At 43.4% G+C, this 144179-nt stretch overlaps 1 protein-coding gene across 1 annotated transcript; it reads right to left on the bottom strand.

The window, feature by feature from the left end:
- Positions 1–22599: 22599 nt before the first annotated feature.
- LOC145395801 (ionotropic receptor 93a-like) lies at positions 22600–83191 on the bottom strand. The gene is made up of 11 exons (XM_080269338.1): positions 83159–83191; positions 82739–82855; positions 82161–82393; positions 73502–73630; positions 72725–72896; positions 70203–70279; positions 67959–68115; positions 66359–66615; positions 65264–65398; positions 51027–51213; positions 22600–22878 (listed from the first exon to the last, which is right to left on the bottom strand). The coding sequence occupies exons 1-11, from the start codon at positions 83189–83191 to the stop codon at positions 22600–22602; spliced, it is 1776 nt and encodes a 591-aa protein (XP_080125464.1).
- Positions 83192–144179: the final 60988 nt, after the last annotated feature.

A 144179-nucleotide genomic window follows, 5' to 3' on the forward strand; every position in this document is an offset into this window, starting at 1 on the left:
TTGTCACAGTCACTGAGGTCCACACCAAGTTCCTGAGTCAGTAAGTGGAGGCGAACCGCAAGTGGCCAACACACCCCCAGCATAAGGTGGTGATATTGATGCAGGGGGGTACAGGCCACATTGCCGATGTTACTTTTCCTCGATGTTCTGAGTCCATAGGACCAAGCCAGGTGATCACAGTGTCACCCCTGTGCCAGTAAATTTTTTTTTTTTTTTTTTAGGCTTAAATAATAGATTTTGACGTCGAAACAACGAATATGACCAAAAAAAAATCACTGAGGCTGGAAGTGCGTTTTTCGTAGTCCCTCCGCCTGCCTGCAGGTGTGAGTGAGCAGGGAATCCCCAGCGGCAATGAGAGAAAACCCGTTTTCTATGCAAGGTAAACTCAGGTATTCTTGCCAACATCACTCAGGGATGGTATAGGAATGGTCTTAACACTTTTCTGTCCACTTCACACCCACAAAAAAAAAAAATCTTATTATTTTATTAAGAAATCGTGTTTTTGGAGGAAGAAAATCACTTACTCATGCAACACCATACACATCACTGTGAATGCATTATTGTACAGTTATGAGAAAATATGCATAACTTGACATTACGAGAAAATATGCATAACTTGACATCACAATGTACAGCCCTTTCAGTTACAGTATATTATTTACAACAAGCCTTCAGTATACACAGACATTACCAGAGTATTTTTTATCATCTCACTGTGAATACATCGTCTAACACTTTCGAGAACATACGTAAAACTTTACTCCACAATGTTCAGTCCTTACTCTTACAAGAAAATAATTATAACATGTCATCACTGTATACAGTACTTATAACACTTTCTGAGCATCTTTTTTTGTATTTACAACACGTTTTGAGCGTCTTTTTATCTCTCGTCATTACCGCACTATTGTTTCTCAATAGTTAGCAAGAGTGTGGTACTCCTTGAAGCATGGGTATACGCACAGTCCTACATCACACTCTGCACACATATACCTTGAGTCCTTCCCCTGAGTACATGGCCTTACAGTGCAGTTTGCACACACATTGACACCTCCACTGGGGATTCTGATGTGTTCCACTTGGAGGGACAATTTTGGGGAAGTATCTAGAGGTGAGACGGAGAGGTGTTGCAGCGGTGTGGTGGTGGCGAGCAGCACTTCTATCTTCCCCATATTCCCCCACTATTTCCCACACCAGCTCGCGAATATAGCCCTCGAAGTTCTCGTTGATGCCAGTGGTATGTGCGTGGAGATAGTGAGCATTGAGGACGGTGATGTCCAGGAGATGGAAGAATAATTTTTTACACCACTTCATCATGGGTCTGGCACAGTCAACGCTGGAAATCATGGCGTCTGATTGATCCACCTTTCGCATAATAACATTGTATGCCAAGACAGGTTCTGGTTTCCAGTTGTGGTGCCGACTTTCTGCCCTGTAATCTACACTATCTGTGCGGTGTACAAGGGGCCGATGAACAGACGAGAGGAGGAATACTTCGCGGTTGTGGTGCCATGCCGTTGTAAGGATATTATATGATTTGTAAAAACAACCTCGTTTTTCTGAAGCTTCATTCCCACCTTCACCATGTGCTGACAATTCTTCTTTACAGTGCTACACAGACCAGTTTCCTGCAGTTGAAGGTACCTGGCGAGAAGGGGGCTTGTGTACCAATTATGGAGATATAAGACGTGCCCACGATGAAGCTATTCCTCGATCATTGTTTTTACCACAGCCCCTGAGAGTCCCAAACTGTGATGTCCGTCTGACGTCTGAACACCTGTGCCCTGGACTATATCGTGCACATACCCAGTCTTACAGTCGCATATCACAAAGATTTTGAAGCCAAACCTGTGTCTTTTGCTGGGGATATGCTGACAAAAAGCAATATTACCTCTCCATAACACTAGACTCTTGTCTATGATGAGGTCTCGGTATGGAGAGGAGTTGCGGAATTTCTCTTGAAGGTGATCAAAAACCAGACGTATTCTCCTCATCCTGCCCGTGTTGTTTGCGTTAGCAGGGTCAAGGGTGTCAAAAAACAGAAGGTGGCTCAGGATGTACTGAAAACGATTCCTTCCCATCACCTTGCCAAAAAATGGTGTCACCATTACTGGATCCACAGTCCAGTATGAGGGAAGCTGATTTTTTTTCAATATCTCCATCAAAAGCTCAAGTGCTAGGAACACATACATTTCACACAGGGTCACGTCAGGTTCAAACAATCAGCTATGTTGTGTCTGTGTTGTTCCCCCACTTTCAATGCAGGAAAGGCATTGGTCTGGGCCACAATCTTCAAAACAAACTCCACAGGAAAGTAGTTCCTGAAAAAGTCATGCCTACTGGAGGTATGGTGAAGTTCAGGGACTCTACACCAGGCCTCACTGTCGTGGGTGAACGGGTGAATATGGGGGACAAAGTCACTACCATCCTCCCACTCCCACATCATTTCCTCCTCATCATCATCGCCTCTGTGTTCCCCGGGCTGTGGGGAAGCATTGGTAAGTGTGGGGAATGGGGGAAGAGTTTCACATGAGGTGCTGGGTGTGGGGAAGGTGGGAAGACTTTGTCCTGAGGTGCTGGGCTGAGCTGGGTCACGTGGGGGCAAGGGAGAACACAGGCGAGATGAGTCACTCTCCCCCAGCAATGGAACTTTCCCAAATCTTCCACGCTTCCTCCTCACATTTTCCTCCCCACGTGGTGAAATCCTTTGCCTCCCCAACCACCCCTCAACTGCAGGACTACCTTCCTCCTCCCTTTCCTCCTCATCATCGTCATGTGCAAGACGATGACGTGCAGGTGGCCTCCTACCACGTGTTGCCCTAGTGTAGCCCAAATACCTGGATTTTCTGGGTGAGGGAATTTCGTCATGACTACTACCTTCCTCCTCAGGCTGGATGTAGGCCTTATCATGCACGTCATCATCCTCCAAATCGCTTTCCCCAGTGTGGGGAACCCTCAGGAGGTCCTGAATCTCTTCGTCAGAGAGACTGCAGTGAGACATCAATGCACTGTATGACTGACACAAGCAGAGTGAGGCAGAGCAAGCTTGAGGCAGAAGTGCGTGAGTATATGGGCCAGCTACCTGAGGGCTGATAGAGGAGGGGTTGCCCTACATGCACACCAATTTTTGTGCGCCTAGCTTGAAAATTGCGGTCACAATGAATTTTTGAAATCGAGACAGTTTTAAAACGGCACTGGCACTGAGTGCGCAATTACATCAGACCGTTTTAAAATGGCACTGGCATGGGGCGTTTTAATCCAGTTCTTTTAATGAAAGCTTAAGAAAATGTTACATAGTGTTGGGGCAAGGGAGTTTCCCATTGCTACCCCATCTACCTGTCTGTAGGCTTGCTCACAGAATAAAAATATGCAGTCTTTAACAACTAAATTCAGTAATTTACACTTTTTTTTTTCACTACTGAAGCCAGAAACTGTCCACCTTAAAAAGTTCATTTATGCATATCAAAACTCGCCATAATACATCTATCTATGTTTAACCCGCCGCGTCCCATCGACGTATGAGTACGTTGCAACATTTTGCATTTGCCAGTCCTGGCGACGTACTGGTACGTCGCGCAATTGCAAGGTGCATAATTTCCACAATTTTCAAATTTTGCACTTGATTTTCAGTACGTAGGGTCGCTCAACCTTCCCCTACCTGCCACCAGGCAGGGACACTCAGCGACCCCACGTGACCCGCGCTCACTTGCGGCTCGGTCACTCACCTGTTATCAACGGTCCTGCTTAGACATGGCGAAAAGAGGTCTCTCAGAGGACGAAATTCAAGTCGCCCTGGACGCCTTTACAGGCGACAGTATTCCCCACTGGACGATGAGGTTGTAGACAAAGATTATGTGCAGCCAGAGGAGGAGGAAACCACCAGCAGTGATGAGGAAGTCCTGTCTCCCAGGAAGTGGCATTACGTGACTTACCGTGCTGCTAGAGAGGGGCAGCTGGCCAAAAAACAATGTGGAACATCCTCTGCCCAGCCCCAACGTGATGTGGAGCCCGAGTGTGATGACGAGGATGAGGAAGAGGACGAGGGCAGAGCCGTGGGACGTGCTGCCACATGGTACGGACATGAGGTAATAACTCATCATGGCCCCGAATGCACACCTTGTTGGACGAGCAGGTATGGGCCTAGTCTTTTGTTTAGGGAGGTAGGAAATGCCGTGGAGGGAGTGGGGAGTGAAAGGGAAAGTGCAGGGAGGAGTATGGAAAGTAAGAGTGGTGGAGCGAGTCATTGCTCTCCCGTGGTGGTGTGAGGCGGTGGGGTGTATCACGTGGGCAAGTGAGGGTGCGTCCTGAATCACGTGGGATTGTGATGGAGGGGGAAGGTGGGGAGGAACCATTCCCCAGCACGTCTTATGCTCCCCAATATTCCCAAACACGTGGGCGAGTGAGGGTGCTTGAAAAATCACGTGGTGTTGTGATGGAGGGGGAAGGTGGGGTGGAACCACTCCCCAGCACGTCTTATGCTCCCCAATATTCCCGAACTTCATCCCCACAGCCCCCTAATGTTCCTCAAGGCAGTAAGGGTAAGGGAAAGGGAAAGGGTAAAGGCTGAGGGAAGAGGAGTGTGAGTGGGGAAGCCCTCCGCACTCTTTCTCCTCAACCTCCCCCACCAGTATCTCCTCCCCACCCAGACGAAAGTGCTGATGGGGACGAGGGATTTGTGGGATGGAATTGGGAGGATGGGAGTGATTTTTCTCCCCTCATTCACCCCTTCACTGAGCAGGGGCACGCTGGCCGCATTGCTCCCCGAATTCACCCTAATTCCACCAGGCTGGATTTTTTTCCACCTGTTTTTCAGTGAGGCTTTCGTGGAGCAGATAGTTGACCAAACCAACCGTTTTGCAAGCAGCCAGTGCCGTGAGAGTGAAAGATTGGGAACAAGGAGCAGGCATTCTATCATATATGATTACCCTGTCTCCCTTTCAGAAATGTTCTTATTTTTTGCCCTGGTTCTTTTGATGGGTATAATACGAAAGAACAGAATTCCAGCCTACTGGACAAGGGACACTGTTATGTTCACACCAATATTTGGCCAAGTCATGAACCATAATCGCTTCCAACAAATTCTAAGTCACTTCCAATTGTACGATGCTGATGATCCTGCAAATGCGAACGACACAGATAAGATGAGACGAATTAGGTTGGTCTTTGATCACCTGAGGCGGACATTTCGTTCGTCATTTTATCCCTATAGAGACCTCGTCATAGACGAGTCTCATGTTGTGAAGAGGCAATATTTCATTTAGGCAGTATATACCCAGCAAAAGGCACTGTTTTGGGTTCAAGATCTGTGTTTTGTGTGACTGTAGGACTGGTTATGTGCAAGATAGTCTTGTACACCGGTGCACAGACAGACATAATAGAAGATCGGAGTATTGGACTGTCGGATCAGTGGTAAAGACAATGATAGAAGACTACCTTCATCGTGGTCACGTCCTCAACCTGGACAATTGGTACACTAGCCCTCTTCTCGCTCGTTATCTACACATGCATGAAACGGGAATCTGTGGTACTGTCAAGGTGAACTGTCATCACATGGCCAAGGTAGGGCGGAAACTTGACAGGAATGAGGTTGTCTTCTTCAAGGCCAACAACATACTCGCAACTGTATGGAACCATAATAGAGAAGTAAGCCTCTTGTCCACGGTTCACCGCCTCTTGATGCACCGTACAGATTCCGTTGATTACCGGAGTGAGAACAGGCGTCACATATGGACCTGAGTGTGTCCTAGATTATAACATAAACATGCGCCTGGTGGACCAGTCAGACTCCATGATATCGACGGTCGAATGTGCCAGGACCACGATGAAGTGGTATAAGAAACTTTTCTTTCATTTGCTAGATATCACTGCTCTGAATTGCCACCACCTGCACGCCATGACAACAGGCGTTCAGGAAACCTTTGAAGGGTTTGTGAGGGAGCTCAAAAGAGAGATGTTTGCACGGTGTGCTGTTGAAAGGCCCCAACATCGCACCCGCACTGCCCCTTATTGCCCAAACTCCCCTGAGAATATCCAGCCACCATTTCCCCACTCCTATCCCTCCCCAGCCCAACAGACCTAAGGCCCAATGCAGGTGTCACGTGTGTAGCAATTCCCAGGTGAGACTCACCACTCAGAGGAAAGACACCCACTATGAGTGCGTTGAGTGTGACGTGGGTCTCTGTATTCACCCATGTTTCAGCGAGTATCACACCTTGATGCAGTTCTAATATGGTGTGAATGCGATAGGATGCTGTTACTCTGAAGTAAATGAGACAAACAGATGTTCAGTGTAATTATAAGGCCTGTTGATCTGTAAATAGTTGTATGAAGTGGATACGGGTCTAACATAAGTGTAAAAATAGTAAGTGTATAAATATGATCTAAGTGGAAACATACCTAGCGAGGGTATTTTGATGCGATATTCTGACGCTCAGTGGAATAAATAAGGTCCGTAAATATGTAAATAATATTATGGAAAATGCAAATGGGTGTAACATAAGTTCAAAGTTTTGTAAGTGCTGAAATATATTGTAAGTCAAAATATTCCTAGCAAGTTTATATAGATGCGATTTCCTGTCGCTCATTGGAATGAATAAGGCCCGTAAATGTGTAAATAGGAGTCTACAAGTGGAAACGGGTGTAATATAAGTGAAAAATTAGTATGTAAGTGTTTGAGTATTATCTTGGTCGAAACATTCATTGTGAGGGTATTTTGGTGCGATATTCTGATGCTCAGTGGAATAAATAAGGTCCGTAAATATGTAAATATTATTATGGAAAATGCAAACGGGTGTAATATCAGTTCAAAGTTTTGTAAGTGCTGAAATATATTGTAAGTCAAAATATTCCTAGCAAGTGTATATAGATGCGATTTCCTGACGCTCAGTGGAATGAATGAGGCCCGTAAATATGTAAATAGGAGTCTACAAGTGGAAACGGGTGTAATATAAGTGAAAAATTAGTATGTAAGTGTTTGAGTATTATCTTGGTCGAAACATTCATTGTGAGGGTATTTTGGTGCGATATTCTGATGCTCACTAGAATAAATAATGCCAGTAACTATGTATAGTGTAGTATAGGGGTGTAAACGTGTCTAATGTAAGTGGGAAAGTATATTTGGAGTGAAAAAATAAAGTAGAAGATGAAACACGACTGTTTGAGAACGTGCTTGCTACTTGAATATGCGCTAGCATTTCGCTAAATGCCTTCATAATGAATGTAAATAACTGAAAACATTTACAGTGGTGGAGGAAAGGTTCTATGTAAAGAAAACAATAATAGGAAAGTGATAAAACAATTGGGTATGTTGAAATACGAGTCATACCAAGTGCGCTTAGTAAGCACATGTGCGCTATACTTATGCTACATGTCATTATAATGAATGAAAACAGCTGAAAACATTTACAAACAGTAAAAAATGGTAAAATGTCATTGAAACAGAAGTATACAAGTAGAAAAAATGATATGTTGACTGAAACAAGAAACTTAGCACATAGCATGTTACCATTTGGACCCAACTCGCTATGCTTGTGCGAAGGTACAATGCTTCTTTTTCGTATATATGTCATTGAAATTCATTATATTGTTATTCTTATTGTTTATTAGTTCAAATTCAATAAATGTAGAAGTGTTGTTTGTTGTTTCTCCAAAATTTCCTACCATAGAAAACGTGAGCGACTCACACGTCAATGATAGAATATGATACCTGGTGCAGGGACCTCACCTGTTCCAACCACTTATGGACTACGGGAAGCCCTTTCTTGGTGATTTTCCTTTGTTTCTCAACAAAAGCGGAAGTTTTAGCCAAAAATTTTTTTTTCCAAAATAGCTCGGGATTGGGGGGTGTTGGAGGTGCGAAAAACCTTGGGACGTGACGGGTTAAAGGTGTTGTTTCCTTAACGAAAGAAAAGGTGTCCCTGCAAATGTACTGGTTATTGGAAATGGGGCTGAAAACTGGTACCAAATATTAGCAATGTTGTAATTATAGGTTCCTATGGCAGATAAGACTGGTCTTGGAGGACATCCTACCTTGTGGACTGTGGGGAGCCCATACATTATACCTGGCTTTGAACCACTTGGTCACAGGTGTGAGTATACTTCGTTACATAAAATCTCTTCCTCTACCATCTTTGTGAGTAATCTGTTAACTTTGTCCTCTGACTTTAGTACTAATGTAAATATGTCATCATTTGCTCTAGTAAATTTAGTTGCATCATGCAGAATATTTAGCATTTTGTGAACCTAGCCATTCATGTCCAAAATAACTAACCATTCCCTTTATCCACTTTGACAGTTACAGTATTAATGAAGAATCAAGACTGAGATTTTAAGGCTAAGTATTCATCTTTACTGAGGCAGTCAAATTTGCAATGTGAACCTAATGAATAAAATGACTCAAATGCTAAGTGGCGGATGGTGTTTTTAAAATTGTCCTTTCCCCTCTTCTCTGGGTATGAAAGTTTCTCGTGTAAATTATCAAACTCATGGAAATGGTTCACAAATTTTGGTTTACTTGGAGTAATAGAATATTTAAGTCCATTAGACAGAGCAGACTTCAACTGGGGAAAGAACTCTGCTTGAGAAATTAATGATTACATTGTCTAGAGGCAGAATGGCATGAAAGTTAAAACCTAGTTTAGTTAACTTAGATATCTGAACAAACTCCACCCTTGATATTGCTGTGTAATTTCGTTTCGTAGCTACAGTAGACACTTCAGATGGTTAAAGTTAATCCATGAAACCTCTGATTTAAGTTTATCCCATAAATCATTAACTTTTCTGCCGGTCTGTTTCAATTTCCGTACGCAAAAAGAACTTCTGACATTTTCTGAATGATCTTGAGTGTTGTAAGTGATAGTTAGAGAGCTTAAATTTTTTTAAATTTCGGTACTAGATTTTGTTCTTCACAACACTTCAGAAAACAGAGATCACACTGTCGTTTCCGAAGCTTGAAGTCAAGGTGGTCAACTTCTCTGAACATGGTAAGCTTTCCAAGCAACCAGTCACCATTGTAATTACCCACCGTTATGGACGATCAGTGCATACCATGTTCAGAGAAATAAAGAGGTAAACATAGTTTTCACTTAGAAACAAAGTACTCAAAACTTCTCAGCTACACATTTCCACAAACAGATTTCGGTCATTTTTAGTACAAGAAATACAGGCACCCTCTTCAGAATCAAAGACAAGGTACCCATACAACCTTGAGTCCTCTGTTGTTTACAGATATATGGTTCGGCTCTGGAGTTCAGCAAAGAAAACACAGTGGAAGCGAACTTTTCAAAGTATCTAGTGCTGAAACCTTCTGTTGGTGGCCCTGTGCTGGATATTGATATCCCAAAGGGATGGTAACCTTCTTATTGAGGTGTCCTCCCCAGAAGAGAACTCCCACCTCCAATGTCTGACCTCTATCTGGTCACAGTATGACTTGTTTACCCCATGCCACCTTTAACCAGTGTAAGGGGGTCATTTACTCCCGGGAACTCCTTCGATACCCTGAGACTCGGTTGTTGGGGGAAATAAGCTCATGTTGTCAACGTTTACAGGATGCAGAAGAGGATTAAGGGTATTCTGACACCATCTCCGACGCTTTTCCTGACCTTTCACCGATTATCGTTGCCTGATTCTGTGAAACTTGCTTGGTTATCTCTTCCTGTGGAGCCCTATGTTCCATCCCCATAGAGATGTTTTCACTGTCAGGGATATGGGCATGTTAGCTGCTTTTGTCGCCATGTGCAAGCTGCCCTTTCTGGTGGATGTGTTTTTTGTGGTTGCTCCTCCCATGCTGGTGACTGTGAGGCACCTACTAAATGCTACCATTGTGAGAGTGCTCATGCTGCCTCCTCTTGGCACTGTCCTCATTACAATTTTGAGAAAGTTTTTATCTATATGTACTAATGAGAAAGTTTCCTTTCCTGAGGCAAGAAGGAGAGCCCAGACTCTATTTTTCCAGCCAGAATTTCTTATGCCTCTGTACTCTCCAGTGCATCTGTGTGGCGTCCTGTGTCTAGGACTCTGCCTCGATCTGTGCCATCTACTGCTCCCCTCTCCTGTGATTTGCAGACTAATTTTGATGAAACTGCTGTTGCTTGTGAGGTGAATGGTAACCTGCCTTCTTCAATTAATGTTTCTGCCTCCATTTTAGTGAGAGAAGTTCAACACCCTTCCGTGGTGGTGGCAGACGTTCATGTCGATGCTTCTTCTTGTCCTGACATATCCATAAAACCCCGGCATCTCTCCTGTGCGTGGCAAATGTCGCCGTGGCTCCCCAGAATGCTCTCTGAAGCCATGCCACCAAAGGTTTCGGCTGGCGAGCCCATTACCCATTCTCTTCAGGATTCTCAGAGGCCCAGGCAAGTGCAGGCTGAGGATAGTATTTTGCTGATGGGCCAGACCCCACCAGACAGTGGTGATGCCCGGGTTGTTGATGTGCCTCCTCAGTTGCATGAGGCCTTCCCTTCTTGGGATTCTAGTACTGTGGGGTGTGCTACCGATCATACTCCTCTGTGATAGCATTGCCTGTCCTGTTCTGGCTAAGGCAGCTTGTGGTCCTGCTACCAAACCATCTTTTGGTCCACCATGGAAGACCATTATCCGGCCTTCTTATTCCTCCCCTTTGCCATCTACAAAACCTGGTATCCTGGGTTCCTCCTCCAGTGGGTTAGCTGTGACTAGAAAACCTGTTACTAAATCTCACCCTCGGCCAGGTACCCAGAAACCTGTCAAGATTCCCAGTGTCCAGAACTCTGGTACTGGAAGTAACCTGATGTAATGCCACTCCACTATGTGATCTATAATTCAATGGAATTTTTGTGGTTTATGTGATAATTGGGAAGAATTGTGTAGTCTTATTACCCACATTTCCCCAGTATGCATATGCATCCAGGAGATCATAGTTGGGGATGGTGCTTCTTCCAGTCTTCCTGGTTACCATGTATTTTATTCTGATCCTCTTCCAGGCCAAGGACATCATGATGGTACTTCTCTCCAAGTTCGCTGTGATGTGCTATTCACTTGTGAGTCTTTCAACTCCACCACAGACTGTTGCCATTCAGATTATCCTTCGCCGTCAATGTACGTTATGTAGTCTTTATCTTCCTCCAAGTGCTTCTGTTGAGAAGGTAGATCGTGTTCACTTTGTTCGTGATCTTCCATTCCCCTTTCTTCATGGGGTAATCAGAATGGTCGTCACTCACTGTGGGGTGACAGTATAACCAACCCTCGAGGTACTATCCTGGCTTCTTTGGTGGAGGATGAGGAGTTGGGGGTGTTGAATTCAGGTGAAAGGATGTACTTTCAAAGTCAGACTGGTGTTTTCACAGCCATTGATTTGTCTCTGTGTTCCGCTACTGCTATTTTAGATTTTAGGTGGGGTGTGTTGGCAGATTTGCATGACTGACCACTTCCCAATTCTTGTAACTTCTGCTGAGTGTGAGCCACAATGTCGTCTTCTTCGCTGGTGCCTGGATAAAGCAAACTGGCCACTCTTCAGGGAGTTATGTTCCACTTACCGCACTGTGGACATTTTTCGTAGTGCTGATGAAGCATATATAACTGACGTAATGCACTCAACACCTCTTTTATCTCTTCCCAAGACTTCTGGTCGATTGCCTAAATGTCCAGTTCCCTAGTGGACCTTTGAATGCACGTCTGCAGTGAGAGCCAAACGGGTCGCCTTCTCTAGGCTTCGCCATCATCGTGGGGACACTCAGTGTTTGGTGGCTTTTCAGAGGGCATGTGCTCATGCGCGTGTTGAAGGAAGCCAGACTTGCTTCATGGCGGGAGTGCATTTCCTCCCTTCCTCAAGGACTTCTCTCACCCAAGTGGGGAACCGGGTAAGAAAGAGTTCTAGCAAATTTTCTTTTCCTTCCCCTCCTGTTTTTTCAGATGAAGGTGGGACTGTGGCTGATCCCGTTGTTGTTGCTGAAGCACTTGTTAACCAGTTTGCTAGTGTGTTTAAAAAGGACACTGAATCGCTTTTGGCGTGCCAACGTCAGCGTTTGGAATCTTGTAGCCTCAGCATCACATCTTCTGGGGGAAAGTCTTACAATATCCCCTATTCGGTTTTTGAGCTTCGGGCGGCTTTGTTGCAGTGTCATGATTTGTCTCCAGGCTGTGATGATATTTCATATGCCTTTTTATGTTATATGTCTGACGAATCCCTTTCCTTTTTACTGACACTATATAACAGAATTTGGTGTGCTGGTGAGTTTCCGTCTTCATGAAGTGTGGCTGTGGTTATCCCCATCCCTAAACCCGGAAAAGATAATCTGCAGACAACAAATCATCGTCCCATCTCTCTAACCTCCTGTGTTTGCAAGGTGCTAGAGAAGATGGTAAATGGCCAGTTCATGTCATACTTAGAGGGCAACAATTACCTATCACAAGTCCAGTATGGTTTTCAAAAACTGCGATCTACCACTGATGCCCTACTGGCCTTGGAATCTCTCTCTGTGAGGCTTTCTCCACTAACCAACATCAGGTTACCGTCTTCTCCGATTTGGAGAAGGCATACGACACTGCCTGGAGTCATGGCATTCTACTTTCTCTTCATGAGTTTGGTCTTCATGGGTGCTTCCCTGTTTTTATTCAGCAGTTTTTATCTAACCCTTTTTAACCCCTACACCGCGGGCATGTTTACCGATGTTTTGCGTGTGCCGCGGGGTTATTCGGGCTCCGACAGACTCTCAAAAAATATTTGCCAAAAATCAGTTATTAGTCCTAGAATATTAAAATTACATATGCTTATGGCACATACCTTCAGCTTTCTCCTGGAATGTTTGTTGAGCCTTCGTCTGTTACCGTAGGACTTGTGGAGACCTCTGAAGTTGGGTAAGGAAGTCTCCACTTTACACTTCCCGACAACCCGTAATATGATTACCACAGCCAGATATTAACACCATAAACACTACTCTATGATTTTCAAGTAGTTTGGGATCCATACTCCCAAAAAAAAACCCACTGTGAAAGCAATGAAAATTACGAGCGCGTCTGACCGTCGCACTGGCACTAGTTCGCTCTTGGTACTCTGTCATTTATTATTCATAAAACCCCTCACACTTTATATTTCTATTACTATATAACACTTATATATATCTACAGTCTTTATCCATAAGTTTCCTTCAGTAGTATTAGTTTATTGTCACTGTAGGGATTCAATTTCTTTCAGTAAAATACGTAGCATTCACTTTCTCGTCCTGTATGCTAGCATTGAGAGTGAATGTCACTTTCATCTTCACTCTCATAACTCATAGCATTCAGACATGCTAGAGTGAAACTTTCACTTTCATTACTCCTAGGGTATATACTTGTATTCTTATAATACTACTCATTTACATTTCTATTTACGTTCTCTATTTTATTTACGTTATTTACATTTCTATTTTATTTACACTGTGTTATGCACTGTCACTTGAAGTAACTTATAAAACTATTTTCCATTGTTCACGTATATTTACATTCATTACTTTCACTTGCTGTTTACACATTATTTACAAATTATTTACAATTCCACTTGCACTGTTTTACTCAATAGAAAGATTGTAGTCACTCTTTTATCAATTGTCAGCCTTTTACCTCTTTCCACACGAGGTTTAGTTGGGGGTAAAGGTCACAGGGCCCTTTGCATGGGGGTGAAAAAGTCCCTGAAGTCAGCAAGAAGAAACATACGTACCCCCACTTCGGAAGATGAGAGTAAACTGATAACGGAGGGCTGGGGTAGAGGCCTACTTAGGGGATATTCAGTGCTACCAATGTTAGCTCTTGAAACAGCTATGTCTAGCACTGAAATGATTGGCAGGAAATCTAGACAATACATTATAAATTAGGTAGTTCCAGGTGAATGTAAATATCACTTAGGCTTCTCCCTTCCCTCCTTACATGTATATTTATTACGAAAATAGATTATGCGGCATATTTCAAGGGGAAAAAAACAGCGAAAATTAGCGAACGAGTGCACGTGAGGTGTTGTCAGGTGATAATTAGCCAATTCCAGGTGTATGGCACTCTCACTTACCTTATTTCTTTCTTGTATATATTATTTGGTATAAGAATAGGACATAGGGCTTATTTCAATGGATGAAATCAGTGAAAAATTCCAGGGAAGATTTACTTAGTGTAGCACGGCCGGGCAGGCGAGAGGATAGGGTAATGGAGGGGTAGGGAGGGAGTCAAGAACGGGGAGAAATGGCTAAATTGTCAACAATGGATGGGAGTACAGATGAGATTAGGAGTGCTGACTAGTGTTGGACATTGGCAGTACTGATAGATGATGCAAGCCCCCACTTGGAAGCCCTGGTGAATTCAAAATAACACAGAATCACAAAAGCGACGCCCCGCGGTATGATCCCTTGCTCCCAAGCGTCACGAAAGTGACGCCCCGTGGTTAAGGGGTTAAGCGTCTGAGTGGGAGGAGTGCTTTCTAATGCCCCTGCACTAGAAGATGGGGTACCATAGGGGTGTATCCTTAGTGTTACTCTCTTTGCTGTGGCCAGCAATATTGTAATTAGTGTACTTCCTGATGCTGTACAAGACACACTATATGTAGATGACCTCTCAATTTCCTTCACTGCATCTAGAATGTATCTTATAGAAAGGAAGTTGCAGCTGGCTATTAAAAAAATTTCTGAGTGAGCAGAATCTCGTGGCTTCCGTTTTTTTTTTTTTTTTTTTTTTTAAAGACAGTGGTTATGCATTTTCGTCATCTTCAGGGAGTTCACATAGACCCTGACTTGTATCCCTATGGTCAGAGAATATCCTGTCTGGAAGAAACACGGTTTCTGGGTCTTACATTTGAAAGACAACTAACTTGGGTCCCTGAAATTCATTCTGTTAAGGCAGCTTGTATTAAAGCTTTGAGTCTTTAGAAGGTTTTGGCTCATACCTCTTGGGATGCTGACGGTCAGACCCTCCTCCTTTTGCATAGGTCTCATATCCTTCCTTAATTTGAATATGGGTGTGAGATCTACTTCTGTGCAACAAATGCCCGTCTTCAGTTGTTAAATTCTGTATATCATGCTGGTGTACATCTGGCAACCAGGGCATTCAGGTCATCCCCAGTCTCAAGTTTGTTGGTGGAGGCTGGTGTTCTCCCTTTGGATTTGGTATGTCGCCAGTCATTGGTGATGAGGTGTTGGTATCATCTTCACTGCATTCTGGACTCAGTTTCTTGTGCCATCATCTCCCAGGATTCCTGATCATCTGTTTATGACACCAAACCTAGTTTCCCGAAACCCTTTGGTTACAGGGTGCAGTCCGTTATGTTAGCCCTCTCTGTTCTGAGACTGGCAGTCTGTCCATATCGGATCCAAAGGGTGGGTTTTTGACTACTCCCTCGTGTGACATTTTGTAGGTCCATTGTTAGTAAAAGGGTTCACTTCCCTTGCAGGTGTCCCTCTTTCTCTCTTTTTAGAACATGCCACAACTCATGAGGGTTCTGTCCCTGTCTATACATACGGATCTAAGACTGATACTGGAGTAGGCTTTGGTGTTACCTTCCCTTCCTTTAGTAGGAAGGATAGTCTCCCTGGTATTACTTCAGTATATACGGCAGAACCGGCTTTGATTTTATATGCTCTCCAAATAATTTTTACTCTCCCTAAATCAGCTCTTGTGATTTTTATTGTCCCGTAGTGCCCTTTCTGCACTGGAGTCTTTTAATGCATCCCATCTGCTAGTTCTATCGATTTTAGAATGGCTTTTTGTTATTGGCCTTCAATACCTTTGTGTGGATTACTGTTGGGTTCCCGCGCATGTTGGTGTGGTGGGCAATGAGAGTGCCGATACTTTAGCAAAAGCTGCATCTTCTCGACAGCCCCCAACTGACTACTCGCTTCCTGCTTCTGATATAACACCTTACTAGCGGTATGCGATTCGTAAGTGTTGGCAGAGACAGTGGGATGGTGTTGCTCATAATAAGCTAAAAGAAATTTTTCAGACAGTGGATGTGCCAAGGGTTCTCCCCTCCATGCCTCAGCGATGGGAGGTGTCCTTTGCCAGGCTTTGCATTGGCCACTTTCAGCTGACACATGGGTTCCTGATAAGTGGTGGGACTCAACTGTATTGTGACGATTGCCCTGTTATGCTTACTGTCCGTCACTTGCTGGTCGAGTGTCTAAGTTGGAGGGACCTCCATTGGAGACTTCTCCATAGGCATCAGGGGACAGGTGGTGCCTAGTGTCTGTCCTCAGTGCTTGACGGAACCTCCGACGATTTTACTGATGTTTTTATTTTTCTCCAGAGGCAGGCCTCCTTGCACTTCTGTAAGTAATTGATATTTTATAAACTATTCTTTTATTATTTTAAGTGTTTTTATTTCTACAAAAGGGTATTAACTTAATTTTCTTTTAAATACGCACACTTTATTTGTGGCATCTTTTATCATGTGGTCCGGTGGAATATGACCCAGGCAATTGCGCTGCCAGATTTTTAATAATGTTCAGTCAATCAAGCGAACCTCCCCATCATGCAGACACTTTATACACACCTCTACAAACCCATTATCGGTGACAATAGTTCTTCTGTTCAGTTGCTATGTTTTTAAAGGTTAGAATGTATTCTTATCTTGAAAATTTACATGAATGTTTTTTGCGTTCACTCAACTGGATTGACCATTTCAGTGTATGAATATGATTTTATTTTTTCCACTTATTTATGACTTAAGCCTCTGTCACATACGTCGCAGGATGGGATTACGATGGGTCCACGACAGAAAATAGGACAAAATCCTGCAATGGTCATGAGACTGTCCTAGATATTTGGGTGTCCTGCGACGAAAAATAGCGTCATAGAGGCCTGTCATGGGGTTTTGTTCTGGACCAAAATCAAAATTTTGTCATGGGATTTTTTTCGCTCGTGGCCATGTCGTAGCATAATCGTACGACTGTCTTACGACTGTCTTATGATATGCGTACGATATCATACGATTTTAAGGTCTTCCAAGGCCCTCAAAATCGTACGATAATCATACACATGTCATAGGACAGTCTTACGATTATCGCAGGATTGTCATAGGATATGGGATTATCTCAGGATTATCCTGCGATAATGCTGCAATAATCCTTTGAATATAGCAAGACAAAAATAGCCTCGTGCAACAGTCGCAAAACAGTCATGAGATTGTAGGACATAAAAAATAATTGCAAAAAAATTAACAGCATTTTCACCAACTGCATTGCAAATAAATTGTTGTAAATATTAAATATTTACCTGTTAAACCCAGCTTTTAGCCGTTGCCTGGAGAAGACGATGCTTCTTTGAATCCTTGTAATCAAACCTCATCTTGTCATAAAACATGGGATTGTTGGAGTAGAATTCAGCCTGGGCTAACTGCAGCATGTGGTAACTTCTACTCCTTTGCTGCCTTGAACCTGCCCTTGCCAACTCCGCCATCGTCATCGACATCATCTGGGTCGCCTGGCTCCTCCTCATCTGGGGCTGGGGCTTCCTGGGCCTCCTGCACAACAAACTCCGGGGTTACCTGCTGCTCCTCCTCCTCAGCCGACCTCTTCCTGCCCTTGCCCCCTCCCTTTCCCCTTGCCTTTTAGTACCATTTCATCACAATTTCTTAAACAAATTATTTGAAAATCCTGCAGAAACTCTTGAAAAATCTTGGAGAGAAAGGAGACAGCCTGAGCCCGCACGGGCCTTTTATATCCTTCGACCGTCTTACAAATGACGTATGATTGTCATACGTTGGTCCTGCAATGCTTGTTCGATGGTTATTTTATCATGCGAGAATCACACGACCAAAGAACCATTGTACGACAAACGTAAGAGAATCGCAGGAAAATCGCAAGACAATCATACAATTTACCTATGATAAAGTGCCAGTTTTTTCCCACGACGGACGCACGACATGATATTCCTTTGTGGCTGTAGCTAAGATTGTACCCTACGATGCTTCTAGCATCGTAAGAGCCCACCCCACCTTCGTGGCCCTAGAATTTCGTACGATGAAAAATATCCTGCGACGTATGTGACAGGGGCTTTAGGTAGGATATCCATTTGTCTTAGAATATTTATTTCTTATTTTCGACACAAAGTTTGATCAAAGACGATAATATTTTTGTCATAGCTAAAACATCTTATTTTTAGCCCTGACGATGCAATGAAATATTGCGAAACGTCACCATTAAAGACGTTCCCACTAGCCCTATTGTTGATATTCCTTATATATATATATATATATATATATATATATATATATATATATATATATATATATATATATATATATATATATATATATATATATATATAATATATATATATATATATATATATATATATATATATATATATATATATATATATATATATATAAATATATTTATATATATATATGTTGTTAGGATGGGTAGGGTTGGTGAGGTTGGAGTGCTGGGTGCGGTGGTTCTGTGCATCGCCACCGTGAATAGGTAGGATGGTTGATGGGGGTGGGGTGTGTTGGTTCGGTGGTTTTTATCGAGTGGGTTGGGGTGGGCTGTGTGGGTAGATGGACTGGTGCGAGGATGAGTGGGGTGGGGTGGGTAGGAGAGTGGCTGCATCGGTAAGTGGTCTGGGAAGGGTTGGTATGTTAGATTTGGATGGGGTAACCTCGAAGAATGAGTAGTGGGGTTTGAAAGGTGGGTGGAATAGAGGGAGACTGGGGTTGGATAAGAAGGGTAGTTGGGTGTGTGGGTGGGCAGGGTGGACGTGTGTGTCCGTAAGAGGAATAGGTTGGTATGATGGGTGGATGCCCAGGTTGGGTTAGTTGGGTGGGGGGGCGTGTAGTCAGGGAAAGGTACGTGAGTACAGTGGGAGGGCTAGGTGGGTGAATGTGGTGGATGGCATTATTGGGTGAGCCGGGTTGGTGACATTCGTGGGTGGGGGGGTTGAGTGGCCAATGTCGGTTAGCAAGAATGGTCGCCGGAATGGTTGGGCAGAGTGGGTCGCTCGGTAACCAAGATGGCTGCTTTATGTGCTGTGGGTTGGTGAGTTGGATTGAAATTGGGCAAGGTGGGTAGGTGAGTGCGTTGATGTGTCGGTGCCATTATTGGGTGAGGTTGATGGGTAGTATTCGTGGGTGGGCATGGTGATGGCCAGGATCAGGGGGCATGGTGAGTCGTCCTGGTAGCATGGTTGGGTGCATGGCAAGGGTGCAATTTTATTTTTCTTCGGATATAATTGTTCATCCAGTCATATTGGCAGCGTTGGATCGAATTATCAAGGAAAGACTCGACAATGTCGCATGTTCGTCATCTCCCCAAACAAAATAAAGTATCATGGTAGGTTAATGCTAAGTTAGTCCTAGGTTGGTTAGATATACTGTAGGTTGGTTAAATTTCAAAACACAGCTTTTCTGATGATTTTTTATTTGTTTTGATAAGCCAAATTGTTTCATCTATTCACAAGCGAAGATGCGACATGCCGAATCATTCACACTGAACTCACTCCAACTGTGCCACTATGACTGGATGAATGAGTGCTGCGGAAGAGAGAGAGAGAGAGAGAGAGAGAGAGAGAGAGAGAGAGAGAGAAGAAACACGCGGCCGGGGTGGGGTCGGTGGGTTGTATTGGGTAGGGTGAGTGGGTAAATGAATGAGTGGATAGGTGGTAACCAGATGACAAGGTAGGAGAGGGACTTACACGACTAGTAATCATATAAAATGTCTCTCTAACTTGAATTTAATACATCGTTTAGATGACGACCGATAAATATTTAATTATATAGACCTGGGTCATTTTACAGAAACCTGCTAAAACTTCAAAATAATCTTCCACATGGAACTGAAGGAGTATCTGTGCACGTAATAATACACGTGATAGGACGAATAAAACTGATATTCAGTGTGGCATAAGATAGAGAGAGAGAGAGAGAGAGAGAGAGAGAGAGAGAGAGAGAGAGAGAGATCTGATTCTTCCACTTTGCAAATCAGTGCTTTGGTGGGGATAAGTAGGGTGTGTGTGTGTGTCTGATGGGCGGGAGGTGGACGTGTGCGATTAACCTGCCCCTTAATGACAGACTATTGGCAATTTCCCTTTGCCTTTATTAGTACTCGTGATTGTACGCTACAGATTTTAAGCTTAAGTGGACGGTCATAACCCTTATTAGATGTGGGACTATCTAGTCATTCAATCACCACTAAGGATTTTTACACTCATGGTGATTCATTGCAACGAAGCCTCATATAGTGCTTCATTTTAACAAAGGATTTTTATACACAAGGAGATCTGCTTTATTAAGCCACACGTAATGCTTCGGTGTAGCTCCCTAAGGATTTACCACGCAAGATTTTAACTCCTGAGAATCCCTACACAGTACTTGACTTTAGCAAAATCCCGTATAGTCCATATGTTTACCACATTTGTACTTGTTCAGTACTGTGGGAAAGTTTCCTCGTGTTTCGTCGTGGGGCACAGCGGCAATAGTTAACTCGATGTCTACGAGTTGAATTAAAGATTCTGAGGTAATTGATGAGTTTATCTGAACAATTTATATGAAGTAAATGGGAAGTTGATGAATGCAGTGAACACTGTGTATGAGGGAACTAAAGCTGCAGTGCGTGTGGATAGTGGATTGGGTGAATTATTCTATTTGAATATTGGATTGAAACAGGGATGTGTCATGTCTCCATGCTGTTGTAAGGATGGGGTTATAAAAGGGATACAAGGTAGGGCAGTGAATATTGGAGCGACTTTAATGGGAGAGGGCAACATTCGGAAACTTCCGACAATGTTGTTTTGCAGGTGATGATGTATTAAATGAAGACGAAGGGGAACTGCAAGGCTTGGTGAATGAGTTTGGGAGAGTGAATAACAAACGGAATCAAGATGAGAATGTAGGGAAGAGTAAAATTATGATCTTCGAGAAAAATGAAGTCACTGAATGTACAGTGAGGTTGGATGATGAGGAAATGGAAAATGTGAGTGCATTGAAATACTTGGGTATTGTGATGAGTAAGGACAGAAGTTTGGAGGGTGAAGTGCTTGAAAGGGTACAAGAAGAAAGAAAGGTTGACGGTTCTTTGAAAGCAGTGCTAAGAAACAGGAAAGTGAGCAGGGAAGTAAAAAAGTTGTTGCATGACAGTATTGTGATACCAGTTCTAATGTATGGAAGTGTATCTTGGACCTTGTTGGAAGGACACAAGTCAAGAGTGAGAGTAGTGGAAATGAGTTATTTGAGAGAAGCATGTGGAGTTACATGAAGAGTGAGACTGGCAAATGAGGAAGTGAAGGAGCATTGTAGTGTAGATATGAATGTGATAGTGTAATGAGAAATACACTGAGGTGGTTCGGCCATGTGGAGAGGATGGAGAACGAGACTAATGAGGAGAGTGCATGTGAGTGAGGTGGAAGAGGGGAGAGGGAGGGGGAGGCCGAGGATGAAGTGGAGGGACGGAGTGAAAAGGTATATGAGAGAAGGGGGTGTCCGTTGGGAGCAGGACAGTGAAATGGCAGGGGACCGGGTGACATGGAGGCGTTTTTATTTTTTCATTTTTTTTGGCCACCCCTTACGGGATTAAGGCGCCTGGCAATATATAGATAGATAGATCTGAACCATCTGCTTCATTAATACTGTTGTTCTTGTTGTTGTTGGTGGTGGTGATGATTTTGTTGTTACTATCGTTGCTGCCGGAGGATCATCTGTATATGAACTCAATAGACTGCATTCTAAAGCTGTCCTTTTATTGAGATCCAGCATTGCCATTTCGAGGGACAGGGTGTTAAGGGACGTTTATAGGAAGGCAATGGAATTGCCTTATTATAGTATATCGATGCCACATCATGAAGGTTTCCTTCTCTAATATCTCTCTTGATAACTGGCTTGTCAAATGTCAACAAAGTATTTCTGTCTTGCTATACTGTCTCCATTTCAATGCATGAAGGGTGAAGAAGAAGACAAAATAAAACTCATTTGTATTTTCTGCTTTAAATAAAATGGTAAAAAGTATTTTAAGAATTACAGTAGGGTCAAATCACTTAAGATTAGCAAGAATAGTTAATGATAAAACGTTTCTGTTACGAGCCGTTACAGACGTGAAAAAATCATGTGAATTACTTTGTGTTTATTTTTGTCTGAATCTGACTTTACATACACCTCATAGGAGTATAAGAACTTGTGAACTGCTGTAGTTTTTTTCTCTTTGGGCTAAAAATACAATATCATTACACTGTGTACCCCTGAACTCCTTTTCTACGTTATTCATGTTTCCTCCAAATGATTACTAATAGTATGAATGCAACAGTAATGATTCCCTAAAGCTGATGAGGTCAGATACTGATTTTTTTTTTTTTTTTATGTCTCCGACTCTGGGCAAAGGCTTCAGAGCCTATATCTCGGGGGCAGTAGGCTATCCCAAGGCCCAGTAGTCCTCCTACACCTCCACATGTCACCACTTCGGTGCTAACACCCACCGTCCATACTGAATACATGCTAGGGCTGTCTCATACAAGACTGGTGTATTGGTATTAGCGGGGATATTTTTACGACATGTCGGCGGGTCTTCTGGAATGTCTGTTTTTTTTATGAAATTCAAATCCTTAAACTGTTCCCTGTCCCAGCCGGGATTCGAACCTGGGTCCATCAGGACTGTCTGTGGTAGTCATATGCAAAAAATATCAGTATAACGTTAGTCTCGTAGGTCCAGTTGTAGGAGACTGGTGAGGCTCCGACACCAGCAGCCTCTCCACTACAAAGGCCACACTGCCCAGGGTGATGCCCACCAGGAGAAGCAGCAGAGGTCCCTGTATATGGATAATAGACAGACTCCTGAAATTAGTTTGGGTGTATTCTTTCCCATCCTGCCGTTGCTGTTTTATTTCTTCCCTCTGTTTCATTCGATTTTCACGTGCACCGGTTTCCAATGTTTCCTTTTTCCACTGCTCATACAGACCAGCCTGAAAACAGAAAGTTGCAATAGTGAGTCGTGGAAGAACTTAATTAGACTTTGTCACGTCTCAATGTAGTAAATGTTCTAGTTTTTATGTAAACTTGTAGGAATCTCATAACCAACAGTGTTATAACATTTATATTTACTCTTCTGTAATCTAATGTATTGGATATACTGAATTTATGCATAGTCACCCGTTGTATGCATAGCGGTACATGCACAGTACATAATGACAATACAACATGTTAAGAATCGATTTAACAATCTGTTCTACAACTCTGATAAACCAAAACCATTAAATATAATGCATCAGTCTAGGCTGGTCAATCACATATCTCATTCAAAGTAATGTGGCTGGTTGGGCTATAGTTCGGGCAACAGCTAAGAATACTGTGCCGCTCCCTCGTACTCAGTGGTACTATCCCCACATTTTATGGGGATGTTTGGACTATTTCGATATACTGTAATGTGGCCTAAAGTAATGCCATCGCTCCTTGTCCCTATGTAGCAAGCTTCTGAACAGTTAGGCAGCACTGTGGGGAATTACTTCTTTATTTTATTATTAGGAGCGTAGTCTTCCTACCCAATTTATCCCTTTTTTACTCTTTGAGGAAAGTGGTGCGGTGCATGTGAATCGTACTTATACGGTAATTAGTGCAGTATTTCGCAAAAACAAAAAGGATATCTTAGTGCAATGAAATGGGGGCCAGTATTATTTAATGATGTAAAATTCATCATTAGATACTGTTTAATACATCTGGAAAGAATGTTTGCTACTTTGTTACAAGGTGAAAATATAAATAAACACTTTTTATAATATGAATGCCAATATATTTTCAAGTTACATTCAATAAAAATATGTAAAACACTTGTTTTTAATCGAATAGAGTTTCGCTGGAACAGATTATCTCATTTAAGTCATACAGTTTTGGTTCAAGCATGAAGCGTATCACATTACCTGTAAACAAGTAAATGCTAACAATCCTCAAAATTCTTAATAATCTAATAATTTAAAGCATTATTATCATGTTCCGAACTTTTGATAATGATCATTCTTCGGTACATAGGCCGATATAGGACTAACGTGATTTATAGAGCAGTCTGATATATTCCTATGTATCTCCACTGTTACTGGAGGGATACAGGTATAAATTACAATGAACAACAGGTTTGGGCTACATTTGAAGTATATGTCACGTTTTCAAGGGCTACCTACCACAGACTAACAAAACTGTCTGTTTACAAACCTGCTCCTACGGGCACATGAACAGCCACTGGAAGAATCCATTAACACTTCTTGCAAAATCCGTCATCTATTAGTTTATGCTAAAAAAAAAAAAAAAGCCTATATAAAGCATTACAAATGTATATTTTTGACATCAAAGAAAATTCTTCACCTGCTATGCCTCCCAAGTAGATTTAACTGATTTTCGCCTATTAGATCCATGGGATAACACAATATAGGAAATGTTTCTTAAGCAGACACAGAGAGAGAAGGAGAGGGAGGTTTGATTCATTGATAGATTGAATATAATTAAAATTTGGCAGCGCTACTTCCAGGGTCATATGCCTCTGGACAATGTAAAAGATGCCGCAAATAAAATGTGCATATTCAAAATAAAGTTAATACTCATTAGTAGGAATAAAACACTGAAGATAACAAAAGTACAAAATATCAATTACTTATAAAAGCGGAAGGAGGCCCACCTCCTGAGGAAAATTAATAACATCAGTAAAATCGCCGGTGGTTCCCCGAAGCATCGAGGACAGACAGGAGACACCATCTGCCCACTAATGCCTATGGAGGAATCCCTGACGTAGGTCCCCCAGACTTGGACACTCGACCAGCAAGTGACGAACAGTAAGGGGAACAAGGCAATCATCACAGCACGGTTGGGTCCCACCACTCATCAGGAACCCATGTGTAAGCCAAGAGTGTCCAATACTGAGCCTGGCAGAGCCACCTCCAATTGTTGAGGTATGGAGGGGAGAACCCTTGGCACAACCACTCTCTGAAAGATTTCTCTTAGCTTATTATGAGCAACACCATCCCAGTGTCTCTGCCAACAAGTACGAATCGTGAACTGTAAATAAGGTGTTACATCTGAAGCAGGGAGCAGGTAGTCGGTTGGGGCTGCTGAAAAGACGCAGCTTTAACTACTGTATCTGCCCTCTCACTGCCCACCACACCAGCGTGTGTGGGAACCCAACAGAAGTCTGCACGATGGTCACAACAGCCAAGAAGAAAAAGCCACTCTAAAATTGGAAAAACCAATGGATGGGATGCATTAAAAGACTCCAGTGCAGAAAGAGCAATACAGGAGTCACTGAAAATCACAAAAACAGAATAGGGGAGGGTAAAAATTATTTTGAGAGCATAGAAAGTCGCAGTCAATTCCGCTGCATACGATGAAGTAATACCAGGAAGGCTGCCGCCTCTACTAAAGGAAGGGAAGGCAACACCAAAGCCTACTCCAGTATCAGTCTTAGACCCGTCAGTAAAGAAGGGGACAGAACCCTCATGAATGGAGGCATATTCTAAAAGGAGAGTGAGGGACACCTGAGAGAGAAGTGAACCCCTTTTACCAATGACGGACCTACAAAATGTCACATGAGGGTGTAGCCACAAACCCACCCTTGGGAGCCAATGTGGACAAACTGCCAGTCTCGGAACAGAGAGGGCTTACATAAGAGACAGGACCCTGTAACCAAAGGGCCTCGAGAATCTAAGATGGGTGTCATAAACAGAAGATTGTCGGCCAATTGCTCAAAAACTATTGGACGTATCGATTTCCTATAAGAACCATGATAAAGAGCAGTAAATTCTATGTATGTACAAGACATAACAATGTAATATCTATGATAAGAATTCGTTGTTACTTAGGCGGGAATATTGCGTATGCTGTGTACACATTACGAAAGAGACGTACAGACATGAGTTCCCAGTCGTTTTTGGCGATTTACTCGAGAACTATGAGGCGTATCGAAACCAGTATTAGGTCATTAGAAAGCTGGTGAAATTCTGCACAATATTATGGAATAAAAACATAACATGTGTGAAAAAAGTTCAGTTTTAGAGATCCTTGATTTTTTTCAAAAATGGCTTTCAGTTTTTGGCTATTTTCTCGAAAAGTGCAAATCGTATCAACACCGGATTTGTCTCTTTAGGAAGCTGATGAAATTCTCTATCAAAACTTCTAATAGCATTTTCCTGTATGATGGAAAATATTCTAATGATGTTAGGATGTGAATGTGACGTAGCAAAATTTTTTTCATGGCCGCCTAATGTTGTTTTATTCGTGTTTTCCTGTTTTTTTTGTGGAGCTTATCAGCTAGAACAAACATCGACGAATAAGATGACATAGGTTTCATGGCAGTATATTGATGTTTGGGTGGAAGGAGAAAATATGTATTATTTGCCACGTGTGGGCACCTGGGCCTGGCGGTTTCGCAGATAAAGTCGTGTGCCGGAAAACTTACTGAAACTTTTCGTGCGCGAGAGGGTTAATTGGGGGGGTGGTTTGTCACCATTTTATTTTTTTCTAAGCACGTACAGTGGTTTATAACATCCATACACACCAAAAAAAAATTGACTTTGGTGATTTTTGTACGTATCAATGAAGAAGAAAACAGGTGTGAGTGGCGTATTTTCTTTCTCGCCGGGGCCGTGACAGGAAACTATTATCAACTTTGACGGGTCAGAGCTCGGTAACTATTGGGTCTAGGAGGGTGGGGTTTGCATTTTCAGGTGTGCAAACTGAAGCTCAATAAATCGGGCATAAAACTTTTAACCTTTGAGAAAGTCGAAAAATAGGCCTGTACTCGCGTCCTGGGGGGCAGTCTAGGCTGGAGAAATGCGTACCCTAGTGGTTAAGTTTATTGGAATGACTAGTTGCTCAACTTCGCAATGAGGTATGTTGTTACCTTTCAGTGCTGAGTGTTTATAGAGCAATTCATTGTTGAAGAAGAAATCAGATACAGGGACTGGTAACTTTGGCAGGGAAGAATCATCGCCTGACTCTAGAGAATATATGACCTGTGACCATATAGGGTCCACACGTTGGAACCTATGTAGTGTGTGATAACTGAACGCCAAGTTTACATCGCAACCGGTTGAGACTGTGGCTACATGACGCGAGAGGGCATCGGCTATGGCATTGGACTTCCCAGGAATGTATTCAAATGTCAGATTATATTCACTCACAGTGACTGCCCAACGTGCAAGTCGACGAGTAAGGTTACGTCCCCGAAACAGATCACATAAGGGAAGACGGTCTGTTTGGATGTGAACAGGATAACCGTAGATGATGTCACGGAAATGTTTTAGAGACCAGACCATGGCAAGGGCTTCCCAGTGAGTTACATTGCAATTTTTTTCTGCAGAGTTTAGCACACGGCTGGCATAGGCAATGACACATTTCTTCCCTTCGGAGTCATTTTGCATGAGAACGACACCTAGGCCTACTCCGGATGCATCAGTACAGAGAAGAAATGGTTTTGAATAATCAGGGAATGCCAAAACTGGGGATTGTGCTAGGGCATTTTTCAGTGTTGTAAATGCGGTTGCGTGTTCATCATCCCACACAAAGGACGCATCCTTCTTTAGTAATTTTGTTAAAGGCGCAGCTATCTGGGTGTACCCTTTAATAAATCTGCGGTAATAGCCACTGAGACCAAGGAAACTACATACAGCATCAGTGTTGGTTGGAGATGGGAAATTTGTCATGGCTTTAACCTTGTCATTTGATGTATGAATTCCGTGAGCGTCAACAACATGTCCTAGGAATTGGAGTTTCTTACGTAAAAAGTCACACTTTGATAGTTTGATTTTAACTCCAGCTTTTTTGAGTCTAGTGAACACTTCGGCCAATTTTTCTAAGTGTTCCTCCACCGAGTGACTAGCGATTATAACATCATCTAGATAAGCAAAAACCGAGTGACATATCATGCTGGCGAAAACTGTATGAATTAGCCGCATGAACGCTGATGGTGCATTTCTTAAACCGAATGGAAGGCTACGAAATTGGTAATGCCCGGATGGAGTACTGAAGGCAGTGATAGGACGAGATGATTCCACCATTTCCACTTGCCAGTAACCACTTAAAAGATCAAGGGAGGAGAAAACACAATTGTTTTCGCCTAAGGATTCCAGCAAATTAGTGAGTACAGGAATTGGAAATCTGTCCGGGACAGTCAGCGCATTTACACGTCTGTAATCTATCACTGGTCATAACTCACCACCTTTCTTTGGAACCAGAAATAGCGGGCTGTTCCACGGACTATTTGAGTGTTCAATGACCTCATTATCCAACATGTCCTGAATAAGGCGATCAGCTTGTTGACGTTGGCTGTGTGGTAAACGGTAGGCAGGTATATATACTGGCTGAGCTCTGGGCTGTAATGTAATTTGACACTTTATTAAATCTGTCTTGCCCATATTCTCACCGGGTAGGGCTATGACTTCGCAACAGTCTCTCAAGAGATTAAGTAAGTGACTTCTGTATTCTGCGTAATTACTCTGTTTCAAATGAGATTCAAGATTAGATGGAATGTCGGTGGACTGAGTAACCGAGCACAGATCAGCAACAGAGCATGGGAAATTTTGGCATACACGTACGGACGCTGGGTATACCAAGAAGTCACCAATCTGTGTTCCCGTTCATAATTTGAGTGGAGCATTAGTACAGTTGGCTAAGTACAAGTAGCATAAACCATCCTCTAGCACCGTACACAACGCCGGCTCATAAGCTAAGCCATTCACATGACACGTCTCAGGTAAGGTTAGTACATCCACTGCTGCTTTCACACCCGCAACACGAACAGAGACTTTGGTAAATTTGTGCGGCAACAAAATTGTGCACTGAATTGCTACTGCACGCCTCGTCTCTGTGTGTTGTAAAACATCATTCACACTATGTGAGGTAGTTAAATGAGACGTGTCTGAGTTGGCAAATGTGCCACTGTTAGAGGGGTTGATATGATCCATAGTTGAATACTCAGAGGATGTAGTACTAAATGGTAATGTACTTGGCTGTTCAGGTAACGGTGTGTGTACCTGTTTACTCTCGAGTAATGTTGGAATCATGTGAGAGTGAATAACTGAATTGCTACTGCACGCCTCGTCTCTGTGTGTTGTAAAACATCATTCACACTATGTGAGGTAGTTAAATGAGACGTGTCTGAGTTGGCAAATGTGCCACTGTTAGAGGGGTTGATATGATCCATAGTTGAATACTCAGAGGATGTAGTACTAAATGGTAATGTACTTGGCTGTTCAGGTAACGGTGTGTGTACCTGTTTACTCTCGAGTAATGTTGGAATCATGTGAGAGTGAATAACTGAGTGTGCTTGGGAAAGTACCGGACGTGGATATTCCATACTACATATTGGGAAACCATTGCTATCTATGGTATGAGAAACAGTGAGGAGAGCAATAGCTTGTTGAGCCATTGTCGAAAAGCCAATGAGAGTGTCCGCTGGATATTTAAGATCATTAGTGACGTGAAACTCCACGTCAAAAGGTCTTAAGGCTTTATCAAGTTGTACTTCTAGTGTGATCTTTCCTTTGACCTAAGATTCTGAGCCATCCATGCTGCATAGGCAAATGTCAGGTGGTTCGAGGAGCCAAACTCTTTTAATTGTTTTCTTAATGTTGTTTAAAGAGGTATCTGAGATCAGGTTTACCATAGATCTGGTGTCCATAAAGAAAGAGCTTTGTACCCCTTCACTCCATCCTAGAATGACTAGGTCTAAAGATGTTATAGCTCCTACCTGGTGAATGGGGAGTTGATTTTCAGTTACCTTATTTTCAGACACCGGCGGATCTTCTGCTGTTAGGTTACATTTCTCCAATCCGAGCACTCCTGTTCCCCTGACTGACGGCTCTTAAGGTAACGACACTCGCCCATGGAGTGAGTTGTGCTATTCTTGTGATATTTGCATGTCAGCGAGGGTGTGTGCTGACGTTCCCGTGAGGAGAAACGTCTTTCTTTGCGAGCACAGACTCTCGATGACCTACATTACCGCAGTGCCAGCACACACTTGAGGATTGTTTGCTTCATTGCACAGTAGATTTGTCACAACTACTAGAAGGTGAGGAATAGTGTGAGTAAGACCGATTACTAGGTTTGGATTTTGTAGCTGGCCATGAACGAGAGGAATCAGATGAAGTAATGCTGGTGTGTAGTACCACCTGTAGAGTGCAGTACCACCTGTAGAGTGGGAGGCTGAGGTGTAAGATTCAACCTGGTGAGTGATGTCTGATCCTGACCTTTCTATTATGGCCTTGGAAATGTTAACTATTTTTTCTCCAGGGTTAAAGCCAAGTTGTAGTGCTATTTGTTTTTGGTTGTCGAAAGCCAGTTAAGAAATCTAAAGTAACCAAACAAATCTACAAAATTATTTAGTGAAACCATAAGCACTCCATTAATTTCGGCTACCCATGGAGTACCACTGAACAATTGGCGCAGCTCTGAACTCGTCCCCCTTACAGTATGGTAGCGGCTGCCTCAATTACCTTTGCATGTTGGGGAGGTACCTTCATGTCCTCCTCCATTTGCCTGAGAAGGTTGGTCAGCCCTATAATAGATGCAGCATTGGAATGTTGGCAACAAAGTTGAATTAACTGTTGGCGACGCGTCAAACATTTGGCAATCTTCGAAGTGCCCTGCATGAATAGCGGCTCCTATTAGTGACCTGCCGTGATGGAGTCGATCCAGCAGATATGAAACTTTCAAGGGTTCAGATGTGATTTGCCGATTACGAATGTCATTTTCGACCTCTCTGAGGAAGTCGTAAATGGAAACTGTAATGTCCTCTCCTGTAAATTTGGGTCTGTTAACATCATCCAAATATATGGACTGGGGAGGTGGGGGTTCTGATTCGCCATCGTAGGAAGTGGGTGAGACCACGAAGGTGAGGAAGTAGGCACAGTAGCAAACTGAGATGGTGTGTGGGAAGGAAGTGTCGTGGCGGTAGTGGTGTGTGTCGTGGTTAATGGTGGTGTATGTGTGGTAGAAAGAAAGGATGAAGGCTGTGGAGAAGGCTGAGTGGCTTCAAGAGAATCAGTTGGAGAAGATGATAGAGTATCTGGAGTTGATATATCTGGATATAGGGTAGGATTAACAGTAGTCGTAGTAGAAACAGGTAGGGAACTTACGGTTTGTTTTCTATAAGATCTGCCACTACGAAGAGTTACATTATCACCACATACAGGGTCATCTGTGTCACTATCAGATTCAATAGGGGAGAGATCTACCCTTTCAAAAAGGGACACTAATAGAATAGGAAGTAAGTAAATGAATATAAATGAACAAATGGATGAATAAATGAAAAAATAAATAAATATTTATAATATGTGAAGAAATTATTTATATACAATGAATATGAGTGACAACGAATGCGTTATATATTGAGCATGAGTATAATTGGGAGAAAATGGGATGAAGCAGGAGTGAGAGAACGAAAAATTCTGAGTGAATGAAAAAGGAGGGACAAAAATGCAATGAATGGATGAGAGTAAATGGTGAAAATATCACAATCTATGGAGACAGCTTGGCTTCTCTGTAGAAAGGAATCAATTAATGTGATTGAATGAGAAAATGCATGAAAATAATTGTAGTAATATGTGTTCCATGCAAAAGCTTGGCTCTCATATCGTAGTGTCATAGTGCCTCCTCCCCCCGCCAGCGATGATTGGGTGGAAGTGTTCATGACATAACTGGGCGGCGGCTAAGCAATGGGCGGAACGAGAAGCTGATAGGAGCAGGAGACTGTGACGTAGCTCGGTGTGAGTGGCCACGTTCCCTGGGTGACGTCGGTCTGTGTGGTGGGTGGGGAAAACGATGATGTAACAGCGTCGGGCGACGGTTGGGGGCTACTTCCTGGAGTGGGGTCTGGGTTGGAGTTTGTGGGGGCTGAAACAAAACCGTACAACAGGTCACACAGGACTGGCAAGCGAAGGCAGGTTGTAGGTTGATAGGAGCAGGAGGCTTTTGTTTCTGTTGTGGTGTGGTGGTAGGTGCGGTGTTGGTGTGGAGGAAAATCCCAAAACCACATCAAAGCTGCTAGGACGATTCCACACCAAGACTGCAAAAAAGGCTGGAGGCTGGGGCGAAGATAGACTGCGTGTCGTCGTGGGAAGAACAGCAGCGTGGGAAAACAGACACAGCCAAGATTGCCCACAGAAGACGTGAAATCACCATTATCCCACTCGCTTTCGCAAATGTTAATGTTTGTTAATGCCCCTTTACGCCAGTCGTAGGTGAAGTCAAAGTCTCAGACGAGTTTTCTGAAATTATATTAAGCACTGCCTTATATCTTCACACAGCAGCCGTTGACATCACCCGTGTCCAACCCCAGACCCTTACAGACTGCCACTCTCAACTCTCACCGGCTAGGCGGTGGTGCGGCTCTGCCACAAAACTCATGATTTAGCAGAATTTGAATCAAGCTAGACATAGCAAGAGCTCACAGACATAGCAAGTGATAGAAAGCACTCAGTGGCGCCCTGCTTGGATCCTACTTACAACTACTTACATATTATACTTACACACTACATATTATTATAAATGGTTACAAACAACACTGTTACCAAACCCATGAACAGAGCTGGGATGCTACAGACAAGTAATGATTTTTATCATCTGGTTTTAGCAAGGTGAGGCGATATACAGTAGTTTGTGTGTGTGTGTGTGTGTGTTTGTGTGTTCTTACCTAGTTGTATCTTTACAGGCGTGAGTCAAGCTCGTACTGTCCCTTGTTTTGAACCATTTTAATCATACATGTCTTTAAATTTATGAATTGTTTTCACACACACTATTTCATTCGGTAGTGGATTCCACTGATCAACTGCTCTGTCTGGGAAATTGAATTTCTTTCCGTCTTTATCACCTCTTATTGTAAAGTTTTCTACGGTGTCCTCTTAATGATTCTTCCCAATAGGTTATATATTCATTTACATCTATTGTCTCTTTTCCTGTGATGCATTTTGAAATACTCACCCGAGGAAGTGACCCCGGGATGGGTGCAACACCCACCCAAGAGAAGACCACGGGGAGGTGCACAGGGGGCCCCGAGCCACACTGGCCCACATCCCCCACTACCATATGCTCCTCTTCCACCCAGCCAGACCAGCGAGAAGTGCATCACCCAGGTGCATTAATCTCTGACAAGGACAGCACTCATTAGACTCGTGGTGGGACTTGTTCTCATACAGTCCCACGTAGGTCCTCAGCAGTAGAGTCCACCGGACCTGCCACTACAAGAGGAGGAATGACCACTGGTCTTCCCAGTCCTATGTACCCCAAGGGGAGCAGCAGCACAGGAGAGTCCACCAGACCTACTGTAAAGGAAGAGTCTATCGGATCTCCCTTTTCTCCCACCCACCTTTGGGAGCAGGGGCACTAGAGCGTCCATCGGACTTTCCCCACCTGTAGTCCTAGGGAAGGGAGCAGAGCCTTGGTGGAGTCCACCGGACTTGCCATAGAGAGGGAATCCCCTGGATACACCTCAGCTGCGACTTTCCCCCTGCAGCAGGACCGCGGTAGAGTCCACCACATCTGTCGTAGGAGGTGGAACGTCCATTGGACTTCCTCCTCCTGTTATCCCTGGGACAGATGGTGTCCCGGTAATGTCCATCGGACTTGCTGGGCGGGAGGAAAGTCCACCGGAATTCCTTCTTCCCCTACCCTGGTAAAGTCCATTGGACTTACCAGACAGAAGGAATATCCACCGAATCTCCTTCCATTGTCCCGCAGTGGAGTTCTGGCAGAGTCCACTGGACCTGCCAAGCCGAAGGAAAGACCACCGGGCTTCCCTCCTCCACTACTCTGGAGGTTCCTGCCACGGGCGACGTCCCTGGCTTGGCCCACCTCTCCGGAGGCCGAGCAAGATGCCCCTTACACTACCCCTGTACCACTAAGGGTGGACATTGCTCCCCTACAGAGTCCCAGCTGGAGAACATCTGGAGCAGACCTGTTGTAAGCCTGGCTGCCCTGTCCCAGCAGCCGAGTCCTGGGCGCCCCTAGCAGCTGTCAGACTCCCTGGGAGCGAGAGGCTGCAGACGACTCCTGACGGCCTCCCCCTCCCAACGAGACCGCAGCCCCCAACCCTGGAGGGACGCCCTGGCGACCCCAGGCCCGGACCAACCCGGACCCTCCACCAGGACTCTCACCAAAGCCAAGGGCAGGCATCGAGCAGCGTGCCTACTGGCCCTATTTGGCCCCACTCCTGAGGGCCACCACACCCCTAAGGCCCCCACCAGGAAAGGGTCTCCCACAATGACACCTTTCTGCCTACACGGGACACCCGACTACGCAGCCCGAGACCAACGGCTCTCCCGAGAGTGCACCCCTGATGGGCCCCCTCCCACACCTGGCCACCAATGGCACCTACCTGTGATCTACACTCTGTGTTCCACGTGTGTACCATATAGTGTTGTATTGTGTTCTATGTATTGTGCAAGTCCACTGTATTTTTGTAAGGTAATATATGTGTAAGACTACTTAGCCTGTGTTTGAGCATTATTCCTTCGTTCCATGCTCTGCCCAGGTCCTGAACAGAAGAACCCAGGTCCATACCAATATGATGAGTTCAAGAAGGTGAACCCAGAATATGCTGCATAGCACATTTATGTAACATAATTAAAATGCAGTATAGTGCCACAGGGGATGACCAAACACCCCCAGAAGGAGCCCACAGAGGAGCAACGACAGTGTGCCGGGACTCAGGGTGACAACGAGATAAATCCGCCCGGACCACGCACCCCTATGACCTGGAGCTCGCCCGCTGCCATCATAGCAGGAATACAAGACTAGCTTCCGGGCGAGCGTGCCCCAACCAACATCGGGGTGGAGCTGTTACTCCAGCTCAAGTCAGCACCCCTGAGACGGCTGGTGGCCGCTCAACCCTCCTGAAGGAGACGGCCTGTAGCCGCTCTGAGGAAAAACAGGAGATGGCCTGTAGCCGCTCTGAGGGAAAACAGGAGATGGCCTGCAGCCGCTCTCGCCTTCATCAGGAGATGGCCGGTAGCCGCTCTGAAGGTGTCCTTTCTGAGACAGCCTGTAGCCGCTCAACCTTCCTGAAGGAGATGGCCTGTAGCCTCTCAAAGGGAAAACAGGAGACGGCCTGTAGCCACTCCCACCTTCACCAGGAGATGGTCTGTAGCCACTCTGAAGGTGCCCTGCCCAAGACGGCCTGTAGCCACTCAACCCTCCTGAAGGCGACAGCCTGTAGCCGCTCTGAAGGTGTCCCTGAGTCAGCTTATAGCTGCTCCTTTCCCCAGGCCATGGCCAGTAGCCGGGCCTTAGCACCAGCCTGTAGCCACGCCTCTAGAAGGCCAAGGCCAGTAGCCAGGCTCTACAGCAAGAGACAACCTGTAGCCGCTCCTCCATCAGGTGCTGACCCCCGCTCACCATCCCACTACTCAAAGGGAGTCTGGAGCCTGGAGGAGTACTGGAGAGGCCCGGTGACTTCCCCTGGCCTTTTCTCCCTGCAGCCAGATCTGGAGAGGACTCACCTAACGGACCCCGACGTAGGCCGACGTCACAGCCCCTTCCTGACAGCACCACCGAGCACTAGGACATCAGACTGCCCCCAGGACCCCCGGGCGGCACCTCCCTACACCCAGACGCTGGAGATCTTCATCTTCCATCAGGCGTCTGAGTGAGAGGTTCAGGCAGTTATTCGGTCCCAGCCCTGAGGGCCGTACTTCCACTCCAAGCCCCGAAAGCTTGGGGCCCTTCGCCACCCGCAGCCCTGGACGAGAGAGGATGCCCCTGCACGTGATTCCATGGCCCATGAACACAGAGGCCCCTGGCGGAACCCAGCCCTGTCAGTAGTGAGGCTGGGTAACCTCTGCCGCTCTTGTACCTGACCGCCATGATGCCCAGACCCAAAAAGAGTGACAGTAAAAGCACAGTGTCCGTGAGTTAGTGATGTGAAGGCAGAGTAGTGAATTAACCATATAAAGGAAGTCAGTGAGAGAAGCATCCAGTGACAGTATCAAAGTGGTTGCGTGAATAAAACTAACAGTGAAACCATGAACACGGCCAAGCAGTGAAATACAGGTCTATTACAGTGAATGCGCTACCATGATAACGCCGCACCATATTAAAATCATACACAGACCCCAGTATTAAAGTAATAATTACCACCAGTGAAATAGTACCACCCACTCCAAATATGTAGAACTTGGACTTCCTGCAATAATGGTATATAAACCTCTGCCCTAAGTGCAATTCACCTTACCTGACCTTGACCTGAGTAGTATCCTGCGCGATACTAATAACCCACATCTAGGCCTAAGACTTATAATTGTCCAATGTATCTGTATTCGTGGCTATTACCCATTCCACTGTAGAATTTAGTAATACACGTGTAAGGTTGTTGCCTTGAGTTTTTGTGTGCTGTCTCTCTCCTTTTTGTCTAAGCTCTGGTCTAGAAAGAGAGCCCAGCTACACACTAGGCATTAGAGGGACGGGAAGCCGACCCCAGAACATCTAGCATTACACTGGTGAACAGCGGTGGTTCTTGACCCAGGCATATGAGAGAGGTACGAGTAATCAAGAAATACTGGAAGCATGGCAACCAAACCGCTTGTGCAATTACCTAAGTTCGACCCTGAACAGTATGATGTTCACACATACCTGGCAATTATTAGACCTTTACTAGATATCAGTTTCGAGGATGACAAGCAGAAAATTGCAGTCACACTCCCTCTACTGGGCAAAGCGGCAGCTAATATAGCACCCAAGATCGTCCCGGGGCTCACCTGGCAGAATTTCACAAAACTCGTGATTCAAGCCATCACCCCATCACTAGGTAAAGTGGTGGCGCTATCCCAACTGGATAGTTTAACCTTCGATGGCAACTTGGATGATACTTTAATCCGGGCTAGACTCCTGGTCACTGCTGCCTACCCGGAGGCAGATGATGAAACCTGGCAGCAACGCACCTTTAATACTCTTCTGAGAGTGCTGCCCAGCATGGTCAAGCCAGACTTCTGGTCGATACGGAAGCAGCCAGATCCTGCCTGTACGGCCACTACTTCTTCCGTCACAAGTTGACCTTTTGCCTGTTATTCCCAACGGCTACTCACCTTGTAGATGCAGGGGATGGCCCCCTGCCAATCTGTGGGGAAACACGGGCCCTGCGCATTGACACCTATCAGCAGGTGTCGACCCAGCATAAGTTCATAGTATTCGACTCTTCCTGCTGCAATTACGACGGATACCTGGGGTTGGACCTGTTGCAGAAGTTAGAAGCCACCATTGATTGCCACAACAGACAGCTCCAATTCCAATAGTCCCCCACTCCCCCTCGGGCCATCTGCACCTGCAAGCCATGGCCCCGACATGAAGACTCTGCACCCCCACCCTCCTTCCCTTCTCCCTTCCCCCAACTGCCCCCCTCCCCCTTTCTTTTCCCGCCACCATTTCCTTCGCCATCACCATTACCCCCCACCATGAAGCCTGGGTGCCCCTCAACCGGCCCTCAGACGCCTCTGTCCTATTCCCCCCACTCCTGCCACGCAGAACCCTCTTGGTCTGCTTTCTGCCGCCATCCTTCCTTCCCCCTCATCAAATGGCAGTCCGGATTGCCAACCTCTCCCCTCACCCTCCTTAAAGGGCTCATAATCGGAGAGACAGAGGAAGCCAAGCCCTGTGTCCCTTCCCCCTCCCACTCCCCCGCCCCCTGCCCCCCATCCCCAAACATCTCTCCGCTCACCAATCAGACACCCTCCGCCGCCTCCTGGATTTCCAGGATCTATTCGCAGTGGGACCAGGCGACATTGGACACACCACCTACCTGGCTCACGAGATCCATATGACGGGCCCACCGATCTGGCAGCCATCCCGGTGGAAGAACCCTAAACATCGGGAAGAAGAAGACTGACAGGTACGGGAGATGATCGAAGCAGGAGTTGTCTCCCCCTCCACCAGGCCCTGGTCCTCCCCTGTCGTGGTCGTGAAGAAAAAAGATGGCACGATGCAATTCTGCATCAATTACCACCGGCTTAATGAAGTAACCACCAAGGACACCACTCCAATCCTGCACATAGATGACTCCCTGCATTCCCTGTACAGTGCCTCCTGGTTCTCTATCCTCGACCTCTGGTCAGGATACTGGCAGGTCCTGGTGCGTCTGGAGGACAGAGGGAAAACCTCCTTCTCGACCAGCATTGGGAAACATTATGAATTTAATATTTTGCCCTTCGGCCTCTGTAACACCCCTGCCACCTTCTCCAGGTTAATGGAATCCATCCTCAGCGGCCTCACGTGGGAGATCGGTCTCGCATACTTAGATGACGTCATAGTCTTCAGCCAAACCTGGGCTGACCACCTGCAGCGCCTCCACCGGGTTTTCACCAGGATCTGACTGGCAGGCCTCAAACTCTGGCCCACCAAGTGTGTCCTGGCCGCCAGAACTGTCTCATTCCTGGGGCACGTCATCTCTCAGGCTGGCATATCTCCCGACCCAGACAAACTCCACACCATCGTGGACATACCCCCACCACAAGACGTTCATGGGATTTGAGCCTTCCTCGGCTTGATGTCCTATTACTGCCGTTTTGTGAAGGGGTTTGCCCACATTGCCTAGCCACTCCACAACCTGACCCGTAAGGGAGAACCATTCATCTGGATGGATGAGAGACAAGCCGCCTTCCAACAACTTAAGGATAAGCTCGTTTCCACCCCCATCATGGCCTTTCCAGATTATGCCCTCCCATTCCAGCTCTACACAGACGTGTCCGTAATTGCAATCGGTGCTGTGCTGGTGCAAGTCCAAGAAGGCCACAAGCACATCATCACCTGCACAAGCCGTACCCTCAATCAAGCGGGAAAAAATTATGCCACCACCAAGAGGGAGTGCCTGAGCATCAACTGGGCACTTGAGCACTTCCAGGCATATCTATCAGAGACCCCAAGTCCATCATCACTGATCACCAGTCCCTCCAGTGGCTGCGGCAATTTGACAACCACAATGCCCAGCTCATCCAATGGTGCGAGACCCTGGAGAAGTTCAACTATGAAATCTCGTACCACCCCGGCAAACTCCACACCAACGTGGACGCTCTCTTTGGCTCCCCATCAATGGCGCCCAGCCAGAACCAGATCTCCTTCAGCAGTGGCATCGCAAGGAGCGACCCCCCTGGATCCCCCAGCACCTTTTCGAGAAACTGTATCGCCAGGGCAACCACCTGCTTGCCCCATCCGGGCATATCCTCCTAGCCCCCGACGCCGCCCTCGACGCCCTAAGACACCTGCACACCCACAACGGCATTCACCTCAGCAAAAAAAACTCCTGCAGGTCTGTAACGACACATACTGGGCCCCCAATCCTTCCACCCTCGCCAAGGAAATTATCCAATCCTGCTGAGCATGCGCCCTCGGTAAAGACATCACCCATATCGCTGGTCCATCAGGCCATATTACTGCCCACAAATCTTGGCAGCTATTGGCGATTGACGTAGTGGGACCCTTACCCCCGAAATCAGGCTATAGGTATGTGATCACATTCGTCGACACATACCCCAAATTCATCATAGCTTGCCCAGCGGAGGAACGTCACGCTGTCGCAGTGGCCGACACCCTGATTTGACACGTATTCCTGTACTTTAGTATCCCACAAGTGATTCACTCAGATAATGCACCCGAGTTCACCAATAAGATCTGGGAAGAGCTGGCCCATGTATTCGGCTATAACATCTCCCACTTGTTCCCTTACTGGCCCCAAGGAAATGCCATATGCAAGCAAAGCCATCGTATGTTGATGAATCAACTCCACACCCAGATAGAAGCCACCAAAGACGACAACTGGCCTGTCCATGTAAATATCGTGCAATGGCGCATCAACTCCTGCCCCTGAAAAGATGGAATTTCACCATACGAATGAGTGTTTGGGGAAACACCCCTCCTCCTGCCCCTTCAGCAGTATTTGCAACCCCCCACTTCAAACCCCACATCAGACCCATTACACCATCTCAAACGTCGGCTAACCCACCTCCAAAACATCCTGGACCTACGCCTCGACACCACCTCCAATCCCTACAAGCCGGGTCTCTTAAACTTGGTCTCTTAAACTTGGTGCTCATCTTGGAGCAGATCATTGTACCTTTTCAATCTCTTTTATGTTTTTTTTTTTTTTTTGAGATATGGATTCCAGACTACTGATGCATAGTCCAAAGTTGATATGATGAATGATGTTATTATCTTTCTCAGCATGTCTTCATTTATATATGTGAATGCTACCCTCATTATAGCAAGCAGTGTGTACTTGTTCCTTACTTTTTCAATTATTGGGTCAGCTGGTGATACTGTAAGTCTGTTATTGATAATCACTCCTAAATCCTTTTCCCATTCTGATGTGTGTAGGGCTAAACTTCCTAACTTATAATCCCAGTCTACAGATGGAAATGGAAGCTACCTAAATATGTTTGCTGATGATGTAAATATGTAAAGGGAAATTTCAAACACAGACTCTTGCGGAGAGCTACAAGAGGAATTAAATAAGTTTCATGAATGGAGCAATAGATGGAAATGGAATTCAATATGGATAGAAAGCTGATGACAGGGAGAGCTGGATCTCCCATTTCATCAGCCCTTGGGACTAGTTCCTGACCATCCCCCTTTGTTGAACTTTTTTAGATTCTCAGTAACACAAAGAGTAGGCCAGCATCCTCTACAAGTTTCTCTAACTATCAACACCAAACTACATGCACAGTACACATTACACTTCCTTTTCCAAAATTCAAAATGAAATCATGGTTGCAAAACACATTGTGTTGGAGTCCTCAAGGGGGGGGGGGAACATAAATGCCCCCACCTTCCACCCCTCTCCCGGCGACGACTCGACTTGCCTGGAACCACTGTCTAACTCACTTATTCTTCATTTCTGCAACATTCGCAGCCTTTCCTATAACTTTCGCTCTGGTGAGTACCACCTCTCCTCCTCTAAACCTCACCTTCTTTTCCTAATTTAGACTCAGCTGTCTCAGGCAACTGACAGCAAACCCTTTTCTTTATCCTCCTACTTTCGCTATACTCATTTCAAAGCCAAAGGTGGCTGTTGTATGTATATATGCAACGACTTATCTTGCTCTCGTGTTCATGAACTCAGTTCTTCTGAATTCTCTACACTCTGGCTTTGACTATCCAGTTATTCTCTGAACAAATATATCTGCGGTGTTTACGTATCCCCTACTTCTACTATCAAAAATTCTTCAACTATCTTACTTGTATGATGGAACATATTCTATCCATTTCTCCTTTCTCTGAAATCTCCATTCTAGGAGATTTCAATGTTCACATCCACCTTTGGCTCTCCTCTCCTTTCACTGATCCACCTTGTGAACAAGCCTACATCTTTTCTATCATTAATGACCTAGAGCAGCTTGTACAGCACCCTACCCATATCCCTGACCACCTTGGAGAGAGCGTCAACATACTTGACGTCTTCTTACAACTAATCCTTCTGCATACACTGTTAATCTTTTCTTTCTGTTGGGTTCCTCAGATCACAACCTTATCACCTTAACCTGTAATATCACTCCGGTACAGCCTGTGAACCCTCAAAAGAAATGTCGTCTATGGCACTTTGGAGCTGCGGATTGGGAGGCCCTCAGGCAATAATTCTTTTATTTTCCCTGGAATGATCATTGCTTCCATGGCCAGAAGCCATCTGAGTGTGTCTTGCACATTACGGAGGTTATTCTCACATCCTTTGACTAATGCAAGAAATCCTTGGTATAATCACGCTTGTTCTAATGCTATCTGCAACAAGGAGAGGGCCTATAAAAGGTACAAGAGCCAACCCACTCCTGAATCACTCTTTTTTTTACGTTTCTGCCCGGAATTGTGCTAAGTCTGTTCTTTGCTCTGCTAAAAATAATTTCATCCGTACTAAATGCTCTCAACTCTCCAACTCGAATTCTTCCTGCTCCTTCTGGCACCTTGCCAAAAACCTTTCTAACAACTTTACCTCATCATCCTTCCCTCCTCTTTTCAACTCTGTTTCTGTAGCTATTTCTTCTACTGATAAAGCAGATCTCTTCACTCAGATTTTCTCCTCCAATTCCACCTTGGATGATTCCGATGCTGTTCCTCCATCACTTCCACCCTCTGACTTCCTCATGGCTGACATTAAAATTTCTTCAGCTGATGTATTTTCTGCCATCACAGGCCTCAATACTGACAAGGCATATGGCCCTGATGGAGTCCCTCCTGTTGTCCTCAACAACTGTGCTTCTGTGCTAACAACATGCCTAGGCAAACTAGTTTGCCTTTGTCTGTCAACTTGTACCTTTCCTTCTTGCTGGAAGTTTGCTCTCATTCACCCAGTCCCAAAGAAGGGTGACCATTCCCAACCCTCTAACTATCGTCGAATTGCCTTAACATCCTGTATCTAAAAAGTTTTCGAGTCAATTATTAATACAAAATTCTAAAAGCATCCTTCCTATCACAACCTTAATTCTGATTGTCAGTGTGGGTTCCGTCTGGGATGCTCCACTGGCGATCTTCTCACCTACCTTTCAGACTCCTGGAGATCCTCCTTTTGGGACGTTAGCGAAAGCTTTCCCATTGCACTTGAGATCTCAAAGGCATTTGATCGAGTCTGGCGTCAATTATTAATTTCCAAACTGTTTGCCCTCTTGCTGTTTAATCCTTCTATCTGTGCCTTCATCTAGGCTATAGACTCCTTTCTGGTCGTTCTATTGCCGTTGTTGTAGATGGCCATCGTTCTTCTCCTAGATCTATCAACAGTGGTGTTCCTCAGGGCTCTGTCCTATCACCAACTCTCTTCCTTTTATTCATCAATGACCCTCTAAGCTGTACATCTAACCCTATCCACTCATACGATGACTCCACTCTTCACCTATCCATTCGGTTCCCGCAACGCCCTTCTCAGCAGTTACTTCAACAAGCATGGAATGAGGCTATGGCACACCTAATGTCTGACTTGGCTCATATCTTTTATTGGGGTAAAAATAATCTTGTTTTTAATGCATCAAAGACTCAGTTCTTACACCTATCAACACGAGAAAATCTTCCAGAGGTGTACCCACTAATATTTAATAATATTCAGCTTAATCCTGCATCATCCTTGAACATGCTTGGGGTTTCATTCACTCAAGACTTATCTTGGAAAGATCATATTACATCTCTGGTAAAATCTGCTTCCAAGAGATTAGGTGTGCTAAGCCGACTCCATTCCTTCTTTACCCCTGCACAATTGTTGACTCTATACAGGGGTTTTATCTGCCCCTGTGTACTTCAATGGTCACTGCTTCTGTGAACTGTCTGCTTGCATTCCGACGGATGCTTATCACCCGTCTAGCAGCAAACTCTCATCCCTTTTCTATCCAACTCTCTAATATATGAGTTAACCGTTACTCCCAGTCTTTCATTTATACAACATGGTTATCAGCTTCCCCACAACTATCAATGAACAGAGATTTACCGTGACACCTATCATCCCTACCGTGAACCTGAAGCTAGTAGACCTCTGAAATCGAAGCAAGTTCACTGCATACAGGAGGTGGTGCCATAGGAGTCGGCAGGGTGGGGGTGGGGAACCTGGGAGACAGGAGGAGGAAGGTGATTGAGGAAGGGGGCAATCGTGGTCGAACTGAGGGCTAGAGGAGAGGGATGATGGGGTAAGGGACGGTGGACTTTGATAGACGACAGGAGCTACAGTAGGTGGGATAGATTACATGATGATGACTGGAGCAAATCATTATTGCATGAAGAATATGGAGTATTACAGTCAGACAATGAAACTTTATACTGACGTTCCCATGTGTTGCAATTGAACGTCATGGTTTGTATCAGTTCACGACACACTTTCCACTAGGTGGCTCAGTACCCCTGTATTATGAGTATAATGACTATTTTTTTTAATTTGCACTTGACATGTTCCTACAGTTTGTCAGATGTTGCAACTGTTTTCATAGTGAATGGAAATTACTCTTGTAGCCTATTACATGGTATCACCATGGATGACGACTGATATCGCAGACAGAATAGGGATAGACCTATGTATCACCAATAATTACAAACAGTCTGACAGTAATGATGGTCCTATGGTTTTCATTAATATCTGTATTTCACTTATTTAAAATAAAAGTGGATTTACTTAACCCAGGTTTATCTTACCGTCTTCTGCATGCTGTGTTTGGCTGTTGATTCTACACATGCCAGTGTTTATTTGTTATGTTTGGGTTCATTTTGAGCCACTGTCGTATGCCCTAAGCTTTCCTCACAAACCCTCTAGTCAATAATGGTGTAACAAGCTTGTAATGTCTGCAGTTATCCAGTCTGAGCAAGTGCATATTACACCAACTATGCCATTAGATACAGAAATCATAAGTATTAAATCCAGACACACATTATCTGCAGTGTGTTACGTTATGCTTAACAACCGAGAAGCGTTCACACTATGAAAGTCACAGGATAAAGATGAATACGAGGACCATCGCCCTGTTCAGGGGGAGCAACTACTGAGCCACACATCTCAGCAGTGTCCAAACATGAAACTGTTGCCCTGGCTGAGTAACGGTTTATATTGCAGTCCATTAAAGAAGATGCATAAACATGTGATCCGCTGTTCATGGTGTAGCTTTCATTATGGCCATTTCTTCTTCCCGTCAGTACCAATGTCTGAGTGCACGCAGTTGTCGGGAAGAGGGCGGGGAGGATAGCAGTGAACTGGATACTGAGGTTGTGAATCAGATTGCTTAACAGTCACTCGTCCTTCATACCACGATTTACTCTACCAGTATAGGGTCAGAGTAAAGGGTTAACAGTAATCCGACATGAAGATCGTGTAATTCAGCTGATAAGGCATCTCTACTCACCTATTAGTCCATCCCAGTAGCGCCACCTATATTCAGCGACCCTGTCCCTTCCCCTAGTAATTCACGTTTTCGTTTATATCGGGATTAAGGCGTCTGTTGCCAGACGCCTTAATCCCATAAGGAGTGGCCACAAACAAATCGTCTCCATGTCGCCCTGTCCCCCACCATTTCACTGCCCTGTTCCCAGCTCACACACCCCTCTCTCATATACCTCTCCACTCCATCCCTCCAACTCTTCTTTGGCTTCCCGCTCCATCCCCCCCCCCCTCCACCTCACTCACATACACTTTCCTTGTCAGTCCTGTTCTCCATCTTCTGCACATGGCCAAACCACTTCAGTGCATTTCTCCAAACGCTTTCTATCACATTCACATCCATACCACAATGCTCCTTCACTTCAGACACGAATCACTACTGTTAATTATTATTTATTGTGACAAGAGAAAATCCCTCCCTCCCCCTCCTCTGCTTTCGATATCATAGTCGCCATTACTAGGTAAACACAACAAGAATAGCTCCCAAGCTATGACAACGAGTGTGACATCAAACATTCTGGGGGCGTTTCATATATTACAATGTGACAGTCGTCACCATACATTAATAATGCCGGGGTTGTGCACTGTGCCACACCGTGGGTAGCAGGTCGTCATATAGACGATGTAACAAAACATGCTGGTAGACAGCATAAGGTACCAAAGTCTGCATAACGTTTAATGGCCAGACTATCAAAGTCCATAATCAGCGTTAAACTACAGCTGATTTGGCACCATGTTACCAGCGTATCATTTATCCATCCCATCCTACCTTCGTGCCATTGTCCACTCTCCTCTACCCCATCAATCGTCTCCTGTAGAGCCCCCCTTCCCCATTATTGCCTCCTCCTCACTCATCTCCCTCCTCCTGTCTCCCAGGCGTCCCACCCTGTCTCCACCTGTAGCGCCACCTCTTATGATACTGCGTTGATTAAAGAGGTGTACCACTTTCAGGTTCGGGTCAGGGAAGAGGGGGGTCACAGTAATATTGTGATTATTATTTATGGTGCGGGAATTCAGATATGTTATAATGGCTTATATTCTGACCGTCGGTAAATTTAAGGTTAGTGATGTTTGTCAAAAGTCATACTTATGAAACCTGTGTGTTTCTTGTGAATGAAATACGAATATGTGAAATTATTTTATTACCATATACACAAAACGTTTTCATTATATTGTCAGGGGGGAAAATGTTTATATACCACCAATAACTGCGCACAGCATCAATGATCACCACGTTCGGTTCGCCCTAGCGACCAAACGAAACCTGGTGAAGTTCCATTCCTATCTGTGTTACCAGACGCGAAGAGCTTTACACCACGTTTGCTGGTGAATAGGGTGTTTCTGTTTGATATGTCCGCAACTGTACATTGGACTACCTCATCAGATCTGAGTCAGCAGCCTGTGAGGCTTTTGCATATGGACTTCTTGCAGCTTTGTTCCTTGACCTGGAAAAGGCATTTGATACGGCATGGCACCATGGCATTCTGAAATAACTTCAAAGTTTGGAGTGGCATGGCCACCTGCCATTGTTCCTTAGTGACTCTTGTCGGACCGCAGGTTTCAGGTCCATGCGCTCTCCTCACTCTGTCCTACGAGTTCAAGTGGATAGTGTTCCACCGAGCAGTGTAGTAAATGTTCCTTTACTTGCTGTTCCCATCAATGACATACTTGATTCCCTGAAACAGAGGTCTTTTATGATCTAGTTAAATGGTTTGCTGGTTCCTAGATGTGTGCTGTTGAAAGGTGGATGCAGCTGGTGCTCGAAAGGACCGCCAGCTGGGGACACTGGAGAGATTTTCGTTTTTTCTTCAAACATGAGTGTAGCAATCCACTTTTATAGATTAAGGGGGCTGGCGCTGGCTACGGTGCATGGAGAAGACTAAGTTTCTTGGCTTAACGTTTTACTGTCAGGTTACTCGATGAAAGGAAAGACACATTTTATGAAAAGTTGCAAGAAGGAGTAGGAAGGGTACCTAGACATGATGTTTTGATCTGCGTTGGAGACTTTAATGCAGTAATGTGCTGTTCAAATGAGGGATTTGAGGCATGTATGGGTAAGATGGGAGTTGGTAGTAGGATGAGTGAAAACGGAGTGAGGTTTGGAAGCTTCTGTCTAGCAAATGACTTAGTCATCGGGGGCACACTCTTTCAGCATTGCAATATACACAAGACAACTTGGGTGTCACCGTGTGGGAAATATAAAAATCAGATTGATCACATCGCTATCAGTAGGAGGCATAGAAGTTCTCTGCTAGATGTTCATGTTAAACGGGGAGCGGATATTGGTAGTGACCATCAACTCAGCATTGGAAAAATAAGGTTTAAACTTAAAAATCAGAAGAAGGTAAAATCTGGTGTTGGTAGATACGATATTGTTAAGCTTAGAAGGGAAGGAGAAGAAAAGGAGGAATTCAGATTAGAATGCAGAAATAGGTTTTTGGTGTTGGAAACGTTGGAAGAGGGGGAGAGAAGTGTAGATGAGATGTGGGAGGATGTGAACAAAGTTTTGCATGAGACTGCTGAATGTACGATTGGAAGAAGACATAGATTCAGGAGAAAGAAATGGATATCAGAGGAAACGTGGGATATGATAAAAAAGAGAGGTGAGGCTAAATTGAGGAGTGAGATGCAATGCGTTGATGAACGAGAGATTGAATTAGCAAGAGCTGCGTACTGGAGTTTGAATTCAGAAGTAAGAAGTTAGCTAGGAGAGATAAAAGAAGATGTGTGGATGAAAAGGTTGCAGAGACTGAAATCTTAATAAACAAAAATGATAGACAGAGTCAAAGAATAGCATATGAATCGATTAGAGAACTGAGTGGTAATGCAGGTAAACGCAAGGAAATACCAGTTAGAGACAGGGAAGGAAATTTATTGACCAAAGATGGAGATATTAAAAATAGATGGAAAGAGTATTTTGAGACAGTTCTTAATAGACCAATACCACCAGAAGAGGATATACCGTCTGCTCAGGAAGATTTAAATATAGAAACAGGCGAGTTGAGGCTTGCAGAAGTGGAGAAAGCAGTAAAACAGTTAAAGAATAATAAGGCACCAGGGGAGGATGGTTTATTTCCGGAAATGTTTAAAGTGGAGGGGGATAGATTAATAATGATCTTGACCAAGCTATTCAATAAGGTATGGGTGACGGGGTTACTACCATCAGTTTGGAAGAATGGTGTAATTGTTAAAGTTCCGAAGAAGGGAGACCTGAGTGAATGTGGTAATTGGAGGGGAATCTCTTTGTCACCGATAGCTTTGAAAGTTTTCATTAGAGTGTTGTTAAATAGATTGGAGCCGGTGGTTGAGGGTATTCTGAGGGATGAACAGGCTGGTTTTAGAAAGGGACGTGGTTGCAATGATCAGATCTTTATAGTTAGGCATTTGATGCAGCAAGTTAATGAAATGAGAGTACCGTTAAGTCTTTGTTTTGTTGATTTTGAAAAGGCTTTTGATAGTGTTTCGAGAGAGACTATGGGGAAGATCATGAGACATTATGGAATACCAGAGGAGTTTGTGAGGGTCATTATGAACATGCATGAGGACACATTTTGTAAAGTGATGGTTGATGGTTGTCTGAGTGATTCGTTTGAAGTCAAGTCCGGAGTAATTCAAGGTGGTGTTCTATCGCCTTTACTATTTATATTGGTCATTGATTACATTATGAAACGCGTTGGAACAGAAACCGGTGCAGGTATACTTTGGGAGAGAACAGGAAACTTTTGGATTTAGATTATGCAGATGATATAGTTTTGATTTGTGATGGGCCAGAAGAGATGCAGAGAGTGTTGGACTGTTTGGTGAGTGAAGGTCGCAAGGTGGGTTTGGTTATTAATTGTGGAAAAACTGAAATAATCAATATGAATATGGAAAATGCGCAGGAATGTGTAATTGGAGGTATGGTTGTAAAGCAAGTTGATAGGTTTAAATATTTAGGTACTTATTTAGCCAAGGATGGTTCTTTGAACTTTGAATTCGAGGAAAGGTTAAAGAAGGCTAATCAGGCAATGGGAATGCTTAAAAATATTTGGAATAATAACAATTTTTCTGTGCATACAAAAATCAAACTTTATAAGGTAATGGTTAGGAGTATCATAATTTATGGACACGAGTCTTGGTACAGCACAGTGACTATGGAAAATAAATTCTTGGTGTTTGAAAACAAAGCACTTAGAAGAATATTAGGAGTTAAGTGGTGGGAAAGGATACCAAATAGTAGAATTAGAGAAATAACGGGAGTGCAGCCGGTCGATGAATATGTTAGGTTCTCACGATGGAAGTGGCTAGGACATGTGTATAGGAGACAGGGAATAGTACGAGGTACACCAGGGTGGGTGGCACTTGGTAGGAGAGGAAGAGGAAGGCCAAAAGAGACGTGGGTGAGGACAATGAGACGGGAAGCTGGAGATGAGTGTTGGGGAGATCTTGAGGAGTTAGCACAAGATAGGATGTGGTGGTGTGAGTTCATCGAGGCCTATGCATCCCCGAGGGTGCCACAGGAAATGACTGACTGACTGACTTACTTGAGTTTTACCTTTGAAACTTCTCTGAGTGTCATGTATGCAAGCAATGTATTTGTTGATGGTACTGTCTCTATACTTCATATCTCGTGGGGTGTTGATCAGAGTACACTCCTTCGCTTGTATCAAGCCATAGTGGGGTCTAAACTTGCCAATGAATGCGAGGTCTACTCCCCCTCTACTGTACCGCTGCTTGATGTCCTTCATCCTTTGTAGCATGCAGCTTTATGTCTTGCCACTGGTGCTTTCAGATCCTACCCGATTCCTAGGTTGTGGAGGCTGATGTTCCTTCCTTTTATCTACAGCATAAGTCGCTAACCATTCGTTGCTGGAATCGAGGAAGATATATTCCAAATTTTTTATTGTTGTTTGCGTATCATGGCAGTCATTTTTTCAGTACCATGTTTCTTATCCTCGTACTCCACATTCCTTTGGGTACAAGGGCAGGCAGATTATGGGGGATTTAGGTCTCTCTGCATAGCCTGTCTGCCCCACTCGACTACAAATAATTGCACCATGGTATCTTCCCAAGGTGCAGCTGTCAATGGATTCTGAGGTTACGAAGTCTTCTGCCTCTTCTCGGGCTCTCTATCAGCTGCTTAGGACCATTTGTCAGTTCACAGGGAAACCGTCCTTGTATATACAGATGGTTCAGAGTCAGACACTGGTGTCGGGTCTGGAGTGAATTTCCCAGATTTTGTAAGGGTAAAAATTCTTCTAAATTCCACTATTTTATCATCAAAATATAATTCAGCTCATCACCTGTCCTTGCCTTTCTCGAGGAAGGCAAGGTTTCATTAGCATGTCGGTGTGGATGGCAATGAGATGGAAGATACATTTGCAAAATCCGCTTCTTCTCGATGACCTCTGCCAACTACCCCTTTTCTGCTTCCAATATGACACCATACTTGAAGTATGATTCTTATTAGTTGGCAGAGCCTGTGGGATGCTGTTGTTAATAATAAATTAAGGGATGTTTATCAGAGTGTTAGTACCAATGGTTCTCCCCTCCATGTCTTAGCGATTGGAGGTGGCTGTTGCCCACCAACGTATTGGACACTCATGGCTTAGTCATGAGTTCCTAATGTGTGGTGGGACTCAACCGTATTGTGATAATTGCTTTGTTCCACTTACTGTCCGTCACTTGCTAGTCCTGTGTCCGAGTCTGGGGACCTGCGCTGCATGATTCTCCATAGGCATAGCAGAACGGATGGTGCCTACTCTCTGTCTTTCATACTTGAAGGAGGCCCTGGCCATCTGATTGATAATTTTTCTTAAGGAAGTGAACTTCTTACATCTTTTATAGTTGACTGATAATTTACTTACTTTGTTGCCATTTTTAAATTCTTGTTAGAGATAATGATATTGTTTTAGTACACAGGTTTTAACGTTAACTCTGCATCATATAATTGAGGTGTTGAAGCGCCATGATTTTCATTTCCAATAATTCAGTTCAATTCTCTTGTCATCTTCAGAAAATTTCATTCATCTCAGGATATAACTCACCGAAGACTTGGAATTAGTGATGACTCGCTCACTACTAGGAATTTATCCGCAACTGGGTATTAGTGCTTGGAGGTTGGAAAAATAAAGTATGTAAGACATCATCCTTGTGAACTAAATAACTTCTTTACTAGAGTAATATCTCTAACTATATTATTATCTGCAGTCATTGTTACTCAGATAATGAGAGATTTCGTGTAAAAACACATATTAAGCCAAAAGATTAAATTCCCTTACCCACCTGCGATATAATCCTCAGACATTTATCAATCTGAGGTGTGTAGGGGGCATCATGAGGCACTGGCCAGGCTAACGAAGCCTGTAGCAGCTTTTCCTTGCCTATATACAAGGGGGAAGTGCCATCTAGTTTAGCAAAGTTCCGGGATATTATCAGCTGCAGGTTTAGAGGGACACCGAGATGGGCACTCCTGAAATAAACACAAAATATAGTAATATATAATAATTAACCCAGACGCTTTCCATACCTAGAAACAGCATGAGGTAGTATATATAAGGACGGAATATTCGACACTCGGAGAATAATGCATAGCATGCCCAGTAGAATGGGCCACATAATCTTTCGTACATGATTCAGTCCTCTGGAATTCTGGCGCTTCGTCACATGCCAAACCATCTACACGTTTTTTTCTCCTTCAATTTCAGCTGACAAATGGCTTTTCAACTGGATGTTCATATTAAAAGGTAAAAAAAGCTTCATACCCTTAAAGAGAATGAACCACTCCTGCGAGAAAGGACATAAATATTGGTTCATTTAGGCTCAAACAAGGAAATATCTATTCAGCTGACAGACTTGTGGACAATGAAAGGATTAAAGAACGGCTGTACAACATCTCTCTTTTTTTTTCCCCCCCTTTGAAAGCCTCATGAATGGGAATAGAGAGAGCAGAGTGACTGTAAACATGATTGGTTTTGGATGTGTGGAGAAAAGGAATGCAGTGCCAGGAGACGTGACACTCGCACAGATGAAGAGTGCTGTGAAGCGGCTGAAAAATGGGAAAGCAGCTGGGGATGATGAGGTGTATGCAGAGATGAAAAATGGGAAAGCTGCTAGGGTTGATGAGATGTATGCAGAGATGCTTAAGAGTAGTGGAGAGAGTGGAATGAAGTGCTTGTTGGAGATATGTAAGAAGGCGTGGATGAGTGAAACTGTGCCAGCAGAGTGGATAAAGGCTGTGATTGTACCCCTGTACAAAAATAAAGGTGAGTGAAGTGAGTGCAACAATTATCGTGGCATAAGTTTATTGAGTGTGGTAGGGAAGGTATATGGAAGAATTATTACAGAGAGAGTGAGAGAGATATCAGAAGTCCTAGTGAGTGATGAACAGGATGGCTTTAGGAGTGGCAGGGGATGTGTGGATCAAGTATTTGCAGTGAGACAGATAGCAGAGAAGGCTTCTTTATGGCATTAATGAATCTGGAAAAAGCATATGACAAAGTAAAAAAAAGGGAGTGTGAAAATTTTTTTGCATGTATGGTGTAGATGTTAAGCTGCTAGGTGCTGTCAAGAGTTTTTATGATGGTAGCGAAGCATGTGTAAGGGTTAATGGGCATTTTCCAGGAGTAGACTGTAGCACCTGTCGAGCAGGGCTGTACTCCCGAGGTGGATGGAAAGCTGACGACAGGGAGTGCTGGAGCTCCCGTTTCATCAGCACTCAGGACTAGTTCCTGACCATCCCCCTTTGCTGAACTTTTTAAGTGTCTCAGTTACACAGAGAGTAGGCCAGCATGCTCTCAAATACAAATTTCTCCAACTATCTAAGCAAAACTACATGCACAGTACACACTACACTTCATTTTCCAAAATAAAAAAAATTATGGCATCTCATCACCCAGCCTCGGAATCCCCAGGGGGGGGGGGCATCAGTGCCCCCACATTCCGCCCCTCTCCCGGTGACGACTCGAGGTGCCTGGAACGACTGTCTGACTCTCTTCTTCATTTCTGCAACATTCGCGGCCTTTCCTCTAACATTTGCTCTGTTGAGCACCACCTCTCCTTCTCTAAACCTCACCTTCTTTTTCTAACTGAGACTCAGCTGTCTGAGGCAACTGACAGCAAACCCTTTTCTGTATCCTCCTACTTTCTCTATACTCATTTCAAAGCCAAAGGTGGCTGTTGTGTTATATAGGCAACGGCTTATCTTGCTCTCGTGTTCCTGAACTCGATTCTTCTGAATTCTCTACACTCTGGCTTCGGCTTTCCTTTCATTCTCTGACTAAATATATCTGTGCTGTTTACGTATCCCCTAATTCTACTGACTATCAAAAATTCTTCGACTATCTTACTGCTACAATGGAACACATTCTATCCATTTCTCCTTTCTCTGAAATCTCCATTCTTGGAGATTTCAATGTTCACCACCACCTTTGGCTCTCCTCTCATTTCACTGATCCACCTGGTGAGGAAGCCTACATCTTTTCTATCCTTAATGACCTAGAGAAGCTTGTACAGCACCCTACCCGTATCCCAGACCGCCATGGAGAGAGCACCAACATACTTGACCTCTTCCTTACAACTAATCCTTCTGCTTACACTGTTAATCTTTTCTCTCCGTTGGGCTCCTCCGATCACAACCTTATCACCTTAACCTGTCCTATCACTCCGGTACGGCCTGTAGACCCTCCAAGGAAACGTCGGCTATGGCATTTTGGAGCCGCAGATTGGGAGGCCCTTAGGCAGTACTTCTTTGATTTTCCCTGGAATGATTATTGCTTCCATGGCCGGGAGCCATCTGAGTGTGCCTTGCGCATTATGGAGGTTATTCTGTCGGGCATGGAAGCATACATTCCTTTCTCATATCCTTTGACTAACACAAGAAAGCCTTGGTTTAATCACGCTTGTTCTAATGCTGTCCGCAACAAGGAGAGGGCATACAAAAGGTACCGGACCCAACCCACCCCTGAATCACATCATCTTTACTTTTCTGCCCGGAATCGTTCTAAGTCTGTTCTTCGCTCTGCTAAAAATAATTTCATCTGTAATAAATGCTCTCAACTCTCCAACTCGAAATCTTCCCGCTTCTTCTGGCACCTTGCCAAAAACCTTTCTAACAACTTTCCTTCATCATCTTTCCCTCCTCTTTTCTACTCTGATGGTTCTGTAGCTATTTCTTCTACTGATAAAGCAGATCTCTTCGCACAGACTTTCTCCTCCAATTCCACCTTAGATGATTCCGGTGCTGTTCCTCCATCACTTCCCCCCTCTGACTTCCTCATGGCTGACATTAAAATTTCTTCAGCTGATGTGTTTTCTGCCATGAGTGACCTCAATACTAACAAGGCACATGGGCCTAATGGGGTCCCTCCTGTTATTCTCAAGAACTATGCTTCTGTGCTTACACCCTGCCTAGGCAAACTCTTTCGCCTTTGTCAACTTGTACCTTTCCTTCTTGCTGGAAGTTTGCTCTCATTCAGCCAGTCCCAAAGAAGGGTGACCACTCCCGACCCTCCAACTATCGTTCAATTGCTTTAACGTCCTGTATTTCAAAAGTTTTCAAGTCAATTCTCAATTGAAAAATTGTAAGGCATCTTTCCTATCACAACCTTCTTTCTGATTGTCAGTACGGGTTCCATCAGGGACGCTCCACTGGCGATCTTCTCACCTACCTTCCAGACTCCTGGTCATCCTCCTTTCGGGACTTTGACAAAAGCTTTGCCATTGCACTTGACATCTCAAAGGCTTTCGATCAAGTCTGGCATAAACCTTTAATTTCCAAACTGCCCTCTTACGGTTTCTGTCCTTCTATCTGTGCCTTCATCGCTTGCTTCCTTTCTGGTCGTTCTATAGCTGCTGTTGTAGACGGCCTTCGTTCTTCTCCTAGATCTATCAACAGTGGTGTTCCTCAGGGCTCTGTCCTATCACCAACTCTCTTCCTTTTATTCATCAATGACTTTGTATGCTGTACATCTAACCCTATCCATTCATACGCTGATGACTCCACCCTGCACCTTTCCATTCGATTCCCGCAACGCCCATCTCAGCAGTTACTTCAACAAACAAGGGATGAGGCTATGGCACACCTAATGTCTGACTTGGCTCGTATCTCTGACTGGGGTAAAAATAATCTGGTTGTTTTTAATGCATCTAAGACTCAGTTCTTACACCTATCAACCCGACAAAATCTTCCACAGGTATACCCACTAATGTTTAATAATATTCAGCTTAATCCTGCATCATCCTTGAACATGCTTGGGGTTTCATTTACTCGGGACTTATCTTGGAAAGATCATATTACATCTCTTGTAAAATCTGCTTCCAAGAGATTGGAAGTGCTAAGCCGACTCCGTTCTTTCTTTACCCCTGCACAATTGTTGACTCTATACAGAGGTTTTATCCACCCCTGTGTGGAGTACAACTCTCATGTGTGGGGAGGCTCCCCACATACAGCTCTTCTCAATAGGGTGGAGTCAAAGGCTTTTTGTCTCATTAACTGTCCTCCTCTTACTGACTCCCTTCAACCTCTGTCTCTTCACCGCACTGTTGCATCTTTATCTCTTTTCTATCGCTACTTTAATGGTCACTGCTCCTCTGAACTGTCTGCATGCATTTCTCCACCTCTACGACAGGCGCGTAGCACCCGTCTAGCAGCAAACTCTCATCCCTTTTCTGTCCAACTCTCTAATGCAAGAGTTAACCATTACTCCCAGTCTTTCATTTATGCAACAGGTCAACTCTGGAACTGTTTCCCTCTGTCTGTATTTCCTGTTGCCTATGATCTCCAGTCTTCAAACGCAGTGTGTCCAGGCATCTCAAAATGATCGGATCTTGAATTTGGCTCTCAATTGTATTTTGTTTTTCTCTTGGAGGGAACTGTTATTGCGGGCTCATGGCCTTTGGTTCCTTCTTCCTTGCATAAAAAAAAAAAAATCTAAGTGAATGGTTCACAATCAGTGTGGGCATGCGACAGGGTTGTGTGATGTCCCCATGGTTGTTCAATATATATATATGGATGAGGTGATGAGAGAAGTAAAAACACGAGTAATGGTGAGAGGAATGGCGTTGGTAATAAATGGTAATGGATGGAATATCTCAAATTTGTTGTATGCTGATAATTCAGTACTGCTTGGAAGTACCGGACAAGAACTTGGTAGGCTAGTGCAGAGATTTGCTGATGTCTGTGAGCGTCGAGCCTTGAGAGTAAATGTTGAAAAAAGTATAGTGATGGTTATTGAGAGAGAAGGTGATTCCAAGTGTAATGTTACAGTGAATGGAGAGAGACTGAAATTGGTGGATGTTCAAATACTTGGGTACAATGATAGAAAAGAAAGGAAAATGTGCAGATGAAGTTGAACGTTGTTTGACACAAGGAAGGAAAGTAGCTGGTGCAATAAAGGCCTTGGTAAGAAACAGAGGTTTGAGTGTTGCAGCTGCACGAGGCTTACATGCGGGAGTGTTGGTGCCAGCTTTAACATATGGATGTGAGACTATGGTGTCGCATGAAAATGAAAAGTCAAGAGTAAGAGCAGTAGAGATAGGATTGCTGAGTAATGTATGTGGAGTACAGACAGTGGATAGGATACGAAATAATGTGATTCGTGAAGGTGTGAAGTGAGGAAGTCGGTGGACATCAGAAGCGAAGGGAGTGTACTGAGATGGTATGGTCATGTGGAGAGAATGGATTAAAAAAAGAAAAAGATTGGTGAAAAAGGTATATTTAAGCGAATTTGCAGGAGACAGGAGGCGAGGTAGGCCATGGAGAAGCTGGAAAGATATGGTGGATGAGTGTGTGAGGAAGAGAGGTTTGGAAGTCGGTGAGGCTAGGGAACTAACAAGGGATCGAGTTGGCTGGATGAATGTTGTGAGGGGAAGTGTATGATCAGGGATTTTAACACTTCAATTTAAAGTGGCAGCGTCTGAATCGACTCAATCGGATACGTTTATGTGAAGCTACAGAATGTGGTGAATGTTTTTGGCATATCCGATGGAGCCAGGATTCCGGGGGCTTCATGGATGAGTGACTGGAAGCATGGCCCATTGGATAGGGGTAATTTGGGCTGTCTGGACATTGCTACTTCTCACCCTGCCCATGGGTGGGAAAGGAGGTCCGGATGATGATGATAATGATGATGAAGTCTTTCATTTTAAAAATTTCTCTTAATTCGTTTACTTGGAGGACGCATTTCCTATTTTGTTCTAGTTAAAGTCAGACCACTGTATTCAGCCTGATATGAAGGGATTATTGAAAGCTGTAACCGGCTTTTCATCCTCTACAGGTCTTCAATATAATCGTGTGGGGATCGTAAGATGTTAATATAAGGTATTTAGTGAACAAATGTACCATGACAACTAACATGAGCTGTGGCGATTAGTCCACGATTTCTTAGTTTAGAAGTTTCTGTCACTATTCCACCGAATATTTTATTGCAAAGGGAAAAAATCAGTTATATATGCATTGCATTTTCTCTCTGTAATAACTGACAGTAATGCCAGACAGTACTCTAAGTTCCCTCTGAATGACATGTGACAGACTAAGTTCATAGAACACGGGCCACTTTCCAATAGCCATTGTGTCCCATATTATCGTTGTTTAAGGGAGCTCCATAACATCAAATCCTAAGCGATTTATTTTCCTTACTGCACTTTACCGTTATACTCCATGTTATATAAATCCTTCGAACATTCCCGTACTCTGCATAAATAACATACAAAAGGATATCAATCAGCCACATCCAAAAATAAATCGCTACGAATGGGGTGCCAGGGAGCCTTCTTACCCAACAAGAATACGGGCCTGTGTCTAAGAGAGATGCATTGTTTTAGGAACAGACTAAACCTAAAACAAGTACTTTTTCACTATTCTGGAAAATTGTATCAGTGTGCTTACTTGCATTTTTCTCAACTCTCGAATCAGTATGATAAAGTTTTGGAGATCCAGAACCATAGGCAAAAATGTTTTTATGATTTATTGTGAAAAATTACAAAAGAAGAGAAAACCCTTTTCATAAGTTTTGCTCAGTTATAGTTATAATTTGTGTTCCTCCAACTTTATTTGTTCATAAACTATTGCCATGACTCTTTGTGAGGTCAAAAATACCAAACAGAATTATGGTTTGTCTTCTCCGGATAATAAATAATTGTTTTAAGTAATTACATCACATGGAAGTCACTGCTATAAATGGTCGAGAATAAACACAGTCGACAAAAGCACTAGCGAGACCCCTACGTTCTACTGTTACCTTCAGCCAGGTGACGTTTGACTTTTCATCCATGCTATCTCCAAGCAATGTCATTCAGGTCTGGAGAGATTTTTAAAATAGGTGAGGATGGATCGGACATCCATTTACTCCTTCATGACAAGATATCTGCCTAAAGCTGAACAATGTTGTCTAGGGAAACATGAATAAATGAAGCAAATGCATTCGAGGGCTGAATGCTAATCGCCTGCCAAAACATGTCGTTGGGTAAGGAACAAATTACCCACAAAATAAATTTGAAGAATCACTAAACTCTATGAATTTCAGTCACTCCGCTTTGCAATAAAGCCTGTCCATATTACAAAACATATGGCAGCTGACATTTGGCCATCACTGATCAAATCCACACCAAAAGTAATGGGGTTCTGCACATCCACAGATCCACAGATGCTAAAAAAAAAAAACATTATCTCTCCACCTTGCTAAAGGCGGACAGTAATGAGGTTTAACCTGCCCCGTCCTGACCGATTTTCCACCGCTGACTTTCCCCAATCCCGACCAATTTTGGATTTTTAATTTTTTGACTCAAACCTCCGCTTTTGGTGAGAATCATCGAAAATTCAAAGAGATATCGCTCACCTGAGGTTTAAAATACTTGATAAGGTAGCAGTACCCCTTACCTTCATGGGTTTTCTGTCAGGCTGGCTCCAATTAAAACGAGCTCTATGGGAGGTTAACTATTCCACACCACTCATAAACGGTATTTATTTATTTATTTAGTACGAATTTATATGTAGTATGAGAGTATATTGGTTTTCACACAGTATTATAGGCAATATAAGCATTGTTTCACTCACCAAACACATCAACATACCTGACCTTTTTTGGTGACATTACCTTATCATCATTTCTGACTGTTTCTTCCTCTAGTGCTACGTAAACTTTGTCCTTCTTATTGTCATCGATTGGGGAATCACTCTGGCCCTGAATTTCGTAACATGGCACGACATGTCTTTACTGGAAAGGTCACTGGTAACAGGTGAATTGCTGAGACAATGGCATGCGGAGGGGTGTGTGTGGAGGTTATGCGGTGTAAGGCGTTGTCCCTGCCTGGCATCTTGTAGGGGAAGGTGTCCCATGTATACATACCAAAAAAATTGAAAATTGTGCAACTGATGCGCGTTTATATACGTCAATGGGACTGACAGTGACAAAACGTGTGGACATATATATACGTCAACGGGACGTGGCGGGTTAAGCATTCCTGTATGAGAGCCCTAGCATGTACTCAATATGGACGGTGGGTGTTAGCACTGAAAGTGGGGACATGTAGTGGTGTATTGTATGAAGGAGGACTACTGGGCCTTGAGAGCAGGCTATGAAGCCTATGACCAGAGTCAGACACACACACACACACACACACACACAAAAAAAGGACCCTGGGTGATAATTATCTTTATCTATTAGTGGCCGAGTCGGTAGAAATGTGTTCTTATATCCCAATGGATGCGGGTTCAAATCCCTGCTGGGGCAGGGAACAGTTTATGGATTTGAATTTCGTTAACCCTTTAACCGCGGGTATTGTTTTGGTCTGACTGTCCTCTCCCGCTGGGGTTTCAGCCAAATGTAAACAAACCTTTAAACCTTAATAACTCTGCACAGAATAAAGCTAGAGAAAAAAATAAGGTACCATTAGAAAGTACTAACCTTCAGCTTTCCATTGATGTAGGTTTCATGACTGTTGACTTTCACAGGACGGGGAGAGCCGTTAGAAGTGAGGGGTGTGAAATAACTATTTTACGCCCCACACACCAGTACCAAATGCCAACCACTCTCTCATAATAGTAATATAAACATATATGAACACTGTACATACGATAAACACCCACTCTGTGTTCACTGAGGTAGGTAAAAGGCACTTCCCTGCGGCTGCGCCCGCTCTTCACTGCGGCTGCGCCTCACTTCACTGCGGCGGCACCCGCTCACTGACGTTTCATGCGATCTTTTCATTCTTTCTAACTTCTAATATTATTTTACATATAATCTGGGCAATATACATTATATTTACACTGCACTTATTACTATATTGCGTCACTGGCGCATCACAGAATTACATAAGTGCCGCAGAATTCCACAAGTGCCGCAGATTCTCTTATTACAATATCACTTATTTTACTGGCCAATATTACCTTTTTTTTCTAGGCAAAATATCCCTTATTACTACATTATCCATTATACAATTATTGGCAAAGCACGTCACTGTCGCATCACTATATATCAGTGTCACTTTCAGTATTTACTCAGAGAGTGGTACTCGGCAAAGCACGGAGTTACACATAGAGCGACTTGGCATTCCAGGCACTGGTGTGTGCTCATTTTTCTCGTCCTAGGCCTCCATGTGGTGGTAGAACATACTCTGCAGCGGCCCTGTGACAACCTGCCGCCTGCTGTAAGAGGCAATTTCACAAGCTGGTGCCGGCTCATGTAATTGCGGCACTCAAGACGGTCAGGTTGTGTGTCAGTGTCGCCTCGGGATCAATGCCATCACCTGACCAAATCGTGCAAGTAGCTGCTGCACGACAGTCTTGGAAAACTGTCTCAGTGATGGTTGCCTTATGCCCCCGACTTGCGTCTTGTAGAGAATGAAGGCGTTGAGCATGCACATATCGAGCATGTGCAGGCAAGCCTTCCTGTACCATCGGGTGTTTCTCCTGAGACTGTCGATTTCGCCAATCATCATATCAGACTTATCAACAAGTCTCATATTTACATTGTAATCAATGACGGCATCAGGCTTCATGATTGGCTCTCCCGTCCTGTAGCTGACCTTCCCAGTTCTCTGCAATTCCCCCTTGTGGATGGTGCTGATCATATTCACGACCTTCTTGTCATGCCACCTGATCGCAAGAAGCTTGTCTGACTTCTTCAGGTGAACATCTCCCCTGGATGATGATGATGCTTCGGGGAAACTAGGTCACTCTTTCCTATAGCTCCGTACAGTGCCAACAGTGCCAATGCCGTGTTCAGCAAGGTATTTGGAGAGTTTCGGTGCTGTGTAGTAATTGTCTGTGTACAGCACATGATTACCACCAAAATACCTCTCCATCAGCACTTTTACAACGGAGCCAGAGAAGCCAAGGAGGTCTTTTCTGTTCACATCCATTGTGCTAGCAGAGTAGATGACAAAATCCAGGATATACCCCGTCTCACAGTCACACAGCACAAAGAACTTTATCCCAAAGCGGTGGCGTTTGCTGGGGATGTACTGCATGAATTTGAGATGTCCTCTGAACAATACCAGGGATTCGTCTATGACGACTTTCTGCATAGGCCGGAAAAATCGCATAAATCGATCCCTAATCCTGTTGAGAAAATCCCTCACTTTCCACAAAGGGTCAGTTTGGGACGGGTTTGCATTGTCAGCGAAGTGCAGGTATCCAAGCAGCTGTCGGAACCGATCCCGTGACATATACTTCCCGAATATTGGGATAGTAGTTATGTCATCCACGAGCCAGTACTCCTCCAACTCATGTCTCTTTATATGGGGCATCAAAAACATTAGTGCAAAGAACACATACAGCTCTCTGATCCCGACAGGCAACCACGACACTTGCTTTGGTGAGCCAATAGGTCCCAGCCCTTCTGCTGCACACTGAGCTGCATACCTATTGGTCTCATCGCTGACATGCTGCACGATTTCATCATCCATGAAGGCCAGGAAGTAGTCAACAAAGTCATCTCCTGCGTTGCATGGGAAGGCAGGCTGTATTCCAGCATTTGTCATATCAAACGGTGGATTGTGTGGCTGAAAATCTGCACCGTCAGACCAAACAAATGCATCCACTTGCCCTGTGCGTGGTTCAGTGGCAGGGGCAGGTTGCATTGCACTCGTTTCCCCGTGAGAAGGAGCTGAGGTGGAGGCAATGGGTGAGGCAGGAGGTGAGGCAGGAGGCAAGCGGGAGGGGGGTGAGGCAGGAGGCAACGGGGAGGGGGGTGAGTGCGGGGGCGGTGAGTGGGGGGGTGGCGAGGGTGAGGGAGCTGAGCGGGGGGCAGGCGGGGTGGTTTCTGACCTGGTGCGTGGTGAAACTTGACCCTTTCTACCCCGCTTATCACCTCGCTTATCTCCTCGCTTATCGCCCAGCTTTGCCCTCCAACTGCCACGCATCCCCTTTGTTCTAGGCCTGCCTGCACGGCCTGCACAGCCTGCCTTCCCTCACTTTGCAGGCTTTGGTCATTCGTACTCCTCAGATGATGTAGACTGAGGAGAGGGCACGACAGATGATGATGATGATGTGAGGGCAATAGGGCTAGGGGAACGGGAAATTGATGGGAAATGCTTACTAGGGCCTGGTGTGGGAGACGTGAGCCTGCGCTTCACTCCCTTCCCACGTGCAATACCAGATTTGCCCATAGGAGCCTTTCCTTTCCCAGAGTAAGTTGGGGGTGGTGGGGGGGAAACAACACGATCACTTTCATCACTGTCACTATCAATGGAAAATGGTTCACCACCAATCACTGCCAAATCATCACTGCTTGCTGTGAGTGTGTCACTTTCACTGCCACAATCAAGAGTAGTACTTACAGTTTTGTCCAGCTCAGTTCTAATTTCAGGAGTGCTCAACCCCTTCTGCCTCGCCGTCGGCAGTTCCTTTACCAGTGTAGAGGTAGAGGGAACACTAGCACTAATCATTGTAGAGGAGGAAGCGAGCGACGATGAGTCGGGACGGAGCGCCATTATCACGCACAGAGCTGGACAGATACTGACTGATGCGGGTCAGGGCAGGGGTGGGGGGGGCCCCCTCGGGGTTGGAGGAGGGAGGTGTGGGATGGCTGGCGTGAAAGAACTCGACAGCTACTCTCGCGTGAGACAATTTGCGCGCCGGGAAAACGCGCGGTGTTCAAAATATTCACGATCATTCCAGAATGACACCCGCGGTTTGGTCCAGTTTTGTCAGTGTGATTGTGGAATGACACTCGCAGTTAAAGGGTTAAAAAGCAGACTTTACTGACCTCCTATCATATCCGCTAACATGTCAAAACGACAACCTCGCTGATACCAGTACACCAGTCCTGTGTGAGACAGCCTTTGCATGTTTTAAATATGGATGGCAGATGTTAGCACTGAAGTGGTGACATGTGAAGGTGTCTGGAGCAGTACTTAGAGGGACTTCTGGACTTCAAGGATTGGGATCTGGTGCTTACACCCTGATTCGGAGACATGTTTAAAAATCATGATATTAAATTATCTTACTTGAAACAGTAATGTATGACAATGTATAATATACGGTATGTAAAGAACAAAAAATACTCATAAATAACTGATAATGCCGATACATTTTTTCTTTTCTTTTTCCTTTGTTCATATACAGTACAATAGTTTTTTTTTTCTACTGCAAATGTATATGACAAAAGATTTACATACATAAATGAATCAGATTTATTCAGACAAGCATCCCAGTAACTTTAATTATGTCAATCATCGTATCTCCGAAATACCAAAAAAAAAATGTAACAAGTCATCACCCATTCCCCCACTAAAATCTTCAAACAGTAACATTACAAATGACTCACATGGTAAAGAGAATATCCTTATTAGTACATTTGCAAGAATTGCTACATTACAAGAGGTCAGTTAGAACGTCCCAGTACTAGAACATGACTCTCCCGAAATTGCTCCACTTACTGTAAAATACAGACTAGATACATACAATCCGTCATAGACAATTTACCAACCAACAAATCTCCAGGCCCAGGTCGAATTCCTCCAATTTTTATTTGAAAAAGTGCTCCCCAGTATTTGCTTATGTTGTAGGTAAATTATTCAGGCTATGCTTACGTACTTCTTCATGCTCTAATTCTTGGAAAGAAGCTAATACCAACCCAGTTCTGAAAAAAGGAAGTTCCTCTGACCCCTCTGATTACAAACCAATATCTATCAGGTCTTCTCTTGGTAAAGTATTTGAAATTGCAGCGAATAACCACATAATTAAACATATTTAATTAAACAACTTCATTAGTGATACGCAGTATGGTTTTCGCCACGAAAGATCAACTGTTGATATACTCAGTCTCCTGACTCACACCATCTATCAATCAGTTGACCAACATGGAGAAACTGATGCAGTAACCTTTGATATTCTAAAGCTTTCAACGAATGTGGCACCATTCCCTGCTATCTAAACTCCCTTGCGATGGACTAAAATCTTTTGTTCCTCTGATTTCCTCATATCTGAACAACAGAAATACAGAAATAAAAGTAGATGATGTATATTCAAATATCCCTCAATGACCAACGGCATGCAACAAGGATCAGTTCTGGCTCGAACCCTATTTGTAATTCATATTAATGATCTCTTATCAGTCACTCATAATCAGTTCATTCACATGCAGTTAACTCAACACTTCACAGTTCATTGACACTTAAACATCCATTCACAAAGTTTAATATGTCTAACTCACAACTCATTACAGCCATCTCCATAAATAAAGACTTAGCCAGGATGCCTGAATGGGGACAAAATAACCTTGTCTCATTTAATGCTAGTAAAACCAAATATATACAGTTTACTAACAGACAGATAGTGCCAGATTCCTATATTATCTTCAATGCTGATAATATTCCAATCTCCAAAAGTATTGAAATTCTCAGTGTTTCACTTAACAATGCCCTCACCTGGACCTCTCATGTCAGATCATTTGCTAAAGCTGCCTCAGAGAAATTTGGATTATTGTACAGTGTTTGTAGCTTCTTCACTGATGAGCAGTTAGCTATAGTTTATAAGAGCTATGTGCACTCTCAGCTGGAATATTGCTCACCCTTGTGGAGTGGATGGGGACAGGTTGCACTAAAATAACTAGACAGATTCAGAACATAGCTGTTAGAATTATCAGTAACTTTCATATTTCAAGCAGACTTCCTCCCTTACAGGTAAGAAGAAGTATTACCTACCTTCCACTATTTTATAGATACTTTTATGGCAAATGCTGAGACGAAGTTTCATCAATTGTGCCACCTCTCCATACCTTCCAGTGTGCTACATGGGCATCTGGTAGCGCTCATGAGTGGAATGTCATACTGCCATATTGCAAAACTTCCGCCTATAAAAATTCTTTTATTCCCTGAACTGCATCTCTTTGCAACTCGCTTCCCCAGGGTTATTTCCCCCAAAACTTCAACCTACAGCTTTTCAAGCACAACTGTTACAGATTTTTTTAAAATCGAGAATGCCAGTAATTTGGTGTATGGATTTTTTTAGTCATATGTTTTTCCTTTCTCTGTTTTGTTATAAAAAAAAAAAAGTATCACTGTAAGTAAAACCAACTCACTTCATCTTCAGTGCTGCGTTGAGCCCGTCCATAACATCTCCCCCGACCATCATCCTCCCAAGTTCTCTAAAGGCACTTGATTCAGAGTTTAAAAAGAACTTCGTGTATGAACCATCAAAAGATCTTATTGTCACTCTGTAACATGTACAAATAAAAATTGTTTAATTAGTATTACTACTGACCCCTAGAATAACGCAACACCAAAACTTAACTTCAAGATAACATTTAGTATTTTTTTTGTTAACTTTAAAATTTACCTAAAATTGCTATATATGCATCTCGAATGCTAACTTGTGACAATTAATTAAAACCAAGATATGATGTTAGTCACGAAGAAGTGCTACCGACAGAAGGCAAGACGTAGTATTGTCTTTTCCTGCCACTGAGTTTCAAATAAGCTACAAATGAAAAAAAAAAAAAAATGGGGCAAGTTAAATTGAAAGACCTATTGAGCTATAGTGTTTTTATTTGGTCTTTCTCTCTACCGTTTATTAAAAAAAATTCCTTGCATTTATCCTAATGTAGTATAGGAATAATAATAATAATAAAGTTACACAACTGTCTGAATGTAAGATAAGCAATGAAATGAATAATTTCCAAAGTGCTACAGGATGCTCGGATCTAGTCCACGTATTAAGGCAGACAGTGGAGGAAGCATAAGCGAAAGACTGTGCGTCTCTGGAGGACAATGCATGTGGAAGAGAATAAGGTTACGAGAGCGGTGAGCATAAAAGTAGAGAGAAAAAAAAAAGTAAAGCCAGAGATAAATATTGAGGAATGGAATATTTCAAGTATGGTTATGTGGATGGTGTAATACGTGGTACTTGAGAACACCATTTACTGATTCTCTCAGTGTTGCCCGCTTTTGAACAATCAGGTCTGAAAGTAACGTATCGAAGGATTTGAATAAAACACCAGCTGCTGGGTGATAATTAACTCACTGTGTGATGTGTTAGTGAATGAGGGGAAAAATAAAACTGAGGGATTAAGAACTTTGATGCAGTGATAGGGCAAAACCAAAAGGGCCCAGCATTAACTTGCATTTCAATTTCACCCAGCACCTTTGCATCCAAACGTTGTTCTTCGATGTCTCACCTGTCAACTACTTTGACCAGCTCCTCAATTGTCTCTGGTCTGGGTGGCAGCCTTGGGAGGGTGAGGGAAGCGATGAGGCTGGCGCGATATGCTGTGCCCACCACCACACCGAAGAACAACCAAGTGCCAACCAGGATGTGGTTGGACTGGCTGGTTGAGAGGCGTCCATACAGTCCCTGGCCCAACAGGGTGCCCACAGACTCCAGCACAACTGATCCAGTACTCAGCACTCCATGACGCGTTTGCCACCTCGTAATCTGTAAAATATACATATACAGTGATATACATATACAACGATATGAGTGCGTAGCTGTTTATTGTGTCATAGGGGCGAGCAGTGATGTTTCGGACAGTGGAATGGTTTTGATAATAACAGCCATGAAAGGAAATGCACCTCCTCGTATCTGCTACCGTTAGGGAGACACAGAAATCTGATGAGGTCACTCCCAATATTTTATTTGTTTTTTTTTTTTTTCCGGAGCTGCTTCGTATGTCCAGTTTCGTAAAATAATTTTGATCTTTTTCTATTTTTCGTAATGTAAGTTTTCGGCTACTTATAGCACGCTCAAAAATAGTGAAAATGTCATGGAATAGTCAGATGTTGGTTATAGTGAAGGTACGATGTATTGTTCATTTTTTTTTTTTTTTTTGAGTTCATTTGATTAGGAATGGTTAAGGTCTTTCTTCGTCGAAAAAGGCGGACCAAATTATAACTATATGAAAGCAGAGTTAATTAACAATTCCATGCTGTGGTTTCAAGGAATCAACAGTGTGAAGTAGCCTACCACTTACATGACAGTGGTGGCTGTAGTAGAGGCTCGGGGTGGAAGTAACAATCTAAACCCATTCTTTACTCGTCTATACCATAAATATATATTACAACAAAGTGTTTAAGGATATGTTGTATAAAAACAGCGATATATATTCTTTAATTTCTTATTGCATGAATCTAACATCATCCAAGAAGAGTCGTTGTACTTATATCTGTAAAATGTAACTAATATTTTTCCATTATAATTCTTTATTGCTCACTCTGATTTTCACCTGTGAGTCTCATGTTAAACACTCACTTGAACCTATCGTCTGGAGTTTACTGGAAAAGATAATAGAATTAACCTGTTCATGGTACCAGAATAAGCAATTGTCTCTACTGACACATTCACCTAAATAAAAATCATATGCTGTTGGCTCATGTTATATAAAAGAAAAGAACAAGAAAACCCTACCATGAGAGGGTTAAGTGCATTGTTGTCCTCGGTGAGTATAAAACAATAAAAAAACAATGGCAATAGACATATTTGGCACCAGGTGGGACTTCGCTAAAATGAACAACCATAGTGTGCTTCGCTAAAGCAAATTTGTGTAAAAATCCTGAAGGAGCTAAACAGAAGTACCTGCCTTGTGAAAATATATTTACGTATGTGACTAACACCGGAAGACGGCCCCGGGCTGCTGATTGAGAATGTCCCACGTCTGTATTAATTATGATGATAAACAACAACAACAACAATAATAATAATAATAATAATAAGGAACCATTTTCTGCTGCCTGTTATTACTAATATTGGATGCGCCCATGCCTTACCTCTTGCATGCTTACCTTGAGTGTGAAGCAGACAGTCAACGTACAAGCCAAGACACCGATCCACACTTGGCCACTCAGTGGGTAGTAGAAGCTCAGCCAACTGGGTGTCGTGACCGGCGTCGCCATGACGAATTTACCAGCAGTTTGTTCATAAGCAAATGTGAAATCCCATCTGGAAACATTGTTAGAAATAAAGATGCTATGTTTGTAGATGTTACAGCCATTTGTTACATCCAACCATCGGAAAGAATTTGTTCTCGAACAATAATAATAATAATAATAATAATAAATTAATAATAATAATTATAATAATAATATTATCAATAATAACAATAATAATAATAATTAAAAATGAAAGTAAAGCATTCAGAGTCTGGCTGCTAGTCGAATGCAAGAATATGTTGCTGGCCAAGTCCAAGACTTTGGCCATATTTTGATATGCTGAAGGTTTCGTGTTGTTAGCTCAAGCCATTTATGAGATATAATTATGCCACAGGCGAGCTATAAATAATACTTGATTTTTGGCAGCCATGTTTCTGACCTAAACCTAGACCCCGAGTGCCCATTTTCGAATTCGGCCATGATTTTGGCCATATCTTGATACCCTGAAGCATTCATCTTGATAGCTCAAGCCGTTCATGAGATATAATGGTGCTAATGGCGGGCGATAAAAAGTAGTTGACCTTTGGGAGCCATTTCGGTGACCTTGACCTTTACCCAGAGTGCCCATTGTCGAACTCGGCCAAGATTTTGCCCACATATTGAGACCCTGAATGTTTCATGTCGATAGCTCAAGCCATTCATGAGGTATAATGGGAACACACACACACACACACACACACACACACACACACACACACACACATACTGAGGCAGGAAAAAACATTATTGCTCCGCCTTGTAAGGTGGGCGATAACTGGAGGCCCTCCCAACGGGGGAATCACACCAACCGCGAGCCGAAACATATCTAGAGTGGCTTGGAATATGACCTTGACCTTGACCTACTTTCACCAATTTCTAACTCGTAGATTTTCACCCCTACTACACACCTGTAATATTTTGTGATGACATCTTCAACTGTTGCAAAGTTCTTATGGTAACAAACACACAAACCTCCTACTTTCAGTAATTTCAAACTCGTAAGAGATTTTCATCCCTTCTACACACCTGTAAAATGTTGTGATGATATCTCAAGCGGTTGCGAATTTATCATGGAAACAGACACACAGTCCTTGACCTAGTTTCACCAATTTCGAATTCGTGATCGATTTTTTATCTACTACAGACCTGTAAAATTTTGTTATGATATCTTGAGCGGTTGCGAAGTTATCGTGCCAACAGAAACACTGACAGACGGACAGAGAGATGGACAGATTGAAAACAATACCAGCTTTGCTATTGCAGCTAATAATAATAATAATAATAATAATGATATTATTATTATTATTATTACTACAGCTGAAACTGAAGTCCCATCTGGAAACTACCGGAATATTACAGATTGTTTACATTTCCAGATTCATCATCTTCCCACAGCCCCACGCATACCCGCCAGATCATTTCCTTTACCATCGAACATTGTCAGACTACAAGAAGCTACGGTATATTATTTACAACTCCATCATCATCTTCCCATTCATCTATCCTTCCCAGTTCTGTTTATTATGTTGGGAAGACGAAAATAACCAAGAATTAAGCGCAAGTAATATATTTTTACCGTAGATGAATGTATAGTCCTTCTTGGACGCACTGTCAGACCTATAACATGTTGGTACTGACATTTTTTTCGTCGGCTGAAATGAGATTCTTTTTAAAAGATGAGATAACCGAACCAGTTTCTAACCCCTTCATTATCAGATGGACTTTCTTAGGTTTACTAATGTTGCATGGTAACATAATTGAACCAAAAGGATTGTCATTATTGTGAACAAGCAAATGAAGGTAATATGTGCAGAATTCAGTTCCACATTTGTAGGCAGTCAAGTGGAAGAATGCTCTTGACTTCTGTGCACTGACAGATTCATTTTCTAGTTACTCCACTTTAGCAAGTAAAACAAAATTCAAAAATTATTTTCCTCATCACTTACGTTATCTGTAATTGATAAGGCATTAGGCAATTTCAGATTATATAGGCTATGTCTATCTTTTGACAATGTATAGCTTTTCTTTGCTGCATAAAAGTATCTGCAGTTAAATCGGATTATCAGTAAAAATAATGAACACTGCAGTGCAAAGGTTAACCTTTGCTTACAATCTCACCTCTCTAGGTCTTGTGGAATAACACCATATACCACTGTTGCCATGAATGATTTCCGACTCTGCACCTGATCTGTTACCTGCAAGGAAATATAACATTACAATAAAGAAATGAAAGCCCCAGTTGATTTTTTTTTTTCCCCGTGTTACTTTTACTATAAGCTCCTTCAAGATAATGTTTCGAACTAAAAGTTATGATGTAGCATTCCGTAAATCTTATCAAGAAGCCCTTCCTAATTTGAAAAAAACTGATCATTTTAGTCCATAATAAAGTACGAGCCAAAGGCTCCAAGTATAATAATGTATTGTTCTTCCTAGGAAGAACTAAAAATAATCACGTTTATTTCGAGATGTCTGGATTGGACATAAAGTTTAGAAGTTTAGAGACCATAGACAGTGTGAAATACAGAATGATGATAGTTCCTGATTTGATCATTTGTATACATGAGGACTGAGAACATCTGCTAACCCTTGCAAGAAAGAGCTGGACAGGAAAGGGGACTAGGCTTCACTGCTTGGCGGATGCTATATGGCTTCCCTTACTGCAGAGGGACAGAGGCATTCACTTCAGGAGAATAATGATCTTTGAAATGTCAGTAAATTATGACAGGATATGAAATGCTTCAGTGAAGTGTGAGAAGCACGATGCCACAAAGAAGCAGGGGGATGGCAGGAAGTTATTCCTTTACCTCATCTGCGTTTTAAAGGAGAGAGTGAGAGAGAGAGAGAGAGAGAGAGAGAGAGAGAGAGAGAGAGAGAGAGAGAGAGAGAGAGAGAAACGCCTTACAGAGTCAAAATTTTCCCTTGGACAAAGCCAGCAAACTGTCCAGGGATAATGGACGATCTAAAGCAATTTTCTTTTCATTTTCTAGTTTTACCAGTCACGGAATAAACAGTCAGAATGAAACAAAAATTATTGCTTTCGGAACCAAAATTTTTGATAAGAAATATAATAACATCCTGTAAATAATAAATTTAATAACATCCTGTAAATAATGAGATATACATCAAAACAGAGATAGAGTCGAAAGGAACCCATCGGTGCATATCAAATCAAGAAAAAACGACGTCACTCACAAGCAGCGGTGAACTATGGTTGAAATTATCTATCGGTACATACGGAGGGTTCATAAAAGACACCTAATAGGATATCCCTGGGGTTTATCATGCAGTTTTAGGTGGCACTGAGGAGACCGATGCCAGCGACAGTTTGTACTATACGTTTCACTGATCGAAATCGATCATCACTGAGGGCAGTGGAGAGGTTAAAGTGCTGTTTCAGTATTATTACACATTTCATCTAGGATGATACTGTAGAACACTGATATGCTTGAGCTGAGTCGAGTTTGTTTGAATAACACCTTAAACAAAATGACGTTATTTGAAATTAGGTTTCTGGCAGTAGCAACCAAAATGAGATCAAATCCAAACCCTTGCAGTGAATACTTTCTGAACATTGATTTTGTGGAAAACAGTACAGTTTCTGCAGAGATCGCATTTTAACCCGCCCCATCCCGGAGACGTGAATTCACGTCCTCACACGATGTGCACTCATATCCCGGAGACGTAAATTAACGCGGCAACATTGTAAGGTCCCGAATTTGCACAATTTTCAATTTTCACGAGTGATTTCGCGAGTAATTTTTGGCAGATATACACGGGACACCTTCCTCTATTCCTCTACAAGATGCCAAGCAGGGACAATGCCTTACACCACATAACCTCTCCCCACCCCCCTGCACGCCATTGTCTCGGCAATTCACCTGTTACCAGTGACCTGGCCAATAAAGACATTCAGGGCCAGAGTGATTCCCCAATCGATGACAATCTGGAGGACAAAGTTTACATAGCATTAGAGGAAGAAACAGTCAGAAATGATGATCAGGTAATGTGGGAAAAAAAGGTCATGAATGGTGATGAGTTAGTGAGTGAAACAATGCTTATAATGTCTATATTACTGTTTGAAAACCAATATACTCTTGTACTACATATAAATTCGTACCAAGTAAACAAATAAATACTGTTTATGAGTGGATGAAATAGTTACCCTCCCATAGAACTCGTTTTCTTTGGTGCTAGACTGTTAGAAAACCCAGTCAGGTAAGGAGGTACTCGTACCTGGATCGAGTATTTTAAACCTCAGGTAAGCGATTTCTCTATGAATTATCGATGTTTCTCACCAAAAGCAAATGTTTGAGCCTAAAAAAAAAAGGTCCAAAAATGTCGGGACTGGGGCGTACCACTGCCCAGAAAACGTCGGGATGGGGCGGGTTAAATAATCGCTAACATATCATATAGGAAAGTGAGTGGGCTACTAAACATTGCAAAACGATGCTGATACAATGCAGTTTCTGTAGAGATCGCATTTTAAATAACAGATAACATATCACATAAGAAAGTGAGTAGGCTACTAAATATTGTAAAACGATGCTGATAATACACTCAGATGTAATACTGAAATTAATAACAACAGCAACAGATAGTAACGGCAAAAGTTTTAATGCAGACAAGTATATAGTTCTCACCTCATTCCAGCTGCGTGATGGAAGGACTCGGAAAGTAAAATTCAGGGCCTGGCCAACCACAACCAGCTGGTTGTAGTCAGTGCCTGAGTACCTGGTGGTGTTGCCCTCCATGGACTCTTGCCAGTAGGGTTCATATGGTAACGCTGTCACGTTTATCGTTGCGCCATAGAAACTGCCAAAAATAATGTAGTATTCTGAACGAACGGAAGTTCCAGTACAATATTAGGTGGAAGTGACTTTTATTCAGCCTATGATAATCATGTAGGAATAAAGTCTATTGCGTATCATTTAAAGCAAGTCTACAGAAGGTACTCCATGACAAATTTTGATCATTATTACTGGATTACTAAATTATCTTCATTTAACTAATTGTTTCTCGGCTCGATGTTCTTTTTGATTACATTGTCTATAACATGTATACTGTCAGCTACAAATTATACCTGCTTTACACTAATGTGCACTAGATTTTCAACCTTTCACAACATATTTCACATACCTCAGATGCAGAAAAATTCAAAGCTATGACTCTACTTCATTCCCATAACACTTTCTCATGACTAGCACCATGCTCTAGTGTTAATCTCTTGTTAAACCCATTCAAGATGATGAGATGACAGTTTTAAGCCAGATTAGAATGAAATGGGTATAGCCCAGTCTATTCCCGTGAGTAATCTGGATACATTGCTTATATTTTTCCAATTTTGTAATGCCCAGTAATTTCAACAGAGTACATAAGATTCTCCAGTTCTAAAATGGCCAGTAATCTGTACACATTACTTGGTGTATTTCTCCGGGAAAAGGGTGGGAAGTGTGAGATAGCGTAGACCTGATCTGGGGGTCCAGGAAGCCACTTGCAGCACCCGGGCACCGTCAGGACTGTACGGCAAGTGAACCAACATGCTGTACCTGCACAATACGTTTATAGTTTTCAGGCAGAACGAATTATCTTTATTCCCTAGACATTACAAGGGTGTAATTTATTATTTCCTTTAGCTAATGAAGAGACAGTTTCGTGTAGTCTTTGGAAGTTATATCTAATCAAGGCAATATATATATATATATATAAAGTTAATTCCACTTATTGTGTGTTCATCACATAGGGCCATCTTGTCGATGCCTTGAATGTTTTCTAGAAATAAATCATGTCTAGTGAATTGCTTCCTACGTGAGCCATTGGTTCTATATACTCGCCACTGTTTTTCCCTCGCAGAAACAAAGTCGTAAGCAGGGTCTCTCACGGGGATAAAGACCACTTGCTCTACTCCTTTCACTTTAACTTGACCTAATATTATCACCTCTCCATCTGGAATGCTAAGCTGTAATTAGATATCAGCACAATGATATGGTGCTAGTCATGAAAATTTTCAATAAAAGGATGTATAACCACAAAATTTTTATTCTGCAACTTAGCTGTGTGAAATTAAAAGCAAAGAAAAAAAAAAATATGGGACAAGTTATAATGAAGGGGAAAATGAGATAATAGACGGACAAGTAATAATATCATTGTTCATTGTTCTCTCTTCAGTCCAACAAAGCTTTGAACTATCAACTCAGCACTGGACACAAGGCTTTTATTCAGTGTGGAACTCTGGCTACGATTTCCTTTTACTTATTGGGAAATTAGAGGGTTGGCAGATACTGCTGCTGAAAAGTGTATGTGTATATTAGCCACCTACTGTGGATATTACAGCATCTTATATATATATATATATATATATATATATATATATATATATATATATATATATATATATATATTTTTTGGGGGGAGGGATTCCTACAAGAGCTAGATGATTTTATTCAACTTTGGAGAGTAAACATGACGCAATGGTATCCTGTTGAAGTCGGTGAATTATACGTGTGGCAAGCTGTGACCGTACTGATGGCACACATAACAAAGGTATGCCATACAGGACTATTGGATCCTGGACGACCTCACAGCCACACCTGTCTTTGGGATGTACAGACGTCGGAATAAGTTCGTTTCCTTTTCCGTGTTTGTAACACTGCTCGATGGAGAGGTATCCCCTCCTCCTCCCTTCCTCATGGTCCCACACTCCCACCCAATCCCCCCACTTTTCTCTCCGACCCCATAACCCCACCCGGTACCCTCCATACTCTCGCTCACAGCCAGCTAGGGGTTTCTGTACTTCAAGCACCTGTCTAATTACGTGTAGGCGTCCGAACAACTAATAAAGGAATAGTACAGTAAATATCATAAACCAAGTTAGGAAAAGGTTTACTACACTGAGAGAGAGAGAGAGAGAGAGAGAGAGAGAGAGAGAGAGAACTAAATTTGCTGGATTAAATGTTGCGGTAGTAGACACCTCTTTTACACACACACACACACACACACACACACACACACACACACACACACACACAGAATAAATCTGTTGTGAATAAATGTTGCGGTAGTAGACACCTCTTTTACACACACACACACACACACACACACACGATAGAGAGAGAGAGAATAAATCTGTTGTGAATAAATGTTGCGGTAGTAGACACCTCATTTACACACACACACACACACACACACACACACACACACACACACACACACACACTTTCTGAATATTTGTCGACCTATCAGTCTGTGCCTGTCCGTGTACTGCCCCCCCCCCCCTCTCCCTCTGGATCTTTTGTCTTATCCCCAGTTTCCTTTTCCCTCCTTCCCTTTCTTTATGGCTATCTGCTCAGTCCCTAGCTTCCTCCCTCTCTCCTTTCCTTCGTCTCTCTCCCCCTCTGTCACTCCCTCTTTACCTCACTCTTCTTTCTCCCTCCTTGTGTCACAACTTTGTCTTACATTTTTCGTCTGTCACATGTCTTACCTTTTTTTCTCCATTACTCTCTCCGTATTTCTTTACTTGTACTAAATCCATTTCCTTCACTGCTTTCGTTCCCCAGTAATAACTGCATGCATCATTTTCTCTCTCCTCTCTCTGTCTCTCCCTGTCACCGGAAATCTTTCACTCCACTCTTCCCCCCGTCTTTCCCTCCTTTCCTCCCTCCCTATCCCTGCCCTTGTCTTCCCTTCTTAACATCCCCCTCCTTTTTCTTGCCCTAAAAAATAACCTGTTTTCTTCCCACCCTTAATCTCTACTTTCCGCAAATTTCCCTAACTTCTCTGTTTCTCTCCCTCCCTTTTTACTTGAATGTCAATCGTTCCACTCAGCCTCAATGCTTTCGTCTTACCCTGCTTAGTTCTTTCCTTGCGTCCTTGCTAGAATAACACACTTTCTTCCTCCTCCCTGTTACCTTGCCTCGTTTTCTGATTTTTCTCATTATCGTTCTCAGTATTCCGTTCCGTAGCTGTCTTTCCCACTTTCTCCTTTTGTTATCCGTATTTCCATGTTTGCTTCCAATCCCATTTTCTCTCAGCTGTCTCCCCTTTTGTCTCTACTTCCCTGTTTCCCGGCCTTTCGATTCATATCTCCCTTTTCTCTTTTCCTTTCACACTGCTTGTATCTCATTTCACCTCTCACGGTCTCTTCTTCTCACTGTCAATCTCTTTTCTTAACTCTCGTTGTTCTCTTCTTGCCTCTCCCCTTTTTATTTTCTCCGTAACTGCCCTCTCATTTCTCATTTTTCCATTCGCTCTCCCTCTCTGCCTGTCGCTCCGTCTTTTAACTCTCCTCTCTCTCTCTCTCTCTCTCTCTCTCTCTCTCTCAGTGTAGTAAACCTTTTCCTAACTTGGTTTATGATATTTACTGTACTATTCCTTTATTAGTTGTTCGGACTAGGCCTACACGTAATTAGACAGGTGCTTGAAGTACAGAAACCCCTAGCTGGCTGTGAGCGAGAATATGGAGGGTACCGGGTGGGGTTATGGGGTCGGAGAGAAAAGTGGGGGGGTTGGGTGGGAGTGTAGGACCATAGAGGTAGGAATAGGGTAGAGTCGGCGTGAGAAGGCTCTGGTGAAGCCAGAGAACTGTCAAATGGCCATATTGGTCAAGTCAAGAGGTCACGGCAACACCTACCTGACTTGAAGAAGATTGCTGTGCACTCCTACCTCTATGGCTGTGCCCATAGAGGGAAGAGTCCTAATCCTACCTCCGTGGGTGTGGCCATGAGATTATTAAGCCTTTAATACCTCCAGCTGTGTGTCCACCTGGCATTCCTCAGGGAGAATGCCAGAAACAAAGTAGACTTCATTCTACCTCTGGTTTTAGTTGTAGTTCAGCTGTGGGTGTGAGACGTTCTGTCCTAAGTTGTAACTCACCATCAAACAACCTAAGTCTCCAAAAATGCCCACCACCTCTGCCGCATTTGGGTGTAATGAAAGAGGAGATGAGAAATCTGACCCATCCATTACATTTCACTGGTGAGTATCTGTAGAGTGAATTATAGTTTGTAGGTTAGTATGCAAAAATAGATAAGTAAATAAATAAAGATAAAACATATTTTTTTCTGTTTGCAACTAAGAAAACACTCCCGCCTGGTCAGCAGAACCAAGTCAGACAGCTGTCAAAGAGGTCGCCGCCATGTTGGTCGAGTCAGGTCTGTTGGCCTCACTCTGACCTACCCTTGGTTAATCCCATATGCTGCCTCTACCTACTCCTACCTCTATGTGTGGGACCATGAGGAAGGGAGGAAGAGGGGATACCTCTCCATCGAGCAGTGTTACAAATACCTTGGTCCACTGAAAGAGAAACGAACTTATTCTGACGTCTGTACATGGCACATTACACAGTACTTTGCCATATTATGGCTCCTGCACTTTCTCCCCCAACGTGAGACCCTTACCCAATGATAGGGTGTGGAAAATTCACCCAATTCTGACCATGTGAATAAGGTTCTTCCATTTTTTTCGCCTTTCCATAGAGCTGTGGCGGTTGAGTTGCATGAATTGTTCTGGGGTTGACTGGCATTTATCCAATACACATCGTCCAACGTCAGCGCTTATGCATCACAGTCTTTGTTGCTTGTGACTGCAAGACCGGATATATGCTGGGCTTTGTAGTTATCGCCCATGTAGCGAGACGATAATGTAACCACCTGCGTTTCTCCTTGTATAATGTAACTGCCGAGTTTATCCTTGAAGATGGGACAGGAACCAGCGGTACTGTCAAGCCAAGTAGGAGGCACTACCCTATTTTCCCTGCCAGGACCGAGAATGGTGCTTTACTCATCGAGAAATGGGGTAACATGTCGGTCATCCACTGGCATGACAAGTGGGATGTGCTGCAGGTGGTACAAGAAGGTGTTCCTACACCTTTGTGCTACCACTGTTGTGAATGCATTCATACTGTTCAGACAGGTTGTTGGCATAACTAGTACACCAAGGACACAGTGCTGCAGTAATGCCTGACAGGGTTACTCAGGCAGACTTACTTACGTGTCACCGCATGGTGAACGTGGGCACCTGGAGGTTAAAAACTGTACAGGCAGTGCCATGTCTTCCTGAACTGTCAGTGACGGCAGCAGGTTAACAAGGAAATACTCTGCCAGTGCAGTGAGTTAAAGATTTCTTCAGTCACTGATGTGTGGGAAAGTGTAAACAGTGTATACAGTAATCTTACTACATAAGAATTTATAATATAGTTTATAGTATAAAAAAGGTATGAGTTTAAAAAAAACACCCAGGTTACACTGCTAGTGAACATGCAGTACAACTACAAATATGTGATATGGAAATCTACCTGTCTATCTATTGCCAGACGCCTCAATCCCGTTTGGGGTGGCCACAAACAAAACGCCTCCACGTCGCCCTGTCCCCCGCCATTTCACTGCCCTGCTCCCAACTCACCCCCCCCTCTCATATACCTCTCCACCCCATCCCTCCATCTCATCCTCGGCCTCCCCCTCCCTCTTCCCCCCTCCATCTCACTCACATACACTCTCTTCGTCAGTCTTTCACCCTCCATCCTCTCTACATGGCCAAACCACCTCAGTGTGTTCCTCATAACACTTCCTATCACATCCACATCCACACCACAACGCTCCTTTATATCCTCATTCGTCAGCCTGTCTCTCCATGTGACTCCACAAGCTCCTCTTAAATAACTCATTTCCACTGCTCTCACTCTTGGTAATACAGTGCAATATACATGCAAATTGGATTTGTTGTGTCAGTAAACTAGTAATTACCTTGTGCTATTCCTCTCGTGCACTAAGAAATTACCCTAGCAAGTGATTTTACCACAGAAGAATTAGAATATAAGGAAATGTATTGGTGTGAGGAAATGATCTCAGGGTATGGTGGATGAACTCGTAATACAAGCGCCAGAAATAAAGAAATTATTTTCAGGTTACAGTGCAAGTGAACTTGCATTACAAGTGCAAATAATATGTGCTACGGTATTATAGTGTAATATTAGTGCAAACTGGTTTTGTTGTGATACTCTTTATTTGTTTCTGCACATTCGCAACCTTTCCTTCAATTTTATCTCTGGTGAACGCCACCTTGCTTCCTCTAAACCTCAACTTCTGCCCAGTACTGAGGCTCAGCTGTCTGAGACGACTTAAAACAAACCCTCCTCGTATTCTACTTTCTGTATACTCACTTCATAACAAAAAGTGGCTGTTCTGTATATGTACATAATAACATATCGTGCACCCATGTTCCTGTCCTTCAGTCTTCTGAATTCTATAGTCTCTAGCTTCGGCTATCCTACCATTCTCTGACTATGTATATATGTGCCGTTTCTTATCTGCTGCTTATGCTGCTGATGAAAAATTCTTTGACATTATTATTTCTAAGATGGAACATCCTGTCAGTTTCTTCTTTCCCTGAAGTCTCCTTTCTAGGTGATTTCAATGTTCACCCCCACCCTTGGCTCTCCTCTCCTATCACTGATCCACCTACAAAGCTACATCTTTTCCATCCTTAATGACCAAGAGAAGCTTGGACAGCACCTGACCTATATTGCTAACAGTCTTCTGGAGAGTCCCAATATACCTGACCAATCCCTTGCACCTAATCCTTCTGCTTATGCTGTTAATGTTATCTCTCCATTGGGCTCCTCTGACTGCAATCTTATTACCTTAACTGTCCTGGTATCTCAGTAAGGCCTGAGAACGATCCTAATAATTGGCGACTTTGGCATTTTGAAGCTGGTGATTGGGAGGACCTCAGACAGTACATATTATTTTCCCTGAAATAATTATTGTTTCAGTGGCCGAGAATCATCTGAGTGTGCCTCACGCATTACAGAGGTTATTGTCTCAGGTATGGAAACATACATTTTTCTCTTTTATGCTGTGACTAATGAAAAAAAAAATTAATTACGCTTGTTCAAAATACTGTCCACATTAAGGAGAGGGCCTTCAAAAGGTACTGGAGCCAACCATCCCTGAATCTTATCTGTTTTACATTTCTGGCTGGAATCGTGTTAAGTCCGTCCATCACTCTGCTAAATATATCAGTCGTACTAACTCAAATTCCTCCTGCTCCTTCCGATGCTTGCCAAAAACCTTTCAAACAACTTTATTTCGTTATCCTTTCCTCCTGTTTTCCACTCTGACTATTCTGCAACTGTTTCTTCTACTGATAAAGCAGAACTCTCTGCTCAGAATTTCTCCTTCATTTCCACCTTAGACGATTCTGGTGCTGTTCCTATATCACTTCCTCCCTCTTACTTCCTCATGGCTGACATTAAAATTTCTTCAGTTGATGTGTTTTCAGTCATCACTGGCGTTAATGCTGACAAGGCATATGGGCCTGATGGGGTGCTGATGAGGTCCCTTCAGTTGTCCTCAAGTGCTGTTCTTTGGTGCTTACATCCTGCCTAGGTAAACTCTGTAGCCTGTGTCTGTCAACTTGTACATTTCCCTCTTGATGGAATTTTGCTGTTATGGAAGGTTGATCATTTTCAGCCTTCTAACTGTCTTCCTATCTTTTTAATGCAAGGAAGAAGCAATAAAAGGCCAGAAGTCTGTAAATTTCTCCCTCCAAGAAAAAATAAACACAAGATAAGAGAGCTAATTTCAAGACTGTTCCTTTTGAGGTCCCTGGACACACTGCGTTTGAAAGACTGGAGATCATAAGCAACAGGAAATACAGACACAGGGAGACAGTTCCAGAGGTGACCTGTTGCATAAATGAAAGACTGGGAGTAACGGTTAAATCTTGCATTAGAGGGTTGGACAGAAATGAGATGAGAGTTTGTTGGTGTAACTAACGACTCACCCCCGTACGAAAACATCCTTCCGTGACTCACCAAATTACTTCCATTCATCACCTACTACCTCCACAATGCCTCCACCTAAAGCCGACCTGGGGATATTTACAATTGAAAGATGAAGGAGAGATGATTTATCTGGTCCTTAATTGAAAGTTCAGTATACTGTAATTATGCAGCCATGACTTTGAAAAAGCCTACTTTCAAGGAAAAAATGCATACACGAAGGGCTTGGCTTCTAAGACCCCCAAGATTCAGGGGTTAAGATTGAAGTGAACATAATACTTGGAAAACTACATTGTGAAGCTGTTGTTGATATGATAATGAACAGGAGTGGTACCGGTGATAAGTGAAGCCCTGTTCGTTGGGGGGGGGGGGGGGGGCGCTTGCGTAGATCTACACTTTCTGTAGACTTGTACTGTTATGAAAGGCAGTGCAGGCAATTTATTTAAATATTGATTAGAAACTCTTTGTGAGGCACAGGAAGCTCAAAAGGGTTGTGTGAGCTGAGACAAATGATTAGAAAAGATTAGAATGTTTAAGTGTTGAAGAAGTGTGGGTGTAATCCTAGATAGGTAATCTTTTTTTTGTTACATATTAGGTAACGTGGGGTCTGACGGACCCCACGGAAAAAAAATAAAAAAAAATACTTCCGGTTGAGATATTTCAAAATGCTTCAATACACAAATAATTCAACCCCTTATCTTTGAATAGTGCCAGAAAAAATAAAGTTTAATTGAAAAAAATATATATATTTTTTTAAAGTTTATACAAAAATGATTAAATTCTAGGTATGCAAATTTTAAAATTAAATCTTGCAAAATTTAAAAGTAATATCATGATTCCTTGGGTGGCCTGCAGTAGACCGATGTTGGGACCTTCTGTATACAAAAGGAGAAAGACAGCAAATTGAAAAAAAAAATCATAAGAGGGCTCAACTGAGGTTACATTATAGGTAATCTGGGGTCTAACATACCCCAATGGCTCTATAGAGCAAAATCAGAGCCAGATACAGCTATGACCCCATCATCCCCATGAAGAGCATCACTAGGCAGGAAGGTAATGAGACGGACAGATCTGTAGACCTTATGCTCATATTTTTAAAAATCAAATTTCGGGGACTGGGGTTTCTGAGACCCCACATTAGTATAAGATTAGCAAAGGATTTAATTAATTTTATTTTTATGGCAAATAAAAAGAAAAGTAATCATACACCACTTTCAAAAACATGGCATCCCCCCAAAAAAAAGCACACACACACAGAATTTTGGCATTGGAGGTACATTCTTCGTTGCTGAATAACTTACCGTTTGTCAGATGCTGAGGTTTCATCATTTACAACCAAGGTGTTCATCATGGAAAATGTCCAGTGGGAAACGAGTAGAGCCTCGAGGTTGTACCTGGGCAGGTGAGTGACCACCAGGAGCCTAGTCGACCTCACCAGGAGGCGGCCATTGACGGACCAATTGGCGAAGTCAATGAGGAAGGCTGGATCGTCACTCACCATCACCACCATCACGCACCGCGACACCTGCCGCAGCTGTTGACGTCACCAGTTAACTGTATGAACTACCCGCCTGAGCAGTAATGTGAGATTGACCAACCCATCTCAGCATTAATGTGAGAATAATCTACCCACCTCATCAGTGTAGTGAGAGTGACCTACCCCCCCTCTACACTAATGTGAAAGTGACCTATATGCCTCACCAGTAATGTGAGAATAAGCTACCCACCTCATCAGTAATGCGAGAGTGAACTACCCACCTAAGCAGTAATGTGAGAGTGGCTAACCCACCTCAGTAGTAATGAGAGAATGCCTGGCTGCCTCAAGAGCTATGTGAGAGTGACCTCCCCACCTGAGCAATTGAATGTAAGAGTGACCTACCCGACAAGCCTGGCTGACCACCGGGGAGAGCTGTGCCCGCGTCACGTTAGTGTCCTGGCCATCCACACCCACCTCGAACACACCCACACCTCGTGCCGCCGCAACATCACCAATGCTCTAATAAAAAGCAGTATACGAGTATAATTATGCAGAGTAAATTAGGTTTCATAGGGTTAAGATGCCGGTGCGGAAAGTGTATTATTACTTTAAGATTTCTTCTTAGTTATCTATCTGTCTATAGCCAGCTGTCTCAATCCCTCAAGGGAAGGCAACAAACAAATCGGTTCCATTTCGCTCTGTTCCTGGCCATTTTGCTGACTTCCCTCAGCTCTAACCTCCTCTCTCATATACCTCTCCACTCCATCTATCCATCTCATTCTTGGTCTCCCCCTCCCTCTTCCCGCCTTCCACTTCACTCACATACACTCTCCTCGTGAGGCTCTCGTTCCCCATCCTCTCCACATGGCCAAACCACCTCCATGTTTTTCTCCTAACGCTTTTTATCAAATCCATATCCACACCACAATGTTCCTCCACTTCCTTATTTGTCAGTCTGTCATTCCATGTAACTCCACATGCTCCTCTCAAGTAACTCATTTCCGCTGCTCTCACTCTTGACTTGTGCCCTTCCAACAAGGTTCAAGCTTCACGTCCATGCGTTAGAGTTGGTATAAAATTCCTACAGTGCAAGGCTTTTTTATCTCCATGTTCACTTCCCTATTCCATATCACTGCTTTCTAAGAATCAGGGACATTCATTGCCTGTTGTACTTTCTCATGTGCTTCATCCTCCAAATTTCCATCCTTACTCATCACGCTACCCAAGTACTTAAACTCACATTTTCCATTTCCTCATCATCCAGCCTCACTGTGCATTCAGTGACTTCTTTTCTCTCGAAGACCACAGCTTTACTCTGCCCTGCATTCACCTTTAGCTTCCGTTTCTTACACATTCTCCCAAACTCAGTCTCCAAGCTTTGTAATACCCCTTTGTCGGAATTTAACAGTACAGTATTATCTCCAGACAATAGAACAGGAAGTTTCCAAACGTTGCCCTCTCTCATTAGGACCTCTTTAACATCCGCTGCCCAATATTATATATCTTTTATACTCCATCCATATACAAATTGAACTACCATTGAGGCATGGTGAGTCTTTGTTCAATCCAACATTCAATCAGAAAAATATACTCAGTTCACCATTCACACGTACTGCAGCCTTAGCGCCCTCATACATACTCCTCAAGGCATTCAGCAGCTTCCCACTTACAGTACTCCATATATTCTTATTATTTTCCACATTCCTAGTCCATCCACTCAGCCATATGTTTTCTCCAGGTCGATGGAGGGATGTACAAATTCTTTCCCTTTTTAGAAACTTTTCCACTGAAGCTTTGACGAATGTCTGATTTACACAACCACATCCCTTCCTAAAACCTCCCTTTCTTCTCTATCTCATTCCACTGTTGTTCCCCTAACTCTTTCAATGAGAATCCCATCACATTTATGACTTAATACTAGCTGGTGTCGATTTCTTTATCCAAGTCAACAGTTCACTAAAATATCAAACTCTCCAAAATGGTTTGATAGCGGCTGTGCCGGAGCAACGGCCCAAGAGTCATTAGCATGTAACTCTTACTTAAAATAAAAAACATTTGAATCATTTTCTCAGTTTAAAATTGCTAGAAACCATGCAAAGGCTGTGGTAAACCTTGCCAAATCAAACTTTCTTGAAAATCAAGCATCAAAACTACTTAACACCCTAATGACAGTGGAATATTTTGGTCAACTCTCAATTCTTTCAACAATAACTTTAAGACATCATCCATTCCCCCACTAAAATCTTCAGATGGTAACATTACAAATGACCCGCGTGGGAAAGCAGATATGTTTGCCAATGCAGTACATTTACAAGAAATTCTACCATAGAGGAAGTCAGCCAGAATGTCCCCAGTACTAAAACTCGACTCTCCTGAAATTGTTCCACTTAAAATTAAGACAAGACACTTGAAATCCATCCTAGACAAATTACCTACCAACAAAGCTCCAGGACCAGACGGAATTCCTCCAATTGTTCTGAAAAAGTGTTCCCCAGTACTTGCCTCTTCTAGCTAAATTATTCAGACTATGCATACGTACTTCTTCATTCCCTAATTCATGGAAAGAAGCCAACATCCACCCAATTCCAAAGTATGGAAGTTCCTCTGACCCCTCTGATTGCAGATCAATAGCTGTCCCATCTTCTCTTAGTAAAGTATGTGAAATTTTAATTAATAAGCACATAGTTAAACATCTTGAGTCCAACAACTTAATTAGTGATAAACAATATGGTTTTCGCCACGAAAGATCCAACATTGACACACTCAATCTTCTGACTCATACCATTCATCAGTCAATCGACCAACATGGAGAAACTCATGCAGTAGCCCTTAATATTTCTAAAGGTTTTGCCAGAGTATGACACCGTTCCCTGTTGTCCGAACTCCCTTACTATGGACTAACATCTTTTGTTCCTCTGCTTTCCTCATATCTCAGCGACAGAGAAATAAGAGTAAAAGTAGATGATGTATATTCCAATTTCCACTCAATGCTGGCATGCCACAGGGATCAGTTCTGGCACCAACCCTGTTGCTGGTTCATATTAACGATCTCTTGTCTGTCACCCAGAATCCCATTCATTCATATGCAGATAAATCAACACTTCATAGTTCATTCAAACTCAGACACCTATTTATGAAGTCTACTATCTCTAACTCTCAACGCAGTACAACCATCTCTATAAATAAAGACTTATCTACGATCAATGAATGAGGACAAAACAACCTTGTCTCATATAACGCTAGTAAATCTAAGTATATACAATTCACTAATAGACAGATACTGCTAGATTCGTGTATTACCTTCAGTGCTACTAATATTCCCAACTCCAAAAGTATTGAAGTTCTTGGTGTCTCGCTTAACAGTGTCCTCAGCTGGACCTCTCATGTCAGATCACTTGCCAAAACCGCCTCAAAGAAACTTTGATTATTATACAGAGTCTGTAGCTTTTTCACTGATGAGCAGTAGCTAAAATTTATAGGAGTCATGTGCACTCTCAGCTTGAATTTTTCACACCCTTGTGGATTGGATGTGGAGAGGTTGCATTAAAGCAACTAGACAAAATTCACAACAGAGCTGCTGGAATTGTTAATGACCCGGCTATTATGAATAGGCTGTTATCCCTACAAGTAAGGAGTGTTGCCTCTCTTGCATTATTTTACAGGTATTTTTGTGGCAGGTGCTCAGGCAAAGTTACGTCCATTGTGTCACCTCTCCATGGCTTCCCTCGTGCTACATGGGCATTTGGCAGCGCTCATGACTGGAACGTCACTCAGCCATATTGCAGAACTTCTGCTTATCAGAATTCTTTCATCCTCCAAACTGCATCTCTCTGGAACTCGCTTCCCCAGAGTTGTTTCCCTCCAAACATCAACCAACAGCAGTTCAAGTCTAACTGTTACAGATATTTTATGAATGGAGGACACCAGTAATCTGGTTTATGGATTTCTTTTTTTTTACTTATTTGTTTTTCCTTCCTCTGTTTTGTTATTTAGAAATATATATATAATTTTCCTGTTACACCTGGAAGAAAAATGTCACTATGATTACCACACACTTGTTTTTTCCCATTTTCCTTTATACAGGGGACTAATTATTCATGACTTCCAATCCTCTGGGACTCTGCTTTCCTACCACGCCAATCTGCACATCTTCCATATGCACTTCACTAATATCTCTTCCCCATGCTTTAGCATTTCACCACACACTTCATCAGTTCCTGGGGTTTCCCCATTTTGACTTTCTTCATTGCTTCCACCACTTCCAATCTACTGATCACTTCGTCCCTTACCTCCCTCCTCGTCCCAGCTACTCCTCAGCAACTTATACTCACACCAGTTTCATTCCCTGTGTTTAACAATGCCATAAAGTGTTCTCTCAATCTGTTCTTTCTTCCTCCCTTCAATAATGGCAAGCAGTCATTTTTATCTTCCATTACCCTAACTTTCTTCTTTAGCACATTGTCTCTCTTTACCTACTGCCTAATTATCAAGGTATTTATTACAATACAGTAATCTCTTTGATAAAAGAAAAAAATTGTTTTCTATATTATTGACTACTAAAGGAAACTTTCAGTGTTAAAACTTGGTTCTAGCTGTGAGACCAACAGATTGGTAAAGAACTAAGATATCACAGTATGGATCTCATCCAGTACTGGAGCCTAATTTAACATCCATTAACTTATTCTTTCGTATTACCTTTATTATGGTGCTATTTGCTACTAAGTTGTCCGTGAGCAGCATTGGAAAACAACTGCCTTGTAGCCAAGTTTCCAACACTGATCCAACCATCGGTACCGATTCCCACAGACGATCTCTAGAATCTGTAATGAAATAATGACTCTCTCTCTCTCTCTCTCTCTCTCTCTCTCTCTCTATACATACATATATATATATATATATATATATATATATATATATATATATATATATATATATATATATATATATATATATGCACACACACACACACATATATATATATATATATATATATATATATATATATATATATATATATATATATATATATATATATATATACAGTACAGTGACATTTCGAATTTCAATGGTTTAGTTTTCGACGATTGACATTTCAATGCATTTTCAAGTGGTCTGTCTATCTCACTTTTTCATGCCAAAATCACTTTTTTGGATGCTCTAGGGGCCCGACTCCAACTAAAACAAGCAAAGCTAATATTTTTGATGCGAACCAAAATGCTAGAAGTGAAGGAAAATTATAAGAAAAAGTATGATCCTAACCTAATAATTTATGTGACATGTATCAAGAAGATAATAAAAATCAACATTATTTAATCATATGTGAAGCATACGAAGATATAACAAGAGAAATTAAAGGAAAAGAATCAAGAACAGAAATACTAAAACAAAATACATTACAGATGGTACCTAATTCAGTGGGCAGAATACTGAAACGAAGAGAAGTAATTATGAATATAAGGAGCAACAAAGAAATGAACAATAGAGACTGAGAACAAAAAAAAAAAAGCCATCTTGCTTAAAGACAACAACTCCCGGATGGGAGTAGGTGCCAAGAACAACAAGCCATGCGCAAGGCGATGCTGTAGTGTTGGCGGCCATCTTGCGACTGTCCTGCCAGCCCTGTACAGCGAAGTGCCACAGTTTCAGCCTCTACCGTCCACGTGTGGACGTGCATTTGTCTGCAGTTTCGTTGTGTGTATATTCGTTGTATTTTCGTTGCAACTTGCCTGTTTTAAGATGGCAAACAAGAGTAGTCCTTCGGGTAGCAGTGGTAATGGACGGGAGCAGCCTGGCACCTCTAAAACTTCGCAGCCAAAGGAGAAAAGGGAATACAGGAAGGGGCAGAAATACACAAAGTATACCCTTGCTGATAAGGCGAAAATCCGTATTCTACACTTCAGTATGGCATTACAATGCACAACTTCGGCTACTTAACCACAATTATGGTTCGTAAAGTTTACAGGGTGTGTGGGCAAAAAATCCTGATTTTACGTAGTGAGGTTTGGAGGCCACAGACCCAAACTAATTTTTCCCATAGGAAGTTCAATTAAAATTTCAATTATTTGAATTTCGATGTAGTTTTTTTGTACGCATGTCCATCGAATTTCGAGAAGTCACTGTATATATATATGTATGTATGTATAGAGAGAGAGAGAGAGAGAGAGAGAGAGAGAGAGAGAGACCTACGTGATCAGGAACATCTCTATAAACTGGTAACGTTTTGTCAACTTATTTGCCATTATCAGACCTTGGGAAAATACAAAAAAACAAAAACAAATTAACACCATGTCTATAATAAAAATACAAACACAACATGATTACGATACCAAGGTTTGAAAATGACAAATGAGTTGTCAAACCGTTACCAGTTTATTAAAGATGTTCCTGATCACGCCGGAGATTATCTTCATATTAAGACAACGCTTCCCCCTTTGTGAATATATATATATATATATATATATATATATATATATATACATACACAGATATCTAAATCTTGGCCGAACCAGCCTTCATTAGGATCGGGGTGGGAATTGTCCAGGCACAGTTCCAGGCGCCACCACGATAACAGCCACTGTCTGTATCGGGGAAGGTATGGCACCTGTATGACCTTCTGCTGTTTCCCCCTACAGCACCGCAGTTACGACCAGTGTACATACCGGGGAAGTGACAGCCACTGTACGCCCTTCTGCTGCAGCCATACCTGGAGTTAGCCACGGCGTGACAGCCACTGTATGCACCCCAGCTGGTGAGTTAAGGAGAGGTGGAAGGGTGGTGATGGCCACTGTATGCGCCAGGGAGGGAACAGCCACTGTATGTTCCTCATCCACTTCCTCCTCCTACGGGAGTAGCACCGCAGTAATGGCCACTGTACCTACCGGGAAGGGAACGGCCTCTGTACGTCCCTCAGCTACTTCCCGTCGGGCAGGCAGACCCACAGCGATGGCCACTGTATGCACCGGGGAGGGAATGTCCACTGTACATCCTCAACTGCCTCTGCCTCCTTCGGGAGCAGCACCATGGTAACGGCCACTGTACATACAGGGGAAAGAACGGCCACTGTACGTCCTTCTGCTGCTACCCTTAGGGTCTGTGGAACCACGGTGACGGCCACTTTACACGCTGGGGAGGGGACGGCCACTGTATGCCCTTCATCCACAGCCCTTAAGGTCCTCCCATCGAAGGATGTCCCTTGTGTGGCCCACTCTCCATCTGGAGTCCATCCTGGACGCCCTTCTGTCTCTCCCTCCATGTGTGATTTCCCGGAGGAGCTGCCGTTCAAGGAGTGGTGGCAGGGTCTGGTAGCTGAGGAGGGGATCCACGCCCTTCAGCCCGCCCCTGGACGATGCCTGGCCCTGACGGACCCCCAACGGACAAGATGCTGCAGCCAACCCCTAATGGTGCCCCGGTCTAAAGGTGATCACAGTCCCTGTCTACCCAGGGACACTCCCCAGACCCCAGGGTGGAACCACCCTGACCCCTCTCACCACCGGCCCTCCGCCCCAAGTAAGAAGTGGCAGGTCCGGCTCTTGACGCTGTTTGGCCCCAGCCCCGAGGGCCACTTACCAGGTAGAGGCCCCACCAGGTCAGGGCCTCCCCGCACCCCCGACCAGAAATGTGCTCGGGCAGTGACGCCCCCAGTAGCAGTCCTGTGCCTCCTACAGGCGGCACACCTGCCCGCCTACCTCCGCCACCCGGCCACCACTTTGATTGAGCCCAGACTTCAGCAACCCAAAGAGACGCTAGAGTGTAATCTCAGTGTCAAGAACTAGAATTGACAGTGCCCATTCAGACTCAAAGTTGTGATACAATGACAACTGGGAGTGAATGTAACCAAGAACTGTGAGACTCTATCATACAGTACGAGTACCATAACTGTAGGAGGAGAGGACTGTATGGACTGTAACTGTAACCTCTGTGTGTTAGTTATTTAAGGTGATTGCCCTTGTATGTGTAGTGGCTAATTCATACAATCACTCAAAGTCTGTCATTGTACCTATGTCTTTTCCTGTATACTATCATATGTATATTGTAAGGAAGTGGAATTAAGGCAATACATGTGTAAAGGTAGCCTGCTGAGTTTTTATGCCCTGTTCCTCTAGTTCCAGTCTCGAAAGAGGATCCCGCTCAGTAGCTGGTGTCTTTAGCACGAAAAGTCAATCTAAAAACACGCAGCATAACACTGGTGGCCAGTGGTGGTTCTCAACCCGATCAGAACACACTGGAGCAAAAACAGGGAAATCTAGCACAATGGAAGCCAAACCCCACATCCGATTGGCAAAATTCAACCCTGAGCATTATGACATTGATGTATACCTGGCTATGGTAAAACCCATACTAGTCATAGGCTTTGAAAACGACCGAGAGAAGACTGCCGTTATGCTACCACACCTGGGCAAAGCAGTATCAAGTATAGCTGCTAAAATTGCTCCAGAATTGAAATGGGAACAATTTGCACAAATAGTGAAGCAAGCAATCACGCCATCCCTGGACAAAGTTGTAGCCCTGTCACAACTGGACACTCTCACATACGATGGAAGCCTGGGCAACACATTCATCCAGGCCAGATGGCTCGTCACTGCCACCTACCCAGAAGCCGACACAGCCAGCCGGGAACAACATATATTCAACACCCTGTTAAGGATACTCCTGAGCACAATCAGGGAACATTTTACAATATATGACCCTTAGGGAGACCTCGACCAGGACATGCAGCTCGTACGGCACCTCCTTGCTGCTCTCCTTACACCCCCACTGATAAATGCAGTCAGCAAGTTCCCGAACCGCAGGACGATGCAACAGAAATCATGGACACCTCCACCCCAACCCAACCCAGAGCCAACACCTAAAATACCCAGGACGCACCCTTCCAAGAAATGCCCCAACACCAGGGAAAACTCAAATTTATATCAATAAATCCTTGGGAGTTCAATGCCTGCAGTTGCAGCTGCCCCCTACATGACATCCGTGAACAGATGAAGGCTGCACAACGCAGGGTGACTACAGAGGGATGCCAGAAGGTCTCATCTCTGGAAGATGACGGCCCCAGAGAGGATACTCTATCAATCACCTACACAGATCCTGGGGAAATGGAGCTTGACGAGGAAAACACCATAAAAAAATGGATTTCTAGGTCTGCCCCCACACCTCCCCACAGTGGCGGGGGCCACCTCACAGAAATACCAACCCCCAGTCTACGATACGATGAGGCTGAATGGGGTCAAGGCGCGGCTTCTGGTCAACATGGGAGCAGCCAGGTCCTGCGTATATGCCCATTTCTACTCCCGTCACACCTCCGCCTTTGGCCCACTTCTCCCCACCTCAGCCGATCTCATAGATGCAGGGGATGGCCCCCTGCTCATCTATGGGGAAACCCAGGCCCTACGGACCAATGCTCAACAAAAAAGTCCACCAAGCACCGGTTCATCATATCTGACTCCACCTGCCGTGCCTATGATGGCTACTTGGGGCTGGATCTCCTACAGAAACTTCACGCCAACATCGATTGCCACAAGTGGCGCCTCCAATTTCATCCAGCCCCCCCTACCCAGCCACTCTGCACGTGCACATCACCACCCCCACCCTCCCCTACCCTGCCCATTACCACACCCCCCCTTCTCCCCCCCCACCACATCCTACTTTCCCTGCTACCATCGCTTCCACCCCAACACAAGGCTTGGCTGCAATTGAACAGGCCCAGTGGTACCTCTGTCCTGTTCTTCCCCAACCTACCACCAGGGGCCTTCTCCTCCTGCCTTTTGTCACCCAATTTCCTTCCCCCCCACCTCCGAGCAGTATGAATCGCCAATTTCGCCACCACCCAACTCACTCTTCCCTGAGGCCTAATAGTAGGGGACATGGAGGAAGCTGAGCCTTGCAATGCCCCCCTCCCCTCTCTCCCCCCACCCTACCTGCCCTACCTGAACACCTTTTGTCGCACCAAGCTACCAGCCTTCAACAACTCCTCCTGGACTTTCAGGACCTATTCTCATCTAATCCGGCAGACATCGGGCACACTACATACCTCAGTCACGAAATTCACACCACAGGACCACCCATCCAGCAACCGTCACGACAGAAAACCCCCAAGCAATGGGTGGAAGAAGACTGGCAGGTCCAAGACATGCTAGATGACAGTGTCATCTCTCCCTCCACCAGCCCCTTGTCCTCCCTCATTGTGCTTGTCAAGAAAAAGGATGGCACCATGCAGTTCTGTGTAGACTACCAAAAACTCAATGACGTAACCGCAAAGGACGCCACACCTTTACCCAGGATAGACGATTCTCTTGACTTTCTCCTCGTTCTCCACCCTTGACCTCCAGTTAGGGTATTGGCAAGCACCCGTCCACCCCGAGGACAGGGAGAAAACAGCCTTCTCCACCAGCAATGGCAAATATTATGAATTTAACGTTCTCCCCTTCGGACTCTGCAACACCCCAGCCACATTCTCCTGCCTGATGGAGTCATTCCTCAGTGGTCTGACCTGGAAGATCTGCCTGGCGTATCTAGATGATGTTATTGTCTTTAGCCGAACCTGGGCCGACCACCTCCAGCGCCTCAAACAGGGATTCACATGCATAAGCCACGCAGGACTCAAGCTCAAACCCTCCAAGTGCTTCCCAGCCGAAAGATCCGTTTCCTTCCTGGCCACATGATATCTGCTGAAGGCATCTCCCCCGACCTCAACAAACTCATGCTGTCGCCGACCTTCCTCTACCTAAATATGTCCATGATGTGCATGCTTTCCTTGGCCTGACCTCGTATTACTGGCATTTTGTCAAGGGCTTCACCGATATCGCCAAACCTCTCCACGACCAAACTAAGAAGGGCAAGCCTTTCATCTGGACCGAGGCCCATATTTCTGCTTTTAACACCCTAAAGACCAAACTCATCACTGCCCCCATCGTCGCCTTTCCAGATTACACCCTATTTTTCCGACTGTACACCGACGTATCCCTGGTTGCCATCGGTGCCGTACTGGCTCAAGTGCAGGACGGGTGGGAACACATCATCGCCTGCGCTAGCCACACCCTCAACCAGGCCGAGAAAAACTACGCAACCACCAAACGCGAGTGCTTAGGCATCAAATGGGCCTTGGATCATTTCTGGGCATACATCTCAGGCACCCATGTCACCATCATCACTGACCACCAATCCCTCCAATGATTACGGCAATCCAACACCAATAACGCCAAATTAATCAGATGGAGGGAAACACTAGAAGAATTCAACTTTGAAATCTTCTACTGACCTGGAAAGCTGTACACCAATGTTGACGCTCTATCCTGCCTCCCCATTAACTCCATCTGCACCAGCCCCGACCAAATACAACTGTTGCAAACAAAACAACGCCCCCCCTGGATACCACCACAGACCTTTTCCAAACTATACCAGCATGGCAAACACCTGTTTACCCAGGACAGCCACATAGTACTGGACCTCAATGCCGCCCATGATGCCATGGTCCATCTCCACACCCATAATCGCATTCACCTTGGCACCAAAAAACTCCTTCAAGTTTTTAATGACATTTATTGGACGCCCAGCCCCTCCTACCTGGCCAAGAAAGTTATTCAAACGTGCCACGCCTGCTCCTTAGGGAAAGACATCACCCACACGCCTGGGTCTGCAGGGAAAATCACTGCACCCAAACCATGGCAGCTATTGTCAGTCAATGTATTCAGCCCCTTACCACCTGAAGCAGGCTACAAATACACCACACACGCCGACGTGTATTCCAAATTCCTCATCACCTGCCCCACCAAAGCACAAAGCCGTGGCAGTAACCGACACACTAGTCCACCATGTCTTCCCCTGCTTTGGGATTCCCCAAGCCTTGCATTCAGATAATGCCCCAGAATTCACCGACAAAGCCTGGAGTGAGCTAGCCACCCTGTTGAGTTATCAAATCTCTCACTCCTTTCCATACTGGCCCCAGGGGAAAGGAGTATGTGAAATGAGCCATCACACCCTCCTCAACCAGGTGCGGGCATGAATAATAGAAACTGGGAATGAAGAATGGCCCGCACATGTGAAAGTCATACAATGGGACATGAACACCTGCCCAAGAGACGATGGAGTCACCCCACATGAGCAAGTATTCGAGGAAGCTCCCCTCCTCCTGCCCCTCTGACACCACCTCCAGCCCCCCTCCCCACCCCCAGCAGCCGACCCCCTCCACCACCTCAAGAGGCGGCTACATCACCTGCAGCAAGAGCAAGACCTTCAACCAGACACCATCAACCACAACCCCTACAAACTGGGAGATTTCGTGGTAGTGGCACGCCTCCAAATCCCTGACAAAGTCTTGCCCCGGTTCGAGGGGCCCTTTATCATAGTCAAAGTACCCAACCACTACCAGGTCATAATCCAGCACCATGGCAACACCTGAATGTATCGCAGTCGACACATGCTCCCCTTCCAGCCCACACCCAGCAACACTCCTCTACACCACGCACCCTCCACCTCTCATCACACCACACCTCATTCTCTTCCTTCTCAGAAAACGACCTCTGACTCAGACCACTACTACTTCACACCTTCCTCCTCCCCCTCACCCTCCTCAACTCCCTTCCCCACCTCCCTAGCACCTTACCCTCCACCCCCTCGCCAGATCAGGATGCATCACAGACACCTTCACCAAACACATCCCCTACTGCTGCCTTGCAACCACCATCCCCCACACCTAAAAACACCCAAAGACCAACCCACATCAACAACAAAGCACCATAACAACCCTTCACTACACCTACACTGAAACAGAGACCTACCACTCCGGCGGAAACATCCAGCTGCACCACACCGCACCTACGCATGCCACCCCGCACACCCGACACCCCCACCCAATCCCTACGACCCACACCTCCGACTGGCCACCCACATGAAATAACACCCGCACCTTCCAACACCACCCATGCACCCTCATGCACACACCACATCCCCCCCAATCACACCAACTATATAAACCGCCATCCCCCACACGTGCCTCCACCTCAGCCTACCAACAACCAAAACCAAGGCCCAACACCATCACGTGGCCCTGCCACCTCACCCCCACACAAGTCCTCACTACAACCTCTCATGCCCACCAGCCAGATACGCGGCTACGCCCTCACCCACACCCCCAACATCACCCCATGCACCAACAACTACACCCAACACCCCCAACACCACTCCCATCATACTAGGCCTACATCAAGCAAGATGGAAAGTTCCACCAGCCAAATTCCCCAAGCCTCATCCCTCGCCAGCATACAGCCAGAGAACATGCACCAGTCACCACCACCAGAGATGAGAGTACAATGCACCGTCTGGCACCCTGCACAGGGACCCAGCCAGAGAATCAGAGGGACACGACAATTGCTCTGCTACCTCCACCACACTCCACATACCTCCACTCTCCACCTCACATACAACCCACACCAGGAACCCAACAAAGTTATATGACATTGGAACACTCTCCGTCACCTCACTCTGACACGCCAGACTGCCACCACAAACACGTACCACCTCCAGCCAAGGGGATGTGACTTCTACCACGTAAACAGTGGTGAGATACGTGCCCCTGCGAGATCCCCCTCCCCAGGACGGAGCCACAGCCCCATCCCCACCCCAGGAAGACACCACAGTGGGGCAGGTAAGAGCAACACCGAGTCCTGGCAAGACAGGCTCAGGTATGCCCTGGCCCTATATCCCCCTTCCCCTCAACATGCCCAACCATGACAACTCAGTGACGGTCACCTACATCTTGACTGGACCAGCTTTCATCAGGATCAGGGTGGGATTTGTCCAGGCATAATCCCAGGCAGCACCGCGATAACAGCCACTGTCTGTATCGGGGAAGGTACGGCCACTGTACGACTTTCTGCTGTTTCCCCCTGCAGCACTGCGGTAACAGCCACTGTACATACCGGGGAAGGGACGGCCACTGTACGGCCTTCTGCTGCAGCCACACCTGGAGTTAGCCCCCGCATGATGGCCACTGTACGCACTCTGGCTGGCAAGTTAAGGAGAGGTGGAACAGTGGCGATGGCCAGTGTTCATACCCGGGAGGGAACGGCCACTGTACGTCCCTCATCCACCTCCTCCTCCTACGGGAGTAGTAGCACCACGGTAACAGCCACTGTACATGCCGGGGAGGGAATGGTCATTGTACATCCCTCATCTGCCTCTTCCTTCTTCGAGAGCAGCGCTGCTGTAACATCCACTGTACATACCAGGGAAGGAACTGCCACTGTACGTCCTTCTGCTGCTACACCTAGGGTCTGTGGAACTGCGGTGACGGCTACTGTATCTGCTGGGGAAGGGACGGCCACTGTACACCCTTCATCCACAGCCCCTAGGGTCCTCCCATCAGAGGAGATCCCTGGCTTGGCCCAATTTCAATCCAGAGGCCACGCAGGATGCCCTTCTTTCTCTCCCTCCAGGTGTAGTTTCCCGAAGGAGCTGCCATTTGAGGAGTGGTGGCAGGGTTCGATAGCCAAGGAGGGAATCCATGCCCTTCAGCCTGCCCCTGGATTACACCTGGCCCTGATGGACGCCCCACGGACAAAACGCCACAGCCAATCCCTGACGATGCCCCGGTCTGGAGGCAGCCGCAGTCCCTGTTTATCCAGAGACACTCACCAGACCCGAGGGAGGAACCGCCTTGACCCCTTTCACTGCCGGCCCTCCACCTGCAGTAAGAGTATATATATATATATATATATATATATATATATATATATATATATATATATATAAATAGACAGATAGATAGATAGATACGAAATAATGTGATTCGTGAAAGATGCGGAGTGTGGAAGTCGGTGGACACCAGACTTGAAGAGAGTGTACTGAGATGGTATGGTCATGTGGAGAGAATGGATAACAACAGAGTGGTGAAGAAGGTATATCTGAGGGAATTCGAAGGAGGGAGGAGGCGAGGTAGGCCAAGGAGAAGGTGGAGAGATATGGTGGATGAATGTGTGAGGAAGAGAGGTTTGGAAGTCGGTGAGGCTAGGGAACTGACAGGAGATTGAGCTGGCTGGATGAATTTTGTGAGGAAATATGCATGATCAGGGATTTTTGGCACCCCTTTTTAACGTGGCAGCATCTGGATTGACTCTGTCGGATACGATATGTAATGCTACAGAACGTGGTGAATGTTTTTGGCGTATCCAATACACCAAGGATTCCGGGGGCTTGAATGATGAGTGAATGGAAGCATGGCCCATTGGATTGGGCAATTTTGGGCTGTCTGGACATTGCTACCCCTCACCCTGCCCTTGGGTGGGAAAGGAGGTCCGGATGATGATGATGATATATATATATATATATATATATATATATATATATATATATATATATATATATATATATATATATATATATAAATATATATATATATATATATATATATATATATATATATATATATATATATATATATATATATATATATATATATATATATATCTGACATTAAGTCAGTAATATGAACAGGATACAGTTTTCAATTAATGGAAAAGTGTCACCTGATAATTTAATTGGTACTGTAGAGTGGAGAGAAAGTGAGCAGATGGAGAGAACACTGTAAGGAATTGTTGAATATAGAGGACGGAAGTAATGCGAGTATAACTGGCTGGGGAATGGCTGGGAGGAGAAGGGAGGTGAGAAGACAGGAAGAAATCAGTAGGATAGAAGTTGAGGAAGCAATGGAGAAAGTTAAATTGGGGAAAGCCCCAGGAATTGATAGAGTGTGTGGTGAGATGCTGAAGTATGGGGGAGAGATAGTAGTAGAATGGATGTGGAAAATGTGCAGATTGGCCTGGGATGAAGGTAGAGTCCCGGAGGATTGGAAGTCAGGTATAATTATTCCCTTGTACAAAGGAAAAGGTGAAAAAGAAGTGTGTGGTAATCATAGGGGTATCTGTCTTCTTAGTATAATAGGAAAAGGGTTTGGTAGGATAGTTATTGACAGAGTTAGAGAAAGAACAGAGGGATTAGTTGGAGAAGAACAGGGAGGCTTTAAGAAGGGAAGAGGTTGTGTAGATGAGATATTCATTCTTAGATCTTTAGTGGAAAAGAAGGTTTGTGGAAAGTATTAAGAATATACCGTATGGAGTAGATGGGAAGTTGTTGAATGCTGTGAAGAGTATGTATGATGGTGCTAAGGCTGCAGTTCGTGTGGATGGTGAACTGAGTGAATTTTTCTCTTTGAAAGTTGGGTTACAACAGGGATGTGTCATGTCTCCATAGTTGTTCAATCTGTACGTGGATGGGGTAATAAAAGAGGTACAAGGCAGGGTAGTGGATGTTGGAGTGGCCCTTGTGAGAGAGGGTAGTGTTTGGAAGCTCCCTGTGCTGTTGTTTGCAGATGACACTATGTTGTTGAGTGAAGATGAAGGAGAGCTTCAAGGTTTGGTGCATGAGTTTGGGAGAGTGTGTAAGAAACGGAATCTAAAGGTGAATGTAGGGAAGAGTAAAGTGATGGTCTTTGAGAGAGGTGAAGTCAGTGAATGTACAGCGAGGTTAGATGGTGAGGAATTGGAAAATGTGAGTATGTTTAAGTACTTGGGTAGTGTGATGAGTAAGGATGGAGGTTTGGAGGGTAAAGTGCTTGAAAGTGTACAGCAGGGAAGAAAGGTTGCTGGTTCCTTGAAAGCAGTGATAAGAAGCAAGGAAGTGAGCATGGACGTGAAAAAGTTACTACATGACAGTATTGTGATACCAACTCTAACGTATGGAAATGAAGCTTGGACATTGTTGGAAGGACACAAGTCAAGAGTGAGAGCAGTGGAAATGAGTAATGTAAGAGGAGCCTGTAGAGTCACATGGAGAGACAGGCTGACAAATGAGGATATGAAGGAGCGTTATGGTGTGGATGTGGATGTGATAGGAAGCGTTAGGAGGAATACACTGAGGTGGTTTGGCCATGTGGAGAGGATGGAGGGTGAAAGACTGATGAAGAGAGTGTATGTGAGTGAGGTGGAGGGAGGAAGAGGGAGGGGGAGGCCGAGGATGAGATGGAGGGATGGGGTGGAGAGGTATATGAGAGAGGGGGGTGTGAGTTGGGAGTGGGGCAGTGAAATGGCGGGGGACAGGGCGACGTGGAGGTGATTTGTTTGTGGGCACCCCGAACGGGATTGAGGCGTCTGGCAAGAGATAGATAGTATTTTTCTGTACTTTCTTGCCAATTTGAAAAAAAAATAATAAAATAAAATAAAATATTCTTATGAGTCCTGGTTTGCTTTTGTAACATTGATGACAACATTACATGTGTGAGACTCAGTAATCAGCATGTTTATATGGCACTTCATAAGGCTTTCGCATACAAAGCATCTTTTGATAATTAATATTCTTTCTGACCTACATTAATTGCCTTACTACTATGAGAATAATTTGTCAACATACCTTAATATACTCTTGTGTGATACAAACTCTACTAAGTTTACAGTAGTATAAAAGGCATTCCGGAGAATATGATGATGTAAGCTGGAAATTAAGCAACGAAGGAAAAGTTTCTTTGGTGTTTCCTTTGTTAAACAGAAACAAGACTTGATCAAACAGAAAAGAGAACCAAGACCAAAGAATGCACTCAGTCAGCTGAGGTTTGTTTAGACTACAGCAGCACGGGGAATGTAAGTACATACTCTGTACTTTTTGTATTGCAAAATGGATACATACTTTAGTAAAGCAAATTTGGAAAAGAAAAGGAATAAAGGTAGAAAACAAGAACTGGTTGAAGTGGAAACTCAGAATAGACTGGTTGAACGCTTACACAAACTAGAAATGGCTTTCAAAAATGAAATTGATGAAATAAAGAAGCAGATGCACTTGCAAAAGGAAAAAATAGAAAAACTAGGAAGGGAGGCCAACAAGAAAGACACAACCATCAGTGAACTAACAGTGGAATTGAGTACACTTAGGAAGAAAATGAGCGAAATGGCAAGTACAGTAGTCAATCACGAGAGTGTTAGGGAAGAGTTAAAAAATGACACAGAGACAATTAGGCAAGTAAGCAGTCTTATAGACCAGAGCAGTGATACTGAGGAGAAGATAACACAGGTGAATGAAGCTGTGCAAAGCTACAAAAATGAGGTGGAAACCACGTATGCTGAAATGGTGAAAGTAAAAAAAAGACTTAGAAACAAGGGTGGAGGAAAAAAGCATTAAACAGGATGTGAAAAGAATAATCCAAAACAATCCAAAGTTAGTCAGAGATTCAGTAGATATAAACAAATCTATAGTAATCACTGGTATAGAAGAGGAAGAAGTAAAAAACAAGATCACGAGACAAAAAGGAGATGGCAAATGTAATGAGCTTACTGAAAGAAGTGCCAGAGGAAATCTGTAGTAAAGACATAGAGGAACACAAGAGGTTAGGGAAATACAAGAAAAGCAGGACAAGACTCTAAAGGTGACTTTCCAGAGTGTAAACACTGTGAAAGAGATACTAAAAAATGCAAAGAATCTTATGGAAAAAGAGGAGTTCAAAAATGTATGGATAAAAAGATGTCTAACACAAGAGGAACTGGAATTACTGAAAGAGAAAAGGGAGGAAGCAAAAAAAAAAAAAAAAAAATGAGGGAAGGTCAGAAGAGGAGAAGAAGAATTTTTTTTACAAAGTAATAGAATTGCAGGTACGAAAGTGGAACACAAACAGGATGGAATAAAAAGGAGGACGGTAGTAAAACCATGTCATGACAAGTATATAAACAAGATGATAAAGTTGATGTACTCAAATGTGGATGGAATGGTATCTAAATTGCTAGAGATGAATGATTATGTCAGAGAAAATGAACCACAAATAATATGCCTAACTGAAACAAAATTAACACCAAGGATATCCAATGACATACTAAACTTAGAGGAATACAATATATGGAGAAGAGACAGAAATTTAAAAAAAGGAGGAGGAATTATAATATTAACTAAGAAAAATCTAAAAGTCAAGGAAATAAAACTAGATACACCATCACAAGTAGAACAGATTGCAGTACAGATCAACACATCTGAAGGGAAAGTAATTGTAGCCAATTTGTACATGCCACCCAGATCAAACACATGGGAAAGAGATGAATATGAGGACCTGGCAGAGAGTACAATTCAGAGTTTAAGATCATTACTACATAAAATGGAAGAGAAATCGGAAAGAATTATACTAACTGGAGATTTTAATACAAATATAAATTGCAATACTCTAGATATAACTAGATAAGAAAGCTGTTGGGACCAACAGCTCCTGGATCTCTTGCAAGAACTTTTCCTAACGCAACATGTGAGGGAAACCACCAGAAAAAGAGGACCCGATGTACCTTCAGTGCTAGATCTAATATTTACTAGGCAAGAAAATGATACTGACAGTTTAATATATCACCCTCCACTCGGCAAAAGAGATCATGCAGTACTAAATTATAACTTCAGGATAGCATATGACATAGGTAACAGCAATGGAATTTACAAAAAGAGCCTAAACTATTAAAAGGGAAATTATCAAGACGTAAAGAAGTATTTCTTAGAAGTTGATTGGGAAAATGAGCTTAGAGGACAAGATTTAAATGCTGTATATAAAAAATTCTGTGAATGTTATGAAATAGGAGTCCAGAAGTACATCCCACAGCACAAAGAAGTAAATAAGAAAATACAGAAATGGTTCAATACAGAATGTAAAAAATCAAAAGAAAGAAGAGATTTGTTGTGGAATAGATACAAAAGACACAATAGTGAAAGGGCGTATAAGAATTACAAACAGGCAAGAAACGATTATACAAGAATAAGGAGGGAAGCCCAAAAACAGTTTGAAGAGGATATAATAAATAAAAGTAGTGATCAACCAAAGCTGTTTTACAGCTATATCAGAAGCAAAACCAATGTAAAAGATATAATACAATCCATTACGGACGAGGGAATCACTTATACACAAGAGAAAGATATTTGTGAAGCACTAAATAAGAATTTCCAATTAGTTTTTATAGAAGAAAAAAAATTTTGAGAGGGACTATGTGGAACATGCATGTCCACACATGATACCAGATATACAAATAGCAGAAAAAGTAATACAGGAGGAGTTAAGTAAATTAGACAGAGGAAAAGCAAGTGGTCCTGATGAAATCTCATGTTGGGTACTACGAGAATGTGCAAAGGAGTTAAGTAAACCATTATTTTAATTTTCAAGAAATCCTTGAGTCAAGGTAAACTACCTGATATTTGGAAAAAAAAAAAATATATTGTCCCCTTATTCAAGAAAGGAAATAGACAAAATCCACTCAACTACCGACCAGTATCACTGACCAGTGTTGTAAGCAAGGTATTAGAAAAGCTTATAAGAAAAACTTGGGTAAATCATCTAGAAGAACACAGTGTGATAAGAGAAAGACAGTGTGGTTTCAGAAAAGGAAAATTATGTGTTACTAATCTGTTGAGCTACTATGACAGAGTAACAAACACAATACAGGAAAGAGAAGGATGGGTGGACAGTATCTATTTAGATTTCAAGAAAGCTTTTGACACAGTACCACACCAAAGACTTTTAGGGAAACTGTACCATCAAGGAGGAATTCGAGGCAAACTGTTTTGTTGGATGCAAGATTTTCTCATAAAAAGAGAAATGAGAACAGTACTAAGAGGAAACTACTCATCATGGAAAGAAGTGACTAGTGGAGTACCACGGGGTTCAGTGCTGGCACCAATCATGTTTTTAGTGTATATAAATGATATAAACAGTAACACTGAAAATGAGAGCTATCTGTATATGTTTGCAGATGATGCAAAAATACAAAGGAGAATTACTAACACAGACTCTTGTAAAGAGCTACAAGAAGAATTAAATAAACTTCATGAATGGAATAATACATGGCAAATGGAATTCAATGTGGACAAGTGTCATGTAATCAAGTTTGGTAAAAGTGGAAAGAGACCTGATTGGGATTATACGTTAGGAAATAAAACCCTATACACATCAGAAAGAGAGTAGGACCTAGGTTTGATTATCAATAACAGACTATCTCCAGCTGACCACATCAGCGAGAAGGTGCGGAACATGTATACGCTGCTTGCAGATATGAGAATGGCGTTCGCATGCATAAATGAGGACATGCTAGTAGGGATAATAACATCATTCATTACACCAATCCTGGAATATGCATCAGCAGTCTGGAGTCCTCATCTCAAAAAACACATAGACAAGATTGAGAAAGTTCAAAGGGCCGCTACAAGATGGATATCAAGCTTAAGGGACCTAAGCTACGAAGAAAGACTAAATTAACTGAATCTACCAACACTACAGGACAGAAGGAAAAGAGGTGACATGATAATGCTATATAAGTGCATATCAGGGAAGGAGAAAATAGACATAAATGATTACTTAACCTATGGAGAAGCATCAGCAAGAGGACACTGCAAAAAACTGCATAAGAAGAGAGGTGATAAAGACGTAAGGAAAGTCAGTTTCCCAAACAGAGCAATTGATCAATGGAATGCACTACCGAATGAAATAGTGTGTGCCAAAACAATTCACAAATTTAAGAATATGTACGGTAAATATCGTTTAAAACACGGGATAGTACGAGCTTGACTCATTCCTGTAAAGATACAATTAGGTAAGAACAATTAGGTAAGAACTTCCCTTTCAAAATTAAAAAAAGGAAAATGGCGCACTTAAACCATGCCTCGGGGTTCCCAGGGGGGGGGAACACAAATGCCCCCACCATCCGCCCCTCTCCCAGTGATGACCCTTTGAGCTACCTGGACCCACTGTCAACTCAATACTTCAATTCTGCAACATTCGTAGCCTTTCCTCCAACTTTCTCTCTCTTGAACACCACTAAACCTCACCTCTTTTTACCCAAAAGTCAGCTATTTGAGGCAACTGACAGCAAACACTTTTCTGTATCCTCCTACTTTCTCTATACTCATTTCAAAGCCAAAAGTGACTGTTGTGTATTATGTACACAACTTCTCTTGCTATCGTGTTCCTGAACTTTATTCTTCTGAACTTTCCACTCTCTGGCTTTGGCTGTCCTGTCATTTTCTGACTTATATCTTCACTGTTTACTTATCCCCTAATTCTACTATCAAAAATTTCTCGACTATCCTACTTCTTTGATGGATCACATTCTGTCCATTTCTCCTTTCTCTGGAATCTACATTCTAGGAGATTTCAATGTTCACTAACACCTTTGCCTCTCCTCTCCTTTCACTGATCCTCCTGGTGAACAAGCCTACATCTTTACTATCCTTAACCCCTTCGGTGCTGCAAGCATCTGAGAAGGATGGGTCAACAGACTGCTACAAACCTCTCAGAATGCTCTTAACGAATGTTAACGGAAAATAGCTGCACCAGAGCATGACTTAACTAAGAGCTGCCTAGGGGTTAATGACCTAGAGCAGCTTGTATAGCACCCTACCCATATCCCTGACCACCTTGGAGGCAGCTCCAACATACTTGACCTCTTCCTTACAACTAATCCTTCTGCTCACACTGCTAATCTTTTCTCTCTGTTGGGCTCCGACAATCATAACTTTATTACCTTAACCTGTCCTATCGCTCAAGTACAGCCTATGGAGCCTCCAGAGAAATGTCAACTGTGGCACTTTGGAGCTGCAGATTGCGAGGCCCTCAGGCAGAAGTTTTTTTTATTTTCCCTGGAATGAATATTGATTCAGTGGCCGGGAGCCATCTGAGTATGCCTCGCGCATTACAGTGGTTATTCTCTCGGGCATGGAAGCATACATTCCATTCTATATCCTCTGACTAATGCAAGAAAGCCTTGGTTTAATCATGCTTGTTCTAATGCTGTCTGCAACAAGGAGAGGGCCTTTAAAAGGTGCTAGAGCCAAGTCATCCCTGAATCGAATCTTTTTTATGGTTCTGCCCGGAATCGTGCTGAGCCTGTTCTTCGCTCTGCTAAAAATGATTTCATCTGTACTAAATCCTCTCACATCTCCATCTCGAATTCTTCCTGCTCCTTCTGGCACCTTGCCAAAAACCTTTCTAACAACTTTACCTCATCATCCTTCCCTCCTGTTTTCTACTCTGATGGCACTGTGGCTATTTTCTCTACAGATAAAGCAGACCTCTTCACTCAGACTTTCTCCTCCAAAGACATTTCCAGTGCTGTTCCTCCATCATTTCCCCCCTCTGACTTCCTCATGGCTGACATTTAAATTTCTTCAGCTGGTGTATTTTCTGCCATCACAAGGCATATGGGCCTGAAGGAGTCCCTCCTGTTGTCCTCAACAACTGTTGTTCAGTGCTTACACCCAGCCTAGGTAAACTCTTTTGCCTTTGTCTGTCAACTTGTACCTTTCCTTCTTGCTGGAAGTTTGCTCTCATTCAGCCAGTCCCAAAGAAGGGTGACTATTCCCAACCCGCTAACTATTGTCCAGTTGCCTTAAAAACCATTGTCTCAAAAGTTTTCAAGTCTTTTCTTAACAGAAAATTTTTAAAGGATCTTTCCTATCACAACCTGCTTTCTGGTCGTCAGTATGGGTTCTGTCAGGGATGCTCCACTAGCGATCTTCTCATCTACCTTTCAGACTCCTGGTCATCCTCCTTTCGGGACTTTGGCAAAAGCTTTGCCATTCCACTTGGCATCTCCAAGCTTTCAATTGCATCTGGCATAAATGTTTAATTTCCAAACTGCCCTCTTATAATTTCTATCCTTCTGTCTGTGCCTTCATCTATAGCTTCCTTTCTGGTCGTTCTATAGCCCCTGTTGTAGACAGCCATCGTTTTTCTCCCAGATCTATCGACAGTGGTGTTCCTCAGGGCTCTGTCCTATCACCAACTCTCTTCTTGTTATTCATCAATGAAATTCTAAGCTGAAATTCAATCTGTACATGGATGGGATAATAAAAGAGGTACAAGGTAGGGTAGTGGATGTTGGAGTGGCCCTGGTGAGAGAGGGTAGTGTTTGGAAACTCCCTGTACTGTTGTTTGCAGATGATACTGTGTTGTTGAGTGAAGACGAAGGAGAGCTGCAAGGCTTGGTGGATGAGTTTGGGAGAGTGTGTAAGAAACGGAATCTAAAGGTGAATGTAGGGAAGAGTAAAGTGATGGTCTTTGAGGGAGGTGAAGTCAGTGAATGTACAGCGAGGTTAGATGGTGAGGAATTGGAAAATGTGAGTATGTTTCAGTACTTGGGTAGTGTGATGAGTAAGGATGGAGGTTTGGAGGGTGAAGTGCTTGAATGGGTGCAGCAGGGAAGAAAGGTTGCTGGTTCCTTCAAAGCAGTAATAAGAAGCAGGGAAGTGAGCATGGAAGTGAAAAAGTTACTACATGACAGTATTGTGATATCAACTCTAATGTATGGAAGTGAAGGTTGGACGTTGCTGGAAGGACACAAGTCAAGAGTGAAAGCAGTGGAAATGAGTTATTTAAGAGGAGCCTGTGGAGCCACATGGAGAGACAGGCTGACAAATGAGGATGTAAAGGAGCGTTATGGTGTGGATGTGGATGTGATAGGAAGCGTTAGGAGGAATACACTGAGGTGGTTTGGCCATGTGAAGAGGATGGAGGGTAAAAGTCTGACGAAGAGAGTGTATGTGAGTGAGGTGGAGGGGGGAAGAGGGAGGGGGAGGCCGAGGATGAAATGGAGGGATGGGGTGGAGAGGTATATGAGGGAGGAGGGTGTGAGTTGGGAGCGGGGCAGTGAAATGGGGGGGGACAGGGCGAAGGCGATTTGTTTGTGGCCAAGCCGAACGGGATTGAGGCGTCTGGCAATAGATAGATAGATAGATAGACATCTAAGCCTATCCACTCGTACGCTGATGGTTCCACCCTTCACCTTTCCATTTGGTTCCCGCAACGTCCATCCCAGCAGTTACTTCACCACCAAGGGCTGAGGCTATGGCACACCAAATGTCTGACTTGTATCGTATCTCTGACTGGTGTAAAAATAATCTTGTTGTTTGTAATGAATGAAAGACTCATTTTTTACACCTATCAACCCATTAGAATCTTCCACAGGAGTACCCATTAATGTTTAATAATATTCAGCTCAATCCTACATAATCCTTGAACATGCTCAGGGTTTCATTCACTCAGGATTTATCTTGGAAAGATCATGTTATATCTCTTGGAAAATCTGTTTCCAAGTGATTAGGTGTACTGAGCCGATACTTTACCTTCTTTACCCCTGCACAGTTGTTGACTTTATACACTGGTTTTATTCGACCAGGTGTAGAGTACAACTCTCATGTGTGGGAAGGCTCCCCACATACAGCTCTTCTCAATAGGGTGGAGTCAAAAGCTTTTAGTCTCATTAACTCTCCTCTTCTTACTGGCTCCCTTAAACCTCTGTCTCTTCACGTCACTGTTGCCTCTTTATCTCTTTTCTATCGCTACTTCCATAATCACTGCCCATATAAACTGTCAGCTTGCATTCCTCCACCTGAATGACAGGTGGGTAGCACCCATCTTGCAACAAACTCTCATCTCTTTTCTTTCCAACTCTCTAATGCAAGAGTTAATCGTCACTCCCAGGGTTCCATTTATGCACCAGGTCAGCTCTGGCACAGTCTCCCGCTGTTTGTATTTCGTACTTCCTATGATCTCCAGTCTTTCAAGCGCAGCGTGTCCAGGCATTTCAAAATGAACTGATCTTGAATTTGGCTCACTTTTGTATTTATGTTCTTAAGGAAATGTTCTCCGGACTCCTAGCACTTCTTTTTTATATATATATATATATATATATATATATATATATATATATATATATATATATGGATGGGGTGATGAGAGAAGCAAAAACACGAGTAATGGAGAGAGAGATGACGTTGCTAATGAATGGTGTTGGATGGACTATATAAATTTGTTGTATGCTGATGATGCAGTATTGCTTGGAAGTACCGGACAAGAAGTTGGTAGCCTAGTGCAGAGTATTGCTGATGTCTGTGAGCGTCGTGCCTTGAGTGTAAATGTAGAAAAGAGTAAAGTGATGGTTTTTGTGAGAGAAGGTGATTCCCAGTGTGATGTTACAGTGAATGGAGAGAGACTGGAATTGGTGAGAGAGTTCAAACACCGGGTACAGTGATTGAAAAGAGAGGAAAATGTGCAAAAGAGTTGAAAGTAGAGTGACACAAAGAAAAAAAGTAGCTGGTGCAATGAAGGCCTTGCAAAGAAACAGAGGCTTGAATGTTGCAGCTGCATGAGGCTTACGTGAGTGAGTGTTACTGCCAACTTTAACATATGGATATGAGACTATGGTATGGCATGAAAATGAAGTGTTAAGAGTAAGGGCAATGGAAATGGGCCTGCTGAGGAGTGTATGTGGAGTACAGAGGGTGGATAGGATACGAAATAATGTGATTCGAGAAAAGTGTGGAGGGAGGAAGCCGGTGGACACGAGAATCGAGGAGAATGCACTGAGATGGTATGGCCATGTGGAGAGAATGGACAAAAATAGAGTGGTGAAAAAGGTATATCTAAGCGAATCTGAAGCAGGGAGGTGGCGAGGTAGGCCAAGGAGAGGGTGGAGAGATAGGGTGGATGAGTATGTGAGGAAGAGAGGTCTGGAAGTCGGTGAGGCTAGGGAACTGACAAGATCGAGCTGGGTGGATGAAAGTTGAGAAGTGCATGATCAGGGATGATGGCACCCCTTTTTAACGTGGCTTCATTTGGATTGACTCAGTTGGATACGTTTATGTGAAGCTACAGAACGTAGTGAATGTTTTTCCGCATCCGATAGAGCCAGGATTCCGGGGTCTTGAATGATGAGTGAATAGAAGTGTGGCCCATTGGATTAGGCAAATTTGGGCTGTCTGGACAATGCTGCTCCTCACTCTGTGCTTGGGTGGGAAAGGAGGTCTAGATGATGCTGATGATTATATATATATATATATATATATATATATATATATATATATATATATATACTGTATATATACAGAGAGAGAGAGAGAGAGAGAGAGAGAGAGAGAGAGAGAGAGAGATACACGTGAGGTCAGTTGGCAGTCGCTCACATGAGGTCAGTCTGTTCATATGTCTCCTGGCATTCCTTATTTAACCCGCTGCATGCCGGACACCCCAGACATAAAATGGCAGGCCAGTGCTGGCCAATTTTCAATTTTTTTGTTTAGCCTAAAATAACAGATTTTTATGTAAAAAAAAAAAACGAATATGACCATTAATAGACTCACCGGAGGCTACAAGTGCATTTTCTGGAAGTCCCCGGTCCGCCCCTCAGGTGTGGTTTCCCTGAAGAACTGCAGCAAAGGTGAGAGAAAACCTCGTTTTCTATGAAGGTAAACTCATGTATTTTGGCCAACGTTACTCTGGGAAGGTCTGGGAAAGTTTTTTACACTTTTCAGTTCACTTCATATGCATAAAAATTTTTTTCACTGGATTTCTTACAGAAAACATATTTTTTTCACATATAAATCACTTAGTACTGCAACACCTGTCACCTATCTTTCTCACTGTGCATCCTTCATCTTACATTTACAGTAACTTTCGTACAACTTTACTTCACTATGTGTTGCACTTACACTTACGGTAAATTATTTACAACATGCCTTCAGTATACACAGACACTGTAAGATTATTTCTAAGCGTCTCACTGTGAGTTTCTCACTGCACGCTCAAAGGCAGCAAAGGCGTTAGTTAGGGCAACAATTCTCAATACAAAAGTCCACAGTAAAGAAATTTCTGAAGAAATCCACCCTACTTGAAGTTGGGGTTAGTTCAGGTACAGCACACCCAGCAACATGCTCGGATGTGAATGGGTGTATTTCTGGAACAAAGTCACTCCCATCCTCCTACTCCCACGTCAGCTCCTCCTCATCACTATCATCACCTCCCTCATCCAAGGGCCATGGGGAAGTGTGGGGAAGGAGGGAAAAGTCTCACTGGAGGTGCTGTGAAGTGTGGGGGATAGGTGAACACTTTCCATCGATGTGCTGGGAAATGTAGCAATAGCTGGAACACTTTCACGAGATGTGCTGGGTGTGGGGAATTGGGGAACACTTTCTGTGGATGTGCTGGGTGCGGGGAATGGGGGAACACTTTGCCCTGAGGTGCTAGGGTGGACTAGGTCACATGGGTGAGAGGGATAGTGCGGGCGAGATGACTCATCCACGTTCCCAGCCAGTGGAATATTCCCAAATCGTCCTGTCTTCCTCCTAACACTTCCAACCCCACGTGGGGAAATCCTTGGCTTCCATAGCCACCTAGGAATACTAGAAGCCTCACCTTCCTCCTCTGAACCCTTCTCCTCGTCGCATAGGGCTAGGCGATGATGTGCTGTTGGCCTCATCCCTCGGGTACTAGCATACCCCATATACCTGGATTTCCTTGGTGTGGGTATTTCCTCCTCACTAGTACTTTCATCTTCCAGTTGCACATAATTCTTATCTTGCATGTCATCGTTAACTTTGTTTTCGCCAGTGTAGGGCACATTCAGGAGCTCCTGATTCTCCTCATCAGAGAGACCGCGGCGAGACATGACTGTACAGAATGAGTAATACAAGCAAAGTGAGGCAGAGTGAAAGCGATGACTCAGTGCATGGGTGCATAGGCTTGAGGGCCTGAGGCAAGGTGGTGGAAGAATTGACGTACATTCTGACCATTTTTGCGCGCCTAGTTTGAAAATTGCACTCTCCATGATTTTTTTTAAAAATTTCGTTTTAAAACAGCACTGGCACTGAGCATGCAGTTGCATAATGCCATTTTAAAATGGCATTGGCACGGGGCAGGTTAACCCGCCCAGTCCCGACCGATTTTCCACCACTGACTCCCCCCAATCCTGACCAACTTTGGAAAAAAAAATTTTTGTCTCAAACCTCCGCTTTTGGTGAGAAACATCGAAAATTCATAGAGAAATCGCTCGCCTGAGGTTTAAAATGCTTGATACAGGTAGTAGTACTCCTTACTTATTGGGTTTTCTATCAGGCTGGCTCCAAAGAAATCAAGTTCTATTGCAGGGTAAGTATTCCACACCACTCATGAAAGGTATTTATTTATTCATTTGGTACGAATTTATATGTAGTACAAGAGTATATTGGTCTTCACACAGTAATATAGGCAACATAAGCATTGTTTCACTCACCAAAGACATCAATATACCTGGCCTTTTTTAATGACATTACCTGATCATGATTTCTGACTGTTTTTTCCCCTAATGCTACTTTGTCCTCCACATTGCCATTGATTGGGGAATCACTCTGGCCCAGAATTTCATGCTGTGGCACGACATGTTTTTACTGGCCAGGTCACTGGTAACAGGTGAATAACCGTGACAATGGCGTGTGGGGGGAGAGGAGGTCATGCAGGGTAAGGCATTGTCCCTGCCTGGTATCTTGTAGAGGAAGGTGTCCCATGTATACGTACCAAATATCACGTGCAAAAATTGAAAATTGTGCAAATTAGGGACCTTGAAATTGATGTGCATTTATATACATCAACCAGACTGACAGCGACAAAACGTGTGGACGTATATAGACGTCAACGGGACGCAGCAGGTTAACTAGCTGTACTCAATTGTTGTGAGAATTGTCAGTGAGTTTTGTGACCTGTGATAGTGTTGTGCTAGTGTGTTGTAGTGACCTGTGATAGTGTTGTGCTAGTGTGTTGTAGTGACCAGTGATAGTGTTGTGCTAGTGTGTTGTAGTGACCTGTGATAGTGTTGTGCTAGTGTGTTGTAGTGACCTGTGATAGTGTTGTGCTAGTGTGTTGTAGTGACCTGTGATAGTGTTGTGCTAGTGTGTTGTAGTGACCTGTGATAGTGTCATGCTAGTGTGTTGTAGTCACCTGTGACAGTGTCATGCTAGTGTGTTGTAGTCACCTGTGATAGTGTTGTGCTAGTGTGTTGTAGTGACCTGTGATAGTGTTGTGCTAGTGTGTTGTAGTGACCTGTGATAGTGTTGTGCTAGTGTGTTGTAGTGACCTGTGATAGTGTTGTGCTAGTGTGTTGTAGTGACCTGTGATAGTGTTGTGCTAGTGTGTTGTAGTGACCTGTGATAGTGTTGTGCTAGTGTGTTGTAGTGACCTGTGACAGTGTCATGCTAGTGTGTTGTAGTGACCTGTGATAGTGTTGTGCTAGTGTGTTGTAATGACCTGTGATACCTTTATGTGAATTTGTGCATGATGGCTTTCTCTAGAGAGAATTTTGTTCTCGCTGTAAGTTTTGAGAAGGACTACTTTGAGTTAAAGGAAGAACTTCCCAAAATGAAGTGGGAAGTACAGGTTCTCAGGCAGGAGAAGTTACAAATGAGGGTATTGTCGGAGGTATTGGAGGAGAGAGAAAAAAAAGCTGAAGGTTGGACACTTGTTTACAAGGGTGCACCCTTACGAAACAAGCAGAGATAAAAAGCACTAATGGATTCGACACATTACATGATGAATTGGAAGGGAAGGCAAAGAGGGGAGTACAGTAGAGGAGAAGGACGGTGAGAAATCTTCCCGTATAGGTAAGTATTCATAGATTAAGAAAGGTAAGAAAATGTTCTCATTGTTGGAGACTTCCGGGTAAGATATCAAAACAGGGCAATGTATATTCCACTCACTAAACATGTGTGTCTTCCAGGAGCCAGGAAGCATAATGTGATAGAAAATTTTTCAAATATCGTGAAGGATAGTGGAGGCAAACCCACTGTGTGCCTCAGTGCAGGAGGCAATGATACTGGTAGGCGTTAGAGTGAGGTACTGTGGCAGCAGTACAAGGATATGTTGGAGAAGGTTAGGGAGAGGGGAGGGACCCCTGAAATACTCGGTGATTTTCCTGGAAGGGGAGTTGGGAGGTAAGGGTTGTGTAAGGTGATAGATTTTAATTGCCACCTTGGAAGGTATTTCAAAGATAATGCAATACCATTCATAGAGAGGTGGCACCAGTTTTATGGATGGAGTTCCATGTATAGTTGGGATGGGACTCATCTTGTAGGCAGGGAGTTACTGTTTTAGCTGGAATGATGGATAGGGAGTTTTTTTTTTTTTTTTTTTTTAAGGTTGAGAATTAGATGTACAGGAAGTTACAGCAACTACACTCAGAAATCATTATCATCAGGTCTGGATAGATGCAGCAAGACTTGCAAAAGAACAACAGTTTAAGCATTAGTGTAGATACATCCACTCAGGCACCTCAAAAAGAGCAGGGGATGAGAGAGAAGAGAACAAGCGATGATAAAGGGACGGTATGTGATAGTACAAAAAACTGTTATATTAGTATGGTAAAGAGTTCCCAGTTAGTAACAAAATATAAATTTGTAAGTCCCAAGGTAGAGGTATAACTACTCTTAACCCCTTAACCGCGGGTGTCATTCCAGAATGACGGCGACAAAACTGGACCAAACCGCGGGTGGCATTCTGGAATGATCGTGAATATTTTGAACACCGCGCGTTTTCCCGGCGCGCAAATATTCTCACGCAAGAGTAGCTGTCGAGTTCTTTCACGCCAGCCATCCCACACCTCCCTCCTCCAACCCCGAGGGGACCCCCCCCACCCCTGCCCTGACCCGCGTCAGTCAGTATCTGTCCAGCTCTGCGTGATAATGGCGCTCCGTCCCGACTCATCGTCGCTCGCTTCCTCCTCTACAATGTTTAGTGCTAGTGTTCCCTCTACCTCTACACCGGTAAAGGAACTGCCGACGGCGAGGCAGAAGGGGTTGAGCACTCCTGAAATTAGAACTGAGCTGGACAAAACAGTAAGTACTACTCTTGATTGTGGCAGTGAAAGTGACACACTCACAGCAAGCAGTGATGATTTGGCAGTGATTGGTGGTGAACCATTTTCCATTGATAGTGACAGTGATGAAAGTGATCGTGTTGAGTCCCCCACCACCCCCAACTTACTCTGGGAAAGGAAAGGCTCCTATGGGCAAATCTGGTATTGCACGTGGGAAGGGAGTGAAGCGCAGGCTCACGTCTCCCACACCAGGCCCTAGTACGCATTTCCCATCAATTTCCCGTTCCCCTAGCCCAATTGCCCTCACATCATCATCATCATCATCTGTCGTGCCCTCTCCTCAGTCTACATCATCTGAGGAGTACGAATTACCAAAGCCTGCAAAGCGAGGGAAGGCAGGCCGTGCAGGCCGTGCAGGCAGGCCTAGAACAAAGGGGATGCGTGGCAGTTGGAGGGCAAAGCTGGGCGATAAGCGAGGCGATAAGCGAGGTGATAAGCGGGGTAGAAAGGGTCAAGTTTCACCACGCACCAGGTCAGAAACCCCCCGCCTGCCCCCGCTCAGTTCCCTCACCCGCGCCACCCCCCCACTCACCGCCCCCGCACTCACCCCCTCCCCGTTGCCTCCTGCCTCACCCACCTCCCGCTTGCCTCCTGCCTCACCTCCTGCCTCACCCATTGCCTCTACATCAGCTCCTTCTCACGGGGAAACGAGTGAAATGCAACATGCCCCTGCCACTGAACCACGCACAGGGCAAGTTGATGCATTTGTTTGGACTGACGGTGGAGATTTCCAGCCACACAATCCACCGTTTGATATGACAAATGCTGGAATACAGCCTGCCTTCCCATGCAACGCAGGTGATGAGTTTGTTGATTACTTCCTGGCCTTCCTTGATGATGAAATTGTGCAGCATGTCAGCGATGAGACCAATAGGTATGCAACTCAGTGTGCAGCACAAGGGCTGGGACCTATTGGCTCGCCAAAGCAAGTGTCGTGGTTGCCTGTCGGGATCAGAGAGCTGTATGTTTTTGCACTCATGTTTTTGATGGCCCATATAAAGAGACATGAGTTGGAGGAGTACTGGCTCGTGGATGACATAACTACTATCCCCATATTCGGGAAGTATATGTCACGGGATCGGTTCCGACAGCTGCTTGGATACCTGCACTTCGCTGATAATGACAACCCGTCCCAAACTGACCCTTTGTGGAAAGTGAGGGATTTCCTCAACAAGATTAGGGATCGATTTATGCGATTTTTCAGGCCTATGCAGAAAGTCGTCATAGACGAGTCCCTGGTATTGTTCAGAGGACGTCTCAAATTCAGGCAGTACATCCCCAGCAAACGCCACCGCTTTGGGATAAAGTTCTTTGTGCTGTGTGACTGTGAGACGGGGTATATAATGGATTTTGTCATTTACTCGGCTAGCACAATGGATGTGAACAGGAAAGACCCCTTGGCTTCTCTGGCTCCGTTGTAAAAGTGCTGATGGAGAGGTATTTTGGTGGTAATCATGTGCTGTACACAGACAATTATTACACAGCACCGAAACTCTCCAAATACCTTGCTGAACACGGCATTGGCACTGTTGGCACTGTACGGAGCTATAGGAAAGAGTGGCCTAGTTTCCCCGAAGCATCATCATCATCCAGGGGAGATGTTCACCTGAAGAAGTCAGAAAAGCTTCTTGCGATCAGGTGGCATGACAAGAAGGTTGTCAATATGATCAGCACCATCCACAAGGGGGAAATGAAGAGAACTGGGAAGGTCAGCTACAGGACGGGAGAGCCAATCATGAAGCCTGATGCCGTCATTGATTATAATGTAAATATGAGACTCGTTGATAAGTCTGATATGATGATTGGCGAAATAGACTGTCTCAGGAGAAACACCCGATGGTACAGGAAGGCTTGCCTGCACATGCTCGATATGTGCATGCTCAATGCCTTCATTCTTTACAAGACACAAGTCGGGGGCATAAGGCAACCATCACTGAGACAGTTTTCCAAGACTGTCGTTCAGCAGCTACTTGAACGATTTGGTCAGGTGACGGCATTGATCCCGAGGCGACACTCTGACACACAACCTGACCGTCTTGAGTGCCGCAATTACATGAGCCGGCACCAGCTTGTGAAATTGCCTCCTAAAGCAGGCGGCAGGTTGTCACAGGGCCGCTGCAGAGTATGTTCAACCACCACACGAAGGCCTACGACGAGAAAAATGAGCACACACCAGTGCCTTGAATGCCAAGTCGCTCTATGTGTAACTCCGTGCTTTGCCGAGTACCACTCTCTGAGTAAATACTGAAAGTGACAGTGATATATAGTGATGCGACAGTGACGTGCTTTGCCAATAATTGTATAATGGATAATGTAGTAATAAGGGATATTTTGCCTAGAAAATAAAGGAAATATTGGCCAGTATAATAAGTGATATTGTAATAAGAGAATCTGCGGCACTTGTGGAATTCTGCGGCACTTATGTAATTCTGTGATGCGCCAGTGACGCAATATAGTAATAAGTGCATTGTAAATATAATGTACATTGCCCATATTATATGTAAAATAATATTAGAAGTTAGAAATAATGAAAAGATCGCAGGAAACGTCAGTGAGCGGGTGCCGCCGCAGTGAAGTGAGGCGCAGCCGCAGTGAAGAGCGGGCGCAGCCGCAGGGAAGTGCCTTTTACCTACCTCAGTGAACACAGAGTGGGTGTTTATCGTATGTACAGTGTTCATATATGTTTATATTACTATTATGAGAGAGTGGTTGGCATTTGGTACTGGTGTGTGGGGCGTAAAATAGTTATTTCACACCCCTCACTTCTAACGGCTCTCCCCGTCCTGTGAAAGTCAACGAAGTCATGAAACCTACATCAATGGAAAGCTGAAGGTTTGTACTTTCTAATGGTACCTTATTTTTTTCTCTAGCTTTATTCTGTGCAGAGTTATTAAGGTTTAAAGGTTTGTTTACATTTGGCTGAAACCCCCGCGGGAGAGGACAGTCAGACCAAAACAATACCCGCGGTTAAGGGGTTAATAACCTGAACGTGTACTACACAAACAGCAGGAGTTTACATAATAAAATGGATGAACTGAGGGCTTTAATTTCTACAGAGAGAATAGACATTGCTGTTATGGTGAAACTTGGATGATTACAGACACTCGGGAAATTTTAGCAGAATAACAGATAAAGGGCTATAATACTTTTGTGTCAAACCGTCTGAGAAAAAAAAGGGGCAAGGTAGCTATTTATGTAAAGTATTCACTAAACTGTTACACTAAAGGAGACGTTAAAGTATCCAGAGGCACCGAAAGTGTCTGCGTTGAAATTAGTAGCAATAGGAAGCTATTTTGTCCTAGGAGCTATTTACAGATCTCCAGAATTAAGTAGAGCAGATAGTCAGCACCTTTGGGAGGAAATTAGGAAAGCGTGGCGGTCCAACCTAGTAATAATTGTAGGGTATCTTAATCTGCCAAGGATAGACTGTCAAAATCAGACAGGGGATGCAAAGTCAGAGGAATTTCTAGAGGTAGTACATGATAATTTCCTTTATCAGTATAGCAGGGAACTCACCAGAGGAAATAATATACTAGATTTGCTTTTAGGTAACAATGAAAATGTCATTACTGTTACAGAGGTTGGTGGACGAATTGGTAATAGTGATCATAAAGAAATTAAATACACATTTATTTGGGATGTCTGTTATACCGAAAATCCCTCCACCATTTCTAATTTTCGTGTGGAGATTTTGATGGATTAAGAGCTTAATTTAGAACGGTATACCATAGGGAGACTAGCTACTTTATGGAGAGCCGGGTCAATGGGGAATTCCACGTCATAGGTGAGGATCAAGAAACGATGGGAAATGTGAACCAAGTCTCTGGGAAAGGTGGAAGTGTAGTTCAGGTGACGGGGATTAACTCAGGTCCACTACCAAACAGCCGTTCGGCCAGTGAGAAATATAATGAGGTAATAAATACAATATACGGAGGCCAAGATAGATATTTCCATTCAAAATCGTATAGAACGAATAATTCAGACCCAAGATGTTTAAACAACAGATTCAAGTCTCTCATAGGCCAAAGGAAAGGAATATGTAGAAAAATAAAGCGTAGAGACGAACACTTACGTAACCGGTACACGATTTTGAATAGAAAAACAAAGAGGGAGATACGGAAAGTAAAGAGAAGTTATGAAATTGAGGTTGCTAGTGAACTGAAAGAACACCTCAAGGGTTCTTATCACATATACCATACGAAAAATAAAGATAGGATACGACCTCTCAGAACAGAATCAGGTGACATTATCAGTGAAGGTAGAGAAATGTACTCCATCCTTAATAATTATTATTTATCAGTATTTTCCAAGGAAACCCTAGACATGGTCCCTCAAGCAGCAAATATTTACACCTGCTGCAAATTGACTTAGGATCTACACACAGAATTGCTATGGGAGAGTTGTCTGTCTTTGCTTTGTGTTTCCATCTCTATCAAGTGAATTTTTGTCAAGAAGTAACTGGCAACTTCTCTGGTGTTGGGGGGAGGTGGTGAAACAGCACGTCAGTTCTTGTCCAGAAGCGAGAGTGGGAGTATATGTTCCCGTTAGTCTGAGCTTGCACCTCCCTCATTTTCGTATGCATTATATACTGTTTGCCCTGTTACTTTCCTAGAGCCAAGTTGTCATGCCTGGAAAGCACTGCTTGAGGGATGAGAGGGTCAGTTTCATTGCGTGGAGGCAGGATAAAGTCCCTATTAACAAGATTTGTGAACGTCACAGACGCGGAAAGTCGACCGTCATGAAGATTCTTGCTGCAGGGCGCAGCATGCCACCTGATGTTGTACCAGACCACAAACATGGCTGTGGAAAGAAGAGGACGACTTGCAGAGGTACAGATACGCTTCTGAAGAGGGAAGTAATCAAGAATCCTTGACTAACAGCAGCGAATTGAAGAGAATACATCCCCAGCTGTTACAAGACGTCTCAATTCGAACTCTGCAACACCACTTGCAGGAGCTGGGTTTGCCAAGCCACACTGCAGCCAAGAAACTGCTTCTCACTGACCGCATGAAGAAGCGACACATTCAGTTTGGCAAGAAGTATGCACACTGGACATCGGATGAGTGGAGAAAAGTTATGTTTTGCGATGGAAGCACATTTCAAGAGTTCCAGGTGCATTCTGCCAAGGTTCATCGTCCTGCCTCCCATAGTCGATAGGACCCTGCTTACACAGTGCCGACTGTTAAGCACCCACAATTAGTAATGGTACGGGGGTGTTTCTCAGGTGAAATGGGAAAGAGTCCATATTATAATTACAAATCATAATAGATAGATAGATAAATAGATAGATAGACAGCTCCATGCGAGCCTGGGAAAGGGAAATGATCTTCCAAGTTAACTGAGGAAATGTTGACGACAGATAGGAAGTAGCAGAGTCAACAGATGATGTAGGTAGTGTCTCAGCGAGATAGCAGGCGAACAAAGCCTAGTGACATACACACATACTCACACGCAGGTTTCTGGAACTTTCCAACCACAGTGTAATACACGTGACACGACCCCTGTTTCACCGGAATTTAGGAAAGAGAGCTCAGAAGGAGGCTAGCATTTGAACAGACAGGTAGTGGAGAGAGTGAACAAGAAAGAGGGGCTCAACTAGACTTACTTATTATATTGTCTTACAGAGAGAAGTTTTGTGGTTTAGTTGTCACTCTCGATTTCTTGTAGTAGGAATTAAAGATGAATACAGTTGATCTTAATTTATTATCTTCAGAGAAATCTAAGTTGAGCTGGGTATGTCTTACAGAGACAATATTTCCTCTGGTGAGTTCCCTGTTATACTGATAAAGGAAATTATCATGTACTACCTCTAGAAATTCCTCTGACTTTGCATCCCCTGTCTGATTTTGCCAGTCTATCCTTGACAGATTAAGATACCCTACAATTATTACTAGGCTGGACCGTGATGCTTTCCTAATTTCCTCCCAAAAGTGCTGACTATCTGCTCTACTTAATTCTGGAGATCTGTTAATAGCTTCTAGGACAAAATAGCTTCCTATTGCTACTAATTTCAACGCAGGCACTTTTGGTGCCTCTGGATACTTTAACGTCTGTTTTATCGTAACAGTTTAATGAATACTTTACATAAACAGCTACCTTGCCCCTTTTTTTTCTCAGACGGTTTGACACAAGTATTATAGCCCTTTATCTGTTATTCTGCTAAAATTTCTCGAGTGTCTGTATTCATCCAAGTTTCACTAATAACAGCAATGTCTATTCTCTCTGTAGAAATTAAAGCCCTCAGTTCATCCATTTTATTATGTAAACTCCTGCTGTTTGGGTAGTACACGTTCAGGTTATTAAGAGTAGTTATACCTCTACCTTGGGACTTACTAATTTATATTTTGTTACTAACTGGGAACTCTACCATACTAATATAACAGTTTTTTGTACTATCACATACCGTCCCTTTATCATCGCTTGTTCTCTTCTCTCTCATCCCCTGCTCTTTTTGAGGTGCCTGAGTGGATGTATCTACACTAATGCTTAAACTGTTGTTCTTTTGCAAGTCTTGCTGCATCTATCCAGACCTGATGATAATGATTTCTGAGTGTAGTTGCTGTAACTTCCTGTAATTCTAATTCTCAACCTTAAAAAAAGAGAGAAAAAAAAAAAAAATCGCTATCCATCATTCCAGCTAAAACAGTAACTCCCTGCCTACAAGATGAGTCCCATCCCAACTATACATGGAACTCCATCCATAAAACTGGTGCCACCTCTCTATGAATGGTATTGCATTATCTTTGAAATACCTTCCAAGGTGGCAATTAAAATCTATCACCCTGCACAACCATTACCTCCCAACTCCCCCTCTAGGAAAATCACCAAATACTACAGGGGTCCCTCCCCTCTCCCTAACCTTCTCCAACATTTTCTTGTACTGCTGCCACAGTACCTCACTCTAACGCCTACCAGTATCATTGCCTCCTGCACTGAGGCACACAGTGGGTTTGCCTCCACTATCCTTCACGATATTTGAAAAATTTTCTATCACATTATGCTTCCTGGCCCCTGGAAGACACACATGTTTAGTGAGTGGAATATACATTGCCCTGTTTTGATATCTTACCCGGAAGTCTCCAACAATGAGAACATTTTCTTACCTTTCTTGATCTATGTATACTTACCTATACGGGAAGATTTCTCACCGTCCTTCTCCTCTACCGTACTCCCCTCTTTGCCTTCCCTTCCAATTCATCATGTAATGTGTCAAATCCATTAGTGCTTTTTATCTCTGCTTGTTTCGTAAGGGTGCACCCTTGTGAACAAGTGTCCAACATTCAGCTATTTTTTCTCTCTCCTCCAATACCTCCAACAATACCCTCATTTGTGACTTCTGCCTGAGAACCTGTACTTCCCACTTCATTTTGGGAAGTTCTTCCTTTAACTCAAAGTGGTCCTTCTCAAAACTTACAGCGAGAACAAAATTCTCTCTAGAGAAAGCCATCATGCACAAATTCACATAAAGGTATCACAGGTCACTACAACACACTAGCACAACACTATCACAGGTCACTACAACACACTAGCATGACACTGTCACAGGTGACTACAACACACTAGCACAACACTATCACAGGTCACTACAACACACTATCATGACACTATCACAGGTCACTACAACACACTAGCACAACACTATCACAGGTCACTACAACACACTAGCACAACACTATCACAGGTCACTACAACACACTAGCACAACACTATCACAGGTCACTACAACACACTAGCACAACACTATCACAGGTCACTACAACACACTAGCACAACACTATCACAGGTCACTACAACACACTAGCACAACACTAACACAGGTCACTACAACACACTAGCACAACACTGTCACAGGTCACTACAACACACTAGCACAACACTATCACAGGTCACTACAACACACTAGCACAACACTATCACAGGTCACTACAACACACTAGCACAACACTATCACAGGTCACAAAACTCACTGACAATTCTCACAACAAGTGAGTACAGCTAATTAACCCTCTGCGTGCCGTTGACGTCTATATACGTCCACACGTTTTGTCGCTGTCAGTCTGGTTGATGTATATAAATGCACATCAATTTCAAGGTCCCTAATTTGCACAATTTTCAATTTTTGCACGTGATATTTGGTACGTATACACGGGACGCCTTCCTCTACAAGATACCAGGCAGGGACAATGCCTTACCTTGCATGACCTCTCCCCCCACCCGCACGCCATTGTCACGGCAATTCACCTGTTACCAGTGACCTGGCCAGTAAAATCATGTTGTGCCACAGTATGAAATTCTGGGCCAGAGTGATTCCCCAATCAATGGCAATGTGGAGGACAAAGTAGCATTAGAGGAAAAAAACAGTCAGAGATGATGATCAGGTAATGTCATCAAAAAAGGTCAGGTATTTTGATGTCTTTGGTGAGTGAAACAATGCTTATGTTGCCTATATTACTGTGTGAAAACCAATATACTCTTGTACTACATTTAAATTCGTACCAAATGAATAAATAAATACCTTTCATGGGTGGTGTGGAATACTTACCCTCCCATAGAACTCGATTTCTTTGGAGCCAGCCTGATAGGAAACCCAGTAAGGTAAGGAGTACTACTACCTGTACCAAGTATTTTAAACCTCAGGCGAATGATTTCTCTATGAATTTTCGATGTTTCTCACCAAAAGCGGAGGTTTGAGACAAATAATAATTTTTCCAAAGTTGGTCGGGATTGGGGGGAGTCAGTGGTGGAAAATCGGTCGGGACTGGGCGGGTTAACCTGCCCCGTGCCAGTGCCATTTTAAAATGGCATTATGCAACTGCAAGCTCAGTGCCAGTGCTGTTTTAAAACGAAATTTAAAAAAAAAAATCATGGAGAGTGCAATTTTCAAACTAGGCGCGCAAAAATGGTCAGAATGTACGTCAGTTCTTTCACCACCTTGCCTCAGGCGCTCAAGCCTATGCACCCATGCACTGAGTCATCGCCCTCACTCTGCCTCACTTTGTATCACTCATTCTGTACAGTCATGTCTCGCCGCAGTCTTTGTGATGAGGAGAATCAAGAGCTCCTGAATGTGCCCTACACTGGCGAAAGCGATGTTAACGATGACATGCAAGATAAGAATTATGTGCAACTGGAAGATGAAAGTACTAGTGAGGAGGAAATACCCACACCAAGGAAATCCAGGTATATGGGGTATGCTAGTACCCGAGGGATGAGGCCAACAGCACATCATCGCCTAGCCCTATGCGACAAGGAGAAGGATTCAGAGGAGGAAGGTGAGGCTTCAAGTATTCCTGGGTGGCTATGGAAGCCAAGGATTTCCCCACGTGGGGTTGGAAGTGTTAGGAGGAAGACAGGACGATTTGGGAATATTCCACTGGCTGGGAACGCAGATGAGTCATCTCGGCCGCACTATCCCTCGCACCCACATGACCTAGTCCACCCTAGCACCTCAGGGCAAAGCGTTCCCCCATTCCCCGCACCCAGCACATCCACAGAAAGTGTTCCCCAATTCCCCACACCCAGCACATGGATTTCTTCAGAAATTTCTTTACTGTGGACTTTTGTATTGAGAATTGTTGCCCTAACTAACGCCTTTGCTGCCTTTGAGCGCGCAGTGAGAAACTCACAGTGAGACACTCAGAAATAATCTTACAGTGTCTGTGTATACTGAAGGCATGTTGTAAATAATTTACCGTAAGTGTAAGTGCAATACATAGTGAAGTAAAGTTGTACGAAAGTTACTGTAAATGTAAGATGAAGGATGCACAGTGAGAGAGATATGTGACAGGTGACAGGTGTTACAGTACTAAGTGATTTATATGTGAAAAAAAAATGTTTTCTGTAAGAAATCCAGTGAAAATTTTTTTTATGCATATGAAGTGAACTGAAAAGTGTAAAAAACTTTCCCAGACCTTCCCAGAGTAACGTTGGCCCAAATACCTGAGTTTACCTTCATAGAAAACGAGGTTTTCTCTCACCTTTGTGGCAGTTTTTCTGGGAAACCACACCTGAGGGGCGGACCGGGGACTTCCAGAAAATGCACTTGTAGCCTTCAGTGAGTCTATTAATGGTCATATTCGTTTTTTTTTTTACATTAGAATCTGTTATTTTAGGCTAAACAAAAAAAATAGAAAATTGGCCAGCACTGGCCTGCCATTTTATGTCTGGGGTGTCCGGCATGCAGCGGGTTACCTTAAATAAGGAATGCCAGGAGACATATGAACAGACTGACCTCATGTGAGCGACTGCCAACTGACCTCATGTGTATCTCTCTCTCTCTCTCTCTCTCTCTCTCTCTCTGTATATATACAGTATATAGATATATATATATATATATATATATATATATATATATATTTATATATATATATATATATATATTTATATATATATATATTTATATAATATATATATATATATATATATATATATATATATATATATATATATATATAATCATCAGCATCATCCGGACCTCCTTTCCCACCCAAACGCAGAGTGAGGAGCAGCATTGTCCAGACAGCCCAAATTTGCCTAATCCAATGGGCCACACTTCTATTCACTCATTATTCAAGACCCCAGTATCCTGGCTCTATCGGATACGCAAAAACATTCACTACGTCCTGTAGCTTCACATAAACGTATCCAACTGAGTCAGTCCAAATGAAGCCACGTTAAAAAGGGGTGCCATCATCCCTGATCATGCACTTCTCACAACTTTCATCCACCCAGCTCGATCTTGTCAGTTCCCTAGCCTCACCGACTTCCAGACCTCTCTTCCTCACATACTCATCCACCCTATCTCTCCACCCTCTCCTTGGCCTACCTCGCCACCTCCCTGCTTCAGATTCGCTTAGATATACCTTTTTCACCACTCTATTTTTATCCATTCTCTCCACATGGCCATACCATCTCAGTGCATTCTCTTCGATTCTCGTGTCCACCGCCTTCCTCACTCCACACTTTTCACGAATCACATTATTTCGTATCCTATCCACCCTCTGTACTCCACATACACTCCTCAGCAGGCCCATTTCCATTGCCCTTACTCTTGACACTTCATTTTCATGCCATACCATAGTCTCATATCCATATGTTAAAGTTGGCAGTAACCCTCACTCACGTAAGCCTCATGCAGCTGCAACATTCAAGCCTCTGTTTCTTTGCAAGGCCTTCATTGCACCAGCTACTTTTTTTCTTTGTGTCACTCTACTTTCAACTCTTTTGCACATTTTCCTCTCATTTCAATCACTGTACCCGGTGTTTGAAGTCTCTCACCAATTCCAGTCTCTTTCCATTCACTGTAACATCACACTGGGAATTACCTTCTCTCACAAAAACCATCACTTTACTCTTTTCTACATTTACACTCAAGGCATGACGCTCACAGACATCAGCAATACTCTGCACTAGGCTACCAACTTCTTGTCCGGTACTTCCAAGCAGTACTGCATCATCAGCATACAACAAATTTTATATAGTCCATCCAACACCATTTATTAGCAACGTCATCTCTCTCCCCATTACTCGTGTTTTTGCTTCTCTCATCACCCCATCCATATATATATATATATATATATATATATATATATATATATATATATATATATATATATTGAACAACCATGGGGACATCACATAACCTTGTTGCACGCCCACGCCGATCAGTAACCACTCACTTAGATGCCCATTAACCCTTACACGTGCTTCGCTATCATCATAAAAACTCTTGGCAGCACCTACCAGCTTACTATCCATGCCATACATGCACATAACTTTCTACAATCCCTCTCTGTCTACTTTGTCATATGCCTTTTCCAGATCCACGAATGCCATAAACACCTAATGGTCATTCTCACAAACCTTCTCTGCTATCTGTCTCACTGCAAATACTTGACCCACACATCCTCTGCCACTCCTAAAACCACCCTGTTCATTACTCACTAGGACTTCTGATATCTCTCTTACTTTCTCTATAATAATTCTTCCATATGCCTTCCCTACCACACTCAGCAAACTTGTGCCACGATAATTGTTGCACTCACTTCACTAACCTTTATTTTTTGTACAGGGGTACAATCACAGCCTTTTTCCACTCTGCAGGCACATTTCATTCATCCATGCCTCTTACATATCTCCAACAATCACTTCATTCCAATCTCTCCACTACACTTAAGTATCTCTTCATACACGTCATCAACCTCAGCTGCTTTCCCATTTTCAGTCGCTTCACAGCACTCTTTTGTGTGACTGTCATGTCTCCAGGCCCTGCATTCCTTCTCTGCACACCCCCAAAACCAATCATGTTTACAGCCACTCTGCTCTCTCTGTTCCCATTCATCAGGATTTCAAAACATTCTTTCCATCTGGTCCTTACTTCACTTCCATGGGTTAATAATCTACCACTTGCATCCTTCAGACCATCACATGTCTTTCCACTTTCACTTATACATTTCCGCACCTCTTTCCAGAATAACTTCCTATTTTCAGAGTAGTTTGCATTCATTTTTCTTCCTAGATCATCATTTACCTCCTTCTTTTTCCTCTTCACTAGTCTCTTTATGTGCTTCTTGTTCTCAGAGTACTCAGTTCTTATTTCAACTGAACCCCTATCCTATAACATTTTAGCCACTTCTTCCTCTTTTCCTTCACCACTCTCTTAACCTCCTCATCCCACCATGCTGTACCTCTTTTCTTTGTTGTTACTCTTGCCACACCACTCACCACTTTAGCATTCCTAACTAAGCAATCCCTATATGCATCCCACAGGCTGTCCAGATCCATTTCATTCCGCTTCACTGATTCTAACTCCTCCTCTACTTTGGTCCTGTAATTATCTGCCCAGTGACGCAGCCGGGGGGGGGGGGCGGGGTCCCGGGTCCCCCTCGATATTTCTAGGTATGTTCGAGAATAGACTGCGAATGTTTAATGTCGAATGCTTGTTTATTCCAGGGTGTAATACTCGGTATGTAACATACTTGGAGAACTGAAAAAATATGCAGTTCTGAGTAAAAAGTCTTGTATACACATATACTTTTCAATTTAAGACTTACTTTAGATATGATACAGATATTTGAACTTATGCACGGGAAGCCGTTGGAGACCGGACTGGTGAGGAGAGGATGCGGGAAAGGAAGCAAGAAACGTGTGTCGCTCTGTGAACTAGTAAATATTTTTATGTACCTTATGACACATTTTCTTCAAAACGGGAAACTCTGCTACTAATAGGTTTACGTAGTTAACTAGTTAGGAGTACCTGTGGGCATGTAGGCCTACATGTGGCAGAAATGGCAAGAAAAATAAACTATCGTGGCAATGTTTGCCGGCCACCGGCTGTCACTTGCTCATCAGTCATCCCCCACACACACCACAAAGCCAGCAAGAAGACAGGGCGTGTGTGCTGGGCGGTCCCCAGGCCCTGTCTTCCCCCTTACTATTTTTAAGTTAACCCACACCCCACTGACTGGGCCAATGTATGGCCCGGCCTGCACTATAGGTGCAGAAAACTTTAAATGAACGAACGATCAGTCATCACCCGCCTGCACCATCAATCATCAGTCAATTCTCATCAGATCGTGTTGCACCAGTGACCAGTCCACACAACTTGCTAATTACCCTACTTGCATGCTGTACTGTGGCAAGAAGTGAAAAGACGTATGCCGTGGGCTTTCCTGGATCACTTTGTTATGAAATGGAAGCACCCGCAGCAATCCAGTATATTGGACTTCATGAGTTCATGTTCTAAAAGGTCAGTTTATGTTTAGCAAATGCATTACACTCTAGAGGATATTATTACTGCCAGTAATAATAACAAATGATAATATCATGCCATGAGCTCTACACAAGTGTAGGTGCACGCAGAAACTGGAAGTCAATGATTGCTTACGATTTTCCTTGTGATATATTTCAGGCTTTGCTTACCTGTGCCCTGTGTGGCAACCATCACCGAAGTAAACTAATCTTCATTGAACTAAGTGAAATACTGTATTTAACAAACGATGGATTGTCGTAGACATTAGCACTGAGTGTGGTGAGTTGGGAGAGTGCGGGACACGGGGTGAGTTGTGGGCACTGCAATGTCAAATGCCAAGACATTTCCATTTCATGGTGCCCATTCAATAGCCCTGCCCCAACTTTACAAATGTTGTTAATACTAGTTATCTATAGAACCACGAATAATGCATGAAAAATGTGCAAATATGAAAGGGTAGCATTTAGTGGTAGGTGGTGGCGACCATCATCCACTCACTTAATGTAGTGCTGCCTACTTCGAACTTAGTCTTTATCATTCTTTTTCTGTGCCTGCCCTCCTCTCTTCCTGTTTCTCCCATCTTTCCTGTCAATTCTTATTGCTTTTCTTTCCATTCCAGGTGGCTTTACATTGAGACACGAGGCAAATGTTTTCCTGTAAGGCAAGAAACCATTTACACTGCTGGGTGGTAACCATATAACCAAACCGTACGTGCTCCCTACATGTCAACAAGTCGGTTGGTGGAGGGTTAGTGCCCCTCTCCGTAAAACAAGTAACTCAAAGTCAAATGGACACCCTTTAAGGGATTATGGCGTCTTGCAATAAATAGATAGCATTTTGACCTTTGTAGAATTTCAATTTTGAAAATACACATATTTTGCCAATTTTCCTCTCCCACAGCCAGTTTTAGAGGTAAAGGTCTACTTTTTGGTGGGTGAAATCTTCAATTGTTATAGTTCTTTTGTGCTTTATCCAGAAAATCCGTTTTTACAGCAAAGCAGTGCTGAAGGATTAATACATAATTGTCCCGACTAGCCCACCATTTTTTTTTTTTTTTTACCACAGGTGAGTTGGGACAACAATTTCATTTGTGATTTTCGCAAGGAAAAACCTACTTTTCATGCATTATATACTACTATATTTTATAGTTTGCTGTATTTATGGTGGTTTTTGGTTCAACAAGTAGATATTTTTCATTTTCAGGTTGCATGCATGCCCTAAAGAGAGAAAATACTGTGACGTGGATTACGGCAAAAAAGCATATATTGGTATAGTGTTAAAAGTAAGGAAAAGGAGTTGTACAATGAAATTTTTGAGAAGGAGAGGAACTGAAAAGGGAACTTGCCAGTCTGTGATGATATACAGTATACTGATGATTTTTGGCAGTATATCGTTGGTGGACCTGTCTTATTAGCAGGAACTGTACCTTTTACGATTCAAGAGGTGGACAAAGCCTTTCATGATTATAAAAAGCATATTTCTCAGTGAAAATTTTCAGCATAGATAGCCACAGGCAACTTAGTGGAACTCTTAACTACCGAATATGTAGCCTATAGTGCAGTGTGTCCGTAAGTGCGAGGCGTTGGTGGGGGGGGGGCTAGGTTTATGATAGAAGAGTTTTGAGGTAGGATGAGATTGGAGTGCATTGGTGTTGTGATGAGGAGGGGTAGATTGAGATGGTTTGGTCATGTGGAGAGAATGTGGGATGATAATGGGTTGCAGAAATTGATTAGTCATTTTGCCCCCCCCCCCAATAATATTTCTGGCTGTGCCCCTGCATCTGCCATTTCTTTGATCCTAATCTTCTCAACTTTCAGTCTTTCTCCCTGACTGCTCCTCTCACTCCTGATCCACCTCACTCCTCTCAGCTTGATCTTGCATACCAAAATCATATGATCTGACAGACCTCCGCGTCGTCCTCTCACGGCCCTCGTATCAGCAACCATTCCCATTATTGACCTCTCTATGAGCACATAATTGATCAGGCTTCTTTCAACACGATCCCCATTTCCTCAATACCATGTATATTTATGTGCATCTTTGTGTTTGAAATACGAGGTACTAACGTACAACCTTCTCTCTTGACACATATCCTTTAGTCGCTTCCCATTATCATTTTCTCCTGGTACTCCATAACAACACATAATGTCATCCTCATGACCAGTGCCTACTCATCCATTCACATCCCCCATTATCATCACCTTATAGCTCCTGGGCATTTCTCCCACAACTTCATCCAGCTCAACACAGAACCTGTCGTTCTCTCACTCCTGTCCACACACGGTGCATTCGCTACAATCACCGCCACTTTCACCTTCTCAGACTTGAACTTGACATACATATACCTCAAGCTGACACTTTTAGTCTCTCATTCCACTCTGCCACACTTCATTCATCAACAAAGCAACTCCTTCCTTTAACCCGCCCCGTTCCGACCACTTTTTCACCACTGGTACCCCCCAATCCCGACCATTTTTCGACCCTTTTTTTTTTTTTTGCTAAAACTTTCGCTTTTGGTCAGAAACAATGGTCAGTGACAAAGAAATTGTTCCCCGGGGTCCATAATTACCTTAAACAGGTATGCCTTTGTCCCACCTGGCCCCCTGTTCTCCGTAGGCGGTCTGAGCCTCTAACGTTTTCTATGGTATTATAAGTCTGGGAAACCAATGAAAGTAAGTAGATAAGTATTTATTACAAACATAAAAACATGTGATAAAAGAGTATATTGGATTTTATACAAAAATAGAGCAGAAATAAGCATTGTACCATCATGCGAAATGAGCAAAATTGGTCAACTTGGTCACGATGAATCGCTAACATTCGAAAATCATGATACATATACATATCATTTTTTTTACTTACATAATACTTCTACAATAACATTATACCATTTTACATTTTATTGAACTGTTTGTACGTATTCACAGGCCTTTTGAAAACATTTAGCGTAATGTTAGCACTTATTTACGTAGTGAGTGAACTCGCTGTGACTATTGTTTCAACTCGTATTGTGTTTTTTCTACTTACATAATACTTTTCTAATAACATTATACACTTTTCAACTTTATAGAGCTGTCTTGAGATAATTTCAGGCCTTACGTAAATATATAGTGTAATAATAGCGCATAATAACACACACGGTGAAGTCGCTATGACTACTATTTCAACTTACAACCTATTTTTGTACTTATATAATAATTCTCCACTAACATTGCACATGTTTACACTTGATATAATTGATATCACATAATTTCAGAACTTACGATGCAACTGAGCGTCATATTAGCGCGTACTTACACAGGGAGTGTTATCGCGATATCATTTGTTTCATCTTACACTAGTATTCAACTTATAAAATACCTTACAACTAACATTACAACAAATTCCACTTTATATAATTCCTATCACATACTTACTGACCAGAATGTGGGTGTACTGTACTCGTGACATCAATTATTACAACTTACACTATTGTTCAACTTATACATTTTATTCATGCTAACATTACACCCGTTTCCACTTTATATTCTTGCTATCACATATTTACTGACCAGAGTGTTATACTGAGCATCATATTTTCGCAGATTTACACAGTGGGTTTACTCGTGACATCAATTATTACAACTTACACTATTTTTCAACTTATACGTTTTATTCATGCTAACATTACACCCGTTTCCACTTTATATTCTTGCTATCACATATTTACTGACCAGAGTGTTATACTGAGCGTCATATTTTCGCAGATTTATACAGTGGGTGTAGTTTTCATATCACTTCGTTCAACTTACACTATTTCTCAACTTATACATTACTTTCCTGCAAACATTACACCCGTTTCAAGTTTATATAAGACTTGGCACATATTGACTGGCCTTACCATTATACTGAGCGTCATATCGCCGTCCCACACAGTTTCAGTTGTGTAGGAAGTTATGGTACTCTCTGAAACATGGCTGAAGGCACAACGCAACATTGGTGGTGGTGGGGGAGGTGGAGAGCGGCGCCTTTCATCACTCGCACTTCTCTTCCCTCTCCCTTTTCCTTTACCCTTTCCCTTCCCTTTCCTTCCTTTCCCCACATCCTTCGGCTGCGTGGAGGAAGTCTGGGAATATTGTATGGCGAAAAACGTGCTGGGGAGTGGCTCCACCTCCTCTCCCCTAGGCCTACGTGCACCACGTGCTCGTGCTGCCTCCCTCACACCACTTCCCTTTCACCCCGCACTCCCACCACACCACTTTCGCCTTCCTCAGACAAAACACTAGGCCATACTTTATTTGCCTTCTCGCCCCACCTTCTGATCCTCGGGGTGAGATTTTTTCCTTCCCCAACCACGAGGCAACATCACGTCCTATGCCGCCGTCATCGTCATCGTCCTCATCCTCATCCTCATCAGAATCTCTCTCAAGGGGATGGAGAGAGGTCCATGCAGGTGTTTTGAGTGCAGGCTGGCCTTCCCTTGCGTTACGATACGTGACATACCGCTTTTTCTGGGGCGAAGGGACCTCCTCATCACTGCTTGATATTTCCTCCTCAGGCTGCACATAATCTCGATCCACCACATCATCATCAAGTGGAGAATCACTATCTCCAGTGAAGGCATCCAGGGCGGATTGTATTTCGTCGTCTGAGAGACCTTTACGTGCCATGTCTGACCTGGGTCACTGCTAACAGGTGAGTGACCGAGACAAGGGTGAGCGCAGGTCATGCGGGGTCTGGGACACTGCCCGCCTGGGGGCAGGTAGGGGAGGCTTGGGTACGTGAGCGAATCGAAAATCTCGCGCGAATTTTGAAAATTGTGGAAATTATGAACCTTGCAATTGCAGGACGTTGAAGTACGTCAACGGGATTGGCAGTGACATAACGTGAGGACGTGGAAGTACATCGACGGGACGCCACGGGTTAATCTACCTTACCCATTCATTCCTGATCTTACACATTTCATATATGAATAAATAGAGAGAGAGAGAGAGTCTCTCTCTCTCTCTCTCTCTCTCTCGATATATATATATATATATATATATATATATATATATATATCTATATTATATATATATATATATATATATATTATATATATATATATATATATATATTATATATATATATATATATATATATATATATATATATATATATTTATATATATATGTATGTATATATATATATATATATGCAGTATATATGTAAACTTGGTCCAGTCAGGAAGAGGATCGTGGATAAATGATCCGTTGCTGGAACTGGCCCTTGAACTAATTGGTTTTTGGGTAATCAGGCCCAAATCCGAACATAAGTCTATAAAATATTAAAAATAGATCCCGGTGGCGAGTGATTTTTATTAAGACTTTCCACAACCCTGTGAAAAGTTTTATTTTTCTAGTGATTATTATTATTATCACTTTAGTAGAAAGTCGATATTTCAAATTCTGTTTGGCCTAGAGTCTTGTAGCTTGGTCAGCTTAGAGAGCTGTCCACTTTTTTTTGTCCAAAAAAGGCGGCAATCCATCAACTGGCTTTATGGATGTTACCCCTACCATAGAAAAGTGATTTAGCCACCCTTTCTCAAGAGCTTCTTAACCTGCCCCGTCCCGACGTTTTCTGGGCAGTGGTACGCCCCAGTCCTGACATTTTTGGACCTTTTCTTTTTAGGCTCAAACATTCGCTTTTGGTGAGAAACATCGAAGATTCATAGGGAAATCGCTCACCTGAGGTTTAAAATACTCGATCCAGGTATGAGTACCTCCTTACCTGACTGGGTTTTCTAACAGGCTGGCACCAAAGAAAACGAGTTCTATGGGAGGGTAACTATTTTATGCACTCATAAACAGTATTTATTTATTTACTTCGTACAAATTTATATGTAGTACAAGAGTATATTGGTTTTCAAACAGTAATATAGGCATTATAAGCATTGTTTCACTCACTAACTCATCACCATTCATGACCTTTTTTTCCCACATTACCTGATCATCATTTCTGACTGTTTCTTCCTCTAATGCTGTGTAAACTTTGTCCTCCACATTGTCATCGATTGGGGAATCACTCTGACCCTGAATGTCTTTATTGGCCCGGTCACAGGCAACAGGTGAATCGCTGAGACAATGGGGTGCAGGGGGAGGAGAGAGGTTATGCAGTGTAAGGCATTGTCCCTGCTTGGCATCTTGTAGAGGAATAGAGGAAGGTGTCCCGTGTATACGTGCCAAAAATCACTCGCGAAATCACTCGCGAAAATTGAAAATTGTGCAAATTAGGGACCTTGCAATGTTGCCGCGTTAATTTACGTCTCCGGGATGTGAGTGCACATCATGTGAGGATGTGAATTCACGTCTCTGGGACGGGGTGGGTTAAGCTAGGAAGCTAAAATTTTATTGAAACACAGACTGAAGGCAGACACAGTACAGAAAGGATTATGGTGCCACTTGGTTGATTATTCTCTGAGATCGGCTGAGGTAAAAAAAAAAAAAAAAAAACGGGTTTTTACCTGTATTTTGCATGTCACCTGATTTTTCATGAAGGATTAAAGCTACAGCTACCAAACTTGGTCGACTAATAGACTATAATGTTTAAGGTGACATGCAAAATATGAATGACCTTGACTTGAAGGTCCCTTTATAGCTCGTCTTCTAGTAGGTAATGGTTATGGGAAGTTAATCTTTATCAAAATATTCCTTGGACAATTTTGCCGTGTTCTAGTTATTATTATTAATATTATCATTATTATGTGCGTTTAAGTACTTGGGTAGTGTGGTGGGTAAGGATGCAAGTTTAGGGGGTGAAGTGCTTGAAAGGGTGCAGCAAAGAAGAAAGGTTCCTTGTTCCTTGAAAGCAGTGATACGAAACAGGGAAGTGAGCGTGGAAGTGAAAAACTTACTACATGACAGTATTGTGATGCCAACTCTAACGTATGGAAGTGAAGCTTGGACGTTGTTGGAGGGACAGAAGTCAAGAGTGAGAGCAGTGGAAATGAGTTATTTAAGAGGAGAATGTGGAATCACATGGAGAGACATACTGACAAATGAGGAAGTGAAGGAGCATTGTGGTGTGGATGTAGATGTGATAAGAAGTGTTGGGAGAAACACACTGAGGTGGTTTGGACGTGGCGAGGTTGGACAGCGAGAGACTGACAAGGAGTGTATGTGAGTGAGGTGGAGGGGGGAGAGGGAGGGGGACGCCAAGGATGAGATGAAGAGATCAAGTTGAGAGGTATATGAGAGAGGGGGGTGTGAGCTGGTAGCAGGGCAATGAAATGGCGGGGGACAGGGCGACATGGAGGTGATTTGTTTGTGGCCACCCCTTACGGGATTAAGGCGTCTGGCAGTAGATAGATAGATTGATAGATAGATCATTATTATTATTATATGATTATTATTATTATTATTATTATCATATTAGAATTAGTATTAGTATTAATATTACTATTACCATTACTATTATTCTATGGAAAGGAAATTGGCCTATGGGAATATAGATCTCTTGTGAAAACTTAAATACTTAAGGAATTTCACCCACGAAGGAAGAAAAGTCCATTCAGGAAAATATAAATGTGAGCAAACTGTCTCCACAGATCAGAAATAGTTCAATTTAGTAAACAGGTCATGAAGTTAAATCCATGACGAAAATTAGTCCACACATTGATCCGGTATAAGGGAAACATAAGTTCAGGGGGAGTATAAGTACAATGTAGAAAATGAGTTAGTGGCAAAAAAACAGGTGTGGGTAAGAGGCAGATAATTGAGACATGAGGGAAAAAAAGCTTCTGAGGAAACAGGCCAGCGGGGAAAAAGGATCCAATGAACAGTTTCATAAGGGAAATTAGGTATGTGCTGGTTGAGTCCAAGAAGGTATAGAGTGAGACCGACTTATATGTGAGTGAAAATTACTTATCAGGGAAGAATTACCATATATTCATACAGGTATATGTGTGCACTAAATGTGTGTGCATATTTTAAGCAACTGTACCTGCAAGAGGTGTAAGCAGAGAGCTCCCTGCATCACATGTAGCGTCAAATAAGATGATCAGCAGCAGACCAAGCTTTATCATCCTTAGGGCCAATATCTGTGAAGGCAATCAGCCTTTTAGCAATATGGAAGGTTCAGGTATCTGTCAGACAATATTCCTTTCCTCATTAGTAGATAGGAGTCTGGCGCAACGATACTAAGTACAGGCATTTAAGGCAAGGGTGACAAATCCCGATAAGCCCGAGAGGCATCGTTTTACCAATGATCCCGAAACAACCCTCGGACTGAAACCCTTATGGTTCTTGTCCAAAATCCAATAGATCAGAAAGCATCGTTTTGGGTTAATAGTTACCACCCATCATGGTATATGTTTCCCTAGATTAGAAGAAACCATTTGCCTTGTGACTCGGGTAGAGTCACCAGAAAGATGCCATGCCCACCTACCATACAGTTTGTAAATAAATATATCGCATTGGAAATGTAATAAGAAACATTTCAAAGGTCCCTCAAATGTATATTAATGTACGGCTGTTGAATCTTAAGTAAAGGTTCATATCCATGTAATGCATTTCTACAAAAAGTTAATAATTTGTTTTTCTTCTAGTTGCTGTCATTTATATAAATACTGGCTTTGAAGTCGAAGACGAAATTCCTATTTATGCCAAGGAGGATGTTCACCAAAACACTGACAAAACCAACAAACTCGTGTAAAATCCCCTCCATACTCTCACCCTCTTACCCCATGTCTGCCCTTCGCTTGCTCAACGCAAGTTTTGGCAAGACAGGTCATTGTCATAACACCAGAGCACCTTTGGGGAGGATGTGAAGTGGGGTGGGTCATCATGATAAACGCGAACAACCCCTCACCCCTGAAATAAAAATCCTTTTCACATTCATCTTCAAAGCTGGTGTTAAGACAAGGCTGGGGAGTTTGCGTTTTGTTACAGTAGCTCCATACCAAAAGGATGGAAAGAGGTTTTAAAACAACATAGTGTCTTTCTGTAAAGTTTAATGCTTGACATGAACATATACACTGAGCAACACGGGCTATAGCTCGCAGGCTAGGTATAGCACTGGACATTTCATCTGACAGGCTGAATTGGTAGAGAGGCGGCCTGTAGTCCTGATGGACCCAGGTTCGAATCCCGGCTGGGACAGGGAACAGTTTAAGGATTTGAATTTCATTTTTTAAAAAAGCAGACTTTCCTGATCTACCAGATGACCCGCCGACATGTCGTAAAAATACCCCCGCTAATACCAATACACCAGTCCTGTATGAGACAGCCCTAGCATGTATTCAATATGGACGGTGGGTGTTAGCGCCGAAGTGGTGACATCTGGAGGTGTAGGAGGACTACTGGGCCTTGGAATAGGCTACTGCCCCCGAGATAAAGGCCCTGGAGCCATTGCCCAGAGACGGACACATAAAAAAAAAAAAAAAAAAAAAAAAGATAAATTTTCAGTGCCTGATTTGACACAAGGCATGTGCATGGTAAGGGGTCCAAGGGCCAAGTCATCACACTGATGGATCACATAGCACACAAGAGATGTACAGTTGGTACACATTAATTTGCACCTTTTCTCATTATATCACCCATATTTTATTTTTATTTTTTCACTGTCATTCGCTTGCACTGATTTAATTCTTTTTTCTTTGTCTGCGAAGATCATAACCGAACCAGAGAAATAATCTTGTGATAGAGAGCACAAGGGAGGTGCATCGTGCTACTTCTGTGATGACAGGACGCCTGCTGCCCTCCTCACCCAGTGGTGGGGTGGAGCACATTGCGCAGGCGTCTCCTAACTGGTATGGAGTGGCGCGACGGCGAGAGAAAGCGTAAGCGACACTTCTGTGAGGGTATGGAGCACAGTGTTATTTTTCTTGGTTATTGCCTGGGAAAATGTTTACTGCTATTGTGTGCATGGGGCATCCCACAGGGCGTGATTTATGTATGTTATGATGAAGTACGACGCTGAACTTCACCAGTCACCTCTTTGTGCAAGTGAGAGTGAATGTGTGTATGCAGAAATGCCAGGGATACCGTTATTCCCTGAAGACCGTGTGTTCACCGATCGCTTACCAAGTCTACTTCTGCTATTATTTTATGGGTGATAGTAGACTCTACTAGTAGACTCTCTGCTAAGCTGAGAGTGCCCTCACTGAAAAAGGGGGCATCCAGATCTGCACAGAACAATGTCTCTCTCCAGTCCGTGCCAATTGAAACTTCCAGGCACTGCTTAAGCGCTGCTACTGGGGATAGAAAATGGTGGACAGTATATCTTATAGGCTGGAGAGGTGATAGGAGCAAGCCTGAAGTCTTCTTTCTCATTTTTTGCAAGCATCCTTGGAGATGGCACTAGGGACACCGCCAGTCCATCCTGTGCAAAGATAGTGCATGCTGGGAACAGTGTATAAATTTAAGACAGTCTCCACCCTACCTTTCGTCTGCACCAAACTCGATAGAAACTAGAAAGCGCACACAGAGCACATACCCTCGCCAATGCCAATGCCATTAAAAAGGATCCGGATCCGGATCCGTGGTTATAGGATCCAGATCTGAATCCACCACAAAATTATTCAGTTCTTTCTTGGTCCATGGCCCACCTTTCCACAAAATTTCACTGAAAATAATTGAGAACTTTTGGAGATATCGTGCGGGATACTCTGGATCTGGATTCGGATCTGCCCCTAATTTAACAATTCCTTCCTTGGCCAATGGCCCATCCTTCACTAAATTTCATCAAAATCCGTTCACAAGTTTCTGAGTAATCTTGGATCTGGATCCGTGGATACAGGATCCGGATACGACCCCAAATTTAATAAAATCTTTCTTGGTCTTTGGCGCAGCTTTCCACAAAATTTCATTGAAATTCAATGAGAACTTTTGGAGAATTTTGTATGAGATACTCTGGATTCGTATGTGGCCCAAAATTTAATAATTTAATCCTTCGCCCATGGCCCACACTTCCACAAAATTTCGTCAAAATCTATTCATAACTTTTAGAATAATCCTGCTAACAGACAGGCAGACAGACAGACAAACCAAAAAAACAATTCAGGGTAAAACATAACCTCCTTTGGTTGAGGTAATGACAGGTCCTGGGCCTCTGCTATTAAAGGGCCTCTCTGTTCCACTCAGAAATCGAGGAAAGCAGTCCAGAGGGATTGGTGGAGGAGGCCCACAATGTTCATAGCATATCCTCCACGAAATCTGGCAGAGGATAGAACACACTAGAGAACTAGCATGCATAAAAATTCAATGTTGCTTGGAGCTTCTCTGTTAGGGGTTGGTGAAGCACTCTGTCCCCAGAAGCAATGGGCTGGGGCTTACATTTTGTAGCACTCTGGTACTAGGACCAGATTTCTCACAGTCAAGGCTGAAATCGCCAGCTACGTATAGGAGAACTTTGGTTGCACGTGAGGGAAACAGGTATATAAGTGTTGACTTCATCCAGTCCTCCTCTATCACATTTGGGCCACTTGTCGGCATACAGTGCACCTTGGGTAGGTGGAGCTGTGACTGAATTGTGTCTTTGGTAATAAAGAGGTTCACCTGCTTGTGGCCATACCTGAGAACCAATGAGTTGAATATAACCCTCCAGACAGTCCATTCAACTGAGGGCAACTTAAACCTGGAATGTGCATTGATCTGGTTCTTCTCCCCAGAAAAATCTGAGCCAACTGGTACCAGCGGCAATGGTAAGTTAGCCACTGGATTTGTTCTGTCTGTGCCAGGAAGGACTCAGACCTTGACGTGCCATACTATTTCATGCAATGCACCACCAGTTGGTTGTGTCTTTGCCCTAATTCCCTGATATTTATGTGCTTGACACATTCTATGTCCAAGCCCCTAGTTGTTGGTGTCCCACTCATGACAGAATGCCCTCCCAAGTCTTAGGCATTGGTTACAATCTTAGGAGTCTGGCACCATCCATCATCAAAGTAGCCTCCTGGGGCTGGCAGGGACTGGATGGAGCATGTCTCCTGTGCAACATCCATTCTCCTGGGATCACCTTTACCTCCCATGGTAGTGGCACAACCCGCCAAGTTCAGTGCCCACAGCAGTGGCTCCCCATGTCTTAAGTTCAGTGCCCACAGCAGTGGCTCCCCATGTCTTAAGTTCAGTGCCCACAGCAGTGGCTCCCCATGTCTTAAGTTCAGTGTCCACAGCAGCAGCTCCCCATGTCTTCGTGACTTCAGGTTCGCGTGAACTGTCCTAAACAATTTTCCTGATGGCAATATACACTGTCTGGGGAAAAATGAATTTGTACTTGCCTTGTGTTCTATTCCAGACCTAACCACATTACTTGCTTCACAGGGTTCAACAAAGATTTTCCATATTGATTTTGAAGCCAAGCTCCACAGATGACTTGATTACTTAGCCCGCATTTTCTGGCCACTCCTCCTTGGTGGCTGCTGTGAAAAGCCAGTTGTTGAGATACATTAATACGTTGACCTCCTCTGTCACCACATGATGCACCAGCACCATTGTTAGTCTGATAAAGACGCGACAAGCTAGGTAAAGACCGATAGGCCAGCCTGTTGACTGGTGAGTAAGTAAGCCTTCTAGATCGGTGCTTGTTGTGTGACACTCCTTTGCTAGTGTTAAGTTTTAAAGAGCAGGGCCTTTGTGCCTTTTTATCATACTGAATGTGTTCAATGATGAGGCTGGTGCTTTGTCGTCCAGTCTGGTACACTTGGAGAGCTTGTAGGGATCAGGAGAAGGAGATCTCCAATGCAAGAGAAAAGTTAGGGCAGAGAGTGGGAGGTGTATGGTATGTGGGAGGCGAGTATATGCCTCCTCTACGTATGCATCCAGGACCTGGTTAGGAGACAAGGGAGCCTCCCAGATGATTGTTTCTTTTGCCACTCACTCCGTCATGATGAATGCCATGTTTCTCACGTTAATGCAGTTTTTGTCACTGTCAGCAATGGAGATTAGTAGCAAGTCATTTAAACTATTGCTGAAACTGAGATGTACCAGCGCAGAAACTGGGTAGTTAGATGACAGTTTCTCTGCTCTTCACTGACACAAGCGAGAGTGTTGCATGATGGAATTAGCTCGTCTTGCCCATTCAGACTGAAAACTGTGTGCAGTTGTGCAAGTCACACAGTACATACTATATTAGACCAATTTTGGCCTCGGTAAACATAGCATGACAAAAGATTTCTGCCCAGCTAGAATACAGTGAAAAAGTTGTGAACCTCATTCTCAAACAGCATACTAAAAACTGCGCTATATTGACATTATGAAGAGTAAAAAACTAAAATCTGGCCTGAGAGGAAAAGTACAGTATAGCGTGATGGAAATAGCACGTCATGCTTGAACAGACAGACCACTGTGTGGACCTTGGGGCTTAAGGGATTTAAGCCAAAAAGCTTGTAACTAAGAAACATAACACAAATGGAACAAAATTTGTCGTAACTCCATGCAAACAGAGTCTAGGATGAGCACCATGCAATAGAGGAAGCTTGCCCTACTTGATGAAACCTGTGCTCCATGAGGAGCCAGCAGCCACACTAAAAACCATATTTTCAGATGTTATATAGTAAGACAGCAGTACAATCCCCGCAGCCTAGCATGGCGGAAGCAAACCGCGGTAGTCATATCGACTGGAAAACTGCGCACAGTGTGGGGCTGCGAACCAGAAATTAACATACTGAAGCCAGGAAAGACAAATGATAAAAAAAGAAACAAGGGCACTTCCTGCAAGATGCAGGCTTACCATGCAACCATGAAAGTAGTAGCACAGAGTCGAAAAGATGCTGGTGCACAGCTTGTAGAGGACGGATGCTGTCCCCAGGTGTTGCTCATGTATTGCACGGAGAAAGAGAATGACTTGCCTTGCCGACACCAGCTTTAAGCAAAGGAAGGACAGAGAAGGGGTGATGGGGTAAGGATATGGGAGGATTGTAATCATGTTTGCCAGCTTTCACTTTTTTCAAGCTGTATTATTTCCACGATTCTGGGGGTATAGTTCCTTGCTACATCCTGCAGAGGTGAAAGGAGCTAACTCTACAGGTAACTAAATGCTGACTCGCCCACCTGGTCATTAATACTATTTTCTCGAAAGAAAATGGAGAGGGGCATATTCACACTCTGGCACTGAAGATCCACAGTCTGTTTATACAATATCTTGCAACTCACTCCTTTTCTCTAGGAAGGAAGATTGTGGACTACAAGAGAAGGGCACCTTCACTCTGCAGTCCATTGGACTTACCTAAAGACGAGCATCTGACAACAAAATCAACATTAAGCCTCCCTCTGTTTGTAATGTTAAGCCAAACTGTGTTTACATGCAACTAGCAGTGCTACCCATCGTTGCTAGAGTTAGCCATATTATGGAAAATTGACGACGGTATTTTAGAAATCCTTAAAGGTAGACAAATTCCTAGATGGACGAAACAGCAATCACACACATTTCTTTGCCAAATAACACACCCACTAATTCACCTACTGTCTTGGAGAACTTTTTTGGGGGGAGGGGGGTGATAAGGGATTGAGAATCTGAAGTGGAAGTCAGTATTTACATCTACTGGTCCCCATGACCTATTTTAGTCCGTATTAACCCTTATCCACCGGGGCCTTCCCACCATTGTCCACTCCTCCTTAAGGGGAATTTCCGAGATTTTGGGAAAAGTACCCTTATTTCAAACCCTAATATCATCCAAATTATAACTAGAGAAGAAAGTAAGTATACATAAGACTCTTCAAATCTTCCTTTTTCAAATGAAATTCTCTCAAAGTCTGCAGGTGGTCTCGTCAATGAGTAAGGATACATTAAAGATGGCTGGTTTTCCGTGTTTTGGCGGGCTAATCCAGGTGTGCGTCACTGCCAGTGACCTTGAACTCACTGGCTAGCAAATGCAACACTGACTGGAGTGGTGATTGTAAAACTGCCCGGTCTCTCGGAATATTCCACTCATTCTATGGACTTTTTTCTTACTCACCATCGAAAGGATGAGTCATCATGCTGTCCATGTGGTTCCCCATAGTTTTTTCCGCCCGTTTCATAGTGTCATTTTGCCCTGTAGATGTATAGGAAAAGAATACCTCTTTTTTTTCTGTACTCACTTTGAGCGTCAATTTTAATAATTTCCCTCTACTACGGCACTTATATTTGCACTTGACATCACGATTATTTTGTAATTGCACTTTGGGAAGTAAATATTTTGGCTGTTTCACGAACTATGGTTGGGTATGAGGTAATTACTTGTACAGAAATTGTGACTAATTTGTACTAATTAGAGGCATTGTGAAAATATTATTAATGCTATACACAACTTACGTTTTTTGTACTTCACATCACAAATACACTAATGCCCACATATCCACCATCATTTTCTGAGTAACGAGGGAAAAATCATTGTTACAGCCAACCAGGTGATCTTTCTCTCCAATGCACTTTTGGTTTTCTTTCATCGTACAAGATAGGGTTACTCAAGGTATTTCCAATTATTGTTTCACAAATAACCATGAACAGTAACATTTATTGCAATGCACTAGCAAAACTTATTATAAAACACTTATTTCATAACATTAGATATAACTTATACCTTACATTTCACTTATGTATAAGTATAAAAAAAACACTTGTGCATATCTGTTTACTATTTACAATTTCCCACACACCTCCTCAGTCACTGAGCCCTTTCCCTGGCGGTAAAGGCAGAACTTTCGTGAGGGGTCGATGATGCAATCGGAATCGGATGAGGAAGATAAGGAAGACATCACTCTACACTCTACCAGTGCTGTGTACAGACTGAGCCATGTGTCAGTAGGTACCTTGCATACCTACCTAACTTATGGTTGTCATAGAAAAGGGTCGTGAGTTCAGAGGGTGCCGCAAAGGTGTTTGCAGCATATCCAGTCAGCCAGTGGCACTCCACGCCCTGAATCATGGCGGCTAGCCAGCGCACAGGGATTAATGCACGCAAGAGATTTGGTCCATCTTGTGACTGATTAAATATTAGTCATAGCCGAAATGGAGTAGTGAGTAGATAATTATGTAGGGACATAACTTCAGTTCCCTCATAGTCAATGACAGGAGAAGTTAAAGATGGATTCTGAGTCTTGATTGTAGTTTATTATCTTCAAATGTAAAGGTCAAGTTGAACACGGTGTGTAACATAGGAGCGTTTACATGCTAAATAACTTCTTGCTAGACCCCCTCTTCTCTTCTCTCTCTCTTCCTACGACCTCTTGCACCTGTCGCTAGCCTCCTTCTGCCTAATTCCTCCTTTCTTGTCTAGGAGGTCTTGTGTCACGTGTACTGGACATGTGTGAAAGTTTCTAGAAGCCTGTGTGTATATAGTGTTTCCGGTGACACAATGCACATCTGGCATTCCTTTACTGAAATCTGCAAACACATTTCCTTTCCCACACCTAGCTTGACTATCATGTTACCTTTAAGACTACACATTTATGCTGCTGTCTATTATGAGTTGTGTTATGATAATGTAGATTCCTAA

Source organism: Coenobita brevimanus, chromosome 33 (genome assembly GCF_032717465.1).
Source record: "Coenobita brevimanus isolate Jiangsu-jjx chromosome 33, ASM3271746v2, whole genome shotgun sequence".
Classification (NCBI taxonomy): domain Eukaryota; kingdom Metazoa; phylum Arthropoda; class Malacostraca; order Decapoda; family Coenobitidae; genus Coenobita; species Coenobita brevimanus.

Bases quoted from the DNA above. Each gene is read 5' to 3' on its own strand.
- LOC145395801 (XM_080269338.1), bottom strand. From the start codon at position 83,191: ATGGGGAACGAGAGCCTCACGAGGAGAGTGTAT. The intron at 65,399-66,358 runs GTGAGACATCGA...TACATGTTACAG, and splicing joins CTGGTCAAAGTAGTTGACAG to AGTGACAATAAGATCTTTTG. The intron at 51,214-65,263 runs GTGAGTTGGTTT...TGTTTATTTCAG, and splicing joins AACGCAGCACTGAAGATGAA to GAGTGCCCATCTCGGTGTCC.